Raw genomic sequence first — 101120 nt, 5'->3', positions numbered from 1 at the left:
TGGAACCCATTTTTCACTTACTTTAACTCTCAATTAACATTTCTTAAAATCCGTGCATTTCTCTTTGTTCATGTTTTTGTGAAATGGAGGGAGTATATTTTTATAATGAAATTTTCTGAGCCATGTAGACTGTTTCAACTTCTACCTTAACATTCGTTTGTTGAAAATATTCATTATGTGTAAAAAAAATGTATATTTAAAATTAGGATTTTAAGCTCATATATAAAACAAAAAATGCGGGAAAATTTGTGTATTTTAATACAGTTAAAAAAAAAGGAACCCTTTTCCTCCCCAAAAATATATAGTGATATAATGTTTAGAAGGCATCGACCACCTGTCTTAAAATTATTAGAACCTTACATTGAAGTGATATAATGATTAAAAAATAAATATATTACAAGTTAATAGAAACTAATAACGAAGTAACACGTTTCTAAAAAAAATAACGAAGTAACACGGTGTCTTAAAATTATTAGAACCTAATTAATCTGGTTGATAGCACATAGTTTTCTCTCCCCGTTGAGAGCCCTAGTTTTCTCTCCCCGTTGAGAGCCTTGGTTTTCTTGTTGTTTTTCTCGTTTTTTCCATGGAGGATCAGATGGATAATCTCCAGATCTCGGCTAAAGATGATGAACTTGTTCTCGATGATGAGGTTACTGGGAATTCAAATGTCACAGTTGATCTCTGCTTAGTGGGGCGCTTCCTCACCGATCAACCTATTAACTTTAATTTGATGCGCAGTCGCTTGGCTAGTATATGGCGACCTGGGAAAGGAGTTTTCATAAAAGACATTGGAAAAGGACGTTATATTTTCCAGTTTTTTCATGAGATTGATCTGATTAGGGTGTATGATGGCGGACCGTGGGCGTTCGGAAATTTTCCTCTTATTCTTCATCGACTCAAACGAGGGGAATTTCCACTGCAAGTTCCGTTAGATCTTCTTCCGTTTTGGGTTCAAATCCATGATCTGCCGGCGGGTTTCTTAACTGAGGGTGTTGGTCGTGTTCTTGGTAACTTTATTGGTTCTTTTATGGAGTATGATAGCACGAATTCCTCGGGAGTTTGGCGACAGTATATGCGTGTGCGGTGTGGCATACGTGTGAATGATCCACTCAAGAGGTTTAAGAAACTTAAACATAAGGACGGCACAGCGTTTGTTGTTAATTTCAAGTATGAGCGTCTCAATATTTTCTGCTTTCTCTGTGGGCGTCTTGGGCACTCGGAGAATTTTTGCGAGTTAATGTTTGATTCCAAGATGAAGGAGCGAGATCGGGAATGGGGTGTCTGGTTGAAGGCAGCTGATCGGAGAGGGTTGGCCTTGGCCGGAGACAAGTGGATTCGAGGCGATGATTCAGGAGTCAACCCTAAAGAGGGAGTGGCGGCTACTAGGGTTTGCAGCGATAGGGTTTTTTCTGATCCAAAAAGGAAGGAGCCGGAAAAAGGGGAAACTTCATCTTTTTTCGCTTTGACAGTTACTGCTGAAGATCCTATCCCACCTTATTCGAATAATTTGGTGCTGAGGGATGTTACTAATGCTTACGTGGACCGTGACTCTATGATGATTGATGACTCATCCGCTGAATTACTTGATGAACGCAAGAGACGACGTGGCATAAATACGAATAGCTCTGATAAATCCTCAACGCTAGATACTTTTCCTGCTGGCTTTGCCAAGGATGGGTCTGGCGTCCTTACTTCTTCAACGGCAGGTTCCGGAGTCGGAGCCGGCCGATCCCAATGAATGCTATAAGTTGGAACTGTCGAGGTTTGGGGCAGCCCTTGGCAGTTCCGGTGTTGAGTGAACTGGTTCGAGTTCACAAACCCCAATTTATCTTCCTTTGTGAGACCATCTCCAATCGTTCTCGCATGGAAGAGTTTCGAGTTAAACTTAATTATGAAGGTTGTTTTGCGGTTGATTGCATGGGGCGCAGTGGTGGGCTCTGCATGTTTTGGAAGTCTTCTTCTCTTTGTCATTTGATTGGTTTCTCTAATAATCACATTGACATGCATGTGACTGATAGTCGTGGTGATTGGCGGCTTACGGGTTTCTATGGTTTTCCGGAACGCACTCGGAGAAGGGAGTCTTGGCAACTTCTCCGTCGTCTTGCTCAGGTTAATTCTCGCCCGTGGGTTATCTTGGGCGATTTTAACGATCTTCTCGACCCGGGAGATAAGAGGGGTCGAGTTGAGCATCCAAACTGGTTATTCAATGGTTTCCGCTCTGCTGTTCTTGATTGCGGCCTGTCGGACATTCCCTTGATTGGGCATCAGTTTACGTGGTCGAGGGGTCTAGGCACGGCTAATTATGTAGAAGAAAGGTTGGATAGAGGCATGGCTTCGCTTGCTTGGAAGGGTCTTTTTCCAGAAGCCTCGCTTATTCCTTTGATTGTTCCTATGTCTGATCATGTTCCCTTATTGTTGAAATGTTCGAATTTGGTGTGTTCTCCGAGCAATCGACGCTTTCGGTTTGAAAACAAGTGGTGTCTTGAACCGGATTTTCCCAACATTGTGCGTGATTGTTGGACGAACTTACAAGGCATTAGTATCATGGAGAAGCTGGGAGCCGTTTCTGATTCTATGTCTACATGGGCTAGATGTCGCGGGCGAAATCTGGGAAAGGAAAAAATGCGTCTTCAGCGTTTGGTTTCTTCTTTCCAGGGCCGCTCTGATGGGATTTCTCTTCAGAACTATAAGATGGCTAGGGAAGAGTTGGCGAGACTTTTACTCCGGGAAGAAGCTCATTGGAAACAACGAGCCAAACAGCACTGGCTTAAGGATGGTGATCTTAATACAAAGTTTTTTCATGCGATGGCTTCGACTCGGAAGAAAAAGAACTCGATTGTTAAACTTCAGAGAGAGGATGGTAGCTGGGCCTCTAGCAGCGACACTATTCAGTCTGTTACTTTGGAGTATTTTGCGAATCTCTTTTACGTGCCCCAAGGCCAACAGAATTTTCTTCATGTGTTGGATAGATTGACACCTTGTACTGATGATGAGAAGAATAATGAGCTCATCAAGGATTTTCATATTGATGAGTTTAGACGGGCTCTTTTTCAGATGCATCCGGATAAATCTCCGGGCCCAGATGGTTTGAATCCGAAGTTTTTTCAGAGTTTTTGGAATGTGGTGGGTGAGGAAATTTTCGCTAGCTGTTCGGCCTGGCTTTCTGAAGGCACGTTCCCGGTCGGACTCAACCATACTTTCATCTCCCTTATTCCTAAAGTGGAGGTGCCGTCTAATATGAAAGAACTCAGACCCATCGCTCTTTGTAATGTTCTTTATAAGATCATCTCCAAAGTCCTTTGCAATAGGTTGAAGCAAGTTCTGCCGGATCTCATTGATAACGCTCAATCTGCCTTTGTGGAGGGAAGGCTTATACAAGACAACATCTTAATTGCGTTTAAGACTATCCACACAATGAAACGGCAAACTCGAGGTAAATTTGGTTCTTTTGCCTTTAAAATTGACATTAGCAAGGCTTATGATAGAGTTAATTGGGCCTATCTTGATGCGGTGTTGAGGCGGTTGGGTTTTTGTGATAAATGGCGTGGATGGATGCGTTTGTGTGTCCAAACTGTCTCCTATGATGTGTTGGTAAACAATGTTGCGGTGGGACCTATTATGCCGGGAAAGGGTCTCCGTCAAGGAGATCCCCTTTCTCCCTATTTATTTATCTTGTGTGCTGAAGGTCTTTCCGCTATGGTTAAACATGAAACTGCTCGAGGGGAGATGCATGGTGTTAAAATGGGGCGCGGTGGCCCTTTTATCTCTCATCTTATGTTCGCAGATGATTGTCTTTTCTTTTGTCGCGCCACGGCTCAAGAATGCGAAGTTCTTAAGAGAGTATTGAGGGATTATGAAGAGGCTTCTGGTCAGGCCATTAATCTCCAGAAATCGGGTATCTTCTTTAGCTCTAACGTGAATGAAGCTTTGAAAGCAGATATTTCGTCTATTATGGGAGTTTCTCTTCCTTTAAATACCGGTCGGTATCTCGGTCTCCCTTCTCTTGTGGGGAGGAAAAAGCGTGAGATTTTCAGTTATCTCCGGGAACGTATGTGGACTCGTATTCAGGGATGGCATAATAAGAAACTCTCAAAGGCTGGAAAGGAGATCCTTATTAAAGGTGTTGCGCAAGCTCTTCCTTCCTTCTGCATGGGCATATTTTCTCTCCCTATCGGTTTGACTGATGAGTTGGAAAGAATGCTTAATTCTTTCTGGTGGGGCAATAACGTCGAGGTTGGAAAAGGTATAAAGTGGCTTAAATGGGAGAGGATGTGCATCGATAAGAAGTTGGGAGGGCTAGGGTTTCGGAGCCTTCAGTTATTGAATGTGGCGATGCTTGGTAAAACCTGTTGGAGGCTTATTGAAGATCCAAATACCTTCATGAGTCAAGTGCTGCGAGCCAAATATTATCCTAATGGGGATTTTCTCTCGGCGAGTTTGGGAAATAATCCGAGTTATACATGGAGGAGTATTATTTCAGCCCAAGATCTGGTTAGGCGTGGCACTCGCTGGCGGATTGGTGATGGCTCTCGGGTTCATTTTTTCCATGATCCTTGGCTGCGCACGAAAGCTAATTTCCGCCCCTCTCGTGAGATTTGTCCCCCTCATCTGGTTAATATTACAGTTAGTGAGGCGCTGCTCCCGGCCTCCAATCGGTGGAATTTTGATCTTTTACAGGAGGTGGTTCCGATGGCTGATATTCACGAGATCATGAGCACCCCGGTGTTCCCCAGCTCTGGTATGGATACGCTTATCTGGCATTATTCGCCTACTGGTCGATATTCTGTTAAGTCGGCTTATCAACTTGCGAGTTCTCTCACTTTAGATGTCACGCATAAAGTGGAGGGGCAATGGAATAATCTTTGGAAGCTTACTATTCCGCCTAAAGTTAAGAGCTTTCTTTGGCGTGCAGCTAGGGATAATCTTCCCTCAAAGGTGAGACTCTTGTCAAAGGGGGTGGTGGTCGATAGCAATTGTCCTATATGTTCGTCGGGGTATGAAAACTTGTGGCATCTCTTCCTGTTCTGTCCGTTTGCGGAGGATTGCTGGAGGATCAGTCGGCTCAGCAGGGATCTAACGCCTATAAGTTCTGCTAGTGATTCTTTTGTGCAGTTCTTGTTTAAGGTTGTTGAGCACAATGATTCTTCCTTCAAAATCAGAGTTTGCATGCTACTTTGGCAAATCTGGAATGATAGAAATGGCATGGTTTGGAATAATAAGTCTCCTGTCCCGGCGGCTTCGGTTATGGCAGCAGCCACGGCGTGGGCTGAGTGGAGTTCGGTGCGAGGTTCTGCTGCCTGTTCGAGCCCCCAGCAGGCTGCCCCGGCTATGTGCCTTGGTTGGCACCCCCTTCCTCCTGGTGCCATGCAATGCAACGTTGATGCCGCTTTTTTTGTTGAAGAAAAGAGGATGGGTTTAGGTATGGTCCTTAGGAATCATCTTGGGGAGTTCGTCGTGGGACAGTCTATCATTTTACCGGGATGCCGGAGCGTGGAGGAGGGGGAGCTCATAGGCATTAAGGAAGCTTTGTCGTGGATCAAGGAGTTGGGTTTTTTTAAGGGAGTGTTGGAGTCGGATTGCAAACGGGCTTGTGATGCGATTGTTTCAGGTGGGAGGAATATTTCTGAGATGGGCATTTTTGCCTCCTTATGCCGAGCTGAGCTTGATTTGCTTCCGGACTTTAGTATTCGTTTTGTTAAGCGCGAGTATAACGCGATCGCTCATTGTTTAGCGAAAGCTGCGAGAGATTTTATTTCACATCATGTTTGGACTGAACCCCCGGACTTTGTGGCGGGTCTTTTCCATATCCCATGTTCTTGTGAGCAATAAAGAATCTCTTCTTTCTCAAAAAAAAAAAAAATTATTAGAACCTTACATTGTATGAAGTGATATTAATGATCGTTGGGTTGAGTTTTAGACTTATTAACATCAAATTCTCCCCTTAAAAAAAAAAACAAAAAAAACAACAACAAATTCTTAACAATTTTGATTATAATAAATTTGTACTTGATTTGACGGAGAAAATGGGGTTGATAATGGCAGAAAATACGAGGTCTGTGGAATAAGAAATGAGCCAGGCACAAGAACAAAATGAAATAAAATTCAAATACACAACATAACGATATATTCAAAAAAATGATAGACTTGAAGGTACAAGGAAATTTGAAAATTATTTATAGAATCTACTAAATAAAGGGTAAAATAGTCTATTCAGATATGCATCTCTTTGTGTCGAGGGGCATTCTCGTCTTTACTAGTCTTCTATGCACTTGATGCGGGACGGTTGAGACCCCAACATCAATTAACATCAAGAGGATCAAGCAACAATCAGTAATTAACGATAGATCCCAATCACCAAACAACTACATTTTTTTTCTTTTACTTGGGAGAGTTGGAGAGAGGGAGCAGTGGGGTTTGAACCCCGAGACCTCACTGTTCACACACAGGAGGTCGCACCGCTTGGTGTTCCCTTGGGGACAACAACAACAATTACATCTTAATTACTACACCAAAAACAAATTGCATCAATAAGATCATTCATATAGGAAAAACATCAAAAGGACCAAGCAACCATCAATAATAGTCAATAAGAACAACACTACAAGTTTTCGTCGCTAATTTCGATCACCGACGGATCAACGACGGCCGCCGTGTGTCGCTGCAAAAGTGGCCGGTAAAAAAATTACCGACGGAATTTTGCATCCGTCGCTAATTACCGACGGAAATACCGACGGACCGTCCGTAGGTAAGCACACGACGACGACAGCGTCGTCTGAAATCATCGACGGAAATGACCGTCGGTATTAGCGACGGAATTCATTTCCGTCGCCATTTTTTTTACGAAAAATAATAATAATTTTTTTTAAATATCAATCTAGCTTTATTCTCCACAAGTATTTTGGTATTTCTAATGTATTTTGAACTTAATTGCATAACGTTAAGACGAACTTCCCAGTGGGTCACCCATCTTAGTTGTGCTTTAATTCAAGCACGCTTAACCTTGAAGTTCTTTTCGAGTGGTCATCAATACAGAACACGCGTATTATTGATATAACTATCACCTATTAATTCATTTAAACTCTATTTCAATATACAATATAATTTATTTATAACCTTAGAATATGTTGAAGTCATATCTAAGACTTGTGGTGCCGACGAAAGAATGACGGTAAATATACGATCGAATTTAAGATAATAAAAAATATTAATATTATAGTTAGTTAAAAAATATATATATTATTGTTGAAAATAACAATAAAATTAAAATATTCTCAATAATTTAAAAATAAGAATAAATTAGAATATTAATTAAAAATAATAAAAATATTTTTTTAAAAAAAATAAAAATAACAAAAAAAATTTAATAATATTTACCGACGGAATTACCGATGGATTATTAATTAAAAAAAAATAATATTTAACGACGGAATATTTTCCGTCGCTAACAATTCCGTGGCTATTTCCGTCGGTAAATTTTAAAAAAATAAATTAAAAATAATAAATAATATTTAACGACAAAAAATATTCCGTCGTTAACAATTCCGTCGCTATTTCCGTCGATAAATTTTAAAAAAATTAAAAAAAAAGTTAAAAATAATTAATAATATTTAACGACGGATGATTTTCCGTCGTTAATAATTCCGTCGATAAATTTTAAAAAAATAATTAAAAAATAATGAATAATATTTAACGACGGATTATTTTCCGTCGCTATTCCGTCGGTAAAATTTTGAAAACGTCTTCGTCGGAATTTCACCGTTGTTCCGTCGGTGATTACCAACGGATCATTTTCCGTCAGTAATTCCGTCGGTGTCCGATACATTTTTTTTGTAGTGAAGAAAATCAGAAGCAATTAGATCTCACACTAGGGTTTCAAGGATTGTCTCAGAGATGTTCTCATCATCGATCAAGAAACCGACAACAATTAACATCAAGAGGACCAAACCACCAACAACAATTATACAGAGGATCAACAAACCACCAACAATAGTCAATAGAAAAGATCTAACCATAGGGTTTTGGGTGTGGTCTTAGAATTGTTCTCATCATGGACCTTTTACCAAAGAAGAAATTTTTCATCCAAAGCAGCCATTTCTTTCTCCGCCTCTACGACAGCCGCTGCCTGCCCTTCCGCGAAAGGATCCCACAGAAAATACATGTTTTCAATTGGAGATACTACCAGAATCACAAACGTTTTCCTCCAAACGCGAGTTCTCTACGCCGCTAGCGAGCCCTATACTCAAGTAAGACAAATCAGATTTGTCGTTAGATACATCATCGGCCGTGAAGGGTTGGAGACTGTCTCTGATAAAATAGGGATCCGTGCTCGTAGTAGCGACCGAGGGTAGGGAGGTGGCGATAGAGGTAAGCTCCAGTCGGAGGAGGTTCATGATGAATACAGTTTTCCCTGTTGCCGCCTCTCCCACCGCTCAAATAGATCATAGTTGTGGGGAAGAATGAATGGCATGGGAATAGGTTGTTGCCGCGGTGGCGGCGAGGATTTACCCAGACAGAGAAGGTTAAGGGAGGAGACGAAGAAGGGGACGACACTACATTAAGGTCTTTACTTTAGCCATTAGTTGAGGGGGAATGACTCGAGAAAAAAAATGGTTGGGCGAGAAATATTTGGAAGATTTGCAGATCGACGAACAATCTGCGAATTAGTGCAAATTAGAGATGTAAGGATGGTCAAAGCAACGAATAAGACAAAGAGAACTCTAGAGTTAGAATGAAATGAAACACTTTTTTAGATTTGGCTCAGGGCTAATAGGGCTAGAAGTTGTTTTAATTAAAAAAAATAAGGGTGTAATCAGTAGATTTAATGAAGTATTTTTCTAATTTTTTTAGAAAGGAAAACAACTCAACTTCATTCGATTGGCCCAAAACAGAATACGACTCAACTTTGCTGAGAAGGAGAAAGTATTTATTATCTTGCAAAGAGAATAAAAATATGATAACAACGTTCCGAATTGTACAAAAAAAATAAATTGTGTTAGTCATACTGGTTTTGGAAAGTTAGTTGGAGTACATGGAGTACATGAAAAAGAGACAACAAAGTGCTTTCAAAATCTGGAAAAAATGTCATTTTTATTTCAAAAGAACATACTCCCTCTGTTTTCAAAAAACATATGGTAATGTATGTGGCACAAATTTTAAGAAAAAAAATATTAGATAAATATATCGTGAGTGGAGAATAAGTCCCACTTTATATAGTGGGTAATGAGTTAATTAAAAAAAATAATGATGGACCATGATGATTTTTTGTGAATAAATATGAAAAATATGAATAAAAAATAAAAAAAATTATAGTGAATAGTATTTTAAAAAGAAAAATATATATTTTTGAGAGAATTTATAATGAAAAAACAATCATATTTTTTAGAGACGGATGAAGTATGAATTTTAACCAATTTCTTATATGAACTCCAATAGACGCTTAAAGTGCACTCACATCAATAATGTCTCAGACGATGTTATCACGGTGTAACTTTTCTCTATTTTTATTCTTGCATTCTTTGTTGTTGTTGTTGTTTTTTTTTTTCTTATTTATTTGTTTATATACTCTATCCGTCCACAAAGATTGTGTGTTTATTACTATTTTCGTTCGTCCACAAAGATTGTGTGTTTGTTTTAGAAACTTCTTTTATATTTTGAACCTCATTCACACTCAATATTTACAAAATACCCACCATTTATTCTTATAATTTGGTGGACCCAATACTACCTTTTAACACTAAAATTACATCTTCTAACTTTTTTTTTTATTAAAACATGTGACATCCACTCCACCACACACTCTTTGTGGACGGATGAAGTATATAAAAACTCTTAAGAAAATCATTCAGTACTTAAACTTTTAAAACAGTAGTCACTTTGTCAACGAAATAACCTTTTTGATGAGATGGACATAAGTTTTAAAAGAAGTTAATTATGTATCTAATGAATAGAAAAGAGTTTCATTTTTTTTAAAAAATAGTGATAATTAATAGGTTTATGTAAGTCCATTAATAGCAATATGTGTATATATGTGAGATGTTTTGTGGGCCAATCAAAATAAAAAACTAGTAAGATGTTTTGTGGATAGATGAAGTATATTATATTGTAATTAATATACAAATATAATTAATCTATAGTTTTATTTAAAATTATGGAGATATTACCTATCTAACCCTTGTTTGGGACCCACAGCTAGTTATCCATTCCCTACCCGAAATATTAATAGCCCACTCCTATCACAGGCCCAGTTATGAGGCCCGATTTATCTTGTGGCGATCAATTGTCAAAAATAAAATAGAGCAGGACAACCTTTTCACTCGCTCTAAAAATAATAAATTTGTTGTAAAACGAATTTAGCGTGTAGAAATCGGTCGTTAGACTCATAACTCTATATTGTGAAAGATATAAATACATATTTGTACAGCAACATTGTTATATAAACGTGTGATAAATATATTATCATTATGTTTATATTTACTCATTTGATTTCTAAATTATGTTTGTAAACATTATAATACCATTATTAAAGTATTACTTGATCGGTTAATTTGATCTGGACATTTCACTTGTAGTAGTTCAGATGTGATATTCAAATGGTTACATATCCAATAAATATAATGATATTAAGATATGGTATTCTATTATTACAGCAACATTAAATACATTATAAAATCTCAATACCCATTCTATTATTACAGCAACATTAAATACATTATAAAATCTCAATACCCAATAGCTTTATTTAGTTATAATGACATATTAATAGTTGATAACCAAATTTAATAATGAGCTTGTCATCGGAACAATTTATTGTACCATACAACAAGATGATGCAAGAAAGACATATATATTAAGGGTTCAGAGTAATAATCAGTTGAGCCTCTAGCTCAGTTGGTTTGAGCCCATGACCCCATCCCCATAATATATTAAAATAATATTTTTAATACATGCAAATGATATTTTGTAATGTTGGTTTGAGCCCATGACCCCATCCCCATAATATATTAAAATGATATTTTTAATGCATGCAAATGATATTTGCAATTGAGCTGAGAACTGATACTTCACAAATGATTCATTACAAATGACATTTTTTATAACAGAAAATGATACTTTTATCATATACAAATGATACTTTTTATTTGGGGTCCAGTTAAACTAGACTGGAGAAGGAAAAAATATGGCACTGGATGTGGGACTCAAACTCGTGACCTTGTAGGGGTTCGAACCAACTGAGCTGTATGTTTAGTTGGGGATTACTTCCAACCATTAATACATATGCCTTCCTTGGACCATTATATTATATGGTACAATAATTGTACACGAGAATTTGTGTTTAATAATATGTGCATATTACATGAAGACAATATTATAATTGTAATCGAGTAATTAATCATTTCCCTTCTATTCATTGCCTCGGATAGAGTTCTACAATTTAGTTAAAACTTTATTTCAAAAAAATTGTCTAAAAATTCTATGTTTTGATTAATGCCAAAATTCAATGAAATGAGTTCTGATGATAATCAAAATCAGCTAAAGGATCAGGAAATTTCCAATTTAAATGCAGTATGTTGAAACCTAAGTCTAAGAAAAAATGATTTAGAGAAATTCTATGAACAAGTATAAGGCTGCTAAAATTCTAACTGAAGATCAAACTGTAAAGGAAAACCAGCAGACGATCCAGTTGTTAAAGAGATCCCAGTTTGAAGGATCGGTAGACGGCCAAGCTAATCGGGTCATGCCAGGCTACCAGCATGAAGACTTCGCAAAGGATGAAATGTGAACTCATGGAAGCATCAATCTAACTCAAGCTGACTGATTGAAGGATCATAAGCGGGCACGTGTTCAGACTCACTTATGCCACGTCACCCCTGAAGTTAATAAGTTTAAAGCGAAGTCAGCCTTCAATGCATATCAAGTTACTCCTAACATTTAATACCACAAAGCTCGCATTAAACGTGAATCCTGTTTTTCAGAAAAATGTACAAGGATGTTTGCACAATATCAACATCAATGTACGGATGTGCAGATCCAATTATCACAGTCATTCCTTGATACAACGAGAAGATTTCAATGAACAACAAATCAGATTATGAAAAAAGTTTTCTCCAACAGCTCTATTCGAATTCATGTTTATATATATTACAGAAGCTTAAGATACGCGTGAGGACTAAGGAGGCTCTCTGACATTGATGTGCTCTCAATGGCTATAACCTTTAAGGTTAAATTCCTATTACAACAATAATCAAAATTTCAATTGAGACTTGAGAATACTTTGGGAGTTCCTAGACTAGGCGTTCTTTATTGTAATATCCTAAGCTTAGATCCAAACATACTAATCTTTCTGAATATTCTTAATTGTAACAGTATGCCCACTTAGTTAGACTCTCTGAAAGTCTCACTCATTGTTAAAGATAAGTGTAGAAGTCAAGATAAGTCCGCAGGTAAGTAGCTTCAAGTGAGAAGTCTAAAAGTTAGACTAGTTACGGGTGCTACAGAAAAATAGCACATCCGCGTAAATTGTCAGTACAGTATTGCAACCGCGTAAATTGCTCAACGATCACGGTCGTGTAGAACGTGTGATCAATCTAAAGGAACTGACTGGTCAAGCTGACTTGCAGCTATAAAACAAAGAATCCAAGGTGAAGGGATTCCCTTGTTTATCAAGATTGTGGATGTAGGAGATATGCTCTGAACCACGTTAAATTGCTTGTGTGTTGTACTTTTTGTTTTTACTTTAGTTTTGTTGTTCTTGGTCAAACTATTTTTCAAACATACCAATAAACTAAACACCTTCAAACCAAGCAAACTGATTGTGATTTTACAATATGTATTTCGGTTCGGTGTTGTTTTATCTGCTAACCCTTTCAACACACTGACCACTTGCATTGCACTCAACATAAGCATAAAACTACTGTTCAAATTTTATCAGTTTGACTGAAGTCATTGACTCTTAAATTGAACTCTGCATGAATTGAAATGACAAATCAAAAGATTTTCTAAGCGAGTTAAATTTATCACCATAATTCTGCACACGCTTCAGTTTATATTCTAATTGATTTTCTGACGAGTAAATAACATAGTAAATAGCTGATCATCTGTTAGATAGGATTTTTATGAACATCAGTTAGCAAACATTAGTTTGTTAAACTGCATCTATCAAGCTGACTCATTATCAGTCTACATACTTTAGAACACTCGAGTTGAAAAAAATTCAAAATTGTTAATTGGTGTATTCCTCCTCTCCTACTATACACCATTACATACTTGTCCCTGGACCAACATTATCATCGATAAATTTTTATATATTTGCAAGGTTCTGCAAGGTATTTGCATATACTATGTTTTAAAAAGAATTATAATGTGTTAGAAAGTAAAATATAATTAAAATTGTGTTGTTTTTCTTGAAACAAAATATTCCATACCAAAAAATAACAAATCATATTTCTAATTATGAACTTGATTCACAATGACGATATGATAATACACAATTGATGAATACTAGCATGAAAATCATTTAAGTCGTAAAATTATGGGTTTGATTTAGCAATGATTGTACTAAACATACGAGTGGTGGTGGCGTGTGAAGCATTGGCTCACTTTATTATGATATCAATGAGATTTTGATTGTCTACTATCTACTTCAAAAATCGATATTATTGTTTATTTGAAGACATGTATTAGTATTACCTAATTAAAGTATGAAAAAAATAAAGAGAAATTTCATATATACGGACTATGAATACCAGTTAGTACTTAATTACTTATAGTTAGAAATCGATAGTATTGTTTCTTTGAAGACATGTATTAGTATTACCTAATTAAAGTATGAAAAAAATAAAGAGAAATTTCATATATACGGACTATGGATACCAGTTAGTAGTTAATTACTTATAGTTAGAAATCGATATTATTGTTTCTTTGAAGACATGTATTAGTATTACCTAATTAAAGTATGAAAAAAATAAAGAGAAATTTCATATATACGGACTATGGATACCAGTTAGTACTTAATTACTTATAGTTAGAAATCGATATTATTGTTTCTTTGAAGACATGTATTAGTATTACCTAATTAAAGTATGAAAAAAATAAAGAGAAATTTCATATATACGGACTATGGATACCAATTAGTACTTAATTACTTATAGTTAGAAATCGATATTATTGTTTCTTTGAAGACATGTATTAGTATGACCTAATTAAAGTATGAAAAAAATAAAGAGAAATTTCATATACGGACTATGGATACCAGTTAGTACTTAATTAGTTTGTCATGTGATAATTACCACATCATATTAATCTTCACATTAAGCTAGGAACACAAAAGTTATTTGTGTGAGAAAGTCAAGGCGAGTGATACTATACTTATATATATAATTTAAATTTTTGATGGCACTTTTTTTTTTTTTATGTTTACTTTTATTTGGATTTTAGTATAGATGTCGTCTTACGAATTGTACCCCGAAGACACTACTAATACTATCTTATGCAAAAGACTTCCTAGAATGACAATATGACAATTGCCTCATTGAATGTTGGCTTCTTTTTTTCTTTTTCTTTTTTTCCCTCTTGTGAAAAAGAGGATCAAAATTGCCTGATCATTATGTTACCGTTCTTTCTTTCTTTCTTTTTTTATATATTTCTTTTAAGTTAAAACATTACACAATTTATAAACTAACATTTTAAAATCAAACGACTAATTGCTTACGTCTAAGAAAGTGTTTTGCCATAGCAGCTCTCTGCTAAGTTTCCTCCACATCAAGAAATCCACACATAAGGTCGCATAACTTATTGATAGTTGTGGTTATTCAGTTGCACTTAGTTAAGATTTACCAAGGGAAAATGTAAGAAGAAAATTATTTAGAATTAATGATAATATTTGGAGATAGTGATTGTGATTGTGATGGCGTTAGCTCACTCTCTTATAATATCAAATATGAGATTGTGATTGTCTACTATATCTGCTTTAAGTATCGATAGCATTGCTTTCGTTTTGTTCCCTAAAGCATGAAAGAAATATAATAAAAGAGATATTTAATCTATAAATAACGGTCATTTAATTTCTCTACCAATTAGAATGATAACATGACCCCTAAACCTCCATATTAAGTTAGGAATACATAAATTAATGAGACAAAGTCATGTTAGATGTTAGTAATTAGTTCCCCATTCACTCCAAGCCATTCACCAAATCCACCTTATAACTCCAATCTCCAATTCGCTCCCAAGAGGGATCAAACCCGGGTCACTTCACTTAAGTGAGGACCCGGTGGCCAGTGGGCTAAGCCCCCTGGTTAGCAGAAATTAACAATTGTTCTCCAAATATAGCTTTAATAAATTATAATCAAAATTAAGTATTTTGAATGATATTTCTTTCGCCTTTTCTTTATTATACGTACAAAAACACTAGCTCTAACAAAAAAAAAAAAAACACTTGCTCTCTCTCTCTCTCTCTCTCAGAAAGCCTAGTTCGTCGTCGCGTTTCCACCAATGCTATCTCGTTTTCTTAATCTCTCTCTCTCTCTCTCTCTCTCTCTCTCTCTCTCTCTCTCTCTCTCTCTCTCTCTCTCTCTCTCTCTCTCTCTCTCTCTCGCTGCTCTCTCTGACGAGCTCCTCTCACCAATCTAAGAAGATTTGGAACGAATTAGTACGAATTGTATCATCCGTTTCAAAATCTGTCATATCAAAGAGCCAATCGACCATAAGCACCACCATTTTACATATCATTTTATAGTGAAATCTAATGAAAAATAGATATGTATCATTTTATTTAGATTTTCAATTAACAAAGTCCATTGGAAAACTAACGTGGTTGTATAAAATTTATCATTTTATATATATTTGAATTGGTGAAGTTTCACAAAAAAAGTCAATATGAGATTCTAAAAGAATACAATTCCATAAATCAAACATTTACCTTCATATATAATATTTTCAAATGCAATAAAAACTATATTGTGTAAATTAAAAAAGACGAGAGAGAATAATATTTTATTTTAAAACTTCTGACTTGTATATCTTTTTATTTAAAATCTATTATTTACAGATTATATGTCAAATTAAAGCTTTTACCACGATCTTTAATTAGATATGTATATAGCATATTTTATCATTAACAAAAATGCACATTTTTAGGGGAAAAAGTGAAAATGAGAATGAAAAGAAAAGAGAAAAAAAAAATTATACTCCCTATCCCTCTGTACCCCAAATAACTTCCTATATTTCTTTTTTGGGACATCACCCATATAACTTCATATCTCGAAATGGACATTACCCCACAACTAATAATATTTTATTTACTCTTATTTTTCAACCTTTCACCATTCTCAATGCTAATTATAACACATTTTCAGCATTTTCAATACTAATTAGGAAGTTATTTGGGAGACGGATGAAGTATTATTTATGAAATAAAAATCATTTTGAGAAAGATAATTATTATTGAAAATGCAAAAATGAAATAATAGCTAATTATTATCTAAGGAAATAAATGTAAGCTTGCAGAAAAACAAAAAATAACAAAATTTCATTAGGTAGACCATAAATTAAGGAGAGATGAATCTCCATCGGACATAAATATTGAATTGCAAAACAATAAAATAAAATAAAGTTTTTTCATTAATACACATAGATCATAAATTAAGGCGAGAGTAAGAACATCAATCCTTATTATATAATGATTCGTCACAATTTAATTTTATATGTATCTAACTTAAAAAGTGATAAGTTATTGTAATTCTAAAAAAAAAACAGTGATAAGTTAGTAAAAATAAAGATGAGAAAGAAGTTTAAATACGCACCCAATAATCTTGGATTCCTCCGTGTCACAATTCGAATTAAAGCTTTGTTTCTCCACTACTTCCTTTTCCTTCCGATGAAGACTGTCCCAAAGTTCACAATTATCCACCCCTACAAGACCGTCGGCGGCGGCGATCACCGCTTTCGGATCGCCGCTCTCGCACTCTTCCTCGTCTTCGCTTTCACCTTCTTTCTCAATCTCATCGCCACGAGAGACGCCGCCGCGGCCCAATCTCAGCTACCCGAAGCAATCGCCGACGCGCTCCTCTACTACGCTTCCGCCAACATCACGTCCAGGATGTCCCCCGCCGAAATGGAGTCCGTCGCGTCCGTCCTCCGCCGGTGCGCCGCCCCGTGCAACCTCCTCGTCTTCGGCCTCACGCACGAGACTCTCCTCTGGAACGCGCTCAATCACGGCGGGCGCACCGTCTTCGTCGACGAGCACTCCTTCTCTGTGACCAGGATCGAGGAGCAGCATCCGTCGATCGAGGCCTACGACGTGCGATTCACCACCAAAGTCCGCGAATTGCGCGATCTGATCGAGAACTTCGAGAGAGAGATCGAGGAAGAGTGCCGGCCGGTGCAAAACCTACTCTTCTCCGACTGCAGTCTGGCGGTCAACGACCTGCCAAACTACATGTACGACGTCGCTTGGGACGTGATCGTGATCGACGGTCCGTCGGGATACTCGTCGGAGTCGCCCGGGAGGATGGCGTCGATATTCACCGCGGGAGTTATGGCGAGGAGTAGAAACGGCGGCGGTGGGACGCATGTGTTTGTACATGAGATGCAGAGGCAGGTGGAGAGCGTGTGCACCGATTTGTTTCTTTGCCGCGAAAATTTGGTGGAGAGAGTAGATTTGTTGGGCCATTTTCTAGTTCGGAAAATGGGCGGCCCTACAAATACTTTTGGATTTTGCTCCCATCCATCCCTTTCCACTAACTTAATTTGATGCAACTGCTCTATTTTTATATCACTATTGTATTTGTATGTAACACACACACATATGGAGATTGGAGATTACTTAATTTATGCATCATCTATGTCGTGAGTATTATAGAAGCTCATTCGAAACTAGAGCTAGAAATGCCCTATTTTGTTACCAAAACTTACTTGATTTTTTAAACCCGGTAATAAGTTTTTTGAAGATTAGGTTAATGGAATAGTAGGCTTCGCTTAGGTCCTCAATTAGTTGTTTATTTTGGGACATTCCATTCTTTGAGGTTTAAGGAACTCGTAATGGTCCAATTCGAGGCTGAAGGCAAACTTATGTCAAAATAACTTCATCTTTGAAACACTTCGATAGTGTCTGAAGAACACGAAGATGATTTTCCTCGAAAAAAGATAGGTGTATTAGAAAATAATACTATAAAAATGAAATGAGATGATACAAAGAGTAGAAGAAGACCAATGACCAAAGGTAAAAGGGAATCTCTTCATTGAATGCTCCATCCAACTCTCGTTAAACTACCCAAAAAAAGGGGGTAAATCAATGTGATCATGACATTCTATATGCATGTGATGGGACAAATGTTTGTCAAAATGAACACACATTGAATTGTTGATTTTTTTTTTTTAGCAGAAAAATGTATTCAACTTTCATAGAAAATGGTACCAGCAGTACCAATGAAGAACAAAGGGTGGAGATACACCAGAGAAAGAGAAAACAGAAAAAAAAAAAAAAAAAAAAAAAAAAAAACAGAGAAAGAGTATTCACATTGAATTGTTGATGCATATTGTTAACTTTTCAGTTCGATTCCTCTGTCGCCTCTCTATCTCTTAATATTAATTTTACTATTTTCATAAAGTTTATTTTAAAAGGGTATCACTACGTCTTAATTTCATTATAAGATCACCTCACCAATCTTGTCCTTTGATTTATCAAGTCTAAGGTTTAGTGTAAGGGCAATTCTATTCACAGCCCCTATTTTACTCTTCATAGTTCCCTTATTTAAAAAATATTAAAATTATGTAATAATTTACTATTTCATCCTTATAACCAAGCGATAACTCCCTCCGTAACCTAAAATCTTGCTGGAGTATAGCCCCCAAAAGAAAAGGTTGAAGACAGCTACTACTGTTGCGCATTTTATCAAGAAAAATCAGAAAAAATCACACAATTTTAGAGAATCAATAATTATATGGTCAGTATGGCATGATGATAGTAATGAGGATCAACTTCACTTTTTCCTAATTTGGATTGTTTTACACTATGTTTACTATGTGTGATTGTGAGTTTGCTGGAAATTAATATGCGATGATGATTCAGTTCATTGGAGAGTGCAATAGCTTCACATGCCTCTTGTTGGGATTCTGGGCATAAGCATATCAGAGTCGATTGAACTTTCGACTCTTATTTCTTATCCATTGAATGTTAATTTGATTGTAAATCTAAATTTCTTCTACAAAATTATTCATGTTGATTTTGGAAGCTTGCGTCATTCTTAGCACATCCTGCTCTTATTTCTTCTCCATTAAATGGTTTGGTTGTAAATCGAGATTTCTCTACAAAATTATTTATTTTGATGTTCATTGAGGAATATTATTTGAAACTTGTAACAATTTGAAGCTCTCATCATTTTTAATCGTTCTCTCACAGCCATATTGTAATTTATTAATATTCTTAATTGGAGGTTATGAGGATAAGATAGTAAATTATTAACTAATTTTAATATTTTTTTAAATAGGGAGGCTATGAAGAGTAAATTTGGGGGTTGTGAATATAATTACCCTTAGGGTGCGTTCTCTTTGGTTGTAAATTTATCATGGGAAAATGAAGGATAAACAAAATTTCACCCTTTAAATTCTTTCTTTCTTTTCCCACATTTTCCTACTTGACCATTTCTCATTCCTCATTTACACTACAAAGGAGGGATAATATTATCCCTCCAAAAATGGTGTGATAATATTATCCCTCCTTTGTAGTGTAAATGAGGAATGAGTAAGGGCCAAGTAGGAAACGTGAAAAAAAAAAGCAAGGATTTAAATGGTGAAATTTTGTTTATATTTCCTTTTCTCAAGATAAATTTACAACCAAAGAGAATGCATCCTTAGTGTAATTATGTAGTTTTATGGACATTGCGACTATAGAAGCCCACTTGAGGCACACTATATTTCGGGATGGTGTGAGGCGGCCCGAGCCCGTGGGCCCTAAAGAATTGTATGTGTGTATTTTTGTTTATACAATTTTAGTTACAATTGACAAATTATAAAGCTCAAGCCACGAAGAAGTGACAACTTAATGCTCATGTGATGTGAGGTTAGGCATCTATTGTTCGCAAAAAAGAAGAAGCTAGGCATTTATCGTCAATTAATCATTGACAGAGGTGTAAATATTTTTGTACGACGACCAACTAATAAAATATTATGTAAAATATTTTGAAAAAAGTATATAATGTATTCGATGATATTTTAAGATTGAACGAGTATAGATCTGCAATTGATGAGGAAGACGACTCCAAAAAAGATACCTTTTTCAAAAAAAAAAACATTCATATATAAAACACAAACTTAAATTCAAAAATAAGCATAATACGTTATCACTATTAATATGCCCTAATGATTTTAATTAATAATAAAAATAGAAATAATTGTTAATGACTCAATACAATTTTATAAAATTATGAAATATTAATAGAGTATAAAATACTCCCTCCATCCACAAAAAAAAAAATTAATTAATAAATAGTAATAAAATTCAAATTTGTATTATTTTTGGACAATATTCCACAACTTATTATTCTTAATACATCTACTTATTTACTTTTTCTACCACATGGTGGGTATATTTCTACATTTATAATACAATTAATTATTATCATTAACACTATATTTTAAGTATGTGTGAATTGGCCTAATAGAGTGGTTAATGCTTAAAACCAAAAGGTCTCGAGTTTGAGTTCATCGTGACGTGGTCTTTACATTTTACTTATTTAATTGTTAATTTATATAAAAAAAAGTTTAAAACTCGTGCAAATCTTTTCTATAGCTATTTTTTATAGACGGGGAGAGTGCATGCAAATATGCAATAGATCGAATTCTCAAACAATGAAGAGATTAAATAGCTTCTAAGCAAAATATATGGATACGTACTTCATAAATGAAACGATGCTCTAACGATTCACATAATAAAAATCAAATGATATTGAAAATACGAGTAAAGAAGATCGTATATTTAATTTTAGGATCAAAATACAAAATGACAAAAATACCAATGATTTGTTTAGTTTTATTAAATTTCAGCAGCCAATGCCCCTCAAGTTTTCATGTAAGGAGGCGGGGACGATTGAACCTAGTACATGAAATCTGGAGGAAAAAGAAAACAAAATTTGAAGTTGCATTGCACCGACTAATTTTCTCAATTATTGAATTTGAACATGAAAGTTGAAAGAGTTGCATGTGGGGCTATTTTGACTTTTGAGGAGAATTTCCCAGAACAATTGATGTTTTGATGCTGGTTGTTATTCGTTAGTTAATGAATGACAACTCCACTAATTGAAGTCATTGTATAATTATTAAACTTAATCATTAAACTTGGTTATAACCTAATCATTAAACTTTGTTCGTCGAATGTACGTAGATGGAATAAGCTGCCAACGATAATTAGCCCCATCAAAGTTACTACTACTTTTTCAAGTTACTTACCCATTCCACATATTTAATTAACTGTGATTATATGCTTTTTGTTCACATATAAATAACACAAATTCTCTTGTGCGGTCATTTGCTCGGTAAAAAGTGATAACCACTCACATATTTTAATAGAATCTTTGTAAGTATTTTATTAAAATATCTAATAGAATATTTACATTGTAATAAAATACTTAAAAGTATCACTTTAATAAGGCACTTATAAATATCTTATTAGAATATGTAAGGTATTTTTTTTTTCTCTTCATTTTTTTGTTCTCAAGGGAACACCAAGCAGTGTGACCTCCTGTGTGTGAACAAACTCCCCCAAGTCAAAAAAAATAAAATTATACTAATATATAAGGAGTCCACACTATATAAACTGTCGCATACCTCCTCAATAAATAAATACAAAATTGGGTATGCTATTTTTGTTCTTCTTTTTTCTTTCAAAATACCAATCAAACTTCGCATATATGCAGATTTTATACTCTATTCTATTTAGCTATTCATACAGTACTATTTATGTATGATTAATTGTGAATGTGTAGAAAATCCATATAGTGAAAACTAGTGTATATTATTAAAAGTGCTCGCTAAATGATAATGCTCGCATCACAAGTGTGAATATTACAAAAATATTTATCTTTCTGCTTGAAGCTTTTCTCCGTTATTTTTCCACTGGAAAACGAAAATCTACTATATATTCTAACCAAGAATGAAAAATAAAAGGATGAATAGATCCGTTCAATAAGACAATTTAGAAAAGCTAGCATAATCTAGACCCACCATTCCTGGCAATACATCCACGTGTTGTTTTATGTTTTTTTTTTTTTTTGAAGTTGTGTTGTTTTATGTTTTACTATAGTAAATTATCTCAAGATGTATATATATAGGGATCATTTATGGGATGTAATTATATATATAAGGAAATGTTGATACTACTGGAAAGGTATTCATCCCAATATTCACAGCATAAAACTATAAGTTACAGATATTTAAGAGACTAGCATAAGAGTGTACGTTGTTGTACGCATAATTAATATTATTTTATTTGATAAAAGTAAAAAATATAAATATAATATTTATTATATTTAAATTACGTAATTAGTAATTTGCTCTATTTGATTGTATAATTATAATAAAACCTCGTTAAAATAATACTTAAAAGGTGTGCAACAAGAGGTGCGCGATTGAGATGTCACTGCCATTGTTAGATTTAAAAGGTGTGTGACGGTTAGAGAAATCACTGCCGCCATTTGAAATAGTAGAGCAGAAGAGCAAGGATCGCCATCACATGAAATATGGATGAGAAGATTAAAGATAGATGAGTGGAGAGAGTGAGGAAGAGATAAAATAAGGTTTATAGTAAATACGAAGTTAATTACGTCTTCAATTAAGTCCTAAACAAGTCTTAAATAAAAAATTATTCATATTACATGAGATGAGATTAAGAGAGTAAATTGTTAAAAAGTTTTGACCGACATATCACAATTAAATCCTAAATAAGGCCTAGATATTGGGACTAAGAGAGTTATTATTAAAAAGTCTTAAATAAGTTCTCACAATTCACTCTTTAAAAAGTTTTTGACCGACATATAAATGGGCTATAGAAAGCTGGTGCGCTTATAGGTTTTGTTAAAAGGTAAAAAAACAAAGAGAAATAGTTAAACATTGATGCCATTGTCAGATGGAGAGCATGCATGCTTAATGTGGACCTTCATAGTAGTATTGTCACATGGGGTAATTAATTTTGTTTAAATTAAGTTTAATTGGGCAGTCAATTAATGGTTGCAGGGTATTATATTCTTTAGAATTTGTAGAAAAACTTGTGTGGAACGACCTTACACGAGATAAACGAAATCTAGGGCTGGGAATCGGGTCGGGTTCGGGTACCCTACCCGAAAAAATCGGGTACCCGAACCCGAAAATTGACCAAAACCCACACCCGATCCCGAACCCGATTCTGAAATCGGGTACCCTAATACCCGAGTCGGGTATCCGATTCGGGTATTCGGGTACCCGAAATACCCGATAGTTTTTAGAAAAGCAGCAGCAAATTCAGTCGAAAAGCTGACCAAATTCGATAACCAAATTCATACACCAAATCAGACCAAATTCATACACCAAATCAGACATTCCATCACAATAAACTAGAATACAGAAATGAGAAAACCAAATTCACAGTTCGAAGTTGAGGGCGGTGGCTGCCGAGGCCCCTGCTGTCCACGGCGGCGGCGACTCCGGGCGAGGCGGTTGCTGGCAGTCGACGGCGACTTCAGGACCACCAGCAGCTCCGAGCGGCGGCGTTGCTTCAGCGGTGGCGACGTCGGCCGAATTTGAGAAAAACAGCGGCAGCAGCGTCGTGAGTGTGTGCGTTTCAGTGAAGGAGAGAGAGAGATGTCGTGTGTGTGAACGACAGAACGAGAACAGAGAGAGGGAGACGGCCGAAGGGATGAATTGGGAGGGATGGGAAGGCCGAATTGGGAGGGATTCAAGGGAATTGGGGAATCGGGAATTGGGGAATTGGGAAGTGGGAGGGATGGGGAATTGGAATTGGGAATTGGGGAATTGGAAGTGGGCCGAATTGGCCTATTGGATTACAGCTGTGATATATTAAGTTAATTAATTCGGGTATTCGGGTATACCCGATACCCGATCGGGTATACCCGATACCCGATTTTTAGACCACCCTAATACCCGAACCCGATCCGATACCCTAATTTTTCGGGTATCGGATACCCTATACCCGATTTTTTCGGGTCGGGTAGTCGGGTACCCGATACCCGATACCCTATCTTCCCACCCCTAACGAAATCAAATAAAGGTAAAAGACAAGTATGTGACATGGATATTAGTATATCACATCATCATGTGGTTTACATATGGGGTGAAAAATATATGGTCTTAACGCTTGTTTGGATGCGATGGGAGGTTGTTTTCGCGGGCCTGCCTCCACATTCTCCCGCCATCACCCACACGCACGCACTCCTCACGCACGCTCAAAAACCAAATTATCAATAAATTACGAAAATTACAAAATATATTGACAAAGAGTTGACGCTTTATATTAACTGTACGACATTCTTTTGCGCCACTCACCTTCGAGATGCAACGATCGATATTCAATGAACTCTAATTATTCTGTTAATTTTTTTGATTCTCGAGTAGGATAAATAAAAAATTCTCAGGTTAGATTGCTCATTTATATTGTGTCACCACGCTTATTATCATGTATTTATTACAATTTTTTTTCCCAATATGAGATATAAGCTTACACGTCCACCAACTTTGTGTATACCATTTATTTTCATTAATTTAAAATAGCAAAGCCATTATACAAACATCATTTACTAAATACGTTAATAAATATACATCCATCCACTTAAATAAGCGTGATGCCCTATGATAAAATCTCCTACTTTTATCTCTCTTCTCAAGAACTGCAGTGTCCATTGAGGTTGAGAGAGAGAGAGAGAGGGAGAGAATGGAGCTTGCTTTACTTTTTTCTTCTTTCACTGTATAAACGAAAAGAAACAGCCCTTGTGAGCATGGCTGTGGACCACAACAATGCACGAAAATCTTTGCTTCTTGACACGCTTTACTGTGAAGAAGAAAAAGAAGAAGAAAAATGTGAAGAAGAAGAAAGTAAAAGTGAAATCACCTTAAACGATAATAATCATTCGCTGGTATTTGAATACGATGATGAAGAAATTGAATCTCTTCTGAGGAAGGAGAGGGAGACATCTCTCGAATCAACGCGCTTTTCTATTTCTTCATTCTTTTGCGCTGCTAGAAAGCAAGCTGTTGAATTCGTTCTTACAATCAGTTCGCGTCATGGATTCTCGGCGTCCGCCGCCGTTCTCGCTGTCAATTTCGTCGACAGATTCTTACTCGATTATTTGAGTTTGGAGAAAGATGAGAAGCGGCCGTGGTTGATGCAGCTCGTTGCTGTCGCTTGCCTCTCTTTGGCCGCAAAAATGGAAGAAACTCATGTTCCACTTCTCGTAGACCTTCAAGTATGTATCTGCAGGTTGATTTTATTTTTCTTAATTCTTGTTGAAATTATAATGAGATCAATTTTGTTGTAGGTGGAGGATGCGAAATATTTGTTCGAGGCGAAAACCATTAAAAGAATGGAGCTATTGATTCTTTCTGCATTAAATTGGAGGATGAATCCAGTCACCCCTCTTTCCTTTATTGATCATTTTGTAAGACGACTTGGATTGAAGAAGAGCTGCGTAATTCATTTGGAGTTTCTCACAAGTTGTGAAAACACCATCCTTTCCGCCATCTCCGGTGACTCTCTCTCTCTCTCTGTATATATATATATATATATATATATATATATATATATGCGCGTGTGATTTTGATTGCTTAATTAATTATTTTGTCTATAGATTCAAGGCTTGTAGGTTATTATCCATCTGTTTTGGCGACTGCGACGATGCTTCACGTTGTCCATCAAGTTCAATACTGCGGCAATGCGATTGAGTGTGAGAAGATGATGTTGGATGTGCTCAAAATCAGTAAGGTTGGTGGTTTAATTAATTAATCTGTCATTTTGTTGTGGAAGTCACAATAATTTCCCCTCTTGCCAGATCATTTTTCTATTCTATTTAGGCTCATTTATTACTTTTTCATTAAAAAACAATCTGCATAGTTTATTGGGAAAACTTGAAGAGAGATTATTGTTTTTTAACTCCTTTTTCTTTTGAAAGAATAGTAATTTTGGAATTTGACTTTTCTTCATGCACGTGGATGCGTTTTGTTGTACTACTGTTTGATACTTTATCGAGTCTTTTTATTAAGTAATCAGTAATGTGTCTTTTCAAATATAAATAGGAGTAGTGGTATTTGGACAAAATTTGTCCGGACAAAAATAAGGTTACAAATTTTTAATAATCGATTTATTTATAAATTTTGATTCAAATTTAAAAGGATTTAGTTAGTTTTATTGTTTTCTCCATATTGTAGTTTTTTCGTAATTTTTTAACAATTTTTTTATTTTTTGTTATTTTATTTGTAGTTTGTGTACTTTAAAAATAATAATAACTAAAAAGGTTATCAAAAAATTAAAAAAAAATTACAATATAAAGAAAACAATAAAACTAGCTAAATCCTATTTTATTTTGAACCAAAATTTTTAAATAAATTTATTTTATAAAGTATTTAACCATATTTTCTCCGGACAAATTTTGTCCAAATAACATTATTGTATAAATAAATTGATGATACTGTTTACATTAATTTGATCTGGATCAAATATTAAATATTTGATTTTTAACCTAAAAAGACACTCTTATCTTTTACTCCCTCCGTCCACGAAATGAGTACCCATATTTCCTTTTTCGTCCGTCCACGAAATGAGTACCCATATTTAAATTTTTTTAAAAATGATAATTTATTTTAATTTGAAAAGGAGAAAATTTAAATTTATTATTTTTAAAATCCTAAACTTTTACTAAGGGTATTTAAGGCAAACATATTTTCATTTTTAAAATTGTGACTGTTTTGCCCTCGTTAGTGTGGATCAATAAATAGTATGGAGATGGAGTTGGTTTAATGGAAGAGTATTTGTGTTCTCGGAAAATAGTATAGTATATTGAAAATTGTGTTATTTGTTTATAATATTGTTTGCAATAATTGAACAAGTTACGGAAATGAAATGGGGTTTGCTGATTTTGAACAGAAGGAAGTGGATAAGTGCTACAGGCTGATCTTAGACGTAGTTTCAAGCAAGAAGAAATGTTCAAAATGCGAATTGAGTGGAAGCAGTTGGAGTGATGTAATAATAAATGAAGAAGCATCGCAGCCTAATTTGAAGAAACACAAGATTTGATTTGAGCGACGGCATCAGCATTCAGATTCATGATCAATATTGAAAATCATGTCTCTCCTCTGACCCTGAGAGATAGAGGTGTTGCTTGCTAGTACAATAATTTATGCCTGCTGGAAGCGAAGAAAAGTTAAACTACTTTTACCAACACTTGTGAATCTGTGCACAAACAGAGAAGCCAAGAGAAGATACAGTGTGTAGAGAGGGAGAGGGAGAGAAATAAGTGTGTCATTCTATTTAGGGGTATATACCAGCACTGCCCCTCAATTCCAATTGCGGAAATGTCTAATTTAATAAATGGAACCATATTGTTACTGCGTGTTTCCATTTCTAAGAAACTCCTAGTTTGTTACTTCCCAACTTTGTTTGCTTGCCAAAATGGGAATGGTATTGTGGAAATCTGCTAAATACCCTTTTTGCTTTTAAACACTACACATGCAACCAAATGTTTAATTGGAAGTCTTCACAATTAACAATTTTTTTTACTTTTTTTTCTTTTTTCCTTTTTTATCACAATACACAAACAAATGTCACACCTGAGCCACTATATATGAACTAGTTACATTTGCTGCCCTCAAACATGCACAAGAGTCAAATATTACAAGACAAACTCATGACTATTGCTATGTATTTAGCTTATTGAAGGAATGTTCTATCAACTCTAGCATTTTGACTTTTAGGGCTCATATATGCCTTCAGGTCTGCTAATTGTCTTTCATAAGTTTTATTTTATTGTTTTCCTCATATTTGACTTCTGTAACGCACTTCTCAACTTTAAGGAGTCTTTATCACGATGTTGATTTCAGCTCTAAACCTTTGATTTAACATATAATTATATATATTTAAGATAGTTCATACATATTTTAGTTGTTAGTTTGAGCCCGAAAGGGAATGCATAAAACCGTCCACATCAATACGATTACTATAGTTTAGGATGAGAACGAGTAGTAAAATATATTTTTAATCAAATTCTGGTCAAATATGAATATATATTTTCTAAACGAGTTCGAAGCTCTCTCCCTAATTTGGGATCCTATATGGTATCTCATTCATTCTCCATCTATATTTATCTTTAAATTCTTTTTTTTTTGCATTTTAAATTCATATATTTTTTAAAAAATCTTGAATTCACATTAAATTTTTAACGGTGGTCATCAATTGATATGTAAAATGATTTAATATAATATTAAAATGTATACATGCAAAATTCTTTTCTCGACCAAAAAATTGTTGGAAATATGAGTTATAAATGGTGTTTATACCATAATTAGATATGGTCAGTCTGTTGGGATATTTTGAGAATTAATTGTAAATTTGAAATCTACGTCTCGAGCATATAAATTTAATATATTTGATTGTTCATTTTTAAATTGTAATGAATGAGTAATTAATAAACATAGTTCGGTGCTTGAGAAACAATTAATACACAAAATTGGTGCTTGAGAAATGTGGAAGATGATGCATCGCATATTGAAAAAATAGGAGTATCTAAAGACATTTATAAGACTTATCTTTTGAACTTTGATTGTCTAAATAGATTAAAACTAACTTATTAATAATATTTAGAAGTTTGAATTCACTGATCCTTGTAGAATGTGACATTTCTTCCACTTATTGCAAATACACCTTACACTTGCGACGTAGTTAAAAATAATAGCTAATAGGACGTGGATGTACTAGTTTATTAGGAACCACGCTAAATTGATTGTGTTCTTATTTTTTGCACTTATATTCAGTACGATCCATCGAAATCTAGTCTGTAGAATAACTTCCCTTCGAGTCATTCTCCAATTTATTAACCAATACTTTCTCCCATCTTTAATATACGTTTTGATGATTTTCATTAATATTGTTTTATATGACGTTTTAGATATATTTATGAAAATTAACCTTATTTATTAACTTATATCATTAATTGCGACATGTAAATATATTTTTTCTTAATAATTGTGCAAAACACTTAAACGACTTATATTAAAAATGGAAGGGGATATTATTTTGTTTGCATGCTTTGTTAAGCTTTGTTCTAATAAACAACAATTCTTGAGCTTTGGTTGTCTAAATAGGTTGAAAACAACTTAGAAATAATATTTAGAAATTTGAATTCATCAATCCTTGTGGGATGCGATCTTGCTTCCACTTATTGTATTTACACTGTACACTACGACGTAATTAAAAATAATAGTGAACATGACGTGGATGCACTAGTTTACTTTGAAGACTTAATATATTAAAATACCCACTTCCATAATATGTCTATGACGTGGATTCATCAATATTTCTTTTATCGTGTATATTACCTGCATACTGACAAGCTCATTCATCATAATAAGCATCACATACAAAATTGATTTCAGCTTGTAGACAATTAAAATTTATAGTCTATTAATTCTTGCCATATGAAAGTTATAAATTAAATATTAATATATATACCACTCCCTCTATCTCAACGAAGTCGTATTCCTTTTCGGGCCGTCTCAACGAAGTTGAGTTGTTTTCTTTTTTGGAATAAATTAAAGCTAATTTTTCATCAACTCTCTCTTTCCTTTTACTTTTCATTTACTTTTTTATTAAACACTAGCTCATTAGCCTGTGCCTAAAAGAAACGTCTCACTTTTGCTGGAACGGAGGGAGTATATTTTATATTTATGAATTAAAATAGATATAATTCTAATATTAAATATATATATATATATATATATATATATATATATATATATATATATATATAGGGGAGAGTTCAATAGAAACACAAATATAGGCAGAGTATAGAGTCTTAATCTCAGCCATTGATCTTATCTAATCTAACGGTCAGCGTTCGTTCATTCAATGTTCAACACGGAATTGTGTTGAACATGAACAAGGTTCGAATCCCTCAGCCCCCAAAAGTTCAACAAATTATTTGTACGTTCAACAACATTTACTGTCATGTTCAATGCATGTTCGATGTTTCTGATGTTCTTGTATAAGATCTGTTTCTGTAGAATGCAACCCTATATATATATATATATATATAGAGAAGGGTTCAAATAAAAACCATTCTTATCGTAAGAACGCAGAACCAATCTTGTCCATTTATTTTTGTAAAGTTAATGGCTGATATTAATTGTTTTTTTTTTGCATTATTTATTTTCTTATAATTAACGTGGGGTTAAATATGTCAATTACTTATTAACTGTTATGTTAGTGCCGGTTTTGATGGAAAAAAATATTCGTCATTTCGACTACGGTTTTTACATCAACGTCTTCTTCATTCTTTATGTTTTCATTTTAATTGATTATTCTTCCATTAGCATTCAAAATGATGGAGATGGGTTAGTTTCTTATGTCAATTATTGAATTTTGAATTATTTCGTACATGCATTTCTATACATTTTAATTTGCACATAATTTTTTTTTCAAGTGCATGCACTCTTATCTTTAAAAAAATGGATCCACTTTATCTTTTCGTACATGCACTTCGATTGATTTTAATCTGCATCAAACTACAATTTTCTCGGAGTACTATATGCATATCTATGTTTGAAAAAAATTGAACTACATTTTATCTTTTAGTACATGCACTTTTATATATTTTAATTTTCACTAAATTATATCTTTTAATTTTGCCCCAAAAATTTGAACTGCATGTTTTTCTTTTATACATGCACTTTGAAAAGATCGTGCATTGTTTTAGATCCAAAAAAAAAAACCAGGAATACACTAACACACAAAGAACTATCGAACTGCACGCACAAGGAAATCTAACAGCACGGATAAATCTTTTTCAATTTTTTGATTTTTTCGAAGTGGACTTTGTTCATTTCGTTTTTTCTTGGTGATATTTACTGAAGAAAGGCATGTATTTTTATGGAAAAGAGAAATGAAGCAGTCGGTGGAATGAATGTAGTTCATGGATGAAGGCACATTTTATTTTAAATGAACCTAGATTCACGCCACGTTTGATCACTTTTTTACCCTTTTCATTTAATTAATGATTTGTTTAATATTTAATCACATATTTAAACAAATCATCGTGGCCATTAGATTATGGTTGATTAGAGGTGTAGATTAGTTCTACATTCTTATCTTAAGGGTGGTTTTTATTTTAACCTAACCCTATATATATATATATATATATATATATATATATATATATATGGAGAGGTTCAAATAAGAACCACTAAATAAAATTAGAACGGAGAACCATTTTAAGCCATTCGATCATCAAGATCTACGGTGGATGCATCATCTTGGTGAATGAATGCAGATCCTGGGTTCGAATCCTGAAGGGAACAAAAATTTTATTATTTTCGGATGCATTAAATTTAATAACGAATGCATTAATTTATATAGCAGATGCATTGATTTTAATGATTCTTATGTTCTCACGATAAGTGTGGTTCTCATTATAACTGCACCTTATATATATATATATATATATATATATATATATATATATATATTACTACCTTCGTCCTGTAAAAGTGTATCACATATGGTATAACACGGGTTTTAATTAAGAAAAAATTGGTAGATAATGTGTTGAGAAAATGAGTAGTTGTGGTTGAATTGATTGTAAGGTTATGTAGAAATAAGTGGTTGTGGTTAAAAGGAGGATGTGGGACCATGTCCTAAAATGAAAGTGATACACTTTCATGGGACGGCCGAAAATGAAAGATATTATTGACCAATTAAAAGATGACACTTGTTAAATCTATATAAAATATTAAAAAATTTATATAGATAAATACAATTGTGATGGTGGCTAGAGAGACGCGCGGAGCACGTCGACGACGGCGCGGAGGTTGGCGGTGCGGTGGAGTTATTGTCACGTAAATTTATTGTATGTAGTTATTGATTGAGTTAATACTTAATACTCTCTCCGTCCACAAAAAAAAATCTCATTTAAGAGTGGACACAAGTTTTAATAAAATTATTAAACTTGTTCTAAGTAGAATAAATGTATAATTTATAGACGTAGTGTTAGTACAAAAATGTAAAATAAATGTATATATTATTAGTTAAAAAATGGAATAAAATCACCATTTATAGTTAAATATAGGATAGGAGGTATGATTTGATGGTTCAAAAGGTAAAATGAGACTTTTTCGTGAAAAAAAAAGGATAAATGAGACTCTTTTTTGTGGACAAATGGAATACTTATTAAGATTTGTTGTTTTATACTATTTGATTAATTGTAAGTTAGTTTAATTATAAATTTATAAGTTAATAATTTTCAAGTATTATATAATTAAATTAAATTAAATTATCAATTTTTATAATACAAAATTAATTATTATATTAATAAATTTCATAAATTTTAAATTACTTCAATCGGTTATCAAATATATCTAATAATAAAAAAAATTCAATGCTCATACCAAGAAATTGTGTTCATCAAAATTATTAATTTATTGAACGTTTTATAAAATATAGTATAATTTTTCAATGAAACATGACCATATATTTATATATATCGCGACAATGATTCTGCATAAGTAAATGAATTTATGGTGAAGTGTAAAAAAAGGCCCTTGGTGATATTTTTGGTTTTGTTTGACATTCTTTTGGATTATTTTGTGGTTACAGCTGTAAAGCTGTGAAGGACAGAATGAGATGCTTCCAAATTCATCAAACTTTGGCCCCTCTTTTCGATTTCGCAATCCCTCAAAATCTGTCACCCTTTACTAAGTCAATTTCTATTACTATATCATACCTATTTTGTCTTTTCTATTTGTATTTGCATTTCAAGAGTAGACTTTGGCGTGTGTCTAATTGATCAAGCTGCATGGATTTACATTGTAATCAATTTTCTCCTGAAATTGAATCACTTTAATTTAAATCCATCCATTCGCAATCCCCCAAAGTGGGGCTAAGAAATAATAAGAGAAGTAAAGGAATGAAACATCAGTAACACGAAAATAAAAATATATTGTACGTGTAAAAGTTTTGAAGTGCTGAGTCAATCAGTAATTGCATTTAATTTTTTGGGGTTATTGCCCCTAAATACACAAACTATGACCAAATTCTAGTTTATAACACCAACTTTAGATCTTGCCCCATAATACATAAACTTTCAAAAGTTTCTGGAATTTCCCATGCCCAAAGTATGGATATTCAAAAATTACCCCATTATAAAATTTATTGCACTTTGACCCCTAAAACTTTGATTTTAGACAAAAAGACAATTTATACCTAAAATATGTTTAAAATTGGGCTTAAATGGTATATCGGCTGGAAACTTTCCTCGTGCCCGATAGGTTACTTCGGTAAACTGGGTCTGGACTGTGAGACAACGCCACGTACTTTTAAGCAAAAACAGTTTAAAAGATCCTTGTTTTAAATGATATCAGAGCGGGTTTTTATAGAGGAATTATGTAATTTTTAAATTATTTTATAATTAACCTATGTGGGAGGAGACTCCACTGAATTATGGATCCGGACGAGTGTCCGAGATGTGTACACTACAGGAACTCTCTCCAAAATCTGGAGATAGAAACCAGTCGCTTCATAAGCGATCTCAAATGGAACAATCGAGTCCTCGTTACCAACCTACGACGAGGAGAAGATATCGAGCTTATTCGCGATATCATCGCGAGTATCCAATTCTATCATGAGCACCTCATGAGAATGGCCGCTGCCAGAACGGCCATTGAACGAAGAAGAGACGAGGCCCATCAGTCGCACAATTGATGGAACCAAAAGACAAAGCAGGAGTAGTCTATCCAGGCTACCAAAAGATCGAGCCAAGCTCTTCCGACAACGTCAACTTGCGGGAGATCCAAAAGACGGTGGAATATTATGGCGTCAAGCTATACGATCTACCGATGGAGCTAAGCAGAATATCACTCAAACAAGAGGAAATATTAACCCTCTTGCGTGATATCCAGAAAAGAATGGAGGAGATCGAAAGGCGAAAGCCATGTTCCGGAAAAATTCGGAATCAATGGTCCAAAGACCCGACGTCTACATCTCTATTCGAGGCAACACCCAAAAAGTTGCAGCCGGAGGATATAATCCGAATTATGAAAGGCAAATATCATGGATAGCCTTGACAGAATCGGATTAGAAGATCTACAAGAGTTAGCAGAATCTTTTGCTAACCTCAACATGGTGGATCTAAAGATGAACCAAGGAGATGAGGTTCCCAAAACAGAGCCTCAAGGAGAAGAATCGTCAAAAAAGGGGTCAGCTCAAGACGATGCAAGCCAGTTCCAACGAACCAGGCGACGGAGGCCTCAGATGCAGGATACTCCTGTTGGAAAGGTCACACTAGAACCAATCCATCCATACGGATTGATTCTCAACCTCGACGAAGCCAGTTTCAAAGAATGGGAGGGTCTCATCGACGAATGGGCTTCATCATTAAAAGTCGTGATTGCTACAATTGATTACGACAAGAAAGAATTTGCCAGAGTCTTCGAAGCTAGCTTAGCAGGGATGGTAAAACAATACTGGGAAAGACTTGAAGTTTCAACCAGGGAAGAGTGGTTTAGTAGCACGTCCTTATATGACATCATTAAGGAAATTACTAAACAAATTAAAATCCATTTCTTGGGAATGGGTTTTTCGAAGGATCCGCAGAGGAGAAGCGCAAGAAATATCAACAGGCACTTTACAATCTAAGGTTGATAGTGCTAGAGCCAAAAGCTCTCAATGAATTTCTGCGTTTATATACCCTATATATCCATATGGGGGAAGTTGAAGATCAGATGGCCATGGACCTTTTCTTTCCAAAGCCTCCAAGTCCATGGAGGGAAATGCTCATCAATGAGTATGTTTCACCAGGAGGATATCCACTTGACAGTGCTTCGAGGAGGATGTCTTATGTTCATAAGAAGCTGTCCGAATGGTGCCAGAAGGCGGCGGACCAGAGGAATCTCAAGAGATTGAGAAGACTCAACAAGAAATCTCCATTGATGTGCGACAACATTGATCTTCCAACAGAGATTGGTGCTGAGTTGCTGTATCAAAGGAAAAGCCGAAAGAAACATAGGTATCAACCCTATGAAAGAAAGTCCAGAAGGAGTTCTTGGAAGCCAAGAACTATGTGGACCAGACAGAAGGCGCGCTCCTACAAGTCAGGCCAACGGAGCGGACCATCAAGAAACCGATTCTCAAATCAAAAGAGAATCCCGGCGAGAAAAACTTTCAGGCGTACTCAAGCCAAAACAAATGAAAGTTTTAAAGATTGCAACTGCTGGACATGTGGTGCTAAGGGGCATATTTCAACCAATTGCCCAGATAACAAGATAAGGAAATTCGAATCCACACCGGATATCGAAGATGCCATCTACCACCAGGAATTGATACCCGTGTATCAATTCGAAGATATATCCTCTGATGAGAGTATATATGAGCAAGAAGAAGTCTTTAGTTCTGAAGATTCGGAAATGACCGATGGATCAACCGGAGACGAGTCAGACTAAAGAAGAACATGAAGTTCATCACATCCAGAAGGAGGATCAGAATGGATTCACTAGCCATTTTCTGATTCCACAGGAAGAAGTGGTGAAGAAGCTCGTAAGGAAACTCAACCGGGAAACTGGAGAGGTACAGACATACCAAGGGTTTTCTAATGGGAGATTGAATCGAGTTTTAAATAGCTTGATTCCAGCCAAGAGGAAGCATCATGTGTATTTTGGTGTCACAAACCAAGAAACGGCGCTTCCAATTGAGATTACAAGTAATCAGGTGGAGATCCAGCTGATTCCTGCCGAAGATATTATGCAGGATCTTAAGAAAATGAAGCCAGAAGTCGCAAGGACGATGAAATGGATTCATATTGGAGCAATTCAGTTGGTAATCAAATCGTCCCTCTCCCCAGGGACAGACCAACCAATTGACGTCGCACTTTGCGATAAAAGAATTAGAGATGCTAGAGCATCAGTTCTTGGAGCATTCTCGGGCAATCTCTATGCCAAAAGGATTATAACAGAGTTCTATCCACAGATCTCTTATAATCTACAAGATTCATCCTTTAGTCGAGCCCTGACCCTCTATCAGGACTACAAAAAGAAGGAGCTTATGACTGGAGGAAATAGGCCATACTCACTGACTTATCAAGTCTCGTATGCCTTATCAAATTCCCATCACACAGAGTTATTTCTGGGAAAGGAATTTATTGAAATTCCAGAAATATTCAAAGAGGTAGCCAAGGCAGTCCATCCAAACCGAGTGGAGATTCCTCAGATCGGGGAAATCGACATCGACATTGGAGACAAGCAGGTGCTCAACCACACTCAGAGTCTCAGACTGGGAGCACCAAGGCTATCATTCCAAGGAAATAGGCTAACTTCAGGGCCTATAACAAGGAGTTTCTCTCAATCATATGAGAGAAGGACGATCCAGGAAACACCAGCTCAGGACATGAGAATCAAGCTCAAATGTCCCGAAGGATGGAGACAAGTTTCCACAAGATTTGATACAACAAGCAGGGAAAACCAGTTTCCTTGTAGTTCGTTGTATTATTTGGCAAATCCAGGTGACAACCGATACATCGGAACTCTGGAGGTTGGAGGTTTTGAAATTCAGACCGAGGGCCAAGCCGGACAAGAAGCAGATGTCCTGATTTTAGGACGAGATTTCCTTGACAAATATAAGCCATGGTCATGGAAATCAGGAAGAATGGAGATCACAATCGGACGGCAAAGATTGATGATCTAATGACAAGTCCATTCTCGATATACATCTCTGTAGGGATGTTATACGAAGAATACAAAGCAGAATATTTTGCTGCTTATGTGGATTCAAGAGCAGGAATCTGTACAGCAAAACGAGGAGTCTTTCCAACAGAAGTTGAAGAAGATCTACCTCGAATTGCAGGAAGGGATTTCTCCAAAAAGATTTTACTTCTATCAAAGGGAGTAAAACAGACGGAAATACTGATCGGAGGAGCAGGACAGACACCTTGGTACAAGGTCAAAACTCCACCAATTTATTTCCATGATACCGGAGCAGATATTTTATTCGGCAATAATTTTCTGCAAAGCTTCAAGCGGTATATACAAGACAATGAAGCCAGGAGGCTAGTGTTCACAACCAATTGTGATCACAAAATCATTGTGCAAAGGCTCAATGGAGCCTTTCATAGATCAATGCCAATCAAATTCCGCAGCAAGCGTGGTGATGATGGCAGACTCCGGAGACCACAAATGAAGGATCAACGGAGATTCGGAGAAGTTTTGCTCAAATGCAGAACAGAGGGATTCCTAGATCTCTCCGAGGAAGAAATTCAAATCCTCAAAGTCTCTCTGATATCACACAAAGATATCAAGAATGAAGAACAGGTGTCCATTGCCGACGTCAAAAGGAGAATCCAGAAGTGTTACCACGAAGATCCTTTGGCATGGTGGGACAAGAACCAGCTCAGAGCAACCTTGAAAGTCAAAACTGGAAAGGAGCATGAGTTCGTAAGGTTCAGACCTATCTTGATGAACCCTCGAGATCAACAAGATATGATGAGTATAATCAAGGAACACCTTGATTTAAAGCTGATCGAAGAAGGAAGATCACCCTATAGCAGTCCTGGATTTCTGGTAAGGAATCATGGGGAGATCAAGCGAGGAAAACCAAGACTGGTCATTAATTACAAAGGGACTAATGACATTCTTGAATTTGACGGATATTTTATCCCAAGTAGAGAACACCTCATTAACTGCATCCGAAGTGCAAGGGTATTCTCAAAGTTCGATTGCAAGTCAGGTTTTTACCAGATTCGCATGGAGGAAAGGAGTAAGAAGTTCACAGCCTTCTCAACTCCACAAGGACATTATGTCTGGAATGTCATGCCAATGGGGTTAGCCAACGCGCCTCAGATATTCCAAAGGAAGATGGATAATCTCTTCAAAGATTATTCTTCGTTTATGTTTGTTTATATTGATGACATTCTTATTGCATCAAAAAACATTCATGAACATGTCAGGCATCTGGAGATCTTCGCGGATGTTTGCCAACAGGAAGGATTAGTGCTGTCTGAAAAGAAGGCAGTCATAGCCACCCAGAAGATGGAGTTTTTGGGGATTGAGATCGATGAAACCGGGATAATTCTACAAGATCATATTGTGGAAAAGGTCCAGGGATTCCCGGAAGATCTCAAGGAGAAGAAGCAGCTCCAAAGTTTTCTCGGGGTTGTCAATTTTGCAGGGATGTTTATCAAAAACCTTGCAGAACACAGAAAGGTTTCCAGTCCACTACTGAAGAAAGATGTTCCATTCATATGGAAGGAGGAACATCGAGAGGGTATAAAGAAGTTAAAAGAGATTTGCAAAAATCTCCCGAAACTTTCAATACCACAAGACGAGGATGACTTGGTCCTCTACACCGATGCGAGTGATTCATGGTGGGCAGCAGTGCTCACAAAGATCACCCCTTATGGAGAAGAACCTTGCAGATACTGTAGCGGTCTTTTCTCCAACGACGAGGCTGTGCGATGGCACATAAACGAGAAAGAGTTTTTTGCAGTCAGAAAGGCGTTCAAAAAATGGCCGCTATTCTTACTTGCTAAAAAATTTGTTTTGAAAGTAGATAACACTAACGTTAAAGCTTTCTTAACTAAAAAGATTGAATCTAAACCTGAAAAGGCTAGATTGATTAGATGGCAAGCAGAATGCCAATATTATGATTATGATATTGTCGTTTTGAAATCTGATCAGAATGTTCTTGCAGATTTCCTTACAAGGGATGGAGCTCCCTGAAGTGGAGGCCATCGAGGCAATACAAGGGCAGCTCTTTGAAAGTCTAGAGTTGCTACAACAAGAGTGGCACAAATGTGTGCTACATACCAAACAAGCAGGAAAGATACAAGCGGCTGACGAAGCCAAAGTATTTAGCCAAATCAATGTCTGTTTCATGAAGATGTTCAATCTTCAGGAAGCAACAAACAAGCCGCTCTTGCGCGCTGTCCGTGAAAATCGGGCTAAAGCAATGCTTTCTGTACAGGGCGGATTACCTGTAGCAGGGGATTCAAGTACCCCTAGCACAAGTCCTGAGACAATGGTTTCACAGCCAGACTCTCGAGGAAAAGATGTTGTTAAGGGGTCACACCCTGAATCAACATGTCAACCCTCCACCTCTGGGGTAAAAGAGGGAGAGATCAATCTTAGGCCCATGACAGGCCAAGTTAAGGTTGATACTGACTTTATTGAAATTTCTCCTTCTTGGCAGATGTACCAGGACAGGTGGGAGAAACTTCTCACAAGGAAGGGCATTAATCCGGGAAATTGCCGGGTTGATGTGGCCGGAAAATATCCAAGGGTTTGGACGACTCCAGGAGCCAATCCAAACGATGTCAAGGAATGGTATGAGTTTGGGGCTTTGGCCTCAGTTTATACCACCGCCCCAGCCTTCACCGAAATGAAGGGTCTACCAAAATGGATCCAGAAGACGGTGTTCGACACATGGGAGAACAACGAGTCCCTTAAAAGGGGAGATGTTCTGGAATTGTACTGTTTCAGTGCAGCACCAGAGCCAGTCGGAAAAGGAATCCGTGAAGCTTTCCACTTCATTAAGCTTAGGAGACCTGATACGGGAGCCCTTAACAGGATCAAAGTTCCCGACTTCCAGGCCGCAATCGTCTCAACATTTACGGAGGAACAAATCTCCACTAGACGAGCATGGGGTCTATGGGTCTGTCTCACAGAGATGGACAAAATGAAGTCCAGATTCAAGTTCTATCAAAGCTCGGATCTGGGAACGTTCCTAGTTAATACTATGACAGGAACAACAACTCCTTTTGCCGAAGAATCCTTCGAGAAGAAACGGCAAATGATTTGGAAGAACAAGATTGCGGGGAGCCAGGAGACTCGTCGCAAGTTTTGCAATATGGCTCATCTGGGTCATTGGATCGAGAAAGTCTGCGATCAATGCTCATCGCAGAAGGAGCCAGAATTCGGCAAAGGATTCTTTCCAAAGCCGGATAAAAGGAGGTTCCGGTCTGATGAACATGACAAGCATCAGACTCCAAAGGGAAGGACACCTCGGGCACCAAAAAAGGAAGGTGGCCGACAAAGCTAAGTGAATCATGTGATTCACAGCAAGGATCACACCCACAAAAGAAACGACAAAAGTGGGTGGAAAAACAGGAGGACCACTCACCAAACGCTCCAGGACAAAAGTGAGTGGAAAGAAAAGCAGCCGGCCCTACCAACATTATCACAAGGCGATAAAGCAAGGGTCCAGTACCATGTGATGCCACTAACAAGTGTCGGCATTCAAAGCCGACAAAAGAAGGTGGATGTCATATTCGAGCAAGCTGGCCACGAGGATGGAATCCAACTCCAAGGCCAACAACCAAGCAATTATAGAGGGGATCAAACCTCTATATAAACGCAAGTGCTGGAGAGAAGAAGATCATCAGAAAATTCACACCCATTTCACACAACACACATCTTCTCTCTAGAAAAATTATCTTTGTATTTTTTAAATTTTTAGTTTTCAAAGTTTTCTAGTTTTAAGTTTTAGTTTTATTTTATGTACACAAGTATTAGCTACTATGTGTAGCTAAACAAGTTAGTCTCCTCCCTTGGGGAGTATTTTATGAAATAAATTAATTTTTATATAATTCCTCTATAAACGCTTGGTTTTTGTCCAACTATTCCGGGTTGAGTAAAAATATTTTCTTTATTTTTCCAACATATTATTTAGTCGGCACTTAGTGAAGGAGAAGGGTTGCAACCATCTCTTGCGAGTGTGTGGTTGGTGCGTGCCGGGTGGGCAGACGAGCCGTAAAACGCAACAAGACCGACTCCTGAAGAAGACCAGTCGACAAAGGTATAATGTTGGTTTAATTTAAGAATTATTTTGAAGTGTTACGGAAGCATGTTGGGCCTGATTAATTGTTAAACTGTTTTAGAATTCATAATTAGGGTATTTTGTCTTGGCTTTGAATTTGTTGGGGTTATTATGCAATTTTTATTATGTTGGGGATAGTTTAGAATTTTCAGAAGATGGTCATGGGAAAAACCAGAAGAATTGTAAAGTTGGTGTATTATGGGGCAAAAACTAAAGATGGTGTTAAATTCTAGAAAATTGGGAAAGTTGATGTATTTATAGGCCAATACTCCTAATTTTTTTAACTTTTTTTTTTCATGCATGCAACCATTCGGAGTTAGGAACTTGCGCCTAACATTTTCAAGTTTGGAACTTCACGTCCACACAAATTCGCTTAAGCCAGTCGTATAAAGTTTAACTATTCACATTTTTTTAATATAATTTGTAGATTATTGTTTAAAAATAGGTATCTTTTAATAGTAATTATATATATATATATATATATATATATATATATATATGCAGTGGCAGTGGCAGCTCCGAGATAGGGATGGCAACGGGCCAGATCTGGACCGGGTCTGACCAATTCCAGATCCAGATACGCGGGTCCAGATCCATTGATCTACTATTTTTAAATTAAATTAAAAAAATTTACAAAATCAACAACATCTAATTTCCATCATGAAAAATATAACACAAAATATTTTTATCTAATTACTTTTAGTTTTTATTCTTTTGAATATAATTTATTTATTATTTTTAATTTAGTTAATATTATTAGTAAATTAATTATAAAATATAAAAAATATATACATAATAAAACGGATCCACGGGTCGGATTTGGGCCGGATCCGGATCTAAAATTTCAAGATCCAGATCCAGATCCGTTTTCAAAACTGAGATCCAGATCCAGATCCGTCGGATCCAAAAAAGTGAGATTCAGATCCGTAAAAACGGATCTGGATCCACGGATCTGGACCGGGTCCAAGATCCACTACCATCCCTACTCCAAGACCATTTAATACACAAGGTGCACCAACCGAACAACGGAACAAAGCATCAGAATTTCTGGATTCATATAATTTTTGGGCTTGGTTTCACTTTTTGCAATTTTAAATGAAAACTTGTACACAAGTCTAGCTTATCTCTAAGTAGGTTATGGCACTTCAATGTGTCAATAACAATTTGAATGCTTTTGGATATTGAGGGAAATTAATTGCTCAAGTGTACCCAAGAGCTGAAATCCAAAATATAATTTCATTTTTAAGTTTTTAAAAATATAGTTTCTTCTAATCTTTAAAATTTGATAAAATGTGTGTGTGTGATCGATATTGTTGTCTTTTACCCATTTTTATTTTGTTTGCTAATTCTCCATTCTGGATTTATGATTGAATGAACTAGGATATATGATGTTGAAATATGCTTCTTTTATAATTGATTCACACCTATTCATTTATAATTAATACTCTTTCCGTCTCGAAAAATTAAGTACACACTTTTTTTTAGTATGAGTTTTCAAAACCTCAATCGAATGTGTTGTGAGTGAAAAAATTGACTCACATTATTTATAGTTGTGGGTGGAGAAAATGACTCATAACTGATATTTGTTATAAATAAGTCGAGATCTTAAGGTCAAAAAATATAAGAGGTAATGTCGAAAAATAAAAGTTATACATTTTTGTGAAACGAATAAAAATGACAAAATGTGTGAAACGTATTTTGAGAGTAATTTTTCTTTGTCATGAACAGAATTAAGATGCACCTTTATACACATCTACGCATCTTGATGCGAGAAAATGCGAAATACTGGTCAAGTCTCATAAAAGTGTTCTTAGTTTTTGGTTAGAAAATGATTAAAAGCTCTGCAATTCTTTTTTATTTACATGCATCAGGATAGTATTTTGTAAAAATAATGCTATTTGGACAAAATATGTCTAGATAAAACAATAGTTAAATACATGAAAGAATAAATTTATTTATTCAAAATAAAACAAAGATTCAATTAGTTTTATGGTTTTGTCACATTGTAATTATATTTTATTTTTGTTATTTGTTATGTACAAAAACTAAAAAAAAAAAATATAAAAAAAATGAACAAGATAGCTACAACTCATTTTATAATTCGAACAAGTACAATAGTAATGTGAGGGCTAGCCATGTATGCACACACACCGACACAAATCCCTTACATTTATTGTTCTCCCAAGCATCCTAGGAAATAGTCGATCTACACTCATGATTTTTCTAGTTTGACCCATATACCACAAATCTTGAGTTTCCGAGTAAATCATTAGTGTTTAGAAAGTTGAGATTTATTTGAAACTATTAATTCATCGAGAAAATTGAAAAAAATAAAATACAAATTCTTTTGTAGAATGATCCAGAACACTTACAAATTCTTTAGAAGAGTAGATATTTGTAAGTGACCTATTATAAATACTATTAGCTTATTTGTAAATATTTTATTAAATGAAATTGCACCATCCAAATATATATTCATACAAAAGACCTCCTCAAAAAGAACTAATCAAGCAATAATATGGAGACTATTAAGCGAGTGGGCGTCGACGAGTAGAAACGCAAGTATCGGATTAGTATATTGCAATTGCAAATTGAAAAAGTCGCGGGCAAACTATAGAATATAGATTGACGGTAGATATTATATTAAATACACAAAAAGACAAAACATTAGATTTTTCACCCACTATTTTTTCAGTCGAAGATGAGTTGTGCTATACAATATAAAATTTAGAATGAATCACACTTTATGATCTAGTTATCTGGTAAAGTTATAAATATGACTCGACATATTTAAAATATGTAAAAGTAGCCTTTTTCTTCTCAAAGAAAAAGTAAATAAATAGCCTTTCAAAAAAACACTCCCTCTGTCCTATTAAGCATAATTCACTTTTTTCGACACGAAAATTAAAAAGAAGATATAAATTGAATAAAAATAATAGGATTCATAAAAATGAATCATCTTTAATAGGACAACCAAAAAAAATGAGTCAACTTTTTAATGGAGCGAAGCGTGTAATAAATATGGCACAATATAAAATTTATAAGCTCCTAAATAGGTTGGATAACAGAAATTTTGTTCCATGCCATATTTATAAGTATGTCGATTTTTGAACATATTTTGAAAGCCAAAGCTTTTTTTAGGGGAAAAGGCAGATCGTTTTGGGAAGCAAAGGACCTAAAATTTATTGACGAAGACATTTATTTAAAGCTCAAACTGAGAGGGAATTGTTGCATATACTGATAACATTGAATGCGAAATGATGATGGTCAGTCTAGTGTCATCCATCTTCGTGGTCCAATCTGTTTCTGTTATGAGTTTGATTGGTTTATTTAAAATCAAGTTTATATAAAAATATAGTATTTATCTTCATCTAATTGTAGTTTTGACATACTCCAATAAAGATATACTCTCCTTTTCTTTTGTTAGCATGCACCCTCGACAAAATTATCAAGTAGCAAAAAAGCTTTCAAATGAATTTGTTTGCTGGTAAAACATGTGGATAAGGATAGACGTATATAAAATTTCCGATATTTGAATAACATACATTGGTATAAGATACATGTATTATGCATTGATAATATTTGAACTCGATACTTTTTCTCCTCCTCCCTTTGTAAAGGCAAAAACTTGGGCACTACAAAGTTTTGCCAATTTTGCTCCAAATACTTCACATTTTACGTTAAATGTCTTAATACATAATTATTTGCTTAACAGACAAGTATATATCTATAGTTCACTTTTACTTGAATCCGAGTTTAAAATGGCATCAGAGTCTATGGTAACAAACTCGAGAGGAACTTTTAGTTAGTGTATCATTAAAAAAAATATGAATTTGGACAATTATCCGACATGCAATACGTATTTTTATCACTAAAAATTAGAGAAAAGCATAAGAAAACTCCGTGGCTTTGTGAGAATATTTCAATCAAACGGTTAGAAATAGAAAAAAACTCGAAGAAAGTCTTCGACGATGAAAAGATATTAAAATTTTGTCATGGTAAATGCCCGACTTCAGGAAGCAGTAGTTATCCTCCAAAGAAACCACAATTAGGAACATACTTGATGTACCAAAAGAATAAAGTAGAAACTTCCTACCCGATGTTCCAAGAAATCAAACCTAACGCTAGAGTTCTGGGAAATCTAAAGAATGGTAGAATATTATGGCAATAAGCTATATAATCTACCCAAGAGTTAGAAATAGGAAATTACCTCCAAGATATCGAAAGTAAGATTTAGGAGATAAAAAGGCGACAATTGTGTTACGTAGAAATCCAAAAACATGCATGGTCTAAAGAGCCAACCTATCCTCTGCTAGATGATGTAACAGACAAGACAAGATAAGAAGAGATAATTTGATTCTTGAAGGGTAAACATCACGAATAACCTGGATGGAATCGAATTAGGAGATCTACATGAGTTAGTTAAGTCCTTTGCTAACTTAAACATGATGGATCTAAAGATGAACCAATGAGATTACGAGCTTAAAGTTGAGAGTCAGATCCCACCTAAATAGGATCCACCTATTATGCCTCACGAAGCATGTGGATATATCACAGAAGAGACAATGTTGAAACATCAGACAGTGCCAAAAGAAGAAAGAGACAACGACAAAAATGCAAGGACACACCGATTGGGAAAGCCAACTTGAAACTAATTCATTCATATGTGTTAATTCTCAATCTTGGCAAGGCCAAGTTTAAAGACTGAAAATCTCTCATTGATGAATAGCCATTCACTATGAAGGTTGTGAAACAATTTGGGGAAAATGCCATAGTGCGAAAAAGAAATGAGTTATTTGGAAAAAGAATCACGGCCTCAGTCTCAGATAGTAGGAGAATCCTTTAAGATTATCATCGCTTAACCATGGATTGGGACTCTATGGTTGGACGTTTGTAAAACAAGGGTGATACACTCCAAAATTTTCAATCATTGTTGAAGGAGAAAGGCGAAGTCTGCAACCATCACTTGATTGAGAGTGTGATTAGACAAAAGTATGAGGATGAATGTATGTAAAATGCAAAAAGCAAAATCCAACAGCTATTCTAAGGTATAAAGTTGGTTCAATACTTGTTTTTAGAATTATGGACATTTTTGTCCAAGGCAATTAAAAAAGGGATGAGTTGTTTTGTCACAGCATGGGAGATCATCTCCTTTGTACAAGGCAAGAGACCAGTATATAAATTTCAAACTTCTCTTCCTCAACTAAAATGTAATGCAATGATAATTATACAGACATAGAAAAACATTAATATTGCACGTAAAATGTTTCACCAAATGTAGTATAATACCGGATAACCCTTGTCTGGAGCGGGATGTGCTATTATGGAATCATGTCTCGTGGTTCCCAATTACAGACACAGATTTGGGCATATTAATAGATTCAAAACACTTCGTGCTATCCATGAAATCTACAAACAATATATGAATAACTATATAAATTGAATGCGCTATTAATACATATCATAATTTGTTCGTCTCAAATTTATAAATTTTACTATTAATTTATTCATATATTCTCATGTTTCACCACATTTGTTCATATATTAGGGCCAGCCACTAAATTATAACCATTTTTTAAATCTGACCAAATGCAATTTTGAGAGTAAAAATGGAACATCTTGAAATATAGATTTGGATGCATCTTCGACTTATATCAAAAATGTTGTTTCATATCAAAATGTGAAGATAGAGATGAAAGATGATTCACCAAGAAACAATCCAACTAACAGACAAAGCGTTGCTCATAAATAGGAAACTATTTATCCATCGACAGTTTCAGAAAAAGATTGGAAAAGTTTTCGAGCAACATAACACATCACTACATGAGAATCCTCCATGTGCAATGTCTTGAGAAACTTGAAGTAATTAATAATTACAGATCTTAGTATCAGATTTCATACACTTGGATTGAATGAAGCAAAAGTCATACCTTGATAAGAAAGATGCAGTCACAACAGTCCGGAACATGAAATTAGCCCCCACGCATATGTGCTCCCAACTCGCCAAACTGCTCGTCAGCTTCCACAGTGTCTGCTGACAAGCGAACAGCGTCCAGCTTCTGTTTCAGGACCTCGATGGCATTGGTGAATAATTGAGATGCTTTTATGCCTCCAGTTGTCTCAATGGTGAATATGAAACTGTCCTCCTTGGCATGGATCTCCACAAGGCCGGGTTTCCCCATTGCTTCAGCTTTCTTAAGCACTTCGTCATCATATGTATAATTCTCAGCATTGTCAACATAAACCTGGGAAAAGGGGCAAAAGTAGCATCGATCAGTGATGTAAAACTTCAAAGCTAACATCCCATCAGCCTGAATAAAACTATTTCTAGAGGATAACGATGATCTGCAATCTACTGTCTACAAGAACAATTGAAGAAGTCAGCACCAGCTCGAGCTCATGATACTGAGCCACCAACAAAAAGAAGTTTAACAGTTAATCAAAAATAAAAATTATTCTTACTCTACAAAGCATGAATTCATATCCATCCATCTCAAAGAAGGTCATGTTATGATGCAAAGACAATAAAAAATACATGAATGCCAATTAATCATAATAATTTAATTTACCTTTTTAGTATAAAAAACCAACATTAAGCAGCAACTAAATATCAAAATAAACACTTATATAGGAATAAATGTACAGTCATAGTTATTTCATCTGTCATGATCAAATGACTTACAGGATAAAGCACTGTAAAATACCAAGCTTATCAAGAACTGCAATCAAGGGAGAATCAGCAGAAAAAACATATTTATAGCTAAAGAGGACGCGATTCCAGGGCAAAAACAGGCTACCAAGATGAATGACCTACCTGACCAGTGTTGGGATTAATGTCAAATACTTTCGTGGGACTGCTGTCAACAAATTCTTGTTTCTCTGCCATGGTCAAGGTTTCCATCAACTCTTCGTTGATTAAGATCTCAGGTTCATACATAAAAGTGACAGTTGCTGCAGGTGACCATTTGGCATGATCTTTGCCGATTCCTTTCCGTGCTATCGCCCTCAAAATCAACTCCTGACCTCGGCGAAGCTTTACAATGATGATTCCCCTACATCATGACGTCAGATCATTTCTATAGTACAAAGTAGTTTTGGATCATACTGGAAAGAGAAGATGAGGAAACAAAATAGAAACAAAAGACGAACAGAAAGAACGAAAGGAACAGTTGAAGACAACACTAAAAACAGAGCATCACCCATGTATAATTGAAATAAGTGGGGAATAGACCCCTCCCCCCCCCCCCCCCCCCCACCCAACAACCAGAAAGGAATAGTTCGGGGTTTCAAACCCAAAACCTATTCCCTTTCCCACTCCATCATCAAGATCTATAACCATTCTATGCTCCTTACATTGACAAGTATTCCCTCAAATTAGTCATTAGAGTAGTGAAAATGTCAATTAATGCCAAAGCTTGGAAAAATGTACCAGGGTCAGCCAACACTCCCTTCAGTCCCACCAGTGACCTGACCTCCCACCACCCACCAAAGGGAGGGATGGAGAGATAGAGAGATACCTGCCTCAGAGGATTGCAAACATGCATAGACATGCTGTATTCTCTTAGTAACTTGCCATGGCTATTCTAACTTAGCATTGCTTCCAAATTCCTTCAGCATAAAATACATTTAGCAACTGAGAAGAAAATTAGAAGAATCTCTATTTCCTAACTGTTTTTCACAAGGACTGTATTGATACTCCCGTGATCCCCACATAAATTCGTCTTCTCCATCTCTGTATATCAAGGATCTTCAATTAGACTGCAGGCTACGCAATATGAATTTTTATCACTTTTCCCTTCAATTCAACTACATTGTGTATTCTTTCCTAGAACCCTTTCTACCCAATATCTCTGCCCAGCTTATTGTGCTCTCCACTAAGCATTAATAGCTCCCACTTCCCAGCTGATAGAACATTAGTATTTTTATTTTTAATTTTAATTCAAGAACATAAAACTCTCAAAAACAACTAAATAAAGCTTCAACCTTCAACATTTCCAAACATAAATATTCGAGCAAACAGAGGCTCCTTTCACCAAAGTAAAGCACTGGCTAAAATTTAGCAATTAAATATCAGTCCACACAACCCCCCCAAAAAAATCACACGCAAAAATAAAAAATGCAAGAAGATAAACCAGCACATAGAAACATCGTCTCCAGAATAGCATAACTACCTATTATCCGCGTTATCGCCTGTGGACGAAGCATCGGAAAAATCGACGGGAACAACTGTGTGGTCCGAGCTGTAGAGGTCCTTCGAGGTAACATCGAGCGTCGTGTCGTTAATGCACTTTGCGCGCAGATGAAACTCGACTGAGCAGTACTCGCACTGGCCATCGCCGTCGCAGGCGTCGCAGTCGCGGGAGAAGCGCATGGACATGGCGCGCTCGCTGGTGAGAGGGACCAGGCCAAGGCGGTGGGCGATGAATTCGTCGTTCAACACGGAGGAGTTCACCTCGATTTCCACCAAATCTATAGCGATGGTGGGGACTTCGGCGATCATCACGCGGCGGAGAGCGTTGGCGATGCTAGCGTCGGTCTCTCGCAGCTCGAACTGCATGTAGTCGTGCTTCACCTCCCGAATTTTGATTTTGGGGAATCTCTGGTATGAAACGCCCTCCATTTCGATTTCTCCTCTCTCTCACTACCCCTCCTCTCTCTCTCAGTAAGGGTTTTTGATTTAAACCCTCCTCTGGCCTCGGGAGGGAAATTGGGGGTAAAAACGTTTTGGGAAAAGTGAGTAGTACGTTGCTCTGTAGTTTTTGTACTCTTCTTTTCTTTTTTGCTTTTTTATTATATATACGATATTTCGATATTGCAATTGGGCTTGACTATAAAAAGGCCGTTTTAGTGGGCCTAAATATAAAACTAGGTGATCTATCTCTGTAAACCCTAATCATTCACCCCTGAATTTCTAGCTCTGACTCGATTGAAGGATAAATTTCGGATACGTGATAATCCCCATCTCGCGAGTAATTTGTGTTTAATTCTTCGTTTGTATACGATAACCAGAATACAAGGACCGAAACTACATTGTACCGATGGGAAAAACCAGCGCGCGGTAAAATTTATCGAAAGTTTTCTGAATTGTTTTAGGAGGATTTGTATTTTCGCATGGTATAGTTCTAATTCTTTTTTAATATTAACATCTGTCATACGAATTTCAGTTCTGATGGGAAGTCGAGTGCAGATCGCAAGTTCGATAAGAAATTGGAATTTTACGAGAGTAAGGATAGGAATTTTGTATTTTCAATTACAGTTTTTGCTGTTGTCTATGCTTTTCAATTTCATAGGTAATTTATTTAGATAAGTACCTGACCATTACAATTATATGTTAATCAGTGTGGTGCCTACTGCTAGTGAACACGTTGAATATTGCTTAGTCTATCGTAGTTTATCTGCATTTTCGGTCAATATCAGTCGTCCTCATTTGCTAAAATTTTGTGCTTGTCAAATTTCACCACATTCTTGTATTAGAAATTAACTTGAAGTGCTAAACTAACAATATGAATCTCATCATTTGGGTTATTTGGCATTGTAGAGGTCAGAGCAGCACTTCAAAGCAAAGCCATTAGTAAGGTATGGTTCCTGGCTCTTGAACTATTGGTGAATGTATGTACTGTATAACCTTTCATCAGCTTGCTAAATGTTAGTATTGGCTTATAATAATTTAAACTTCGAATATGAAAGCAATTGGATACAATGCACAAAAGAAACTATAATGATCCGCTAGCTTATCTTGTCTTCTGATTAAATTTTGTTCTGCAACAGGTGCAAAAGCAAAAGAAACGAAGCAGGCAAAAGAAACTAAAAGTATACGATCTGTCTTCCCTCACGGAGTGCCTCCCTGAATTAAACGCTCCCTCGTCATCAGCACCAGCTGAATTGAAACTTAATTGCAAGAGGAGAAATGACCTAGTGTAAGTATATAAAAATATTTGGAACTATTGACATTATTTTCTTTTGCTATACAAATTATTCACTTGTTTCTATGCTATTGTTTCTCAGGCTGAAAGAGAGTAATAAGTTGAAGATGGTTATCAACCATCCGGTTTACCAGTCGGATCCTTTAGCTGCCATTTTTCAACATTTGCAGATGACACAGCCTGCCACTGATAAGAAGCCTAAGAAAAAGGATGGTAAAGCTAGAAAAAGTAAAGTGAAAAAGAAAAAGAAAGTGACGAAAGACACCGAGTCGATGGATATATAAATGCAGGGGCTTGGAGATGTCAAGGTGTTCTTCTGAATCTATCAGTAAATTGTGAAGACAGTCAATTTCTGTTAGGACTTCGCTGCAGTATAACTAAGAACAGTGAAAGGAGATTTATGTGCCTGAATACAGGAAATGGATTGGGATTCCTTTCTTTGGGGAGGTTCTTGCTTTCTTTGGATTACATCTGGCATTGTTTAATACTGAAAACCTTTGTTTGGAAGATGTAAATCAGCATCATCGTAGTTGTGCAGATGTAAATGCATGAAGTGTAACATGATCTTTGTCTTGTTGGTTGGGATTTTCTTGCTACACCTTTCAAGCTTGAGACGTTATATTTGTAACTTTGCCAAGGATACACTTACAATTAAAACCAGTTTAGAACCAACGACTACTCGCTTGCCAGTTTCTGCGCACACAAGCTTATATAATCATGAGAAAGCTGATTTCGGTTTGTGTAAAAAAGCTTTCCTCACGGGGACATTTTTTTGTTTTGTGGCAGAGGGCTTGCATCACCAGATTAGAGAACCATTGTCGTGAAACAATGGAACCAAGGCCATGATGTATCAATTGTTAAAGAACGTCTCGAGTATCTTTACACTTTCAAACAAATATGATTTCTATGTTGAAAGTAGCTACATCTTTCCAAAGTAAATACGTAGAAGAGTTGCATTATATATAACAGAGGACTTCTTCAACAAAAATAAATGAGTTGTGCTAGTACAAGCACCACATAGAAAGAAACTAAATTTGTCAATTGTCGGATGCAGACTGGAAGATGAAGACTGCAGTAAGAACTCCCACCAATGCTGTCACTGCTAACGCCACCGTTGGCAGAGGTTCAGTGAGGCCGAAATTCTGCCAGAGAAGAAGAAATTCATAAATCAAGAATCTACGAAAAGAAAAAGAACAAAGTTTAAAGTATCATGGAACTATTGGCCTAGCTAAACTATTTTAGTGTCTATTTTTTCCCATTTCAAATCTTGATATCTTTACGAAAGATCATATCCTCATCAACAAGGAGGGGGGGGAAGAAAGATGCTACTCCCATTTTTAACCTATTGTAAAACTTGAACAGTACCCAGCCAACTTACAAGGAAGCGCCTACCAAATCATTGGCTTTCACGATAAGTATGTTCATAGATTACAGAAAACCTAGATTATAAGATGTCCTTCAAAAAAAGAAGTCCTACTAAAAGAACAAAAGCTTTACATACTACACATTGCCTGAAATTATCATCCCTGTCCCTGGTCCATTGACACCATCTAAACGGCCATTACATACGGACAATACCCCTGTGTACTCCGATAATACCTATAGCTACAGTTTCCTTGTTTTACACTAATTACAGTTACAAAGAGCACCCCCATTTTCTCTTGCACTCATAAGATGGTAATGCTACTCAATCAACAATGGCAGTCCATGATAGTTAATTATCCAAAGCCTAAAGGTATATATAGTTGGAACACCTTTCAAATAAAACACAATACAACAGGCTGTGAAATAGGTCATTGTGCACTCTCCCATAGATAGTAAACTATCATCCAAGATGATACCATCCCATATTCACAATCCCCATTACAGTTGAAGCAGCATGAAAGGGATACTAAATCTGAAGAAAACCGTTGGTATACATGGCATACCTCTAGGAGCCCTTTGCCAGTAGCAATTTCAACACTAATAGCAGCAGCAAAACCAACCATAGCGAGTCGTCCCAGCCATACATCTAAACCATTGCCTTTTGTACTCTGCTCACATCTTACAGACACTGATGTTGAACTGCGAGCAGCCTTTCTCCTGTAGATTGGTGTCCGAATCGCTGAAAAACAAGGAAAAGCAACATAAATTATCACATCTTTCAAAACCAAGAATCTAAGCATAAAATACCAATGAGTGTTGCTAAATCAATGTCAAGTCTATATAGAATATTCATAATCATAATCACAATCAAGATAAGCAAGCAAGGTCACTTCCACAACCACAAAATATCCACCTTCTACAATTGTATATTGCTACCATACAGCAGAAATTTGAGATAACCAACTCCGCAGGCCCACTACAGAAAAGCTAGCAAAATATATTCTCACTTTCTGAATTGCATCACCTTCTAATACGCGCAAACACACACACATAGATTGAGCATCAAATTACAAAACGGGGATTCTCACAGAGAGGGGAACCAGTGGCGAATGCGGTGCCGAATTCACGAGGAGCAGAAGCTAATTTTGCCGGATGAGGTATACGAATATCTGGACAGTAATCATACAAAGTAAGAGTTAGAATGGTGGTACTTGACGCTTCACAAATTGTACATGAGAGAGAAAAGGGGAGAAGAAGCAAAATTGTACCGCGAAAGGAGGCGTAGCAACAGAGAGAAGAAGAAGATAGCACGGCGGCCGCCATTGTATCCACGCCAATAGCCAAGAGAAATTTGAGAGGTGAGGAAGCAATGGGGAATCCGACACTTGTCCTGCACAACTTACACGCTATAGCCGTCTCTTACTTCTTTTTCCTTTTTTTCTTTTTCTGAAAGGATTAGCTTTCAGTTAGTAAGTTACTTATTAGTTTCCAATTTTTGTTGCACCATATTTTTCGATTAACGAAGATCAGAAAATTCTCTCATTCCCTTCTTCTAATTAGGATGTATTCGATTCTTATTACTCCGTCTGGTCCGTTCTCCAAATAAGATGCGAATTTTATAAACTCTTTAATTAATATATAGATATAGATCTCGATTATAAATTAATGCGTCTCAAACTATTTTAATTGTGAATACTATGATAAATTTTTTTTTAAATATGAATCAATTCTTGTATGATTTTCTTGAAGTTGAAATATAGATGTACTTCTTCCATAACTTTTCTAATTGAGTTTAAAAATTCAATAAATCTATGCAGCCACATTATGGTCACCCACAATTTAGTTTATTAGGGAAAATTTCAATTTGTTTAATTTATTTTTTAAAATAAAAATAGGATTTAGTTATTTTATTGCATTCTCTACATTATAGTTATTTTTTTGTAATTTTTTTTTTGCAACTTTTATTTTTAATTTATATTTTTAATAAAAATAAAAAGTTACAAAAAAATTATAAAAAAATACTTGTCGATTTTCTTGCACCATATTGCCGCTTTTAATACTTTCTTTAGTGCGATTGCTTCTAACAGTGTTGAATTATCTCCAGCTTATTCATCATTAGAATCTTCAATTACATCAACCACAATTTTCTTTAAATTTAATTTTCGAAGATTCATCTTTTTCACTTTTATCATCCAAAAAGTTATTGAAATTAATTAATTTACGATATTATTAATATCGATTTAAATTAATGAAATCGTATAAAAGATTGATTATTTATATTACGAACTGAGGTAGTACTAATTGACTCATTCACTACAATTGGTTGGCGTTCAGGAAATGCAAAATCATCGAAAAATCAAAGAGTGTATCAATTTCAGTCACATAGTTAATGGAATTTATCATATATTTGATCATATAACTTGACCTGTACATTAAAAGAAATGGTAAAATGATTAATGAGTGAATCCAAATAATATGAATTACCAAACAATATAAAGATAAGAATGATAGTAGTCTGGAATGGAGATTCACTCTCACTCACACATATCAATAGCCCAATCAGATATGGGCCTTCTCAGTCAAAAAATTAGTTAGAAAAGCTTGGGCCAATTTATGGCCCAATTGAACCTGGGCCTCAGTAGTGAGATGCAGATTATCTTCTTTCAGCTGCAATCCCTTTGCATCAACGCACACAACATTTGGGAGATCAATTCCCAGTTGTATTGCCCTGATTTCATCCACATATTTCTTTTGAGTTCCAGATGCAAGTGCTACCTGCAATTATACCACCATATTTTCAAATATTTACAACAAGAATGATGGGGATCGGTGTGAAAATGTTGATTTGAAACAAATTAGAGAAGATTCCGGACTATTACAATTTCGTATTTGATTGCAGCCCCAAAAAATCGTAAATTATCGGTGAAAATACAGTTGATGCGCAACGTACAAACCTGAACAACAGGAAGATCGGGCAAATCCAGATCTGCACGCACATTGTGGATAAGCAGCTCCATTTTTTGCTTATACACGTCGACATCGTGCTGCGACGACGTATCGCTCTCCCCCTGGTACCACAGCAGCGCCGTGATGACGCCGCCATCTCCGCCGCTAACGGCCGCCTTCGCCCGCTTCACCATGTTCTCGTAGAGGTGCTCCCCACGCGCCCACTCCTTGATCGCCGTGCCGCCGACGGCGCAGGGCACCAGCCCGATCGCCCCCACGCGCTCCTTCACCGCGTTGGCGAACGGCATCCCGGGCCCCACGCCGCACGTCTTCTTCGTGTCGATGTCGTGGTGGAGAGTCTCACGCGCCACCTCCCAGCGGAGGTTGGCGTCCAACCGGAAGATTTTTTGGGCGTCGGGAGCGCACTCCGGTGGGACGATCCCGTCCCAGCGTTTGTGCTTGTCCACGCCTCCGCGGCCCGCCATGTTACTCTGCCCCGATAAGATGAACAACTTTTTGGCGGGCCTGGCTTCACTCACCTCCATTTTGATGGAATCGAGCTGTTGCACTTTGCTTTTACTTTTCAGAATATTTAGGTTTTGAGAGAGAGAGAGAGAGAGAGAGAGAGATGTGTTGGGTTGATTCGTTGAATGTCTATTTGGTTCAGTAATGTAAAGTGAAAGCAACTGTTTAACTATTGTTGTTTTTTTATCACTTGAAACTGACAATTTTAGGGATCCAGTTTTCATTTTTTAAGTTTTTTTCATTTTAATATACTCCTTCCTTCCATCCCCAAAATTATACTCCCTCCGTCCCATAATAAGTGGCCACATTCTTTTCGGCACGGAGATTAAGAAATTGAGTGTTACTCCCTCTGTCCACGAAAAAGTGCCCTACTTACCCCTTTTTTTTTGTCCACGAAAAAGTGCCCTGTTTACCTTTTTGTACATTCATACCCTTTACTTTTCAATTTATTTACAACTTATGTCATTAATAAATCCACACTTTTATTTAATCTATGCAATTAACCCACACAATTAACTCACTAATTAAAACTACGAAACCAACTCCCCACGCCTAATCAATCCCATTTATTTATTTATTTTCTTAATTTTCAGTTTATTTATTTATTTTTGAATTTTTAGTTTATTTATTTCCAGTTTATTTATTTATTTATTTATTTATTTCCAGTTTATTTATTTATTTTCTGAATTTTCAATTTATTTATTTATTTATTTATTTCCAGTTTATTTATTTTCCATTTTATTTATATATTTATTTTCTGAATTTTCAGTTTATTTATTTTCTGAATTTCAAGTTTATTTATTTATTTATTTTTGAATTTTCAGTTTATTTATTTTCCAGTTTATTTACTTATTTATTTATTTATTTCCAGTTTATTTATTTTCCAGTTTATTTATTTATTTATTTTCTGAATTTTCAGTTTATTTATTTATTTATTTTCTGAATTTCAAGTTTATTTATTTTTGAATTTTCAGTTTATTTATTTATTTATTTATTTATTTATTTTCGAATTTTCAGTTTATTTATTTTCCAGTTTATTTATTTATTTTTTATCTGAATTTTCAGTTAATTTATTTCCAGTTTATTTATTTATTTATTTCCATTTTATTTATTTATTTTCTGAATTTCAAGTTTAGTTATTTATTTATTTTTGAATTTTCAGTTTATTTATTTTCCAGTTTATTTACTTATTTATTTATTTATTTATTTATTTCCAGTTTATTTATTTATTTTCTCAATTTTCAGTTTATTTATTTATTTATTTTCGAATTTTCAGTTTATTTATTTATTTACAGTTTATTTATTTATTTTCTGATTTTTCAGTTTATTTATTTATTTCCAGTTTATTTATTTTCCATTTTTTTATATATTTATTTTCTGAATTTTCAGTTTATTTATTTATTTATTTTCTGAATTTCAAGTTTATTTATTTATTTATTTTCGAATTTTTAGTTTATTTATTTCCAGTTTATTTATTTATTTATTTATTTTCTGAATTTTCAGTTTATTTATTTTCCATTTTTTTATATATTTATTTTCTGAATTTTCAGTTTATTTATTTATTTATTTTCTGAATTTCAAGTTTATTTATTTATTTATTTTTGAATTTTCAGTTTATTTATTTTCCAGTTTATTTATTTCCAGTTTATTTACTTATTTATTTATTTATTTCCAGTTTATTTATTTATTTATTTTCTGAATTTTCAGTTTATTTATTTATTTATTTTCGAATTTTCAGTTTATTTATTTTCCAGTTTATTTATTTATTTATTTTTTTCTGAATTTTCAGTTAATTTATTTCCAGTTTATTTATTTATTTTCTGAATTTCAAGTTTAGTTATTTATTTATTTTTGAATTTTCAGTTTATTTATTTATTTATTTATTTCCATTTTATTCATTTATTTTCTGAATTTCAAGTTTAGTTATTTATTTATTTTTGAATTTTCAGTTTATTTATTTTCCAGTTTATTTATTTCCACTTTATTGAATCGACACTTTTGTTTAATGTTTTCTCATTTAAATGCTTTCATTTAATTCACCTAATAAAATAATGCCAAATAGTTAGTACAAGATTAGTGAAAGTAACCACAATACATTAACACTACCCTTTTAGTCTTTTACACCACCTTTACACCACCTTTTTCAGCTTTCTTAAAACCCGTGCCAGCACCCAAATGGGGCACTTTTTCGTGGACGGAGGGAGTATATGTTTTAATAGAGTGTGGCCTACAATTGTTGACCAAATTAGTGAGTAATTGTTGACTTAATTAAAGTAATTTTGGCATTTTTAGAAAGTGGCCTACAATTGTTGACCAAATTAGTGAGTAATTGTTGACTTAATTAAAGTAAACTTTTGTCATTTTTAGAAAGCAGCCACTTATAGTGGGACAGACGAAAAAGGAAATGTGGCCACTTATTATGGGACGGAGGGAGTACATGATTAACTCCGCCATAAATTTTAATAAAAAAAATATTTGTAATAATTGAAGGTATTGTTAAGTAGATTATAAGTAAATAGTTATAGTGTAAGTTAAAAAGGTAAAATTGTAAAAAATTGTATGCGAGGGAGTGTCCAAAAATAAAGTATACATAATTTTAAGAGACTGTACCAAAAGAGAAAGGTACATAATTTTGGGGACAGGTGGAGTAATAAATATGTTGATATGTTTATTTCAAAATTTTATTTTAATTATTTTGATATATCACCTATGATCTATCACACCATTTCTTCTGTATATATATCAGGCCCACCACTTGTATTATACTGCTGATACAATTATGCGACCACACCACACTATGAATAGTTATAAATAAGTATAAGGTGATGGATAAATAATAAATTTTCACTTTCAAAAAAATTCCTAACTAAATAATTTCAAAATTTTACAATAAAATTCTTCTTGAAGTTTGTCATCTTCTATTCCAAATATGTTAAGAGAGTTTTGGTAATTCTTCTTGAAGTTGTCCTCCATAACTAGACCATATCTCTATATTGAACACAAAAATCACAAGTGTTGGGGTCAATTTTAGGTCAGATGGGGTCCAATTAATTATGATTCGTCAATTATGACAATCCGTGAACTTAGAGGGTGTTTGAGTGAGCTTATAAACTCTTTAAAACAACTTATAAGCTGTTTAGTAGCTCAAAGTGTTTGGCAAAATAATTTTCTAATGAGCTTATAATTAAGTTGTAAATTTAAGTTTTAAGAACTTATAAACTCTCCAAAAAATAAGTTACTCTACTCTTATTTCTCATATTCTTATAGGCAACAGTTATTTTGCAAAAAATAACTTAACTATAATTTTTTTTCATTATATATTAATATAATTTCATCTCTTTTCGATTTTTTCTCTCTAACAATTTTTTTTTTCTCTCTAATTAAAATTTCTCTTTCTAGTTCTAGCTTATAAGTTCAATTATCCAAACATTTTGACAACTTATAAGCTCTTAAGAAATTACATCATATAAGCTCCAAGAGCTTATAAGTTCTATAAAATAAGCTTAATTAGCCAAGCACCCTCTTAGTTTAAAATTAATACGATGGTATCAAATTCAAATTTATACCGATCATGAAATTTCTCACCCTATAGAACCAATCAACCACACCAACTAAGTTTTATTCCATAGAAAGGCCATTGCACACTTACATATTGTTACAAATTATTACATAAAGAAGGAAAATGATTTAATATAAAATTCAAAAGAGTATGCGTAAATTAATTTGTGGGGGGAGTGGTGAAATTTATAGGGTGAGAAAATGGGTGAGATAAGAGTGTGCCATCATATGCCCCAACTTAATATGGGCCTCAGTAGTGATATGAAGATTGTCATCTTCAAGAGCCAACCCCAAAGCGTCCACGCAAACTACATTTGCCAAATTAATTCCCTTTTGTGCATCTCTAACCTTCTCTAGGTACTTGTCTCTTCCAGATGCAAGTGCAACCTGCAACATATATACTTATATATTCAAATTAGATTTACATCCAAGTTTTTCTCCACAAATAAATACAGCAATATTAATTAGGCGAAAATAATATTAACAAGACGCACGAAGGTGAAATTCAATTTTGGACACAAGAACATTTCTACTTCAACTAGTTGGTTAAAGGATGATGCTTAGCTTAACCGATCACATAAATCGAAGAACATGAGCTAATTAGTAATCTAAGACATGCCCTTTTGAGTTTGCATCTGTTATGATAATTAATAACTTATTTAGTGTTAGAAATGGATATTGGGCTCATTCCTCCCTTAAAAGGCCTTATAAGGGAGAGGGTTGTCTCAACATATAAAGTGGCTCATGCCACTATCTCCAATCCAATGTGGGACACTTCAATACACCCCCCGCACGTGCAGCGTGGACTATCCCAAACGCCATCTGTTGACAACGATATTGGGGGGGCCCATCATTGGATTGGGTTGGCTCTGATACCATGTTAGAAATGGATATTGGGCTCATTCCTCCCTTAAAAGGCCTTATAAGGGAGAGGGTTGCCTCACCATATAAAGTGGCTCATGCCACTATCTCCAATCCAACGTGGGACACTTCAATATTTAGGGTTTACTTAAATTTCTTTGATTTCGTTTTTGACGAAAGCATGCATGATATATATGTTACCATGATGACAGGAAGAGAAGGCAAATGGAGATCTTGACGCAGGTTGAGAATAAGCTTCTCAATATTGTGTCCATACAAATCAGCATCCTCCTTCAAGAAGGTGTCCTTCTCCCCATGATACCACAGCAACGCCGCGATCTCCCCGCCGTGCGCCGCGGCCGCCTTGGCCCGCTTCACCATCGTCTCGTAGTGCTCTGCCCCTCGCACCCAATCCTTCATCTGCGTACCTGCCGCCGCGCACGGCACCAGCCCCACCACGCCCACCAGCTCCTTCACCGCGTTGCCGAAGACCAGCCCGGGCCCCACGCCGCACGCTCTGTGGCCATCCAGCCCCTGGTGGAGGGGCTCGTGCGCTACCTCCCACTCCAGCCCCGCGTTCAGCCGGAAGATCTTGTCGCCGTCCTCGGCCGCCTCAGCCGGGACCTTGCCGTTCCATTGATGCCTGTGGACGCCGCCGCGCCCCGACATGTTGCTCTGCCCACCTAAGATGAACACATGTTTGACGGGCTTCATGTTGTAAGCTTCTAGCTTATGTTTGATGATTCTCAACTTTTTTTTTTTTTGTGGCAAATGTTGAGAAATTTTCATTGAGTGGACTTGGTTTTGTATAGGAATAGGAGTACCATAGGATAGCCATATAATATTGTTATTATTATTATTATAATTAAGCTTGAATTTTAAATACTACTTGTGCTTCTTTCACTAAATGAAGAATTATACTTCTATTAGCAAATTGTAGGTCCAGAATTGTTCTAGTTGACTTTGTTGCGGAAAGACTTTGAGGGCCCCAACAATTTATTAATTTTAAATCAATTTTGAAACAAAATATACACATAGTCAATATTTTATGTTAGTCAAAATTACATGGTAAAAGAAAATTTTATTTATATGGATAAATTTGTGGAACTAATAGTTACTGTCACCAAAATACATGTTGTATATCGTGTAACAGTATAAAATACATTATTTTACATTTTTTTTTGACAAAATAATATAATAGTAGTAAAAGTGTGTACTTTTTCGCAATTGCACACTTTTACATTGTTACATACTCCATTCGTCCACAAAATGAATATTCATATTTCTTTTTGGTCCGTCCACCAAATAAGTATCCATTTTCTTTGATAAGTGTATCCCACATAATTCACTCACAATAAAAGTGGGCCCCTTAATTATTCCACTTACACACACTTAAACAATTTTTTAAAACTCGTGTCACCCCCAAATGGGTACTCATTTCGTGGACGGGGGAAGTACTTTTGTGAAAAATGTTACACACTTTTGCGAGAACAGTTTATAACAATTCTAAAATACAATGTTACATGATTTTTGCAACTATTATACGATTTTCTAAAATCGTATAACTACACACTATTTTTACAAAGGTGTGTAACATTCGCAAAACTTTGAAGGCCACAACGAACGAGGCGGCGGCGACACTAAAGAATCGAGAGAGAAGAGAGAGGGTAGGAGGTGGAGGCGGTGAGGTGCTAGAGATCGAGGCTAAATTAATATATACCATGTGATCATTATATCTACGGTCTAGATATAAGATCTACGAAAAAATATGTGTGATGAACAAAGTTAATAACATTAACGAATAAATCAATGTACGATAATCATATTAAATTAAGGTGGTAAAACTTTTCCCCCTTCAAAATTCAAACTCATGATCAAATGTTGTTCGTGTGTTTTATTACCTTATTCGTTAATCTCAATTCACATGATTAATCCCAATCGTAGGATTTTAATATATGACATTTTAGATTTAATCTTATTTCTCATTTTAAGGATCTTTCTCATTTGATCAATTTTTTTTTATGTATTAGTAACACTTATCAAATCATTTAAGCTCTCCTCGAATATACACTCTAATTCCTATATAATTATATATTCTTGGAATCCCTCTCTTTGTGTTGTGCTTCGATCCGTTCATGTATCCTTCCACTAACAATAGTCGTTCTTTGTCCGTACCTTGTGCAACGACGATCACTTCTAACTTTTCTCCAAGTGTCACACTTACAATCTCAAGTAATTGCTTGAGTAAAAGTTTTAATTTTCTAATATTTTTATTACATATAAAATATTGCTCTCTTCATCCACAAAAAATAGTCTATTTTTATCATTTTAGGACGTCCACAAAAATTAGTACCCTTTTCTTTTTGAAAATTTTCTATTACATGGTGTGTCATTTTCTTCACTCATAATATAATTATTTAAATAAATAATTAATTAATAATTATTATTATTAACACTATTTATTAAGTTAGATCATTTCTCTACTCACAATACACTAACTATTTTTATTACAACTCGTGTAGTCCCATTTTAGAACTATTTTTTGTGGACGGAAGGAGATTAACTTTATATACTGATTACTTTAACTTTAAACAAAAAGAAAATTTTCTAAATTAAAATCGATATGATCATGAAATTTTCAAAATATTAAGTTTTGGAATTTCTTTAGTCTGCGCGTTGCGAGAGCGATGTGTTAGGTTGAATGTCAATTTGGTTTAGTCTGGCAGAATTAAATATATGTCAGATTTTTTTATTTTTATTTTTTGAAAAAAAGAAATTGATATAGTTTCTTTAATGTAAAATGAAAGCAACTGTTTAACGATGCTTTTAAGTTGTGGTAAAAAAAAGTGCTTTTAAGTTTTAATCACTTGAAACTGAAAAATTTTAGGGGTTCAGTTTTCATTTTTATAAATTTTTTTATTATAATAATATTCAGAATATGTTGATTATTTTATTTCAAAATTTAAAAATATTTTAATCTTATATATATCACCTTTTTTAGGAACAATCATCAACTTTTGTTACAGATACGAATACCCTTAATCTGAAAATGGCTATAATTTGATGCTCAATTCGAGTGCCAAATTCTGTGCCCAAGCAACAATACAAGTTCAATTTCCTTTGAATTTTAGTCGTACTTTCACAGTATAGCCATGATTGTTTCTCTAAAATTGAGCTTGCTCTTGTTCGGCTTAAAAATAAATCTTCTTTTGCAAATATGCTAAAGAGAGTTGTCCCCACAAGTCCAATTCACATCTCTAAATTGAACGCAAAGATTAGAAGTAGAAGTAGAGGTATTAAAATAGACTTTTAGTTGTGCCTTAGAAACCATCTTTATTCCACATAAATCAACAACATAGGATATTGTACACTTTATGTATTGTTACAAATCACATACAAAATCATACCATCATGTCATATTATATTATATGAAGAAGATATAATAAGAAAATGAATACACAATTGAAAAGAGCATTGGCAATTCTGTGAGGGATGTAATGGCCAGATATTGGAGTGGTGAAATTTATTGGGAGAGAAAATGGGTGAGATAAGAGTGTGCCATCATATGCCCCAATTTAATATGGGCCTCAGTTGTGATATGAAGATTGTCTTCTTGAAGAGGCAACCCCAAAGCGTCCACACATACTACATTTGGCAGATTAATTCCTTTTTGTGCATCTCTCACCTTCTCCATGTACTCTCTTCCTGATGCAAGTGCAACCTGCAACATAGTTTATTCACATAATTGCATTCAAGTTTTTATACACAATTATATGCATCACTAGATAATATAAATCAAAAGCACAAAGAAGAAAAAAGCTCAACTACAATGTCGCTCTATATGCAACAGTAACGCGCTTAATATAACGCGACACTGTAGCAATCGATATTTTAAAAGCAGATTTAGCGCAAGGTTGGAGAGATTTATGCTGGAAAAAGGCACTGCGCATCTTCGTTGAAGATGGTAACTCGTCGAAAAACATATATTTGGGCCTAATTAGAAGAAAAAACTTATTTAAGTGAATGCACTGACCAGGATGACAGGAAGAGAAGGCAAATGGAGATGTTGACGCAGGCTGAGAATAAGCTTCTCAACATTGTCTCTATACAAATCAGCATCCTCCTTCAAGAAGGTGTCTTTCTCCCCTTGATACCACAGCACCGCCGCGATCTCCCCCCCGCGCGCCGCCGCCGCCTTGGCCCGCTTCACCATCCTCTCGTAGTGCTCTGCCCCCGGCGCCCAATCCTTCATCTGCGTCCCCGCCACCGCACACGGCACCAGCCCCACCACGCCCACGCGCTCCTTGAGCGCGTTGGCGAAGGCCAGCCCGGGCCCCACGCCGCATGTTCTGTTGGCGTCGAGCCCCTGGTGGAGGGGCTCGTGCGCCGCCTCCCACTCCAGGCCGGCGTTCAGGCGGAAGATCATGTCGACATCGGCGGCGGACTCCGGTGGGACGACACCGTCCCATTGATCCTTGTGGACGCCGCCGCGGCCCGACATGTTGCTCTGCCCACCTAAGATGAACACTTGTTTGGCCATGTAAGTTTCTAGCTTCTGTTTGATGAATCAGATTTTGTTTGTTTTTTGCAAATGTTGAGAAATTTTCATTTAGTGGAAGGACTATAGGAGTATCATAGGACAGCCATATATGTAATAATGTTATTTTTAATTGTTTGTTTGATTAAGCTTGAGTTTGCAATATTGCGCTTCTTTCGCTAAATGAAGAATCATATTTCTATTTAGCAAACTGTACAGCAATGGCTTCAGTTGACTTTGTAGCAGGTCGAGAATCGTTCTAGTTGACTTTGTTGGAGATATGAGTTTTAGCAAATTAATTTATATTATAGATAACATGATAACTTATAGTGACACCTTCTACGGCGTGCCATCAGCTTGCTGGTCAGCTACCTTTGATGAGATCATTTCTTCATTATTCATTTGAAAATCCTTTATCATTATATACTTCATAGAAACAATAGGGCCGAATCACCCTATTCAATATACAACATCAAATTTTGTCCACCATTTGAAAAAACATAAATTTTGGTCATCTTTTGTATGTCATGACTATTCTACCCTTCTCTCTCTCTCCTCTCTCTTTCTCATCTCCCTCTCTCTCTAGCTGCTCATCTCTCTTTCTCATCTCCCTCTCTCTGCTCCAGCGGCTCCTCTCTCTTTCTCATCTCCCCCCTCTCTCTCTCCAGCGGCTGCGCGGCAGCAGCGCCGAGCTTGGAGAATTCGTCGGAGCTCTCGCGGCGGTGGTGGAGGAGATCTTCCATCTCTCTCTCTCCAGCGGATATCGCTCTCTCCTCTCTCTTTCTCATCTCCCTCTCTCTCTCTCTCCAGCGCGCGGCGGCGGCAGATCTGGTCTGATGAGGCGGCGGCGGTGGATCTGATCTAATCGTTGCGCCGCCTCCTCCATTGGCAGATCTGATCTCCGCCTCCTTCGATTTCAGCCATGGCAGATCTGATCTGATCTGTGTGCTGCACGTATGGCACTTATGGCACTATTAGTGCCATAAGTGTAGGGGTGGGAAGATAGGGTTCGGGTATAGGGTACCCGAATATTCGACCCGAAAAAATCGGTTATCGGGTACCCTATACCCGAAAAATTAGGGACCGGGTTCGGGATCGGGTATTTAGGGTGGGGAAAAATCGGGTATCGGGTATACCCGAAATACCCGATTTTTATTAAATATATATTAAATTATTTAATTAAATTTTAATTCCTTAATTTCAATTTTCAAATCAAAGGAGTGAACTACTGAACTGTAACCCTACCTACAAAATTTTCAATTTTCAATTTTGATTTGATGTTATATACTCCCTCCGTCCGCCAAGATTATGTAAAAATTACTATATTTGGCGTCCGCCAAGATTATGTCACTTTCCTTTTATGGCAATGGTCCCACCATCCTCTTTAATATTTTATCCTTACTAACACTCTTTATTTACAAAAAACCCACTAAAAATTCAATCTCAACCACACATCTCATAAAGTGGTGGGACCCTTTCTCCACTACATCAAAATCATCACCAATTTTATTAAATCTCGTGCCCAAGAAATTTTACATAATTTTGGCGGACGGATGGAGTATTATTTATTAATACAGCTTTTCGATTTTTTTTTAAAAACAAATCGGGTATTTTCAGGTATTAGGGTACCCTAATACCCGATTAAGGAAAAGCGGGTACCCTAATACCCGAAATACCTGATTTTACACAGTTTGACCTGAAACATGTAATTTTGACTGGGTAATTAGGGTACCCGAATACCCGAGTCGGGTATTAGGGTACCCGATTTTTTTTCGGGTTCGGGATCGGGTATCGATTTCCCGTCTTAATCGGGACCGGGTACCCGATTTTTTCGGGTAGGGTACCCGATCCCGACCCGATTCCCAGCCCTACATAAGTGCCATAAGTGCACACTTCCCCCTAGGGTTTAGATATTCCGACCATTTAGGGTTTAGATTATCCATTTGAGGTTTAGATGTTCCATTTAGGGTTTAAATGATGTTGTTGTTTCTGTATTTGTGCTGCACGTATGGCACTTATGGCACTATTAGTGCCCAAAATGATTATTTTACTTGATTTTATTTTGGATTTCCCTTGGCACTTATGGCACTATTAGTGTCATAAGTGCCAACGGAAATCCAAAATAAAACCAAAGTAAAATCTTGGCACTTGTTGGGGATGGATCCAACAATTATGGATAAGGACGTCGGGGTCGTCCGGTACGATGGGCACTAGCAACCTGAAACACGAACAACGTTAGAGCCTTCCTTGGAGCACCGGTGGGGGTGTCGATGGAAGGGCCTCCGACGCTCAAGTCAGTAAACAATATTAATAAAAATCGTATTGAAAGCAATTGAAAGTAAATGAAAGATTAAATCGGGTCGATCTGGTCGACGGAGTTGAAGGCGATTGAGCAATGAGCAAAGGTCGTTGGGTCGTCTCGGTTGATCTGATCACCGGAAAACCTAAAGCTGAGAGCGTGGAGGCAGAATAGTGTGTGAGGGGAGAGAAGAGCGAGAGAACGTGTTGGAGTGCGAATGATTGTGTGGGTCGAATGACCTAGTAAGTTCTTATTTATACCGCGATGTCCTGACGGCTAGGGTTTTGCTGGCACGTCTCCTTAAACCCTAGTCGTTCCGATATTAGGGGGATCGTATCCCTGACCTCATTCCTTTCTTTCTCCCCAAGTCGCTGCCCTATCTAGGGTTTGGGTCGATGGGCTTTGACGACCTAAAGTACGGGTTGGGCTGAATTAATTGAAATTAATTCAGTTTTTCGGATTGGGCTAGGTGCTTGGGCCGCGAATATTTATTCGAATGGGCCATACGAAATTTGCCCACTACAGTTTGTCCCCCACTCTCTAGTTTGATATTTATCAAATAGAGAGTAAAACTATTAAATATTAAATTTGTTGCGACGAGGTGGCTCGTGTATACTCAAGCGGGGAATTCCGATAGCCAGTAAAATTTGAAGTAATTTATGAATTTAGGGACCGAAAGTAGTTTTCATTCCAGTATATGTTACTGGTGTATCTATGCCGCAATTGTGCATATTAAGCTTTAAGATAAGTTGATTTGGGCCCCAAAATTTCGTGGGCTTCTAAAACCTACAACACATAGCTTATTTTAATTTGGGTTTAAGAATTTGTTGGCCCACAAACACTTATGGGCGGTAATGGCCCAAGAATAATAGGCTGATACGCGAATGGGGCGCTAGGGTTTCTGAGAACCTAAGGCGCCGCTTTGTGGGAGAAAGAGAAAAATGAGAAGACGAGGTGGAGCGTCTCGGGGCGGCGACTGCCGCGTTGGTTGCTCCGACGGCCGTGAAAGGAAGCGAGGTTTCTCGCGGAGTTTCTCGACGCCTTGTGCTCTGGACCGGCGGATCTCTTTTAGAGGTAATGTAGCCTTACAAAACTAGGGGGCGACGGCGGTTCATGGTGGCTTCATGAGGAAGCGGTGGTGATCTGCCACCGTATTTATTTACAGTCGGCGGCGCACAGTTTTGGTAGAGGCAACCCACGCCGAGGTGGCCTCGGTTTTTATCACCGTGCCCTGTAGTCTTCAAATCCGATTGGTGACAGATCTAGGCGGGGCGTGCCGAGGTGGTCTCGACTCTGAGGCTACGTCGGCCTCACCGCTTTTCCAGAGGTGGCGGTGTTTCCCGCTGCGACTTCTGCCGGTTTCAGTGTGGATCCGGCATTGGCGGACTCCTCATAGGCGCCGCGTGGTTTCCCCAAAGAGAAAGAACGAGAGCCCGGGGGGATTACCGTCGTGGGTCGAGAAGGACGCCGCTGATGGAAGCGGTCGTGGCTCAGGTGGTGGCGTCCGTCGAGAATTGGAGATTGGCAGTAACAGATCCCGGTGGTGCGTGCCGCAGAGGCTCTGGATCTGCCCGATTTTGTCCGATTCTTCGCCGGCTCCTGTTTGGGCGGCGGCGGTCTAGACGAAGACGCCCGCCGGAACTTTAAGGAAAGGTGAGTTCGATGCACGCTATTAGTTCCGGCAGCCATGTTCAACGAAACTTGAAGAAGGCAGCGAGCATGAGCTTCTCGCTAGTTTTGGTGATATTGCAGAATTTTTTGATTCCTCTTTTATTTTTTATTTTTTTTCCTCCCATTTTCTGGGTATGAATAAAAATGTAAGATGAACTTCTTGTAAGATTGAGCCGAATTGAATGAAGCTTTTCTTATTTTGTTGTTGGATACATGGAACTTGCATTATAGAATTTCTTGTTTTCAGCTTTGATTTCGTGAATAAACAAAAGTTGGTCGCATGTGTTCTTTGTGAATTTCTGGAGTTGAGATTAGTGTAGATTTGTGGATGATAGGGTCGATAGGGTTGATGCTTGAAAGTAGATATGTTGGTGCAGCAGGTTGATGTGGTTGATAGGGGCATTATTTTGCCTTAGTTTGTTTTGTGTAGTGGAAAGTGGGGATACTAGGTCGATGGGGTCGTTTGGGGCATTATTTTGCCTTAGTTTGTTTTGTGTAGTGGAAAGTGGGGATACTGATGCACTAGGTCGATGGGGTCGTTTGGGGCAATATTTTGCCTTGGCTGATGGAGTATTACTCAAGTTAGCTGTGGATAGGTTGATCAGGGCGATAGGACCACTATTGGGTAATTTGTAAGTTGGCTAGGGACATAAAGGTTGATGGGGTTGAATGAATGTTAAACAATATAAAAAAGGTAGGAGCACATGGGTGATAGGGTCTAAAGGCCTCTGCGATTTTCAGACCTTGGGTCTTTGAATTTAATTTGACCAATGACATTAATAAAAATGATGAAAAAGAGGTTGGTGAAAATATTGATTTTCGAGATTCTATAAAGTGGGGAGCATGTTCCCCATTTTTCCCACACAAAATTTTGAGGCATTTGGAGTTGAGAGCTTGAAGTTGGAAGAGTGGAATCTTAGAGAGAGGATTTTTGGAGGAGATAGAGAGAGGTTGGTTTACCCTTCACTATCTTTAAATGTTCTTGATGAATTTCTTTTGATATCCCAAGCATGTTAGCTAGGATTTTTGTCGTATTTTGCTTTGAGCTTTAGTCGATTCTCCGTTTGTCGTATTCGATTTTGATCCAAACTTGTTGTAAATATTTGCGTATTTACTGTTTGTTGGAGCATGTTAAATTTTTCTAAGTATGAGGACTAGTGAGCCCATTAGGGGCGATAGGGGCGATAACCTTGTGCATGAAGATTGTAGATTTGGGCCCATTGGGGCGACGGGGGTGATAACCTCTATGCGAAATAAATTAAAATTTGACTCCATGGGGGTGATACGGGTAATAACCGTTATGCATGAAAATTGATGACTTGTGCCCAACGGGGTGATAGGGGCAATAACTTTTATGCATAGAAGCTTATGAATCGGGCCCAACAGGGCGATACCCTTATGTGTAATAAATAGAAACTTGGCCCCATTGGATCAATATGGACGATAATTTTCACATAAAAAATTAGGAATCGGGCCCAGCAGGGCGATAGGGGCGATACCCTTATGTGTAATAAATAGAAACTTGGCCCCATTGGATCAATAGGGACGATAATTTTCACATAAAAAATTAGAAATCGGGCCCAACAGGGCGATGGGGGTAATACCCCTTAAGCATAATAAATTAGGACTTAGCCCCATGGGGTCAATAGGGGCAATATGATCTACATGCTTAACATATATAACCTAAAATAAGGGCAAAGAGATAATATAGCCAACACTTTAAATGTATGATAACGACTGATAAGCCCCGATGGGGGTAATTTGGTTGATGACTTTCAAATATGAAAAGTAGAAGCTAGGCCTCATTTGGGCGACACGGTCATTAATATCACAATATTCATGGTAGTGTAAAGGTCAAGCATGCTCTTATAAAATTAAAGATGATGTTGGGCAATGGAGTCGTACCTGTTTATTTGAGTGAATCACCCTTGTACAAATGCATTCTTATTATCCTTAACACTACTTGATTGGGTTGGGGCGGTCCTTGTGCTCACATGGCCTTCATCCTTGCTACTTTAGGGGCTTTGATTATTATGTCACGTGCACGAGAAGGATCAATCGGGTCGTCAAGTAGGACTCAATATTCGGTTGATGAGGATGAGGATAACGTGTTAGACATTCCTACTGGAGTGGAGATCGGGGCTTGGCGAGGTGAATCGGGTGATTCATCTCAAGAGATGGGCTTAGGGACTAATAGTGCTGACGGACTTTACGGGGTTAAGGTTAATGAGACATTTTTGTTGGGTAAGAACCATCCCTCAAAATTCACCAACATAAACCAAATGTATAACCTTCGAATATTATACAACATACCTAAATGGGTTAGCCTTCACGCACCTGGTACGGCCCTTAGGGCGGATCATAGTGTCGCGGGTTGGGTGTGTATGTATGAGAAGGCCTTCAAAGAGGGTCTACGACTTCCTCTTCCCCGCTTGGTCCTAGAGTTCTTGCATTATTATCATATCTCACCGGGTCAACTCATGCCTAATGTCTGGCGAGTGTTGATGGGTATGCAAGCTTTTGGAGAACTGAAGGGCTTCGAGGTCGATCTTGAAGATGTGTTGGCTACTTACACGGTTCAAGAAAATAACATGGAGAGAGGGCGATACCAGTTATCACGGGGAAAAAAGCTTCCCGAATTAGTTTATGGTGTTACGGATTCTGGTTTGGCCTGGAAAGAAAAATATTTTTTTATGAACTATGACGCCCTTGGCTACCTGACGGGCTATGATATTCCATCAGCTTGGTGTAATGCCCGTGAGTATTTTTGGGTTGATCGGGTCATTATGGTTTAAATTTCTTCTAACTTGACATTTTTTCTTTGTTGGTTTGTTTTGTAGGACGTCTCGACGTTCCTTGGCCGGTGAGTAATAGAAATTTGGAGAGAAGAAGAGCACGTTTCACCACATTTCCTAGCAACCAGAGGCATTTGAAAGTTATCTTGGGAGAAGAGAGTTTAAGACAGACTACTTTGTGGAGTTCCGTCCCTCCTGGTCCAGAAGGTATTGTTTTTCCTTCAACTAGTGCTCACTCCGAGCTTATCTTGTCTATTTGGGCCTCGGAGGTTTTAGGGCATAGCGGCAGTTTTCACCCGGCTCTACACGACTTGACTTTGGATGAACGGGCTTATGCAGACTACGTGATGTCGCACCCTAAGATGAATCTTCTTCCAGAAAAGGATAGCTATGAAACTTACTTGAAGATGCGGGAGAAGAAGAAGGCATCTGGCAGGGGCAAGAAGGGTGTTTCAGGTAGTGAGCCCGTTAGTGAATCCGACGTCCAAGTAGTCGAACCGTCGGGGCGGTCAAAGAGGAAGAAGAAAGCAGCGCCTTTTGAGGTCCCGGACTACTCCGATGGCTCTATCCATCTCACACTTCCTAGTGGGACTTCAGCCCAGACCGACTATGATTCGTGTGCGGATCATTTTGAGCGTCTGTTGCTAGAGGACGACCGCGCTAGGATGTTGAAGGTTGGCGTGGTTGATTCTGCCAGCACTGCCGCCCGTCTTGCGTTTCAGGTATGGTTAGGGTTGATTTTCATATTCATATTTATAACTATCTTTGCACGATTCATATTTGGTATAATCGAACTCTTTTGTTGCTTGTTTGATGTAGGGCTATCAGTATACTCTGTTCATGAAGGAGCAGTTGGTAGAGGCGGCTGACCAGCTCAAGGTGGCTCTGAGAGAGCAAGACGCCCTTCGGAAGGAACTCGAGGAAGAGAAGGGTCGTTATGAAACGGCAGAGAAGGAGCTGAGGGATGAGCTATCCTTGAAGAGTCACCTGATTTCTACCCTTCAATCTCAGATAGGGCAGTTGGAGGCAACTTTGGAGGTCCGAGAGGAGGAGCTTCGGTTTAGCCATCTTCAGACGGTCGTTCTTACCCGAGGTGAGATGATGAAGGAGTTCAAGGAAGGGAAAGCGGGTTCCTGGAACGTAGAGAAGGGCATACGTGAGATGGAGGATGTACTACGTGACAGGGCTGAAGGAGTGGGAGTGGTTGATGCCACTACTGACGGCGAGGGCGACGGGGGCGATGACTAGACTTATTTGTAGTTGAAACTTCTTCGAACAATTTCTATTTGGTTATGTAATAGTAATTAGGCTCTTCGAACTTGATATTATCTACTTTTCTCCCCTAGTTTGAGTCTAGTCTCTTTTGGCTAGATTTGGACTTGGTATTTGTAGGACATGTCATTTCCGGTATATCCGGCCCGATCAGGTGGTTCGCTCTTTGATGCTTTATTCGACATATGTCTGAAGTTTATGAATTGAAAGATCATATTTTTAATTGCTTGGCGTAAGGTTCACTAGGTATTTGATCTAAGATTTCCTAAGGGTTGAAACCCACGTGATGTGTGCTCAAATTTTTTCCTTGGTTAAATGAGAAATGGTTGGTTGAAGGGGTGGGGGGCTGCGCTCCTTAGAGCTGCCTACATACCCTTAAGAGGGATCAAGCCCGAATGTAGTTCTGACCTGCATAGAAAGGTCAGTAATTGTAGAAGATGATATGGGTCTCGGAAGACCTTATTGAAATAAAGTGAAATTTGTAGAGTTTAGGGTCAAGCGTGGTACTGCTTGAGATGTAGGGCGTTCCAACTGTTGTTGATTTCACGCCCGTCTGATGCTTGGAGCCTATAGGCTCCATGTCCGATCACCTTGGTGACCAAGTAGGGTCCTTCCCAATTCGGGGCTAACTTGCCAGCCCCTGCCTCCTTGGTATTCTGGAATACCTTGCGAAGTACCCAATCTCCCGGTTTGAAGGTTCGTGTGCGAGTGTTCTTGTTGTAGTGTCGAGCAATACTTTGTTGATATGCGGCTATTCTTATGTTTGCCCTATTCCTCTTCTCATCGAGCAGGTCGAGCTCGTGGCACATGGCTTCATGGTTGTCGTGGTCTGTGGTAAATTCATACCTAGCGGTATGCACTTCACTCTCTGTGGGGATGACTGCTTCCATTCCATAAGCGAGGGAGAAGGGGGTTTCTCCCATCGAGGTTCTTGTGGTTGTCCGGTAAGACCATAGGACGCCGGGTAGTTCATCTGCCCATTTCCCCTTCGCCTTCTCCAATCGTTTCTTGAGTGTATTCATGATGGTCTTGTTGGATGATTCAGCTTGCCCGTTGGCTTGGGGGTATCTTGGCGTTGAGAAGCTTAACTTGATGTTCCAAAACCTGCAAAAATCTTGAAAGTCTGCGCTTATAAATTGGGACCCGTTGTCCGTGACGATCTCCTTGGGCACCCCATACCTGCATATAACATTCTTCCAGATAAAACCTTTTACCTCTTTATCCCTAACCTGGTGAAAAGAATCTGCCTCGATCCACTTGGTGAAGTAGTCCGTCACGGCTAACATGTAGACTTTTTGCCCAGGGGCAACAGGTAGTTTGCCTACGATGTCCATCCCCCATTTCATGAAGGGCCATGGAGAAGTGATAGCTTTTAGTGGCTCTGGGGGTAAGTGGGAGACTTGGGCAAATCGTTGGCACTTATCACATCTCTTGACGTAGTCTGCTGAATCGGCTTTCATGGTGGGCCAATAATACCCACTTGTCAGGGCTCGATGGGCGAGGCTTCTTCCACCCGAATGGTTGCCGCATTCCCCCTCATGTAGCTCGGAAAGGACATATCTTGCCTCTGCAGGGTTAATACATCTCAAGTATGGACCATTGTAAGAGCGCTTATACAATTTACCTCGAATAATGGAGAATCGGGCTGCTTGGGCTTTGAGTCGGCGGGCTTCATTTCTGTCAACTGGGAGTGTGTCTTGTGCTAAGTAATTCGTTATGGGGGTCATCCAGGTTGGTTCGGCTGACACTTCGTGGACTTGTTCCTCCTTATCCTTTTGAGTCGCTGGCCATTGGAGGCAGGTTATCTGAATAACCTTTGGTTGCGTGGTCTGGATGGATGACCCCAAGTTGGCTAATGCGTCGGCATGACTATTGTCCCCTCGTGGAACTTGGCTCAGGGTGAACTCCTCAAAGCTCGATTGTAACTCTTTAGTTTTGCCCAAATAGGCTATCATTTTGGCATCCTTGGCTTGGTAGGATCCTTGCATTTGATTGACCACAAGCTGGGAGTCGCTGAAGACATTGATTCGTTTGACCCCTATCTCCTTGGCCAATTCAAGTCCAGCCAGCATTGCCTCATACTCCGCCTCATTGTTGGTTGCCTTGAATTGACACCGAATTGATTGTTCAACCATGTCGCCCTGAGGTGAAATAAGGACCAAGCCAAGTCCACTTCCCCTCATATTGCTGGACCCGTCAACATAAAGTTTCCACATCCCCGTTTGATCGGGTTCTTCGGTCATGCAACATAGTTCCTTGTCGGCCTGCACGGTAAGGTTAGGAGTGAAATCAACAATGAAATCTGCTAGTACCTGAGACTTGAGGGCCATTCGGGGCTTGAAGGTAATATCGAATTCGCTTAGTTCTACTGCCCATTTGGTCAATCGACCCGATAGCTCCGGCTTGTGGAGTATGGCTTTGAGGGGGTATGTGGTCACCACTGAGATCGGGTGACATTGGAAGTATGGTCGAAGTTTTCTTGCTGCGTGGACCAATGCGAGAGCTAGCTTCTCAAGTTGGCTGTATCGGGTCTCCGCATCCAGGAGGGACTTGCTCACATAGTATATTGGTGCTTGTCTCCCTTCGTCCTCCCTGACCAACACGGCACTGACAGCAGTCTCGGACACGGCCAAATAAACCAATAGGACTTCATGGTCTTTTGGTTTGGCCAGAAGGGGCGGGTTGGTCAGGTATTGCTTGAGTTGTTGTAATGCCTCCTCACACTCCTCTGTCCACTCAAAGGTTTTTGATTTCCTAAGAGTGTTGAAGAATGGGTGACACCGCTCTGAAGATTTTGAGATGAAACGGCCCAACGCGGCTATCCTCCCGGTTAATTTTTGTACGTCCTTGACGCATGTTGGGGATTGAATCTTCATGATGGAGTCGATTTGGGCCGGGTTGGCCTCTATGCCTCTTTGGGTGACCATATAACCTAAAAATTTTCCTGCATTGACACCAAAAGAACATTTAGCAGGGTTAAGTTTCATATTATACTCCCTGAGAATTTTGAAGGTCTGGTTGAGATGGTCGATGTGGTCCTTTGCTTGAATTGATTTGACGAGCATGTCGTCGATGTAGACCTCCATCGTCTTTCCTATCTGGTGCGCAAACATTTTGTTGACCAAGCGTTGATATGTTGCCCCTGCATTTTTTAACCCGAATGGCATGAAGATGTAGCAATAAAGGCCCATGTTGGTCAAGAAGGCTGTCTTTTCCTCGTCATCAGGGTGCATTTGTATCTGGTGATACCTTGAGTAAGCATCCATGAAGCTCAGGAGCTCATGGCCGGCGGTTGCGTCCACCAACATGTCGATGTGGGGCAACGGAAATGAGTCCTTCGGGCATGCCTTGTTGAGGTCTGTAAAGTCGATGCAGACCCTCCACTTGTCATTCTTTTTCTTTACTACTACCACATTAGCGAGCCATTCGGGGTAATGGACCTCTCGGATCAATCTGTTCGTCAAGAGCCTTTGGACCTCTTCGTTGATGACTTGATTTCTTTCAGGAGCAAATTTTCTTCGTCTTTGCTTTCTTGGTGGATAGCCCGGATCAACCTGTAGCCTGTGAACAATAACATTTGGGTCAATGCCCGTCATGTCCGCATGGGACCAAGCAAAACAATCGTAGTGTTTAGATAAGAAATTGATAAGCTTCTCTCGGGAGTCGGTGTCAAGTTGTGCTCCAATCCGAACTTTGTGGTCCGGGTGGTCCATGTGGATTTGGACTTCATCTATCTCTATAGCTTCTTCCTCGATCAAACTACGTGGTCGTTTTGGGTGATCGGGTCGATCAGATTGATCTTCTATAACAGCTCTGCTGCTTGGATGACTTTGGTGCGGGCTGTTGGGCTGCGTCCTGCCTTCGGGCTCATCTGTTCGTGCGGGTTGACATGATGGAGATGGTTGATCCATCTTTGGGTGGGTCGAACCATTTTGCTGTAATTGCTATTGGGTGGCTTGCTTTGCCTTCATGGTCGTTTGGTAACATGCTCTTGAATCTTTTTGCTCGCCCCTGATCTCCTTGATGCCCCATTTAGTTGGGAACCGGATGACTTGGTGGTAGGTAAATGGGACTGCTTCCATATCATGGATCCATGGTCGACCCAAAATGACGTTGAATGCGGAAGGGGCGTTGATCACTAAGAACTTGGTTGATTGATTCACCCCTTCGGCATAGACAGGAAGGTCAATCTCCCCCATCGTGGTCTTGGTCTCACCACTGAAGCCTATAAGGACCGCGGACTTTTTTATTATTTTGGACTCGTTCAAGCCCATCTCCCTGAAAGCATCAAAAAACAAGATATTGGCAGAACTACCATTATCGATTAGAACACGCTTGGTCAAACAGTTTGCAATAAAAATTGAAATAACTAAAGCATCATGATGAGGGTGAAGAAGCTTGTCTGATTCAGTTGTATGAAAACTGATTGTTTGGGTCGGAAGGGTTGGAGCGGTCTGGCAGGGCATGTTGGTTTCCGCCTTGTTAGACTTAGCCTGTCGAGTATGCTTCTTTGCTGCGGAGTGGGTGACCCCGCTTACTTCGGAGCCACCAGATATCACATTCACGGTTCTTTCATGAGATGGTGGGTTTGGCGGTGTAGCTTCTCTATGGTCATCATGTCTATCATTTCCTTGTTGTAGGGTCTGCTTGCCCTTCTCGGTTAGGTAATCGGTGAGGTGGCCTTGTTTTAGTAGGTGGGCCACTTCCAATCTGAGGGCGATGCAATCCTCTGTCCGATGCCCATGGTCTGCATGGAACTCACACCACTTGGACCTGTCCCTCTGGTCGGCTGGGGCCCTCATCCTCTCTGGCCATTTGACCTTGTTGCCCAGGTTCCTTAGTGCCTCAACTGCTTCGGCGGGGGAGATGGATAGGGCATACTCTGGAATCTTTGCTTTCTCGCGGGGGCGTGTGTCGGGTGCCCTATCGTACTCATCCCTTCCTCTGCTTTGTCGATAAGGTGGATATGGTTCAGCACGTCTGTCACGACCTGACCTCCTGTCCACCCGGTGGTCTCTTTCGGGTCTACTGGGTGGGAAGACCCTCTGCATGTTGTATTGGTCTTCCTCCCACTTAATCTGTGCCCAAGCTTGAATCAACACGTCCTCCATGGTCTTGCACGGGTACTTGGTGAGAGTTTTATAAAGATCCGAGCCGGGCAATAGACCCTTGCGAAAAGCGGTGACAGCGGTTTGCTCGCTACAGTTGGTGATTGACACCTTCTCCTTGTTGAAACGTCCAATGTAGTCTCGAAGGGGTTCTCCATGTCTTTGGACAATGACGTACAAGTCTTCCGAGATCTTCTCCAATTTTCTGCTACTTGCATACTGTTGGACAAAAACATCAGTTAGTTGGGCAAAAGAGCTAATAGAGTTATTCGGGAGATTCGTATACCACTGGAGGGCCGGTCCTATTAGACTAGAACCGAACCCCTTACACATGCACGCCTCCCTCATGTCACGAGGGATGGCCACGGTGAACATCCTCTGTCGATATTGAACGATATGGTCGTCTGGGTCAGACGCGCCATCAAACATCTTCATGTGGGGGAAGTTGAACTTCCTCGGCATTTCCACCAAAGCTATTTCGTCCACAAAGGGCGAGTCAGCATAACAGCCCTTTGCACTTTTCTTGATTGGGGCCGGGACTCCTGGGATTCGTTGGATGATAGCCTCCATATCCGCCAATCTTCTAGCCAAGGCGGGGTCTAAATTCTGGATGGTGTTTGACGTGCCATGTCGTCCCTGATCGACCTGAAATGGTTGATCTTGGATGCTGCCATTATGACCGAGTGGACCTGTTCGCCTTGCTCCATCTGGTTGTCCCGTTGGGTCACCTTCGTGTGGTCCCGTTGGCACAACATGCCCCTGTGTGGTATCGGTCCGGCCTATCTGGGTAGGATGGTCCACTCCCCCAGTCGTCAGGTTGACTTGAGTGAGGGCTCCCATTAGGTTTGTCCCGGTTGCTCTGGTTGTCCCGGGTGTTTGATCCAAAATGTGGGTTTCACCTGCATTCACATGAAGATTGCCCGTGTTAGGATGAATAACCTCCGATCTATTGTTTCTTACCGAGGATGAAGGGTCATCTGGGTTGATCTCAGTTCCATTGGGTGTGAGCGGGATGTCCTCAATATCCATCATGGGGTTAATAGAAACCCGGAATCGATCAGGGTGTTGCGTTTGAATTGGCGGAGGCGTTTGGATCTGAGTGAGAGCGTTCAGTCGGGCTAGTAGCTCTTGGTTTTGTTTTTCCAACAACAACCGACTCTCACTTTCCTGGGCCATCTGGTCCATCAGGGCATTGAGCTTGGCATCTATCTCCACTTGGGCCAACAACTCGGTTTGCGAGGGAGCATCGGTCATGTCGCGTGTGTCATTTTGGGTACTCATGGTAGAACTCGGTGATTGTTCGTCGGGAATGCTTGATTGCTAGGGCCCCACGGTGGGCGCCAAGTTGTTGGGGATGGATCCAACAATTATGGATAAGGACGTCGGGGTCGTCCGGTACGATGGGCACTAGCAACCTGAAACACGAACAACGTTAGAGCCTTCCTTGGAGCACCGGTGGGGGTGTCGATGGAAGGGCCTCCGACGCTCAAGTCAGTAAACAATATTAATAAAAATCGTATTGAAAGCAATTGAAAGTAAATGAAAGATTAAATCGGGTCGATCTGGTCGACGGAGTTGAAGGCGATTGAGCAATGAGCAAAGGTCGTTGGGTCGTCTCGGTTGATCTGATCACCGGAAAACCTAAAGCTGAGAGCGTGGAGGCAGAATAGTGCGTGAGGGGAGAGAAGAGCGAGAGAACGTGTTGGAGTGCGAATGATTGTGTGGGTCGAATGACCTAGTAAGTTCTTATTTATACCGCGATGTCCTGACGGCTAGGGTTTTGCTGGCACGTCTCCTTAAACCCTAGTCGTTCCGATATTAGGGGGATTGTATCCCTGACCTCATTCCTTTCTTTCTCCCCAAGTCGCTGCCCTATCTAGGGTTTGGGTCGATGGGCTTTGACGACCTAAAGTACGGGTTGGGTTGAATTAATTGAAATTAATTCAGTTTTTCGGATTGGACTAGGTGCTTGGGCCGCGAATATTTATTCGAATGGGCCATACGAAATTTGCCCACTACAGCACTTATGGCACTAATAGTGCCATAAGTGCCTAACCCGACCCGGCACGCGAGCCGCGTGCCTAATCCTACCCGGTCCGCCTCATTAAGGGTAAAAACGTCCAAATCAATAAAAATGGCCAAAATTTGTGTTTTTTCAATGTGTGGCCATAAATTGTGTTTTATGCTTCATTTTTGCTACTTCAAAATTTTACTCTACTTCATATATGTTCACCATTCACAGTATTATTAGCTTAATTATTTTCAAATGTGCAAAGTAATATATAAATTAGATAATACTCAAAAGTCAAAACACTATAGTATTCTTTATTCAATAATAGAAGATCAAGTATCTTCCCTCAACCATTGAAAAGGACATGAATATGTAACTGTTATTAATTGTTTAATGACAACTTAAGGGTTACGCAAAGCCTCATGATTGCTTAGTTTTGACTTCGGACATGGAGGGTTTAGTGGTTTAACAGTCCGGCCCAAAAGCCCATATCTTCAAAACTTCTGCGTACTTAAAATCAACTTATTTATCCCATACAAAAAAAAAAAATCAACTTATTTATCTGAAAAAATGAAAAATCATTTTGGTCCATTTTAAATATTCGTCCAATCTATTTCCCGTTTTATCCATTAATTCATGGATCGACAATACCTTGAGTAAATTAAGAGATCTTACCTGCAAATTTCCCTCAGTCGCCATTTTTTTTTATAAAAGAATCACTATTACTAAGATGATCATGCTTCCATTTAATTGCTAGTATTTTATTTCAATCTTTCCCATTCTATTGTATCAAAATTAAATGCAAACCGATGCCAGAAATACAACTTACAGTCAATGCAAGCAAAGCTAGATAGATGTACAGAGGCCGGGAACTGAACATTATAATTTCTATTGAAATGGAATTAGCACCATCGCAAGTAGTATACACAAGAGTTGCACAAATTGCATATATCGATGCTTTTTTGAGTAGGCATATATCAATGTTACAGTCAAATGCTTCACAACCAAACTAACATACTAATGATAACTTGTTCAAAATTTCAGTTATAGACGAGTGGAGAACTATTAAGCTGTAGAACGGCTGACATCACCCATGAAACGAATAACTGAAATGAAAACAAGAAATAAAAGAGTATGCGGTTAAAAACTTCCATGAGCTACTTACTATACTGAATGACAACCTTCATTCACTGATGTTCTCAAAACTTGATTCAACCGTCACAATTAGAATGCTAAGCAACCAAGCAGAAGGCACCTGCAAGTGGCATTGGCACTTTAGAAGTTAACAAATTAACTACATGACTAAAATACAACTGGCCATAACCTTGCAGATTTGGCATTACAAATGATCCCTCCTCAAGAAGACTACAATGAAGAGTGTTGTTCTACATTAAAAGATTACATTTTCAAATTCTGATTTCCCAAGGAAATACAAGAGGTCACCACATGTTTGAATGTTCTCTATATCTATATCAATGAATGAGAAGCAGGGAATTATATCATAATTATATGAATTAAGTAAATGCAAGAAGTTAGGTAGTAACAAGTTCAAATATACTCCTCAACCAGCAAACATATTCATCTTACCATGCAAATGTAAAACTATACAATTAAGAGAAATTTGGAATTGTTATCACCTCATTGTACATTAACTCTTACCCTTCAGGCTTAAGATTTAATTTAAGCATTCGTCATTCGTCAATCCCATTCTGAAAACTATAACAAATTATTCTATGAACATGTTCAGGAGAAAAAATGTGGACTATTTATGAAGGTATCGGAGCATCATCATGTAGTGAAATGTCCAGTCAATAAATCTCATAAAAATGTATCTAATAGACCTTTAAGTGATGTCAGAATATCATTAAAGGATGAAATATTAATTTCATGCGTCTAGTTTTGGCCAAAAATATCATCCTAATTTTCCTTCAGCGGATGTATTGAGCTACAAGTGAACGAACCTACTTAAGTAATTTTACTAGTCTACTGTTCACCCGAGAACAATATCAGGTGCTACTCCAACAGTTGCTCTGCAAAGTTAAGTAAGAATATTCAAACTACTTTTTAATGTAACATGCACCTACTTAATTTTTAGACATATTTCCAGGCAGGCAATGGCAAGCACTTCACCAGAAAAGTAAAAGAAAAAAATTGACAACAATATATGCAGCTAGCCACAGTACAATCATAAGAATACATGTATACATAGGGAGATAAGAAATTACAATAGGTTTACTCAGTCTTCTTCTCCTTCTTCGAAGCCAAAGGAATCTTTTGAAGTACCAGACTATCAATCTTCTCATACTGTATCCGAGCAATATTATATGCAACACTCAGCTTATCATCAATTGGATTTTGGTACTTTTCATACAACACAGGAAGTGATAAACTAACAAGAACACCTGTTGCAATATAATTCCAAAGAGTAAACGATTACTATTGGCAGAACAGAACAATGCAATTACTACATAGAACATAGTTCATACTTACCAATGTAAATCAGCGTGAGAGAGTTGAAGAAACTGCCAATGTAGGAAATTACCCACAATAATGTAGCAACCTAATAAGCATGGCAAATATACCATAGAGTCTCCACAATCAGCAATTGGCACAATGAGAACTGACAAATAAAACATCAAGCAGGAGCATAACTAAGTAAAACACCTTCAAAAAAACTCTCCAGTTTCCACCAATTGCAATGTCATGTGCAATTGACAACGCATAGTTAACCCAGACTCGCAGCTCATCAGCAGCTTTGACAGAAGCCTCTTCCGAAATTTCAAGATTAGGAAGAGGCGGCAGTGGTCTAAAATCATAGACATAATTCATTCATTCAATTTCCAGAAAATTTCAATGAATTAAATGATATCATATAAAGTAAACCATCAAATATCTGATACCCTGAAATCCCTCATTAAAATTAGGGAACACCAAACCGAAAACTTTCGCTGCAAAGATCATACTAATTTCCAAATCAAGACCGACAATACCATTGCCAAAGAACCTAATGCATTACCCGTTAATAGCACTTGGTATTATATTCCCTATCGAAAAGCATGATCAAACATACCTATATTGGATAAAATGATTCGACTAGTTCACTCGACATAGCAGCAAGGAGAGCACTACTAATCTACCCCAAATAGAATAAAACACTGTAATTAAGCACATAAATACAGATGCATCTACTCATCTACCTATTAAGAATCGACGCAGATTTAGCCCAAAAGAATAGTATCACGATGAGCAACAATAAAACATTCGATATAAATGACAGTAAATTGTATCCAGCCCTCTCGAATAGGAACCAAAGCGCAGTTGAGCCCACGAGAAAAGCGGCGCTGAGAGTCCATTTTCTCCACAGTATCACATCAGCAACTGCATCACGAAATATGAAAATCAGTTCCAAAAGATAGGTAAATTCAAATCAACGGCGAACCCAAAACAGTCTATGAAATATTGGAATCAATCAATACTGTAACATAATGACATATTACATCAATTTTTGCATGTTCGATTACAATCTGAAACAGAAGCGAGTACGATGGTACCTGCACCACCGCCTAACGTGCGATGAACAGAAGATCGACGAGATTTTTCCATGGAAAATTAGGGCTTTTGAAATGTAAATAGGAAGTTGAGAGATTCAGGAAATCGAGGGAGGGAGAATTTGAAGACGACTGTCGATTTCCCAATTTTACTCTGCAGTCCAAACTAGATGCGGTTTTCCTACTTCTTCATTTCACGTTACTTTTGCACCCAAGATTAACAAAAGTATAATTAAGGGCAAAGTAGCAATTTCCCCCACGATCACCCCTTATTGCATTCACAATCATAAATAAACGTTGAAGATTATTCGCATCTTAACGTCTAATAAATTAAATAATGTTTTCCTCTAGTCGTCTGGTGAGTTAACTCCATCAAAAATTTTATTTTTTTATTTTTATTTTGAGTGAGATCCACAACTTTACTACGTTCCATTATGATGATCGCTTTGAAGACTCCATCAGAAAGCAACAACAGCACCACCAGCAGCTGCTACAAGTCTAACAGCAACATACGCAAGCTAGATCTTATTCCAACGATACTGTTTACGACCTTTGCTACATCGCCGAGCGGATGATCAGCGTCAGATACCTCCGCGAGTGCATCCAGGTCTACGCGAGCGTGCGCAAGTTTGCCGTCGACACGAGCCTAAGCGATTGAACATCGAGAAGCTGAGCATTGGCGATATCCAGAAGCTAGAGTGGGAGACGCCCGAGACGAAGATCCGACGGTGGATACGTGAGGTGAGGATTTGCATCTGCGTGCTCTTCGCAAGCGAAAGGCGCCTCTGCAAGCAGATTTTCGAAGATTTGGGGACTTTCACTAATGATGCTTGCTTCATGTAAACCACTAAAATGGAGGTGGCCAAAATAACCAGATTAGAAGAATACCTTAGGGAGCCAAATAGGGGGGACTTAATTAATGCAGGCTCAAATGACGTTGACTTAGATTGGTGGTCAATCAAGCAAGGACAATACTCCATTCTTGCTATCATGGCAAAGAGATATTTTCCGTCCCGACATCAACGTAGCGGTTGACCAACCATTTAGCGAGGGAGGATACATGCTCGACGAACGGAGATCCCAAATGACATCGCAACTATTGCTCAAAGATAATACATTAGTCGAAGTAAGAGAGCAAAAATATAAATAAGATGATCTGTTCGAAGAATACCCTATAAGCACAACCGAAACCGAGACCACGATGCTAGCAAGTCATCTCAATGTAATAAAAGTGAACTTCGACAATGATTTCGACTTCGACATGTAGAAGAATTCATGATTGTGTGGTGCCACCTAAAGTAAGACAAATGTAAGAGAACTACGTGGACTTTAATTCCTTCGGGATACATAGACAATTCAATTATAACTTAAATGTTATAATTAAGCTCGAGTTCTATTTTATTTATTTTATTTTATTTTCCCAATTACAAGTTGTAATATAAGTTGCCTCAATTTTATTTTAGCATCCTTAAGTTGTAAATTGTATTTGTAAGAGTTGTAACTTGTAAGTTTGTAACTTTGAAATATAAATTCAATTTTGAAATAAAGTAATTATGCAATTTATATTTAGCTTAGTGTGTGTATTATTGTATATTTCATTAAATTTTATACAAAAATACATAAAACAATACAAATAATATTAAAAAAATATTATCGGACGGTTCGAACCAAAATCGTGAGACTTCCTAGGAAAGAGTGACACTAATTTTAATAAAAGTGGTTAAAGATGTTATGAGTGAAGAAAGGGTCCCATCATAAAAGTACTGTTAATAATAATAATTAATTAACATGTGGTAGAATAGACAAATAGATTAATATATGGAGGATAATCTATTGAGGGGGTAGTGTCCATGAATAGAATATGACTATTTTTTATGGACACCCTAAAAAGGAAAATTATGACCATATTTTTATTAGACGAATGGAGTATTATATATCAAATTGAGGTCCTTTTATCATCTTTCATTCTAGACTACGTTACATATTTTATTTAAAACATAATTAGATGAAAATGAAGAAAATGTTCTCTTTATACAAAATGAGAGAAATAAAATTTATAATTCAAAAATTAGTGGTGATTAATTGAGTAATTAATATATGGTTAAATTTTTCATGTATTGATTTCAAAATTGCATAGGTTAGAACATTGATTTTTTTCTTTATTTACAAAATTATTAATAAATTTAATTTGAAATCAATTTTAAATTAATTTCAAATTAGAGATTCACTTTTTAATATAAATATAAATTATTTGCTAAGTAAGTCTTATCTTTAATCCATTTTACAATTAAAATTCAACTTTGTTTAAAGATAAATTTACAAATAACTAACATTATTGCCTTTCACTTTGTTTAAAGACAAAATTTCAAATTATGATATACTCACTACGTCTCTAAAAAATGTCCTAAAAAGTAATAATATGAATTTTAATAAAAATGATTGAACGTATTGTGAATGAATAAATGGTTCCACCTAAAGTCAGTGTTAATAATTGTTAAGTGGATTCTCAATCTCAACATCAAATAAAAAACAACTCACTCAAGAACAAACTTGAAAATATAACGGAACTAAGAACATATGAAATCAAGGACAAAACAACTCGAAATTGATGAAGAAAATAAGTAAAGATGCAAGAACACCTAGAATTATAGAGAGAATTCAAATGTCCAATGTTTCAATACAAAATTAAAGAGTGCGTTCATTTTTAAAGGAACTAGAGTGCTATTATAGACTTTACAACACAAATGGGCAAAATAGTCTTGTTCGCTGCACATAGGAGGGCATTTTTGTCATTTCAACTTTGTTATTTTTTTAGATTGGAGGGCAACTTCATCTTTTCAGGTCCTCACGCCTGCAATGCGAGTAAGGTGATGTGGTCTGTCACTATAACTAAAGATTTCCTTAAATGTGGCATTTACTTTGCATGATTGATAAGATGCATGATTGATTATTTTTATCATATAGAGTAGGATTAATCCAATCTCATCCTTGTAATGTGATACGAATCAAGCAAAACTAGTTTAAATGATAAAAATAATCAAGAACATTGGGATATTCCAAAATTTTAATTCATCAAAGTAAACAAGAGATTAAACTTTACTATTTTTATCTATTAAGGCTAATCCTCTAAAGTAAACACTCCATAACTGTAATTCGGTAGCGTATTTTCAGAAGTACAAATCAATTGATCACCACGTGTCAACTTTGAAAAAGACTGATTTGTTGTTTTGTGCAATGAGCTTCATAATTGAAATATTGTGTCTATCTTCCATCTTCATTCCTCAAGTGATTTCAACTCTAACACTTCATCTTCTACTCTTTTTAGTGACTTTTCACTTCTATTGCCTGATTCTTTTGCTTTCCCGCCTCTTTCGCCCATATTTGTTCGTGTGTGTTTTCACGCATAATGATTATGATCAGATCCTCAAGGATTTATTTTTGGTCATGCTAAATTTCATCCTCATCGATAATGATAATTAATTATATTATGAATGGAGAAAACAATCTATCATATGATAGAATAGGTAAATAAGTTAATATATTAAGGTCCTGAATGAGTATGGCTCATCCGCCTTTATGTAAGGCGCGTGCATGCACGCGCCACTTTTAAGGGGACTCAAGTCATACTCAACGGATATAGGGGATCGACTCATAGCTTACTCATCCACTTTTATATGGATGAGTCGACCAATGTAGGCTACTGACTCATAAGTGGTTCCCTCCTTGAATGAATAAACTATTTACTTAAAGGATATGGATGCTCTTACACGTTATTCTATATTAAAATTTAATAGCAGTATTAATATCTAGTGTATATTCATATTAACGATAATTTTTATTAAATTTTGTGATCGCATTTGCATGTCCGAATATTTTAACTTTAATATATCTCGAAAAAATCGAATAGTGAATATAATTATTTTTTATTTATCTCAGTGTAGCAGATATATAGATTATGTAGTAAAATTTGAATCTGTAATCTTTAGTCTTAAAACTACTTGCTTTATCATGAGACGATCCCATTATTCTATAAGATTATGTAGTAAAATTTGAACATGTAATATTTAGTCTTAAAACTATTTGCATTATCATGAGACAATCCCATTATTCTATGAGGTGGTCTTGGGTATAACCGAGTGTACCGTACAATCGGGTTGATTCGCACCCAAACCTTGACCTGCATCCTGATCCGAATCTGCATACTGACCCAAATCGTATAAATAACATTATTCGGTTATACAAATGACACTGATTGTAATTGACACTATTATATTATATAAATGACACTGCGTATAAATGACACCACACTATTGTAAATGACACTGTGTATATTTGACACTATTCAAAAATATAAATGAAACTTTCTATAAATGACACTATAACATTTTAAATGACACTATGAGATTGAAATTGACACTATAACATTTTAAAATGTTACAATGTCATTTATATAGTTGAATAGTGTCAATTATAGGCAGTGTCATTTATATAATCGAATAGTATCATTTACATAATTTAGATCATATTATGAGTTCAAATCAAAATGTGAGTCAGAATTTGAGTGCGGGTCAACCCAATTGTACCCAAATTTTTGTGTTATTCTACTGCAGTCAGCCAGTCACTTGCCTAGTTGGTTAAAGACACAACCATACCAACTCACATAGTGTTGACACGTTGAATTCCTTCATAATTTCATTTAAATTACCCGATTCAATAAATTAAATATTACTATTATTGTAGTACATGGTATCATGTCACATGTTTACCATCATTTCAAACATAATAAACAACCCATGAAACACATTGTCCTTCGGGAAAGAAGTATATAAATTCGGCAGCTAGTTAGTTGGATCATCAAATTTTATAATGAGTTTGGAAATTTGAGTCATAATTAATATACGAAATGGTTATTGTCAGATGACATTATAACCTTTACCGTAATTACAATTTAGACACGATTTCTGGAATGTGATGAATAATATATTATTTGCATTTCAGCTATAGCAAATTAGACATACTAAAAGAAATTCAAAGTTCATAAATAACATAGCAAGATTACTACTTTACATGTGGCTTATACACGTCATAAATTTTATCAATATCACATGCAAAACAAGTTTTGCCACGTCAATATTTCAATTGATAAAAAAAATTGAGGCGAATTTAGTATAAATTAAAAGATGACAAATTAACTAGGACGTTGCAAAAGTGTGATCATGCATTATTTAGCAATTAATTTAATTTTTTTTAAAAGGACTTAATTTCAGGTAACAAACGTTCGGTTCCAGAATATCTACTATATGGACCAAGCTTCAAAGCCCAACTAATCCATTGGGCCGTACGATTAGGCCCAGAACCAAAATCCTAGCCCGCTTTAACATTTACAGTCTACCTGAAGCTGTGACAGAGAGGAGGGAACAACAGAAATCTTACTTGAAATTTAAGAGATCTTCAAATCCAATCCATCGATCACAAATCAATAAGCTGGAGTAAAATCAATCAATCAATCAAATCGCGGAAGAAATCAGAGAAGTGGAAGAAGAAGATGTTGCCTACCGCTTCAACAACAAAGGGCCGATCGAGCCAGCAAGCCCGGCCGAATTCGTTTTTCCCGTACCTCCGCAGAATAGTCAAGGTTTCGCGTCCTTCTCCCAAATTCTCACGCGTATGAGTTTTTGTTCGAAATTGTGGCGGAAATCTTAGATCTGTTCACGATTTTCTTCGTGAAGTTTGATGGTTGGATTCCTAACTGTTGCCTCATTGCATTTTGATGAGGAGTTTGTGGCTTGATTAGGCAGTGATGCCTTTTTGTTTTGGTTTCTGAAGAAATACGCTTAGTTAAACAAATGGATAGAGGAGCTCAATGCTCATTGTTGTTCGTGGTGTTTTTCATTCGGTTTGCTGTCCTTGATAGGGTGATGCGAATTGTTGTTTAATGGGAGTAGGGTTTTTGTCAGGAGTAGAGTTGGCGGCAGCTGGTGCTTCGACTAAATGTATTCTAGTTGGTAGCGAACGATAGGATATAGTTCGTATACTAAGCTAATATTGGGTTTCTGAACTTGATCTGCGATCACAGTTTATAATTGAATGGATTTGTTTTGGTAAAATTGTTGCTGAAGTCATTGCTGCTTAAACTAGTGAAATTATGGTTGGATAGACTTAAGGTTATTGCTGAAGTGCTTGTAGAAAATTCCTAAATTTACTTAAATTGAAACTTTTTTGTTTTCCAAAATGCTGGATTTATTTGCTTAATGTTGATTCTGTTTAGGGATGTAAACGAGCGGGACAGGGTATTACTTTCCAACCCCCATATCCGCCCCAGAAATTCACCGCTGATCCCAAACCTGTATAAATCAGCGCGGCCCAGGGTGGGGATTACCTGGTGGGGGAAGGGTACCCGCTAAAAGAATTAAAGGCTAATATCTTAAAATTTCCTGCTGAACAACAAGCATATTAATACATTGCATCAAACATAAAATCCATAAATTAAAATAAACAATAGTATGTGTATTCTCTTATTCTTGAAATTGGAAAAGTCCCATAAATACAATTATTAAATTTTGTTAACTGTATTAAGTGTAATTTAAAAAGAACATGTATTAAGTGTAGTTTATCAGGCAGCTACAGGTATACTTGCCATCCCTAATTCTCCTTTTTCTTTCTTTATTCCTATTTTTTTTAGTTTAATTCCACTGCAATACAATAATTAAAGGTAAAATTAAATCATTGCTAAATTTTGGCTTAGTATCTAGCCTTTATGGATAAAGATGTGCTAGAACTTTGCTATTGTTGTTTCTATTCACGATTAGCATAAATTTGACTAGTGATAATTATTAGGATTTGCCCCTTATTTACTTGGTCCTATGCGGACATGTTTTTGTATACAACATGTTCTCTTAGTAACACCAATTATTTTGTGGTCAAATGCAGTGGCAACAGATGGATATTGAATACACTTTCTGGCAAATGCTTAACCTATGCACATCACCGAAAGTCGTGTGGGTATCCAACCTGTGCATATTATTCTTGGTGTTCTGTATGTTTGCTTGTATTATGTAAATCTGATCTATAGAATGTTTTCCTCATACTTATCCTTCACTATGCTTAACAGCATTCAGACATATAGATGCATTTTATTCCTGCTAATTGATGGTTTTGGCCCACTATCATATAATTGGTTTTGATTTCCACAATTATAATTTGTGACAATGTATGGAGTTATTAAATTTAGTCAACTTGTAAACTACTATGAATCACAAGGGTGAAATAAGTCAATTGAGGTTATTCTTGTATATGTGCATCGTACATATCAACTTACATATCTCTATTCTAAGAGAAGATGTTTTCTTTGAAAAAGGGCTATCATCAATGAATTTCGTAATTTATATAACATGTTATAGTGCTGGCAATACCACTCTTCAAAGACATTTAATGTAGAATCAGATGGCTTGATGAAATCATTTTCTGTTTACTTTGATCTGATGACATTTGTTTCCTTATCTTACATGTGGAACTGTACAATGGGTGCAGATATCAGCACACCAAGTATCATAAGCGTGAGTCTCCTCTCTTTAATTTCTTGTGGTACTTGTGTTTTGGTGAAGATTATGTTCTTACATCACCTACATGACAACCATCTTAAATAATGCGCCATATATTTTCTTGGCCTATGTATTTTAACCAATCGGTATTACTTTCAGTTCAGCAATAGTAGCTATTTCTAGTTGAAACATCATTCACGAATACGTGAACGATTGTTTACCTTATCACAGATCTGCTAATATTCTTTTGAAACATTAACTATCTCATGTGTTCAGTTCAACCTTTAATTAATAAGCAGCTGTCTTCGGGCATTCTTTACAAAATTGTAGCATTAGCTTCAGCGATGTGCATCTAATCTCTAAGTGTCGTTCTTCTGGAAGACTAGTCTATTATTCTCAATCTTTTATGGTTTTGCTCAGGAATACTAATATATTTTCTCCAAAGGTCTACAAACAAAATGTTCTTCATATAAGTTGGAACTATCAATAGGTCCACAAGGACTGGCTAACTTATTTCTTGGTTTTTCTTTTTATTCTGCATCTTATACCCTTAATTTAGAACTAGGTCTGAGTGATTTTCTAGAAGTTATTGATAATTAATAATGCATATATTCTCCAAATAAGACAACTCTTTTCTTTTGCAGAAACAAAGAACCAATGGGCACGTGATGATCCTGCATTTGTTGTCATATGTAGTCTTCTTTTGTCAGTTTCCACTATTGCATATTGTGCTGCGTAAGTATCATTTACTCTATCTATCATTCCCACTTTCATAATTATTGATCAGTGTGGTGGATAAGCCCTTGCTATTTGCTTAAATTTAACTTATGTTCTAACAAACTCCTTTTCAGATCAAACTTTTAAGTGATTAGTTGTTTTTTCTTTTCTCTTTTTCTTCTTTCATGATTCATTGCTGTATCTTATTTGCTGATAACCCCTATACCATTGTTGTTTTTTATGTATACCAGGTACGACCATAGTGCAGGGCATGCTGTTTTTGTAGTTATTTCAACTTTGTTCTTCCATTTCTTTGTAATTGGTGCGATTTTGGCTACATTTTGCTGGTAAGGAAATTTAAGAACATGGATTGTTATGATTATACGAGTTTTGGAATAGCTTCGTCAGTTTCGTTTTTCATTTCAATTTGTGAACTACAAATATCTGAAGTGTTCACTTTTTGTTTAATCATTCAGCCACCGAATCTCAGATTCATATGACTGCTAAAGGTCTCTTGTCCTAGCTGTAGAATGTGTAATAGTCTGCTGGGCCTAAGTTGTAAGGTTGTTATTGAAGTACTTCCTCATGCTTAATGTGTTGCGAAGAGTTAGGTTTTATATTCCATGAACCTCATATAGGAACATCTCTTATTGCTGCTGAAATTTTATACAGCGAGGGAAATATGGAAAAAGAAGTTGCATCTTCTAGAACTTTTCGCATTGACATTCACCCATAAATTTGGTATGGAGAATAAGCTATAGGGCCAGTCATACCACAATTTTATATAGCTCTTGGAGGAATATCCTATTATTCATTTCTGATGTGCTTAAATTTTGAAATGCTTAAATATATATTCACGAAGTAATCTCAAATTCCTCTCAGAAACAATTCACCATCCCGAGTAGTCAAAGTTGTATTCCTTTATTGCATCATGGAAGTTTGTTGGGGACGATTGCATCATGTGTTTATTCGTGGATGTCATATCGATCTAACTGACGATTGTCTGGCCATTTCTCTCCAGGTTTTTCACTAACAATTATCTTCGAGAAGAAGCTCCAAACAGTTATGTGGTGGAGCAACGGGTGGAATGGCAAGTATTTTGAGCTTTCTATCAGAGTTTGTTTTGTTTGCTAATCTCTAATGCCTCTATATTGGGTGACTGTGTTTGCTCATGTCACTACAATTACTACTGTATATGTTTGTGTAAAGTGTTGTGATTTGAAGTAGTATTGCTTTTATATGTATTTGTTTGATGTCTCTTTAAAAGAGCTAAGGTCTAACTTTCATAATTCTTCTGAAGGTTGTATGCGTTTGATGTACACTGCAACTCTTTCTTCCCCATGTTTGTGCTGCTTTATGGTAAGTGTAAATTGAAATGTGTGCCAATAAGTCTCTCCAACAATATTCCAGATATCTATGATAATTATGTCTGTTTTTGCAGTTCTTCATTATTTCCTATCACCTCTGCTAGTGGCTCATGGTTTTGTTCCCTTACTACTATCAAATGCGCTCTTCATGGTAGCTGTATCCTACTATCATTACCTAAATTACTTAGGTTATGACGGTGAGTTAAATCTTACCTGAATCATTTACGCCTTTTCATGTGTGAAGTTGCAGTTATCTACTACATGTTATGTCCAGCAATGGGCTACACAACTATTCAGACCCTTTGATGAGTACAAGTCTAGAAATACTACCGAGTCTATTTTGCCACATCCTTGAGTTGTATTAATGCTTTTACCTTTTCTATAAGATGATAACATAGACTTGCAGTGGTCACATTTTGTTCAAAAATCCATTGACACTGAAGGATCTGACCCATTAAAATATAATGCAATGAATTTACCTACTGAAAAATATGTTTATGCATTTTTATGAGTCATATTTTAGCATTTCTTATGTTGCTTCATTGGTGCAGTATTGCCCTTCCTGGAGAGGACCACTTTGTTTCTGTATCCAATTGGTGTTGTCCTAGTTCTTTCCCCCATATGTAAGCAACTTGGTACAAGATTACAATTTGCCTTCACCTTGTTTTCTAGAGTGTTGAGTAATTTACTCTTTCTTGCAGTAATTCTCAGTGGTTTCAACCCATCAAGATATTTCATGAACATGTATTTCAGTCAAAGGCAATACATCAGCTAACAACTCCTCAGGTAGCACGGCACTGCCCGAGATGATCCTGTATACACAGCAGCTTGATACTGGTCTTTTATCATGGGATAGATTGGTGGAGAGGATTGTCTCGGCTACACTTCAACTGGTATGTTAGGCCTTTCGCTGCTGATGAGTAAAGTAAGAATCGAGCGGAGGGCCTTGAGTGGTTTCTTCCTAACCGGGATAGCGGATTAGCGTAGCATTTTTGTAATGTTTTTTTGCATTTTGATTGACTCGTATTATCAGTGGCCACGCAATAGTGAATGTTCATAATAGACGCTACACTTCTAACAGTAACGATTCAGAAAGTATGTCTGGTCTTCATTGCTCCCTTTGTGGTGAGTCAGTTATATTCATTGTGGCTATGTATGTGTAAAATACGTCTTCATACAGTGATGCCTTTTATTTTTATTTCATCTTGTGAGTTTGTTGTTTGGTTTTCTATAACTTTTTTCTTTTTCTCGATTTTTATCTATAACCAATAGCGATACTATTGAATGTGAATGAGAGGCTTTGATTACGTATACAATGATAATCCATAATAAATGCATCATACTTCCTCTTGTGTAAGTTACAGGTACTGGAGTTTAGAATTTAGCAGGTCCCAACTTGTTTGCATGTGTGCAGGCAAAGGAGCTCTCAGCACAATGTTGCCGATTCGTGCAGAATCCAAGTCACTTATGTTGCCATGTTGCAAGACAACTGAAATGTCGGGCACGACCATCTCCTTGCAGTGAAGATGAAGAGAAAATTGTTCATCTGATAAACTTCCACTTTCCAATTCGAGGCCTGCAGTATCTTTATCAGCCAGTTTAAGATGATCAGAAGCAGACTCGAGATAGTGCCCTAGTTTCTTATGAGCTTGCCGCCCATATTTGTAGTCTCCAACTATCGGTGTCCCCAATACTTCCGCACAGTGGACTCGAAGCTATTCAATAATGACAACCAATATAAACAACAATTCTGACTATCCTTATTTATTGGGTTTAAAGGGAAGTTAGATAAAAAACTATGAGCGTAATCCAAACCTGGTGCTTTCTTCCAGTAAGTGGCGACAGCTCTAACCATGTATAACCTGCAATTTACCACTCAACTGAATAAACACTATTTTGAATGTTAACTAATTCATGTAACATTGCAGCAAAAAGAGCAAGTACACAGAAATATTTCTTCTTCTCCTACGGCACATCAGAAATTCAGAATCAGGTATAAAGTAGTTTACTTTTTAATAAAGATGAATAAAAAGCTGTAAGATCTTTTCGTTCTTCCCAGAAACTAACAGTAACCCATAAATATTTCAGGGAAACCAATAAATATGGCGTGAAACTGTCCCGATCCTTCAATTAACAGTCTGAGGTGAACCCCTGACCATGCCGTTAATAATTAATCAAATTTCAGCAAATATAAACTCGCCATTGTGTAATTGATGCTACTCTGATCCACTCATCGAACGGACATATATGATACAAATATACTAAATTAATATCTAGCACACGACCTATTCATTTTGTGATCTGCAGAGAATACTAACTGAGCCAATAAAGTGGAGTAAACCTTTGCAATATTACCAGGAATAGTATTCTAGACAAACAATCAGAGTATCAAACCAGAAGAATTTAAAAAATAAGGGGCAATGTCAAAACAAGGTGGAGATGGCTTAAACAACATGTCAACATGCCTTCGAATGTACACAGGATTAATAAATAAAACATAAAGGAGAGCATAATTGAAACATCTGAAGACTGCATTAGGAACGAACCACTGGGTGAAGATGCTATCACTCGATAATCTGTTACAGCATGCTGCCCTGACAATGTGTTGCTATTATCAGCCACAGTAATTCGCTCAGATTTTCCATTGTCAATCACCACCTGAATAATAGATGAACAAGATAAAAATAGAATAAGGATATTAATTGAATTCAGTAAGTAAAAAATGAGCTGAATCTTTATTTTAAATTTTCCAGGTGTATAATCATCATATCAGAATAATCAAAGCCTGAAATACAAGTAACAATGCATGGCAGATCATCTTTTTTCTACTTGATTATACATTTTGGAAGGAGTAGTAGCACATAAGATATCTAGGTTCATAAGAAAAGATAAAAAAAATCAAATGTGAATCCAAAAGATTGTCCAAAAGGTACAAGCATGAATGAAGCCATCACGTGAAATATAGGAAACCCATGCATCAATCATTTATTTTCCTAGATCAGAGATTGGTGACATTGACAAATGACAATCATGGTTTCATTGGTTTATGTGCCTCTACATCAAGAGAAACTATGAAAAGACAATCTAGATTATGTTAATATGAACCGAGCATAACATGTTGCAAATTACTAAGAGTTTGGGAACAGGTAAAGAACTTGACAATATACAGGGCAGATGAATAAATAAGATTTGAAGATGCTAAAGTAACTCTTTAAGGTGGAGAAATGTAAAATTCACCTTTATCAAAGGGACAGAAACTGACCCTTGTCGACGTCTTGGAGATCCAATAACTAGAGCCCAATACTTCTTCTGAAGAATTCTTTTACAGCCAAGAACCTGCAAGAAATAGAGACCAAGATGACTTCTGCAAGATGATAGAAGTAGCACTATGAGGCGGTGATATTGATTTCTTTGAGAAGCTTACAAAATGCAGAACCAGTAATTAATGGAATGTACTATCCAAAATGAGGCAGAAAAGTTACATCATTTGAAGCTCCAATGGTTTTCTCACGAAAAACGGAATGCAGGACGGAAGTGCTTAACTGTGTCCTTCCCATCACTAATATGCCGCTGCTGTCTCTATCAAGTCTATGCACCTACCAAAAAACTGGTAAAACAACAATGTACAAATGGGCCGAGTTCATTTTTCTAATAAACCTGAAGAAGGAAAAGCTACCAGGAAATCTAATCGAATATGTATTTACTAATATCATGTCAGTGAGATATCAACTAAGACCATTATATGGTCTAAGATCCCAGTATTTAGAGTCCCAAAATAGAAACAAGCTAATACACAGCACATTAATAGGGCACATGTTCTTCTGAAAAAAACAAGGATATATAGAGCACAACAAAAGAAGGTTTCTTTCATATAACTCCAAATTTCTTTGATAGATAAAGGCATACCATTCAAACAGTTTATTAGCCCATGCAGGATTTTCATCAATATTTACTATATAATCAGATTAACAAGAGAAAAAAAGAAAACAAAGTCATAGAAAATGTTTAGGAAACGAGAGCTGTGAGTATTCTGTAAATTCCTGGCCTTGCCACCCAAAATGTATAAACCATTTCTTGCTAGCATATCCAGGAAAGAGATCACTGATCAAGCAAACACCACTCACCTAGTGAGCTTAGTGTCTCTATGAAATCAGAGAATTCTTCAAACTCACCAGACGAGGAGGCTCCATGTAGTCATATCTCAAATACTTGGCAGCCAACTCATCTAAACTTCTCCTTATCCCAACTCCACCCTGAAAAGAAATTTCTTGCAATGTGAAATAGAGTCCATTTTCAGCAATAGAGAAGAAGCAATGAATGAAAGTATCATACCTGAACAGGCATTCCAGGCGGTTTATTGATGACAATTATAGCCGAGTCCTAAGAAAGTTTAATTCAGAAACAGGTTTCCTTCCTTCACGTGCAATCACACTATAGAAAAGTAAAGGGCTAGCTACACTCTATCAACTACAATATATAGACCTTTATACCTTATACAACTCGAGGCTTTGGACAATTTTCCGTTCTTCTTCACTGGAAAAGCTCTGATTCTCTGCAGTAGTTGGATGAGACTTTTCATCAACAGATTTAGGAAGGCATATCCTATCACCAATGTCCATCAAATCTTTGGCTCCTACCTTCAGATGCAAAAATAAAACGAGCAGTGAGGTAGGACGCCACAACTAGAAAATGAATAACAAGAGCATGAAGTTTCATAAGAATGTGAATGACTGTTTTTACCCTTCTTGGCCTCTGGTCTTTAGATTCATCACTGGAGCATTCCTTTCGCACCTGTAGCAAATCACAGTAGTAGAAAAGGAGCAACCTCAAACACACACATAATCATAATCTTATGAAATACCGAAAATTCAGTACGTTGCTAGCTTAAACCTCAACAGTGCTTTACTAGCTCATAGAGGATGCGAGCTCAAGTGCTAACAAATTTGTTTTCACGAAGATGATAATCATGAAAAATTGACGTGGTTTTTAAGCTAATTTTTCACGCCATGTATGAGACTAGGTGTAGCATTTCAAGAACTGGGATCGTATGCCCCAATTTGTTTGATGCTGCTCAAGAGTTTAAAATTCCCAGCGACAGGAAAAAATATGAACCTGTCTTAAGCGAAAGAGTTTCTGAACTAGAGACCTCGGTAGATGAGGACAGCACTTAAGAATCCATTTAAGCGCCGTCGTATTCGTTTCGTCCGTCCGACCGTACAGTTTTTTTCCGATTGAAGAACCGTCGGCTGTGGGGGTGAATGGAGGCAATATCAGCCATTGATGATTCTTTTCCTTTTCATAGTTCTCGCCGTTGGCGCCGGCGGTATAGCAACATTGCTGTTCGTAAATTGCCTTTATTAATTTTATTTTGCAACTCGGCACGGCGGCGTTTGGCTGCCACCGGCGCAGAATTTGTCGGATGAGAAGACGCTCGGCCATGATTTAGGGTTTGGATAATTTTTACCAATTTTATTTTGCATACTCCGCTTAAAAATGTACACTTAAAAATAGTAAAAAAAATGGTCCCAAAGGAAAACCAAGTATGTGAACAATGATTAATTTCTAAGATTCAAACATCATCGCTTTCAGAAAAAATAAAAGCAAAAAAAAATCCTTTCTGAACATAAAAAGATTTTATTGTTGAAAAATAACTCAAATTTATCAATTTTTTTATTTGTATTATGATCTTTATTTATTGTCATAAAATATATAAATTTAAGATTGATTTTGAATCGTCCTATGACTGTCAATTTTGCCCAAATTCAATTTAATATCCCAGTGAAAAAATAGCAAGTCGTTGAACTATTCAAATTGAATTTGAAAAAGATTGTCCTATTCGACCCTATTATTGATTTGCAGCTAGGCTTAAATCCTCTAATCAGTGGATTATTCATATTAGATTTAGGCGAAATTTTTCGTCTTGTGACAATTCAAAATCAATTTTAAATTCATATATTTTTTTAACAAAAAATAAAGATTATGATATGTACTAAAATTGACAAACTTGAGATATTTTTCGGTAATAATCCAAAAAAAAAAACATAGTAAAAAAATGGATTTTAAAAATATACACTTCAGGAGTAGTAAACATGGAGTTTAAAAATGTATGCATGAAAATTGAGCGTTATCTATTTATTTATTTTTGAAAATGAAAATTGAGCCTTTTTAACTGTGGAAAATTTTCCTATGATTAAATTTTCACTGTCTTAACAATATTAATTTATAGCGGTTGTACTGTATAAATAATTAATCAAATGTTTAAAAGGAAAATAGAATTTTCTAATATTGTTCAACACGGCGCTTGGTACATTTTTCCAGCCTAAAACAGTGTTTAACTAGTTATTAGTCAAGCATTAATCCAAATTTCTGCAAGACTGCAACCGTTATTTAAATATGCACGTAGTCATATAATCGAGTGCACTAATTAATCAAAGACATAATAATACGACTGTTATATCAATATACATGCAATTTATATTTATATATTCTTTAAAATAGAGAACAGTTATTCGACAATATGGAGGCCTTAATTTTATTTTATTTTTAGCAGAGGAGGCCTTAATTAAGTGATAACAATATTATTATGAATCTATGATAACCCACGTCAATCTACACTACATACAACTCAATGCTAGATACATCATACCCTTTAAATCAACTAGTATAAGATTCAAATTCATTTCCCAATTAAAATTATGAGTGGTAAATTCTGCACATAAAATTGCTAACCCTATTCTCACGACTTATTTTCATCCATGGACTTGGGCGGAACATGATTGTCACCTTCTCCCGGGCTTGGGCCCGAATTATTAACCGCAGTAAGAGTTTTCTTCATATCTTGAACTCCATTTCCATCTCCCGGGCTTGGGCCCGAATTATTAACCGCAGCAAGAGTTTTGTTCATATCTTGAACTCCATTTCCATCTCCCGGGCTTGGGCCCGAATTATTAACCGCAGTAAGAGTTTTGTTCATATCTTGAACTCCATTTCCATCTCCAGGACTTGGGCCCGATCTCATACCCCTGATCAAATTTCGCTTACGATCAAATCTATGTCCAGCTGCTGGGCTCGGGCCCGAATTAGCATTCACGACCACATTTCTCTTTTGACCGAATCCATGCCCATCTCCCGGGCTTGGCCCGGACTTGGCAGGCTCCACCTTGTCGGATACCAATTCTGATTCCTTTGATAGCAATCGGGCGTCCACTGCATGAATCTCGGGCCTTAGTATTAGAGAGAAGAGAAAAATTAATACCAAATATGCACAGAGTTTAGCCATTAGCTTTGTATACTGAAAGTTGGTTTGTTCGTCGAGAATATGAAGTCCAAGATATTCAGTGCATGAATTTATAGATTTCAGAAAGCGAGGTAGATGGTGATGTTTTGACTACGTTAGTTTGATTTTTTGCTTTATCTTACAATTAAGTGCAATTTGCTTTGTTGATGGCTATCTAACAAGTCAAGCAACATTTGAGAAGTAAAAATATATCAATATTTAATTAAGTGATATATCTAATTACATAATTAAATTGTTTCATTTCTATGAAAATGACATGCATGTCACCGATATACTGTGATCTTGAAAATTCTCAATTAATCATACTTCAAATAAATTGTAGAGTCTTTTCAGTACATGGCACGCATGGATTAATGCTAATCTCTATTATACATGCATATGCACAGCAGCACAGGCAGGTCCAAGGGAACTAGGGACTGAGTGACGGAACTAAAATTTTAAAAATGGTCGAATAAAGTCCCCAAGGGGACACCAAGTGGTGCGACCTCCTGTGTGTGAACAGTGAGGTCCCGGGTTCGAACCTCACTGCTCCCCCTCCCCAACTCCCCCAAGTCAAAAAAAAAAAAAATTAATGGTCGAATAAATTAAATTTTTATATTTAAATTTGGACGAATAATCTTATATGTAAATTTTTTTAAAAAATAATATAAAATACAACCTAAATATAACTTTTTTTTGCCCAGACGAAAGCTAAGCCGAGCCCGGGGCTTGGCTCTGTCTATGGGGCTGAAGACCACA

General features: G+C 36.9%; 12 protein-coding genes across 16 annotated transcripts; 5 read left to right on the top strand and 7 right to left on the bottom strand.

Annotated features, from left to right (window-relative positions):
* Window positions 1–16664: 16664 nt before the first annotated feature.
* Window positions 16665–17830, top strand: LOC131000878 (protein IRX15-LIKE-like). Its single transcript, XM_057927013.1, has one exon. It carries the CDS (start codon window positions 16778–16780, stop codon window positions 17750–17752), a length of 975 nt encoding a protein of 324 aa, XP_057782996.1. The 5' UTR covers window positions 16665–16777; the 3' UTR covers window positions 17753–17830.
* Window positions 17831–24824: 6994 nt separating this feature from the next.
* LOC131000863 (cyclin-D3-1-like) lies at window positions 24825–27626 on the top strand. 2 transcript variants are annotated; one of them, XM_057926987.1, is made up of 4 exons: window positions 24825–25448; window positions 25521–25728; window positions 25830–25963; window positions 27125–27626. In XM_057926987.1, exons 1-4 carry the CDS (start codon window positions 24828–24830, stop codon window positions 27269–27271), a joined length of 1110 nt encoding a protein of 369 aa, XP_057782970.1. In that variant the 5' UTR covers window positions 24825–24827; the 3' UTR covers window positions 27272–27626. The 2 variants fall into 2 exon arrangements, with proteins under 2 accessions (XP_057782970.1, XP_057782969.1); XM_057926986.1 differs by having other exon boundaries at window positions 24827–25448; window positions 27122–27626.
* Window positions 27627–46097: 18471 nt separating this feature from the next.
* On the bottom strand, window positions 46098–49835 carry LOC131000880 (DNA-directed RNA polymerases II, IV and V subunit 3-like). 2 transcript variants are annotated; one of them, XM_057927016.1, is made up of 4 exons: window positions 49213–49803; window positions 47856–48093; window positions 46972–47286; window positions 46098–46450 (listed from the first exon to the last, which is right to left on the bottom strand). In XM_057927016.1, the coding sequence occupies exons 1-3, from the start codon at window positions 49659–49661 to the stop codon at window positions 47014–47016; spliced, it is 960 nt and encodes a 319-aa protein (XP_057782999.1). In that variant the 5' UTR covers window positions 49662–49803; the 3' UTR covers window positions 46098–46450; window positions 46972–47013. The 2 variants fall into 2 exon arrangements, with proteins under 2 accessions (XP_057782999.1, XP_057782998.1); XM_057927015.1 differs by lacking the exon at window positions 46098–46450 and having other exon boundaries at window positions 46766–47286; window positions 49213–49835.
* A 19-nt stretch (window positions 49836–49854) lies between these two features.
* On the top strand, window positions 49855–51636 carry LOC131000919 (uncharacterized). Of its 2 annotated transcripts, XM_057927067.1 has the most exons (6): window positions 49911–49996; window positions 50047–50099; window positions 50206–50264; window positions 50580–50617; window positions 50810–50958; window positions 51047–51636. In XM_057927067.1, exons 2-6 carry the CDS (start codon window positions 50080–50082, stop codon window positions 51246–51248), a joined length of 468 nt encoding a protein of 155 aa, XP_057783050.1. In that variant the 5' UTR covers window positions 49911–49996; window positions 50047–50079; the 3' UTR covers window positions 51249–51636. The 2 variants fall into 2 exon arrangements, with proteins under 2 accessions (XP_057783049.1, XP_057783050.1); XM_057927066.1 differs by having other exon boundaries at window positions 49855–50099.
* A 151-nt stretch (window positions 51637–51787) lies between these two features.
* On the bottom strand, window positions 51788–53980 carry LOC131000924 (stress enhanced protein 1, chloroplastic). Of its 2 annotated transcripts, XM_057927073.1 has the most exons (4): window positions 53598–53933; window positions 53418–53498; window positions 52893–53068; window positions 51788–52106 (listed from the first exon to the last, which is right to left on the bottom strand). In XM_057927073.1, the coding sequence occupies exons 1-4, from the start codon at window positions 53650–53652 to the stop codon at window positions 52002–52004; spliced, it is 417 nt and encodes a 138-aa protein (XP_057783056.1). In that variant the 5' UTR covers window positions 53653–53933; the 3' UTR covers window positions 51788–52001. The 2 variants fall into 2 exon arrangements, with proteins under 2 accessions (XP_057783056.1, XP_057783055.1); XM_057927072.1 differs by having other exon boundaries at window positions 51788–53068; window positions 53598–53980.
* Window positions 53981–54782: 802 nt separating this feature from the next.
* Window positions 54783–56001, bottom strand: LOC131000892 (probable carbohydrate esterase At4g34215). Its single transcript, XM_057927032.1, has 2 exons — window positions 55284–56001; window positions 54783–55104 (listed from the first exon to the last, which is right to left on the bottom strand). Exons 1-2 carry the CDS (start codon window positions 55818–55820, stop codon window positions 54889–54891), a joined length of 753 nt encoding a protein of 250 aa, XP_057783015.1. The 5' UTR covers window positions 55821–56001; the 3' UTR covers window positions 54783–54888.
* Window positions 56002–59389: 3388 nt separating this feature from the next.
* LOC131000890 (probable carbohydrate esterase At4g34215) lies at window positions 59390–61012 on the bottom strand. The gene is made up of 2 exons (XM_057927030.1): window positions 60421–61012; window positions 59390–59745 (listed from the first exon to the last, which is right to left on the bottom strand). The coding sequence occupies exons 1-2, from the start codon at window positions 61006–61008 to the stop codon at window positions 59545–59547; spliced, it is 789 nt and encodes a 262-aa protein (XP_057783013.1). The 5' UTR covers window positions 61009–61012; the 3' UTR covers window positions 59390–59544.
* A 2520-nt stretch (window positions 61013–63532) lies between these two features.
* Window positions 63533–65177, bottom strand: LOC131000901 (probable carbohydrate esterase At4g34215). The gene is made up of 2 exons (XM_057927043.1): window positions 64253–65177; window positions 63533–63940 (listed from the first exon to the last, which is right to left on the bottom strand). The coding sequence occupies exons 1-2, from the start codon at window positions 64757–64759 to the stop codon at window positions 63743–63745; spliced, it is 705 nt and encodes a 234-aa protein (XP_057783026.1). The 5' UTR covers window positions 64760–65177; the 3' UTR covers window positions 63533–63742.
* A 6370-nt stretch (window positions 65178–71547) lies between these two features.
* Window positions 71548–72977, top strand: LOC131000887 (uncharacterized). Its single transcript, XM_057927026.1, has 3 exons — window positions 71548–71728; window positions 71861–72243; window positions 72341–72977. The coding sequence occupies exons 2-3, from the start codon at window positions 71869–71871 to the stop codon at window positions 72767–72769; spliced, it is 804 nt and encodes a 267-aa protein (XP_057783009.1). The 5' UTR covers window positions 71548–71728; window positions 71861–71868; the 3' UTR covers window positions 72770–72977.
* A 7803-nt stretch (window positions 72978–80780) lies between these two features.
* On the bottom strand, window positions 80781–83761 carry LOC131000909 (reticulon-like protein B11). Its single transcript, XM_057927053.1, has 6 exons — window positions 83464–83761; window positions 83110–83290; window positions 82577–82718; window positions 82403–82472; window positions 82138–82314; window positions 80781–81167 (listed from the first exon to the last, which is right to left on the bottom strand). The coding sequence occupies exons 1-5, from the start codon at window positions 83513–83515 to the stop codon at window positions 82145–82147; spliced, it is 615 nt and encodes a 204-aa protein (XP_057783036.1). The 5' UTR covers window positions 83516–83761; the 3' UTR covers window positions 80781–81167; window positions 82138–82144.
* Window positions 83762–88859: 5098 nt separating this feature from the next.
* On the top strand, window positions 88860–94288 carry LOC131000891 (uncharacterized). Its single transcript, XM_057927031.1, has 10 exons — window positions 88860–89095; window positions 90391–90458; window positions 90991–91016; window positions 91646–91736; window positions 91970–92065; window positions 92740–92808; window positions 93019–93077; window positions 93160–93282; window positions 93637–93708; window positions 93787–94288. The coding sequence occupies exons 1-10, from the start codon at window positions 89006–89008 to the stop codon at window positions 93858–93860; spliced, it is 768 nt and encodes a 255-aa protein (XP_057783014.1). The 5' UTR covers window positions 88860–89005; the 3' UTR covers window positions 93861–94288.
* Window positions 94289–94365: 77 nt separating this feature from the next.
* On the bottom strand, window positions 94366–98612 carry LOC131000848 (RNA pseudouridine synthase 4, mitochondrial). Its single transcript, XM_057926968.1, has 10 exons — window positions 98198–98612; window positions 97826–97876; window positions 97576–97722; window positions 97418–97465; window positions 97258–97338; window positions 96568–96681; window positions 96323–96421; window positions 95632–95743; window positions 94901–94947; window positions 94366–94800 (listed from the first exon to the last, which is right to left on the bottom strand). Exons 1-10 carry the CDS (start codon window positions 98522–98524, stop codon window positions 94444–94446), a joined length of 1383 nt encoding a protein of 460 aa, XP_057782951.1. The 5' UTR covers window positions 98525–98612; the 3' UTR covers window positions 94366–94443.
* Window positions 98613–101120: the final 2508 nt, after the last annotated feature.

The sequence above is a fragment of the Salvia miltiorrhiza genome, chromosome 8 (genome assembly GCF_028751815.1).
Source record: "Salvia miltiorrhiza cultivar Shanhuang (shh) chromosome 8, IMPLAD_Smil_shh, whole genome shotgun sequence".
NCBI lineage: Eukaryota > Viridiplantae > Streptophyta > Magnoliopsida > Lamiales > Lamiaceae > Salvia > Salvia miltiorrhiza.
Note: the sequence above shows the minus strand (reverse complement) of the source record. Positions and strands in the feature narration are given on the sequence as shown.

What these genes read in the sequence shown, in the direction of transcription:
- LOC131000890 (XM_057927030.1), bottom strand. Translation starts at nt 61,008, where the DNA reads ATGAAAATTTCTCAACATTTGCCACAAAAAAAAAAAAAGTTGAGAATC. An exon ending in CTTCTCTTCCTGTCATCATG is followed by an intron (nt 59,746 to 60,420) that starts GTAACATATATA and finishes TATATGTTGCAG; the next exon opens with GTTGCACTTGCATCTGGAAG.
- LOC131000891 (XM_057927031.1), top strand. Translation starts at nt 89,006, where the DNA reads ATGTTGCCTACCGCTTCAACAACAAAGGGCCGATCGAGCCAGCAAGCC. An exon ending in ACCTCCGCAGAATAGTCAAG is followed by an intron (nt 89,096 to 90,390) that starts GTTTCGCGTCCT and finishes GGTCAAATGCAG; the next exon opens with TGGCAACAGATGGATATTGA. An exon ending in GCACACCAAGTATCATAAGC is followed by an intron (nt 91,017 to 91,645) that starts GTGAGTCTCCTC and finishes TTTCTTTTGCAG; the next exon opens with AAACAAAGAACCAATGGGCA.
- LOC131000887 (XM_057927026.1), top strand. Translation starts at nt 71,869, where the DNA reads ATGTCGCACCCTAAGATGAATCTTCTTCCAGAAAAGGATAGCTATGAA. An exon ending in CCGCCCGTCTTGCGTTTCAG is followed by an intron (nt 72,244 to 72,340) that starts GTATGGTTAGGG and finishes TGTTTGATGTAG; the next exon opens with GGCTATCAGTATACTCTGTT.
- LOC131000892 (XM_057927032.1), bottom strand. Translation starts at nt 55,820, where the DNA reads ATGGAGGTGAGTGAAGCCAGGCCCGCCAAAAAGTTGTTCATCTTATCG. An exon ending in CCGATCTTCCTGTTGTTCAG is followed by an intron (nt 55,105 to 55,283) that starts GTTTGTACGTTG and finishes GTATAATTGCAG; the next exon opens with GTAGCACTTGCATCTGGAAC.
- LOC131000863 (XM_057926986.1), top strand. Translation starts at nt 24,828, where the DNA reads ATGCCCTATGATAAAATCTCCTACTTTTATCTCTCTTCTCAAGAACTG. An exon ending in CACTTCTCGTAGACCTTCAA is followed by an intron (nt 25,449 to 25,520) that starts GTATGTATCTGC and finishes ATTTTGTTGTAG; the next exon opens with GTGGAGGATGCGAAATATTT. An exon ending in ATGTGCTCAAAATCAGTAAG is followed by an intron (nt 25,964 to 27,121) that starts GTTGGTGGTTTA and finishes GATTTTGAACAG; the next exon opens with AAGGAAGTGGATAAGTGCTA.
- LOC131000848 (XM_057926968.1), bottom strand. Translation starts at nt 98,524, where the DNA reads ATGGCCGAGCGTCTTCTCATCCGACAAATTCTGCGCCGGTGGCAGCCA. An exon ending in AAGACCAGAGGCCAAGAAGG is followed by an intron (nt 97,723 to 97,825) that starts GTAAAAACAGTC and finishes TTGCATCTGAAG; the next exon opens with GTAGGAGCCAAAGATTTGAT. An exon ending in CCATTGGAGCTTCAAATGAT is followed by an intron (nt 96,422 to 96,567) that starts GTAACTTTTCTG and finishes TATTTCTTGCAG; the next exon opens with GTTCTTGGCTGTAAAAGAAT.
- LOC131000901 (XM_057927043.1), bottom strand. Translation starts at nt 64,759, where the DNA reads ATGGCCAAACAAGTGTTCATCTTAGGTGGGCAGAGCAACATGTCGGGC. An exon ending in CTTCTCTTCCTGTCATCCTG is followed by an intron (nt 63,941 to 64,252) that starts GTCAGTGCATTC and finishes ACTATGTTGCAG; the next exon opens with GTTGCACTTGCATCAGGAAG.
- LOC131000880 (XM_057927015.1), bottom strand. Translation starts at nt 49,661, where the DNA reads ATGGAGGGCGTTTCATACCAGAGATTCCCCAAAATCAAAATTCGGGAG. An exon ending in GGCGATAACGCGGATAATAG is followed by an intron (nt 48,094 to 49,212) that starts GTAGTTATGCTA and finishes GTCATGATGTAG; the next exon opens with GGGAATCATCATTGTAAAGC. An exon ending in TTAATCCCAACACTGGTCAG is followed by an intron (nt 47,287 to 47,855) that starts GTAGGTCATTCA and finishes CCCTTTTCCCAG; the next exon opens with GTTTATGTTGACAATGCTGA.
- LOC131000878 (XM_057927013.1), top strand. Translation starts at nt 16,778, where the DNA reads ATGAGAAAGAAGTTTAAATACGCACCCAATAATCTTGGATTCCTCCGT.
- LOC131000909 (XM_057927053.1), bottom strand. Translation starts at nt 83,515, where the DNA reads ATGGAAAAATCTCGTCGATCTTCTGTTCATCGCACGTTAGGCGGTGGT. An exon ending in CACGTTAGGCGGTGGTGCAG is followed by an intron (nt 83,291 to 83,463) that starts GTACCATCGTAC and finishes TTCGTGATGCAG; the next exon opens with TTGCTGATGTGATACTGTGG. An exon ending in ACTGGAGAGTTTTTTTGAAG is followed by an intron (nt 82,473 to 82,576) that starts GTGTTTTACTTA and finishes CATGCTTATTAG; the next exon opens with GTTGCTACATTATTGTGGGT.
- LOC131000924 (XM_057927072.1), bottom strand. Translation starts at nt 53,652, where the DNA reads ATGGCGGCCGCCGTGCTATCTTCTTCTTCTCTCTGTTGCTACGCCTCC. An exon ending in TTGCTACGCCTCCTTTCGCG is followed by an intron (nt 53,499 to 53,597) that starts GTACAATTTTGC and finishes ATTACTGTCCAG; the next exon opens with ATATTCGTATACCTCATCCG. An exon ending in CGCCACTGGTTCCCCTCTCT is followed by an intron (nt 53,069 to 53,417) that starts GTGAGAATCCCC and finishes CTTGTTTTTCAG; the next exon opens with CGATTCGGACACCAATCTAC.
- LOC131000919 (XM_057927066.1), top strand. Translation starts at nt 50,080, where the DNA reads ATGGGAAAAACCAGCGCGCG. An exon ending in AAAGCAAAGCCATTAGTAAG is followed by an intron (nt 50,618 to 50,809) that starts GTATGGTTCCTG and finishes GTTCTGCAACAG; the next exon opens with GTGCAAAAGCAAAAGAAACG. An exon ending in AAGAGGAGAAATGACCTAGT is followed by an intron (nt 50,959 to 51,046) that starts GTAAGTATATAA and finishes ATTGTTTCTCAG; the next exon opens with GCTGAAAGAGAGTAATAAGT.